At 41.7% G+C, this 143,537-nt stretch overlaps 2 protein-coding genes across 2 annotated transcripts in view; both read right to left on the reverse strand.

The window, feature by feature from the left end:
- CKMT2 (creatine kinase, mitochondrial 2) overlaps window positions 1-3,234 on the reverse strand; it is a 22,465-nt gene extending 19,231 nt beyond the window's left edge. The window contains exon 1 of the mRNA XM_083884474.1: window positions 3,150-3,234. The gene's annotated coding sequence lies outside the window, so the exon portion shown is untranslated. The remainder of the gene's footprint in view (window positions 1-3,149) is intronic.
- Window positions 3,235-11,578: 8,344 nt separating this feature from the next.
- Window positions 11,579-121,056, reverse strand: RASGRF2 (Ras protein specific guanine nucleotide releasing factor 2; the record flags this gene model as incomplete). Its single annotated transcript, XM_083884182.1, has 27 exons — window positions 11,579-11,671; window positions 12,336-12,404; window positions 13,156-13,273; window positions 14,267-14,346; window positions 15,986-16,183; window positions 16,800-16,884; window positions 17,945-18,048; window positions 18,542-18,602; window positions 24,887-24,999; window positions 32,981-33,087; window positions 48,388-48,477; window positions 49,775-49,900; window positions 55,948-56,336; window positions 56,656-56,904; window positions 58,957-59,039; window positions 61,312-61,448; window positions 62,298-62,364; window positions 63,332-63,492; window positions 68,110-68,228; window positions 70,133-70,242; window positions 71,435-71,628; window positions 72,074-72,153; window positions 73,068-73,321; window positions 74,498-74,587; window positions 75,580-75,727; window positions 84,924-85,030; window positions 120,772-121,056. The coding sequence occupies 27 exons, from the start codon at window positions 121,054-121,056 to the stop codon at window positions 11,579-11,581; spliced, it is 3,717 nt and encodes a 1,238-aa protein (XP_083740308.1).
- Window positions 121,057-143,537: the final 22,481 nt, after the last annotated feature.

A 143,537-nucleotide genomic window follows, 5' to 3' on the forward strand; every position in this document is an offset into this window, starting at 1 on the left:
CTGAAGGCACTGACAAAAAAATTCTTAAAGAGATCTTGATTTTGATTTATCAATTTCTACATAAAATTTTATCTGTGGTAAATGGTTCATTAATTGCACCAAATTTCCTTAAGTTTCAAGTTTTTTCAGTCCATCACAGTCTACATGAGAATTTGGGCTTTATTTTAGACAGGATTAGTGGCATCTAAACTTGCACTGATTATCATTGCGTCATTTGTCCAAGAGAGATCTGATTTCTGTGTGATTAGACACAACACCTTTTGTGGGTATAAGCCTTAATGATTTCATTTTTAGATTTTTAACAAGACTCTTAGGATTCCTGGCATGAGACCTAAGTCATGTGTAAATCAGATAATGCTCTGTAGCAATAAAACTCTTTCTCCAAAATGTAATGGATAAGCACACTGAGAGGCAACTTCCTCATGAACAATTTAATGATGCAGATAATTTGGCCCATTGTAAGAAATACTCAAGAGATGTGACCCAAACTGAGCTGTTCTAGTGCCAGTCAGGGCTGAGCTGCTCTGCTGTCACCTGCAGCCTGTCTGTGCTCCTGTCCTGGGTAGGGATGGAGGCTCAGATTTCATGTCCCGGCTCATATTCTGCACCAGGTGTGTCCTCTGCAGGTGATTCCACCTGTAGGCAGGGTTGGGTTTGGATTTTCCTCTCATTACTCAAGTGTACTGCAAGGCATTTTAGGGTATGAGGGCTTGACAAAAATGTTTCCATGCTTTGCCTTGTACATTTTCCCCTTCTTGTCTCAGTCTGCTTGTGCCCTTAATAGCTGCTTCCTAACTAGTGGTGAGGATGTCTTTGTGCCAGGCTGACAATGGCTCCACGCCAGGGGATGGAGCACAGCTCAGTGCCTTGGGGCTGGCCTTTGTCACAAAGTCCTGTAAAGGTTTACTGCCAAGGTCATCTGTGCTTGTGCCACCTCTCAGAGAAGGCACAAATGCTGCTGCACAGGGGAGGAGCACACAGCAACTGTCCCATAAACAACCTGCCTGTACCAGGTTCCCTCCCTAATGAACAGTTTGGGTTAATTCCATAGGAATCCTCCTGTGGGGTCTGCAGGGTCAGTGTGCAGCCACTACAGCAGGTGGCTTCCAGTGTCTGCAAACCAAGGGCTCCTCCTTCCACCTTCCTCATCCTTACCCCCTTGGCACCATGGAGGGTGAGCCAGTGCAGAATCAAACCAGCCTTGCCTTTCCCAGAGCAGAATTCCCACATGCCAAGGCCACTGAGTCAGCACGTGTCCAAAAGGTCACAATCTTAGAGGTCACAGCCCTTCCTGCTCTGCTCAGCTACCTGTAACCAGCCTTCAGGACACTGCTGTCCTGCCAGGAGCGTATCTTGGTTTTAAACTGTATTTTCTTATCTGTATCACCTGCCATGCACAAAAAATGGAGACAAAGCATCAAGCTTTAAAAGAAGTCACTACAGTAAATCTGGTGCTGGCTGAACAACAGCACAAAAGGTTGCAGGTGTCACTTCAGGTGCAGGGGCTCTTTGTAACCACAGCTTGAACACCAGTAACTTCACAACTACTTCTTTTTTTTTTTTTTTGTTTTGTTTTGTTTTAAAAACCATAATTTAAAAGTGTTTTTCCTGTTAGTTCTTCACTTTCTTGAACTTCTTTTAAAGAGGAAGTTTCTAGCTCCATCTGTTCCTGGGTCCTTTTAAACACAGGTATTGGTTATCCAATATTTCACACTTGCCCGGAGGGAAGGAAAGTGCCAGGGTTACAGTGACATTTCTAGAAATAGAGATAGATTAAATATTTGAGCCGTGTCATGGGTGGTATTAATTGCCACCCCACGTGATGCTGAGTGACATTTTGGAGGAATGGCAGAGTTACAGCTAAAGTTCACACGGACTCAGCACCACAAGGGATGTGTGTGTGCACGTCTTACCCCACAAAGCTCTTCAGCCAGAGGATCCCTGTGCTGAGCTGGACCCTCACGTGGTGCGGGGACAGGGACTCTGGCCTTTTATATTTGAGAAGTAATTCCTCTAAGCCATCCTTAGCTCGAGCTAAAGCCTAGAGGGGGCAGTGGAAAGTTTTTCCCATGGAAGGTTCTGGAGCCTCAGAAACATCTGCAGTGACTGTCATGAGTCACTGCTGGCCTCAGAGGCCATTTTTAGACACCCAGAAATCAGTTTACATCTCTGTTGGCTTGCTGCATCACCCTACAGCTCAGAGAATAAGAGACACATTATAACATCCAACCTCATAAAGCAATATTGGTGATTTTTTTTTTTTTTTCAGTTTCTCACCACTCACCCTCAGCATCACTCAAACCCTTTTGACTCATCTGGGTTTTGAGATACGGTCTCCAAAGTGCAGAAAACAACACCAAGTGCAGACATTGTTCTGACAGTACCTTAATCACAGCGTGGAACATCTCTACCAAGAATATCAACCACATTTCAGTTTCTTTCTCCTTGTAATTCCAGAGGACAATGAATGGTTATAAAAACTTACTAATTTGGGGGGGGGGGGGGAAGAAAAAAAAAAAAAAAGGATAAAATTCCAAACTATGAACCTGTGACCAGATTGGTGTGAGTAGAGAAGACATGGTAACTCTTCATAGATCAGACAACAACCCCTTGGTACCACCATGGCTTTTGGTTTCTGTCAGCTGAAGGTCTGGCTGGTCAGACCCAACCAGGTGAGACCCAGACGCCCAAATTCTCCTGCCAAAGCCCAGCCAAGGTGCAGGCACCGCTCACCCTCCTGAGCCAATCTGGTGCCATTTTGCAGTATAAACCTCTCATCTTCGCAGTGCAGAGAGCTACAATCAAAACCACAAAAAACTCATGTAATTAGAGACATTTTCTCTGAACTCGTTACACATCTGCAAAGAGTCTTATCTTTCTCTAACCAAATTTGTTACTTAAGGGGCAGCATTAATGCCTGGACTTTATGACCCTAGAGGTCTTTTCCAAGCCTTAATAATCCTGTGATTCCATTATTTGAAGCAGTGGGGGCTGGCACATACTTCCCTGCACCAAATACTTACACAAGTCAAATAAATTATAACCCAATTAACACCACCATCCTGTGGTGCTTTGGACTCTTTTTTAATAACCCTTGCGTTTGAAATGCTACGGTTTGAGGCTAGAAAAATATGTGTAGTCACACTGACCTTGGAGCTGGAGGTAGGGACGTCCTGCTGCCTGCAGCGAGCCCAGAGCTGTAAAGGCAGCAGAGTCTGGGCACTGACAGGAGCCCAGGTAATTTGAGACGGGCAAAAAAGGAGGTGAGGGAAACGAAAATAATTGCTGCGGGGGCCAATCCTGCCCTGCTGGGTTACGTGAGTGGCATTTGCCCGCACAAGGGTGTCCTTGAGGAGGATGTGGCAGCGGCGGGGCGACAGCAACATCATCTCCCGGACGCCTCCCAAGTGCGGGGCGCGCACGTCAGCGGCGGCAGGACAGACGGACAGACGGACACGGGCACAGGGGCCGGTTCCTCCCAAAGGACCCGCTCAGGAACGGCAAAAGGGAAAGGTCAGCCCTGCCCGAACAGCTCCAGAGAGACGGACACCAGGGCAGGGCAATGCCACAGTGCCACCCGGGATGTCAGTGGGTCAGGGAACTGAGCTGAGATCACAGGGCATTTGGGGTTTTCTTTCCCTCCCCTTTACTTTTTAATTCATTACATTAATTCTTGGCTGTTTGTGAGGCAGAGGGGCCCAGAAAAATGAAATGGCCTCTGAAGCCTCTCGTCTAGAATTACTATTATTATATTACTTTATTACATTTAGAGTTGCTGTATGTCTGTAGCTATGTAGCGGTAAATTACAGCAAGAAATAACACACAATGGTTTGGGAAGCATGAAAGAATAATCAGTTTCATTCACCTGGCTCTGCTCCCATCAGAGCTGAACATGTGTCAGGGCTGACAGAGGAGCAGAGAGGCCAGCACTGGGCAGCTTTTAAAAACCTAAGACTTAAAGATCCTTTTCCCTTTGTACATTTAATATATTTTTAATTTTACGTAGCAATTTCCTAAACCCACATTTCAGAATTGTGAAATTTTACAAAACTCTGACATCTCTCCCCCAAAATGTCATGCCTTGTTTGGGCTAACAGGAGCCATGAACACCCTCAGTAATTAAAACCAAAACAGCCATTCCAGATCAATGCATCTGGAAACAGCCTCTTAAACACACCAGGTTTTTATCAACCCAACACTGTGTTCCTGGTGTTGATAGAGAAAAAAACCAATTGTGGATCTCTTGAGATAGCGTGAGTAAGGAAATATGGGCACAGCAAACCCATGGTACATATTGGAGGCACACACCTACTTTTTTTTAACCTTTTTTTCATAAGGACCTTGACCAGACCAGGACTTCCCCTGGAATCAGGTGATGCCATGAAGTGCCTGGCTGGACTGTGATCTATTTTGTGAGAAACTCAGCTACTGAAACAGGTGGGATGCCAAAGATCATCCATAAATAATGCCCTGTTTTCATCTCTAATATAATTATCTAACAGCTCAAATGCTGTCATGGTTTCTCTGCTCTTGCTGGGGAGGCAGCAGCAGCTGAGTGTTAATTCAGCTGCAATTCATATTAATCCATCTGCCCCTGCACAGGGAGTGCAGCAGCTGGAATTTGTTGGACAGAGGAGTTACCTGTAAAGGCCAGAAAAAGGTCATTGTGTTTTATGGGAGGGCCTTTGTAATTGCCACAATGATTTAGAAGAAAATTTATTTGAAGTCAAGTTTCCGTGTGTGAGATATAATTTATTAGCAGTGAAGGGAATCAGGTCAGAAGTGATGAGCTGAGCTGTTCTCACAAACTCTGTGTGTGGAATCGGGGGTTGGAGGGTTCTGTGTTTGTCCTGAGGAGCTTTGCAAGGGCACAGATCAGTGTCTCTCCTGCTGCTGAAGTCAGGGCTTTGCTAAATTAGAGCAGCAAAGGGCCAATGGACACAATGTCCTCCTATAATAGAGGCTGGATTGTGCCCAGGTGGAATGGCAATTCCTGGTTTTTCATTTCCACGGGTCTCTAATTCCTGGGATTCAGAATAAGGCAGAGAAGAAACCACAGCTGATACCCAGGGGTTACCCTGACCTCTCACTGAGAATTCCTCGTGACTGTTGGATGCTCAATATCCCCTTACACAGTGCAGCCACTGAGGTCTCATGCTGAGGGAAAATCTCTCTTTGAGGGGATCCAACCCTGCATCCAGAGGGGCTGAAGAGGTAAATCCAGCACTTGGTGTCAGTCGTGGGCACACACTGGCCAAGGGGACAAGCAGGCACAGAACAGTCATCCTACACTTGTAATTCCTCCAGAGAAAGGCTCCTCAAGGTGCTAATACATCTCCACTAAATAAAGAGCTCAATGAGGCCCAACTAACATTTTAAAAATAACCCCAGCTATTTTTAAGTTATTAAAGTTGCTGTTCACAGGACATCCACTACAGAGTAGAGGAAAGGCTGTCTATAATTAGCACTGTGTTTTCTGACTAAAGGGAGAAGAAAAGGTTTTCCTATACATGGAACTGACTCTTTGGAAAAGGAGGAATTTCCAAAATCCAAAAAGGGGAAAGTGGTCCTTTTTTTTTTTTTCTTCCCCATCTGCATTGCAGACATAAGTGAATCAGTTCTGAGACGGTGATTGTCCGGGGTTCAAACAAACTTGAAATGATTTCTGCTGCCCCCACATTTACCAGCCCCCATGTACAGAGTTGTGTCCAGCAGCCAGGAGCTGGAACAAGCACCAGTCACTGTTTCAGTCCTCTTTGAAACTGGAAATTTCAAGCAAAAATCTGGTTTTCTCAAATTTTACTTATTTTAAGGCTATACAGAAATAGGGCCAGAATACTGGAATGTAACTTTCAAGGCATAAGTCAGTCTTCACAATTCTTATTCATTATCTTTGCACGATCAGGCAAGACTGATTTCTTCACAGAGCTGAGGATTTTGAACAACTTGTAGCCACAAGCTTCCCCTGCTTCCATTGTGGTCAACATCAAAGAGGGTTGGGTGTTCTCAGATTTATTTGGAGATTCCAGGATGGCTTCCCAGGGCTGGATGGGATCTTGGGCAGGAATTGTTCCCTGGGAGGGTGGGCAGGCCCTGGCACAGGGTGCCCAGAGAAGCTGTGGCTGCCCCTGGATCCCTGGCAGTGCCCAAGGCCAGGCTGGACACTGGGGCTTGGAGCAGCCTGGGACAGTGGAAGGTGTCCCTGTCCATGGCAGGGGTGGGGCTGGGTGATATTTAATGTCCCTCCCAACCCTGACCAGTCTGTGATCCTACAATGATGGCCTTAGAATAAAGATGTAAATCAGCCAACCGTTTGGCATAAGTAAAATGAGTGATTTAAAATGTTGGGGAAACAACTTGAAATTAAATTATCCTGCAGGACTTTTAAAAAGAGCTGCTTGAGAAGTATTGTATTTTTTTTTTTTTCCATTGACAGTAGCTGACAACTTCAAGGGTAAGTTGCTCTCTCGGTTAATTTCAGTTTTTATGTGAAACACCAAAAATATAAGCAGAATGGAGATATGGCCACAAGGTCACAAAGTACCTGAATAGAAGCTGATTTTATTATGTCACTTGCTGTATCTCCTTCTTACACAGACTTGCTGTGCCATTGCTGTTTACCTATTTAAAATGTTAATTCTTGAAACAAATTTAAGAGGAATCTTTCTGTTCCCATGAAATTACTGAGTTCAACATGGAAAAGCTGTAACTAGTGATTAAAGCATGTAACACCAGCTGGAGAGCGGGTTTTGTACTCCCAACCTCTGTCCACTGTTTTTCTTCAATTTGCAAGTCATTTTATCTCCATGTGACTTGTTTTCCTATCACAAGGAGAGGGACACAACCACTGTGTTTTCTTCCCTTTTCCTGTGTATAAAATATGCCTTTACTGTTGGTTTTTTTTTAAAATCCAGGGCAGAATACCAGCCCAGAGAAAGCAAGGGATGTGTAGACACAAGCCCAAACCCAATGTCAGTGATGCCCATGCATCATGAGTGAAAAAGAAGAGTAAAATGCAGTAAAATTCAAATCATTCTTTCACAGTACAGACCCCAAATTTTCCCCCTTTATTTTTTCCTCTTTCATGACTTGTTTTTCTAAGACACTCAGTAACTCAGAAGGAGCAGATTGAATTATTCATGAGATGGGGGTAAAATAAAAAATTCCAGTGAGGACTCTTGAAACTCGGGAAAGAAAAGAATGTTTATTGAGCACACAGGCACAACACCTCGCCTGGTATGCCTTACTAACAATACAAAGCAATAACCTCAGGTCAAAAGAGAAGTTGCAGTACATGCAAAAACATCTGGATTGTGCACTAAGTAACACATTCGATATAGGTACATCTGTCAAATAAACACACATCTACTGCCCTAGGTAACAGAACTTCAGAGACTACCTCAGGTACAACAGAACAACCATCACTGAGCAGCATTTTGGACATGAAGCATCCTAGACAGAAACATTTGACCTTTGGAGGCAAAAAACTGTAACAGGCAAATAGCTGAGAGCCAGATCCCCAAAGACTTATGAAAAGCTCTCGGTGAAGCCTAAGGTATTGTCAGAATGAGGTCTGAAGGGTTTTGCCCTTGGTGAGTAAAATTATGAGTGGGTAAGAACATCTCCATGGGTGAGAGTTTTAAATCATCAAGGTTTAATGTTGTTGCTAGGAGTGGAAGGATGAAAGACTGAATGTTGATACAAACAAAACAATGGTTTTTTTGTAAAACCCTTAAAATAAATAATACACGTGAAGGAAAATTTGGGATAATTAATGTGTCCCGAAATCGAAATCAACATGGTTTAAGTTAATAAATAATTAAAATAATTAAGTTCCTTTTTATCCTACAGAACAATAATTAGTATTAAAAACTAGGAAAGCAGAAAGAGGATGGGGACCTCCTCCTTACTCCAAAAATCAGGGTGATCAGTGCCAGTTGTCACCTCTCACCACGAAGCTACGTGTCTGTGTGTCACAGGACTAGCCAGGGGAAAGGGACAGAACGAACACACACTGCCACTGTGGATTCTACAGGTTTTCATCACCTACAGGATGAGCACTCAGGGGCTCGGTCACTAACAACAACTGCTGGGTTTGGGGGGGAGAGGGCTGGGGGGTGAAGGCTGGGGGTGAAGGCAACTCTAACCCTGTGTCAGCGTGTGACGAGCGCTCTCCGTCGCTGAAGGGGACGTGTCTGTGCTGCTGCCCAGGGTCCCGCGGTCACGTCTGGGCTGCTACTGATGCGGTACACTGTCCCGCGGGGGGAGCCGGGCGTGGCTGGCGGCGCGCCCACCGCCGAGCGCTGCGTGCAAAATGCTTTATCCCCATCGCCGCCAGCCGCCCGGCCCCGCCGGGCTGGGAGCAGCCCCCCGCCCGCTGCAGGCAGGCTGGGGGCTCAGAAGGCAAGTGGAGAGGCGCTTCGGCCTTTCTCTGTCCAGAGCATCCTGGCTCGCGGGGCTCCTCCGGCTCCCTTTGAGGGAAAGCGAGTCTGTGATGCTCCCGCGGCGACAAAAGCTGCGAGGGACAAAAAGATCCTAAAAGACAGCGAGAGCCCAGTGACAGAGTCCTCAGCGGGGAGCCGTGCTCCCTGAGACACCAGAGGCAAAGGGTGGGTGTGTGATGAGTGAGATCTCTCTAGGCGATATGGCTGTGATGGGGTGGCACCTGCGCCACACAGGGACACACCGCTGGGCTGGGCTGGTCACACGGGACTAGGCAAAGCCTCACACAGAGCAGATCGCTGCTGCTGCCTACCGACTGTTGCCAGAGCCCAGACATGCAGCAGGGCTGTGGCAGAGGCACTCGGGCCACTCAGGTGCAGCACTGAGCCCACAGCCCAGCTGCGAGGGGCTGCAAAACAGCTGTTTCCAGATGTGGTCGCGGGGCTGCAGCGCTGGCAGGGGCTGTGGGTGACAAGGTGCATCCTCACTTCTTCCTGTGCTTTAGCAAAAGCATTGTATCCCCAAGCAAAAACATCAACATTAGCCATCAGCAAGTCCAACATTACTGTGACCATAATAATCTTAAAACAATTTTGTTGCTGTTGCTATGAAAACAGATCAAGCATCCGACTCTCCTGATTCTGACCTAAACCGGCCGCTGGGGCAAGAGGCAACCTTTGGCATATGAGCAGGATGTGCTTTTTCCAAAGGGGTTGGATGACCACATTTCCAGTGATTCCCAGCTCAGCCCCTCTGGCCAAGGCCGGGTGTGCCCCCGTGTCCTCCTCTCGCCAGAGGAGCACAGCACAGCCCTGCGAGCCAGCGCCGAGATGCACTGACCAGCACACTCGTGTGAAGCACAGAACAAGGAACTGTGACAGGAGCACGATGAAGATTGGTACCCTGTAACCCTAAGAACATCCAGGAGATTTGGTAAAACGGGGTACAGGCAGATAAAGCAGCACTTTATAGTGTACAACAGAGATGCCCATTCACACTGACAACTGTTACACGTTTTTCTTTAACAAAGAAACAGTAAAACCAACATAAGAAATCACTTTTTGGACCACACTTTCCCTGTTGCTCCCTTACTTCAAAGTGTTTTATGAAACTGCTGAATGGTAACTGCTTTTTGTACGGAAAATACACAGCCAGTTGGTTTTGTGGTCCAAACAAACCATGCTCTTCTCTTTTTCTCCTCGTATCATGCATTGGGATGCAATCAGCTTCTTGTCAATCATTAGTCAAAATAAACAAACACATTTTTTACAATATAAAGCTTCTATAAGCAACATTTCTACAGCAATCATCAGCCATAACTGTTTAAAATGTTCCTAGCATTTCCTTCTCTCCTGCTGTCTGCTCTTCTAATGGAGGAATTTTCCAGTGTCTGTGACACCTCCCCATGCAGTTATTTACAAGGAGATGGTCCTTGTGGAGAAGGACCTTAATGAAATTTACCGTTGCTAAGGTACATTTGTAGATGCTGGCAGTCACACTCAGACAGAACGAATGGAACTCATTGTGCAGCTCTGGGCCGGGCCAGCAATGTAATTAAAGTGCAAATAAAGACAAAAAACCACAAGCCAGGCAGGACCATTTTTCATCTCCAGCATTAAGAAGCATCACAACTGTGTAAGATATGTCAGATCAAATAGGCCTAAGTCACAATCTATTTTAAACATCTGTCTCCCTGAGAGGATTTAAGGGAGGTATACGGTGATATAGCCCTATTTCTTCAACTGGCTGAGTATCATTGGAAAAGTAAGGACACTTTTCCAGCCAATTTTTGTTTTCAACAGTGCTAACACCTGTGTTTTATACTATGATGCTTTTTACATCATTTGAGCTCACTTCCCATGCAGCTACAACAGGCCACTCTTGATGAGAAAAATACAAGAAGTACCCAACTACTGTAGAAATGACATCATCTACCTGGTACATCACAAAAGCACAGGCTCTGAAAACATTTACAAATAGCACATTTTCTCAAACATATGCAAGTGATAATTACCAGCTCAGATAAAAATACATACTTTGTGTTTGCTGGCATTCAATGTTTGCCACTGACACATTCACATTTACAGCTAAGTCAGTGCCAAATGGCTGAACAAAAAAAAAAACCAAAAACACGCAAAAAAAAAAAAAAAAAAAAAAAAAAAAAAACCAACAAAAAAGACATTTTTCAAACCATCGATTCCACATAAAACAAAACTGTCACTTCAGCTCTGAGTGTTCACTGCTGATCACCACCTGCTGCCAGACAGACATGTATTTCTCTCCACAGTGTGTCTAGAAAGTGCTCTGTAGCCTGACTTGTCAGAGAAGCTGCAGGAGGTGCAGGAAAATAAAGTGCCTCTTCCAGGGCTGTGTGCAACGTGACTCTCCATCCCCTGCACCACCCCTCTGGGTCCTCACCTTCCCAGCTGGCAACTATTTACAACTATTCCACCAGTCCATTTGCTCCCCATGCTGTAAATACTCTCACTGATGAAACAGGTATTTACAAATCACGTTATAGATACAATCAGTCACCTTAGAAAAGGTTGACAAGACATTTAAACAAGAAAATGTTTTATAAAGAGTAGCATTAAATGTACAGCAGGTGTTTTGAACAACTGCAGATCTGAAGTTACTAGATGCTGTCTTAATATCACTCCAAAGTAGTAGACAAGTGCTAAAATGCAGGTTTTCAATGAAATTAACACAATGAGAACACCACAGCCATTACTGCCTCAGTGAACACATAGTTAGCCATCAACCCAGCCACCTCACTTTGCCCATTTATTCTAATATACCTGAGTATATTACAACCATTTAAATCTGTACCCTTGACTTGTCATGTGAGATGGCTGCAATGAGTGCCCGTTCACAGGAAAGTCTCCTGTTTTCCACGAAATCATGGTCCCTAATGCCAAACATGATCTTTGCAAAGCAGAAATCGCTTAAGCTGGGTAGGAAAGAGTCTTTGTCTTTCACCTCCAACACTCATTTGTGTTGCCTGAGAGGGAAAGGCTGTGAGACTCTGTATCTCTTATTGGAAAAGAGAGCTGGCATTCTTCTCAGAGTTTCTCTTGCTGTCTTTAGGCGGTGGCATGCATGGTTCTGTCCCAGAGCTGTCTGCAGGCAGGCGTGTCAGGCGGGGAGCCGGGGCTCGATCTTCAGGGATAGCTCATACAAGGTGTCCTCATCAATGATGAGGCTCTTGTCCAGCAGGTAGTGAGTGACCTGGGGTGGGGAAACACAGATGGACAGGCTGCATAGAGCTGCCACAGAAATCCCCCAGCTTTCTTTCCCTTTCAGCACATTTTGGGTCCTGAGATCGCCCTCGTGTCATTTCCATGAGAAACCCAACAGCTGCTTAGAATCCTGCCAGCATAAAGATGTACCTGCAGCACTCTGAGAATTAATTAGGATTAATTCCTCTTAGGAACAGGCATATCCTTTGCCAGGTTATCTCAGCCCAAGCCACTATTCTGGAGTCTGAGATGAACCTTCTCTGAAGGCACTGACCACCTTTGGCCAAGCTGCATCACTCACGAGAAGGACAAAGGGAAAAAGAATTGCAGGATGCCTCAGCAGGTGCTTGGGGCGTATCCTGACCCTCATCCCAAGATCCCAGGGCAGGGAGAACACATCTCCCTCTAAACCCCTCACACCTCGAAGACTGCAGTGCCCAGAGACCTTCCAAAGGAGCAAAAAACTTCTTTACATCAAACAAAGAGTCCCTGCAGGGTAAAGGTCTCACTGCCCCAAGGACCCGTCCACATGTCTGTCTGTCCTCTTCTCCATGCGTGGGAGCAGAAGACACACACTTTAGCTTTCAGTGACAACTGTACCTCACAAATAATTGCTGCCACAGCCCGATTTCAGTAGCAGGCAGGAGCCTTACCTTCTGCTGGTGCTCAATGCGGTAGGAGGTCTGCTGAAACTGGCGTATTTCCCTGATAATATGTGAGATCTTTCAAAAGAACACATGGAGGTTAAGTGCAACCACAGTCTGACTTTTAGCTAAGCCATACAAAGCAAGAATTCTGCAACAAATTATTAAATTTAACTTGGGAGGAGGGAAGGAAAGGATAACAATCATCTCCCAACAGCTCCCCAGGACTTCACATTCCCAAATCAAACATTTATTCCTCAGCCAGCCCCAAGTGAACCACCCTGCCCTTCCTCTGCCCTCCTTGTTCTCTGCCTCGAGTGACTGCTGCAGAGTGCAGCCCTAAGATGGGCATTTAGCTGAGATTAGAGGAGAAATTTCCATGTCTCCCTCTGAGGAGCTGTTACAAAACAGCATTACATGGCAGTGGGAGAGACATCAACTTTAGAGTGCTTCTCAGATAGACCAGAGCACACTTTGAAAAGAACATTGTCATTACTGCTTCCTGGTGAATCACTTCATTCCTGTAATTCTGGCTATTTAAAAAAAAAAAAAAGCTTTTTCTTGCTCCTTCACGAGCTTCAGGCAGCTGCTTCTGGTCTCCTTCCTGAGAAAGTAAACTGGGTACAAATTCAGCCTGTGAAAATACCCAGCCCACCAGAAGGTGGTGATAGAAGACCGGGTCAAGTAATTCTCTCCAATTGCTGCCTCTCTTGCACAGCACCCAGAGCACCTTCTCCAAAGGTAAATTCAGAGGAGTTACAATGACATCAATAATTAACGCACACAATTAAACACCTGTTGGAGAAGCATGTAAGAAAATGAAAATTACCATTCTCATTTTGGAAAAATTGACAAGGCCTTCCTCAGTGAAGTTGGGTGTTCCTTCCTCGATAAATGCCAGGTCAGTCAGGTACATCCCAAGGTATGGAACAGCAGGTGGGTTGCAGCTGTAGACCAACAAATCAGCTTATTTGCCTGCAGCTACATTTGAAATGCATTTTTTTATAACTTGCACAAACTCTTTATTTCTTTGCCCAGTTCTAATCAATGGGTTCCATTCCTTTGCAGGACGAACAGCTCCTCTGGCTCTGCTTGAGCTGTGTTTGCTCTGCCTGTGATAAATTGAATGCATTCTGCCCAATATCTAATATTAATGGCATATTTAAAAATATACCATTAATTATTCTGGCTGTTCAGTTCTCAGCTTCTCTCAAGATCACTTGAGGTAGTTGTGCCACTCGATTCTGAAAAGCCTGCTTCCTATTACAAAACTCTCAAAAATTCAGGTTTTTGTACTGCTGGAATCAGTACATAAATTGTAGAACACTTGACATGGAATATCCTGGATACCAAAATTAAAGAATGTCAAACTCAATCCAGCAAATCAATTAAAGAAAACAATAACCAAGGACTGCTGCACAAAAGAAGCAGGCTGTTTTCCAGCAGGCTGTGAGACAACAGGAGAAGAAACATCCCTGTGCCTTTGTTCTGTCTCTATGTTCCTCTCACAATTTATTGTCAGAAACATAATTTATTGTCATATTAATGGGTCTGTGGCCTGACACAGGTTTAGTCCCAAAGCCCCAAAATTCCTAATTAGAACAATCCTGTTTTTCATAAAAACTTTAATTTGTAAAGCTGGCTTTACACTTATTGAAAATGTTTATCAGTGTAAGTGAAACCCCAACAGGGAATGTTCACACAGAAAAATAGTTTAATTTGTTTCAGTAATTCTCTGGAGCTACTATGTTTACCCATCAGGGTATTAAATCACAGCACATTCAGGAAAACAATAATGCCAGATAGAACCAACCTAGAATTTAAAAGGTTACTAGGCAAAAAAAATTAATTATTAAAGCATAATCAAAATCAATTAATCTTTAACATGAACTATCCACTGTTTATAACAAAACACAGTTGTATACTGTAGGGAGGCATACTTTTTGAGCATTTCTCTCAGGTTTTTAAATCTTCCTTCAGATGACACAGTCTTCTGAAGCTTGTCCATGAGCGCTTTTGTCTAGGAAGAAAATTCATTACAAATGTCATTGGTGGTACATGTAAATGACTGGAATTAGATTCTATCAAAGGTATAATTCACTTATCATCCCCACCCCATTTTCAAGAGCAGTACAACAGGCATTAGGAATTTAGCTTTATTGCAGTTCCTCCTGTCTTTCTGAAAATGGAGATTAGGCAGCATTAAAGTTTCCCTTTGAGTGATACACAGAACCTGTATTTATGCTAATATTATTACCCTGCAAATGGAGGAAAACCCACACATTTATTACATTAATGGTCTGGAATTCAGTTTGCTGTGCACACAAGAATATAACAGATCCTACATGTTGCTGAGGATCCTCAGCTGCATTTACTGAAGTTGGTGACAGCAAGGGGTGGTCACTGCCTCGGAGTTTGCACTGAGCTGATTTTGCCTTCAAGTTCCAGAGAAAAGCTGAGTATGTAAATGAGAATATATTCATGTCTTACACAAGTCACTGTCAGTGGGCATCACCAGACCCTGGGTCCTTCTTAAGTGAAATAAATTTGATTTTCAGCCTTTTTATGCTACTGCCTTGAGACTTGAGTGTAGAGAATAATGAGAAATTAATCATATTTGAAACTGAATTTCCAATTAAGAGAGAGCTGTAGGCAGACAGAATCACAAAAAATCATAAAAAACCCCTAGACTTCTACATAGCAGTCTGATGGAAAACCAAGATTGCATTCCCAATAGGTACCAGAGGACTGTGCCACAACATCAGTCTGCTGGTGGGTTTGGTTTCTTCTTTTTTAATTGAAAAGTTTAAAAATCAAACAAATTCTATCCATAAAAACTTTTGGAGGTTTTTGGAGGTAAACTCATTTATAACAGTTTGTAGGGAAAGAATTTTTAACAGATTTTTAAATAGAAGAACATAGCACCAGCTGTGAAGCAGCTGAGAAAAAACTGACTGGCGAAGGTGGTACAGTCAGAATGCATTTTAATTGTATTTCTCTGAATCATTTAGAACACAGAACATAAAATATTGGATTATCTTAATCCTGACAGGCCTTTTTTTTCATGTGTGTGTCTTGTTTTTGTGGCTGGCAGTCATTCTCAGTTTTTGCTGACATTCTCAACAGCCAGGCCAGGGTTCAGAGTGGTGTTCAGTGCACCTAAACTTGAGCTCCTAAATGAGACAGAAGACTTTTTATCAACAGTCTCTTTTGGGGTAGAAAAAAAACTCAGGAATTTGAGAGGTTCTGACCTTCCTAAAGGCTTCCTGTACAGGCAGTTCCTATTTAGGCACCTGACCAGACTTTAACCGTAGCTTACCCAGATGTGTCTATCAGAAAATATCTAAATTTAGTTTACTTGAACATTTCAGCAATTCAGGCCAAACAGTCTTTGGCACCTGCCAATTACGTTGAAAACATTTTGTTCCTGCAGATAAAAAAATCACATCCAAAAGTCCTGGACAGGGAACACCAGTCCCAGGTGGTGGAAAAGCAGAAATATTCACAGGAGGAGCCCAGTCTCAACCCCTGGGCATGGCGACCAACGGAATCTGATTCCTCCTTATCTCAAAGCGATAAGGAGAAATCGGACAGAATTGATAAGGAAGAATCAGATGGAATCTGATGGAAACCACCTGCCACGGCCATATCCCTCTCACCTGTTTGGACACCTTAGCCCAGGTTTTCTTGAGCCTGTAGATAGCACTCCTGTTGAGGGCCGAGGTGATCTCCAGCACGCCGTTGTAGTTGTGCAGGCAGCGGCAGATGTCGGCCACCGCCACCCACTTCTCGATGGCACTGGCCCGCGAGGGCACGTCGGCATAGCTCATGATCTGCGAGGCCACCAGGTTGCTCATCTGGCCACAGAGAGAGGCAGGGGCTCAGGGAACTGAAGCACAATCTCATCTAACGTGTCATGAATTAATGGGAGGGGTAGAATGACTCCCAGCTAAGCATGGCAGAAATTATGGCTCTTCGTAAATCCAGGGAAAGGATGTTGGAAACAGAGCTCGAGGCAGGTGGAAGGGATGGAGACAGGGAAGAAGCACTGGGAATGCAGTGGGAAGATCCCCAAGCCATCAGTGATAAACACGATTGGGAAGTCTCCCAGTAAAATTCAAGGAAAATGAAAAGGGAGAAAGACGTATTTAGGGATACAGTGGCATTAAACAGAATTGGTGTTATATTTCTCCGGAGAAAGTGCAGTTTCTTCAGTAGTCTGAAAGGCACTGTGCTACACTTTAAAATGTTCTGCTCTCTTAAATTGCGACTGAAATGCTGAGTACCGATTATTGGAAATAAGAATCTTCATCTGCTTTGATTTAAATGGTTAATTACAAAGAGGCTGCAGATTCAGTCACTAGTAGATAACACACTATGTCACATTGCAACAAAATCCAGTATTTTTGTTCCAGAGGTGAGAGACAGTCCATGGGATTCCTAGAAAGCAAATCTGTATTTGAGAGTACTTACATCATTAAAATGTTGACTAGTTTTCATAATATAGGGTGTTCTCTCATTTTTATCCACTTTCATCCAGCCCTGCCCAAGGAACTCTCTAGACATTGATGGGAGAGAAAAAAGCAAAAAAAAATCTTCATGAACATAGTAACAAGTCTGTCTGTAACCACAGCCTAAGCAGATTTCAAGGATACCTCAATTTGCTGGAAGCTAATAACACAGCTTTACACTAATTCCAGCATCTCACTATACCATATTTAATGCTGTCTGAAATGATAAATATTGTAAAGAAGATTTATTTTTCTCTTAATCCCCTCTCCCCTGTCACCCCATCCTAATTTCGAGTGCTGTGACCCTATTTACACCACATTATCCTTTTATGTGTGCAAACCCTTTTGTCAGGGGCTGAGCCGAGGGTGTGGTGGCCACCCCAGCCCAATGGCCACTGTCCCCCAAGGGACACTCTGTGGCAGGACGTGTCCTCCCATTCTCCACCACAGACAGTGGGTGCAGATATGGAAGAGATAACCCAGGGACTGAAAGGCCCAGCAGAGTCATCTCTAGTACCAAAAAGGCTCAGGCCTCATTTAAGAATCAACATCTTAATCTGGAGAGCACATGTGGGAAGAGATAAAGGAAATATTCTTGACTGGTTTACAAACTATAAAAGACACACGAGTTATCACAGGGGCAGAAGCCTTCTACACCCTGAAAGTGTTTAGGACTTCTCCCTGGAGTTTGGACACAGATTCTGTGGTCACTTCCCTGGGGATTGAGGGAAAGGATCTCGATGTGTGCCCCAACAACAACTGGCTGGTAAGACACACTGAACCCTATGTTATATTATTTCTTCACTAGCTGCAACATTAATAGGTACCTTTAACCTCACACTGTATATATCTATTAGTAGTTTCTCTTTTTGTCCTTATTCCTGTGCAGTATTAGTTTGTTTTAAGTCTTATGTCTGTTAGTTTTCTGTCTATTAAATAAAAAATTCATTCTATAATAGACCAAATCAGCCATTGTTAAAGAACTTGCAAACGACGGTGTGTTTTGGGGTTCTGGCCACCACAATAGAGCTGCTGCCTGCTGCCAGAGGCCTGGGCAAAAGGCAGGGAGTGAATCCAAAGGCCCACATCTATTCATGGCACACTCACTCGTAGGGGATGCTGCGGAACACGACGTGGTCCAGCAGGGTGATCTGCTCCGCCAGCTCCATGGCCGACAGCGTCTCGAAGCACTCGGGCTTGGGGCAGTCTGGCTGCAAAGGCAAGGGGAACACTGAGGGGTCTCTCTGTGTGCCACAGGGGTGAGCAGCTTCCTGGGAACCCTCAACATGGCGTTGCTATTAACTTTGGGATAAGGAGAATTAATCAGGATTAATAACAATTGCAGACAACACAAACACTCGGCTGGAAACTCGTGAAACAGGCACACACCAGCTCAGGAGTATGAATGTAGGTTAATTGGACTCTGCATATTCTGCACTTATAATTTCATATACATTAATATCTTCTCCTTTTTAAAAACCTTTATAAAATATTTTATCCAAATACTAAAGTTTTGACATGTTCATTTTTGATATGGGTTCCAAAATCTTACAATCTTTAAACTGAAATGGACATTCCTAGTACAAAAAACTAGTATATCTGTCCAGAAATACTTTACAAGTTGCAGTTGTGTTACATTTTATTGACTCAAACACACAACATTTTTATAGGAGTCTTCTTGTTTAACTCTCAAGATGAACTTACCATCTGAATGATATCCTCTATTTTCAAATGGTTATCATCTTGATCATCTTGAGAAAGAGTCCTGAAAAATAAAATAGCAGAACATTCTATATAAATAAAATTGTCCATGCTTATGATAAAACCTTATCATAGATCAGCAAAATGGTTTATCTAAAATAATCCCTACATCTGCAGTTGAAGAGGTAAAGAAAAATAAAAATCGATAACCTAAAAAGTCATGTCTTGCTTTAAGTAAAACTGTATAAACTGCTACAACATCAGAGACATGTAAGGTAAAATATTTCCATGGAGGTTTAAGATCTCTCAGCTAATGAATCCTGGAAATTGTCCTGTTCAGTGTCCCACACTGAGGTCGAAATGTGGAAATGGACAGCAAACTGCAGCTTTTACTTGTAGCAAGTACATGATTTCCTTTCAGCAATAAAAGTGTTACTGAATGTTTCCAATTCTGCTACAGAAAACCTGTGATTACTATGGTTATTTCAGAGTAATGAGTGAAAAATTAACTAGGCAAAAGTAAGTATTGATCAAACACTACCCTCATGTAGCATACTGGCACATAATTACAAGCTCTTACCCCTTCATGTGGAAATTACAGACAAAAAGAAACCATGAAAACATTTGGTTTATGTAATATAGGAGTGAGAAGATTTCAGGAGAAGGAACATGTGTCAGAATGTAAAAGCCTGTCTGAAAGAACACAACAGTGTGTGTGCTCAGAAGTCACTGTGCTGGTTCCCATCAGGGGAGGTTTAGTTTAACATCAGAGTGAAGGTGCAGGTGCAGGTGGGCCCTGATCAGGCTCTCTGCAGGGGGTTCTGCTCAGCTGAATTCCCCAGGACAGTTCAGGTCACCATTCCAAAGTTCTGCTGGTGACTTCAGAAGCAAAGCCACAGGTCCCTCCAGTTCCCTGCACTTTGCAGTGCAGACCCTGCAAGCACCAGGGAAAGGGGTGAGGGGAAAGCATCACTTCTGCAGACCTCAGCTCTGAAGTGAGACATGAACTTGCACCAGGTGGGTGTGCAGGAAGCTTTAATGACAGCACACCAGGTTCTTCTGCTGGGGGCTGCTGCTGTTTCCTCTTGGTTTGCCCACCTGAGGGCTAGGCTAAAATTAAATGCAGATACACACAGACAGGATCTCAGAAACCTCCCTCCCTTCATTTGCAGCCTTCCAAATCCACACAGAACACTTTTTTTTTTTTTTTCTTTTTTTCTTTTTTTTTTTTTTTTTTTCATAAGGCCTGGAAACACCTTGTGTCTGACAGGCATGGCATGTTTACCTCTCCAGGAGAACCCTAAGCTTCTTGCCCGGATAATAACGGAGTGCAGCTTCAGTCCCTGTAAATAGCCTGGCAATCTGTCCTGCAGAGCAGCTTATTTTGTGCTGTTCCTCATGCCTGGGGAAGGTGTTGTTCTGTGACAAGAACCTCTGGCAATGAAAAACACACAGGCCCTGTCCCTCTGCCCCAGGCATTCTCATCAATCTTGTAATAGCCATCATCTGAGTTACCTAAATATAGCTTCATGTTGGATCAGGTTCTCGCCTTTGATACATAGATCATTGTATTTGCTTAATATGAAATAAAGTATGAAACATGGGATTCTTAAAAGACTGAAAACAGTTAACTTTCCCCCATTTTTGCCTCCTGATACTATCTACCATGACATCTCATGTTTTATGTAGACTTTTTCAACCTGCCATTCTAAACAGATGCTTTTTTCCTAGCACAGTGGTCTCATGAAAAAAAACCCCAAAACCAACTCCCCTTTTATTCATAAATATTCTACAGTGAAATCTGCAGAGGACAACAGACTGCAGGATAATGGAAATTTTTTTTACTGCATCAATAGCAGCTTCCATTTCAGTCTGTGATGTTGTCAGCCTTGGGACACCCAGTTTCAACAGAGGACTGGGGACACTCACTGGGCTGCCCAGCCCTGCTTGGACAGCTCCCACTGCATTCCCTGGAGAGCTCCTGGGAGCTGGGAAGAAGCAGATGCTTATGGAAAGAGTAACAAGAGACAGCAAAGGCACAGAGGGGCTCTCCTGAGCAGTGTCACCCTTAGGGAGGACTGAACAGGTGACACCTCCAGTATTGTCAGAAACTGGAAGGAAAAAAATATGAAAGAAATATCTTTTTAATTCTTAGAATCACCAGTTAAGATTCTCTCTCTCTCTGTATCTCTCACTATTCATTATGCCTGACCAGCCCAAATACCAAAATTTCAACTTGAAAATATTAGCATATGTCTCGTCCTTTTTTTTTTTTTTGTGGTACATAAAGCATATTAAAAATATTTAAAAGCTTGTGCAAGTTAGAAAGCCTGAAATGTGTTGTTTGGTGAGATCATACAAGGCATAAAAATTGTTCACCCATCACATTTTGACATATCCCTTGATTTTATTTATGTTTAGTCTGAAGAAGGAAGAGCTGTTTCTTGAAGCAACCTGTTTTTTTCCAGATAGGAGTACCTATCGAAGTTATTGACTGCTGTTCAGCCTGAATTTATACTTTCCTGCTTCATTATCAATTAAATTTTATCTAGATTTCAGAGATTAGTAAATAAGGCTGATAAAATCTCAAGCAAAGCATACATTGAGAGCTTTGCCTAGCTTTCAGAACAGATACTGAATTAAAAAAAGCTTTTTTACCCTGAAGAGAAACCCTGTCAGTCCACACAACAGAAATCCCATCATGCAAGAAATACCAGCTGCTTTGTTTGATGACTCAAGGCATGAAGCAGCTCAGCATCTCCCATCAACATTTTCCTTGTCATTCATATTCTAAACAGAGCCTTTGCCAGAGCTGACTATGATGTATCTTTGGAACACAAACCAACTTTTCCTGCTCCTCTGATCTCTGCTAACAAGGGGATGGATTTTCAAAGGATGTGCAAGCATGCAAAGGTTGGGGCAGTTTGTAAAAAGACATATTTTTACCCAAAATCCTTCAGGAAGACATAGAAAATACCAGTGTTAAGTATCAGAAACCATGACCTGTTTTTCATGAATGTTTAAAATTGAATTTTTGACAAGCAATGCCTGTCCTAAGCCCATTCTGCATTTGTCAACCTTTCAGACTCAAGAGCAGGCTACAAAAACTGAGACATGGGGAAGCCAGGGCCTACAGCGACAGCTGACAGGCAACCCAGAATTCTGATGGAATACATGTTTTAGATAAAAGGTCTGCAGCAAGCACCTCTGCAGAACAACAAATTTTTATAGCACTCACTTAGCAAGTGGGTGAGTGACTATTTTTATGAAGGGCACATCAACTGGATTGCTCCTTCTTCCCATTTTCAACCCATCCCAGAGAAACCTTTTGAATGAAAGTATCATCAAATCTTCCAGTTACAACAGACCTGTGCTTTCTTATGAAAAGCACGCTGTCAAAATTCTTCAAACAAATTGGTTTGCAACAACAGTGAAAAAAGCCTTTAAGTTCCAGGTGATTTATATTTCCCCCTCTAGGTAGTATTAGATAAAAGGTCTCAATTCAGAAGGAAAACAGAAAGATGACATCTCTCCAAGGAGCAGGGCATAGGCTGAGCAGCTTTTCTCCAAGCCAGACACTGGAACAGGAGCCAGGAGAGGAACACAAAGCCTGGGAGCACCTCTGCAAATTCTCCAAGAAGACAGACCATGGATATCTTTAGGACATCCATGGGGATTCACAAATTCCTGCCTGGGTTCTGTCACTGTCCATGGAGAAAGAGCCAGGATGCCTAAATTCAGAGGATTTTGGTAGAGAGGATCTCCTCCATGGCAGGGAGAGACTGTGGCGGGAAGGCTGCATTTCCTGCCTGCACTGTGTTTTGTGGTTTGGTGCTTCAGGTAAACACAGGGTCCCTCCACAGGGTTCTCTGGTAATGCAAACCCTTCATAATGGCCCTTAGACCCTATGGAAGGATGAAGGAACTCAAGAAATAATTTCTTGCATTGCAGGCCCTCTCTCCACACTCAGAACATTGACTGTAACCTGACATGACAGAGAATCCCCACTGGAATGCAGAAAAGGGAACGATGCTGTGGGAGGGACCCTGCAGGATGTGAATCACCTCTTCAAGGTGGCTCGGTGGAGCCTTGGCCCGAAGCTGAGCAGTTCTGGGTCAGCAGGAGGATGGTTCCTACAGTAAACAGTGATCTCTGGAGACAAGAAACAGACAGAGCTCTCCAGTCTAGGGCAGAGCAGGTTCAGTCTTTGGCCTGACCTACTGAACCAGCCAGGGCACCACGGGGCAGAGAATAAACTCCACATCATCACATCCTCCTCCTGCACCACAGCCAGCACTTCTGCTTTTAGAGGAAATGTAGAAAAAAGCTGTGTTCCTCTGGCACTGGAAACCAGTTTGTCCTCTGGGTTCATGCAGTTGTGTTGTCAGAGAGGACACAGGACAGAGGTCAATATCACCTCTCCTGACACTGTTCACTTCTCACCCTTCACAAAACCAGTTCCAGAATTGTACAAGGATGTTTTCAACCTGCCAGGAAAGCTAAAGCCCCTGACAGAAACTATTCCCCCATTTTATATTCTGATGATTGCAAAATTGAGTTGTCAAAGAGCAGCTGGTTCTGCCTCTGAATCCACCACCACGCTGAGGAGCTGGAGGAGCAGAGGGACCCCTGGATGCCCCAAGACTGAGTACTCACAGTCTCCACAGGTCCCTGCTCCCACCAGCAAGTGGGTTTTTTAAAGCTTATACATATTTCTATTTTAAGAATGTGCAATAAAAATTAAGGACTGTGGAAAAGCAAAGGAACGTGCACTCCGGTGTCAGCATCACAGATAAAGTTACACACAAACAGCTGCAGATTATTCCTTATATCTTGTAATTCCCTTTATTCAGTTAACTATAGAGCCTTGCTGAGAGCCTGTGTCTCCAGCAGCAATTAAAGTGTTTTGTTAAACTCTGGAAATCACTCTTAATTACCAGAGGTTTCCCTGAGGTTATCTGAACACCTTCCTCCTCCAATGAAAGGGTGAGAAATTGTATTGAAATTTAATTAACATAGAAGTAGGATTGAATTATTTCACATCAAGTTGTCTAGCATCCATGTATGTTTAGCAGCACTGCCAGTCTTGGAGAGCAAAAAAGCAATTTTTAGCCAAGGCTAAAAGAAAAAACTGTTTTTCCTTTTTTTGCTTTGAAAAAATAAAAAAAGAACATGAAATTTCAGAGAATGGTTAAAAATTCAGTCTGGATTTTTGAAAAGCTTGGAAAAATGGAAATACATGATGAACCGTATTCATTGGTGTATCAGACAGTGTGCTCAGGTACTCAGTAATCAGTTCTAGGAGGGGAGAGAGGACAAACAACAACAACCATTTCCTAGAACAGCAGTAAAAGGATGCAGATGGAGACAATTCATTGTTTACACATAAATAGACAGGTCCATTTTTTGATGCAACTGCTAGTGGAAATTGGCTAATTTGAGACTGCGTACAGGAAATTGTTGACCAGCTTGTATGGTAAAGGTGTATAAATCCATCCATTACTCTTCCAGGAACAGCCAGCTCAGGCTTGTTTTCAAGCATTTCCTTAAGAAGCTGAAAGTTTTAAGGCAATTTTACCCACTGTGAGTAGAACCTTTGCTGTCACACACATTATCAAAACTCACATCATCCTCATCCTTCTTGCTCTTGAAACATATAAAACAAACCCAATTTTTTTACTTTGAATAGCAGCACACACAGTATTATTAAAAGGAGGATTATTTTTGTTTATGTAAGAAGGTGCTTTAAATAGGAACTTATCTGTGTTTATTATCTTTTGTTTGATATTTGTCCTCACAAATGAATTTTTCAGCCATTTTTTTTTCATATGTCTTTTGGAAACCTGTCAAATGATCTTAGAAAATTCTGGTATACTCTATTTATTGCACACTTATTGGTTTACCGACAGAATACTTACATAAATTTTAACAGCACACTGTAGATTTATCTGTGTTTTTCATGATGTTTTATTTCAATCACTCCTTAGTCTGTAAATGTTTAAATTTATTTATTAATTTATTTAATCACTGCTTGGTCTTTGAAGGTTTACTGCTCCTCAGGATTGAAAATCAGTGGCTATAAAATACTCACATTTTGTAGACAGAGCTGTTTTACTCATACTTGAAGGCTGAGCTCATGGCTGTCAGCTGTTCTGCAGCAAAGCTTTCCAATACAGGTATTTTTATGAATGAAACTTAAAACAGGCTCTGTTTTATGGCTCATAAATCACTTAGTAATCCTTCAAAATTAAATACTCTGGAGGAAAACCCAACCTTGTGAATTCTATGATACACATTCTATCTCACTCTGCTACAGTTCCCATGTGAAATAATTAGAAATGCATTTACCTCAGTATGTTTGCAGTAGCTTTCCTTTCTTGTGGCAGAAGGTCAGGGTCTCTTAAAACTTCCTCCAGCAAATTTAACACATTCATTTTCAGCTCATTGTTCAGCTCAAAATCCTGAAAAGGAAAAAAGTTTTACTACCTTTAGTCTTAACAGTATTCATCAAACAACTGAAAGAATATACTTTAATGGATTTAACTTTTTCTTGTCCAATTAGGTTAGAATTTTTTTTTTACTATGTTTGAAATATTTAGAGAAAGCTGTGGTAGCTTTGGCCACAAAATTAGGATCTCCCAGAGGCTGGGATTTTTCTCCTTTTTGACCTTTGCCTTCTGTGTGGAGATGGGATGATCATGTAACCTCCCTTTTCTGAATTATCACCTGCATCTGGCCAAGACCCACAACATCCTCTCTCCTCCTCTGTGGTTCATTGCAGTTCTGGAACCACTGTCCAGCAAGGCAGGACCCTCAGCTTTCTCTCTGCCTTCTGGAGTTTCTCTGTTCATCTGCCTCACCTCTGGTGCTTCTTATCTCATACCCACCCTGTTGGAAACATCTGCTTTTTGTGGAGTACTCAAACTAATAAGTTCACTATATAAGCTGACCATGTGCTGAAGAGCTTCAGCATTTTAATTACCTCTGGGGCAGGCTGATACCTGACACAGGACTGCAGTCCAGTGACATGCAGCAACCACTTATGCTCATCTCTGAATTTGGAGAAATCACGAGAAGGGAGTTTTAGACATTCTACAATCAAAGAGTGTACAAGCTTTGAGGTGGGAATTTACAGGCAAGTCTTGGGGTAGACTCCAAAAATTCTTGTATTTAGCTCAAAGCTAGCATTTTGATAGGAAAACTAAACCCTTCAGCTGCCTGGCACATCACAGATCTTCCCTGATAACCCACAGCTACTTGCAAGCAGGACCACATGTGTGCAGAGCTCCCTCTTGTTTCCATGGCAACAGGAGGCACAACGTTACTAGAAATGGGGAATATTTGGCACCTCGGCACAAGAGCATCATGTTTCATTCCCAAAGAACCCCCAGAGCCCCTCCAGGGGTGAGGGGATCTGGAAATGGGTGCCTCTGGGAGTGGCAGAGCCAGCCCAGGTGAGCACACCTTGGGTGAGCACAGCCTAGGTGAACCCAGCCCAGGTGAACACACCTGCAGGAGCATCAGAGCACTCCCACAGCCACCCAGACAGGTGGAGCCTCATTTGGAAATGGGAGGGAACAGTTCAAACCAGGAGGGGAATGAGTGCTTATCACAGGACATGCCACAGCCATCCTTAATGCATTTTTGAGAAAAGTTATTGCCCCAGTGTCAGTACTCAGAAATCACCTGCCTGGGCATTTCCCTCCTGTTACAGCATCTCCTCCTCACTCCTCCAGTCTCCTCACCTGGGCCTCAGCTAATTAATACTCAGGAACTGATTAATATCTGTGTCTTATTTTTCTGGAGAAGTTTATCCATATTTGAGGGTGTTGAAGAATAGGAAGCTGCAGCATTAAACTTTGGATGGGATATCAAACATTCAGCTCAAAGCCAAGCAAAAATTATTTCTGGGCAACTGCACTCTGTTTTCTAAAACACATTTTGTATAGCTGTGCTCTGAAATGCCTCCCTTAGGAGGCCTGTATTAGCCTGTTTGCAGGAAAGACAAGAGAACCTTTTCATATATTTGGGGTATGGAAATGGGACTAATTAGAGAAAACATGAGGAATGTAACTAAACTACATGACAGTACTGTGCACTCCGGTGATTTTGAAAAGAAAATAATTTGAAATATAAAACTATCAAAACTTAGTGAAAGGAGAAACACTGAGTCTGCACAAGCCTAAGCAACCAGTGTAATTAATGTCAGAGTTTGTCCTGCACCTCAGTGGCAGACACTGCATGAAAGAGGACAGGTATCTCTGCAACCTCTGCTACAAAAATATCCCAATTGGGCAGAACAGGTGTCCAGGAAGTGGCACATCTCCCATCCTCATTCGGCATTGCTGGGTAAAATCCTCAGGCAGATCACATCACTGTGGTCAGGATTTTATCTTCAAGAACAGCTTTCAAACCCCAACTGGTTGATTCTTTTAATTACAAGATATTTTCTCTCAAGGCGTCTTGCTTTATTGAAATCAAACCCATGACCAAAAAACTCTAGGATTAAACAAGTTATTTCATTTGCAAATAGGATGGGGAAGCCTCTAATTATCAGATTCAGCCAAACCAAAGCATTTCCAGTTTTTGCATGTTTGCATGCTAATTGTTACAATAATGGGAATTAATAATTTAGTCATTAACATTAAAACTTGTTTTACTGAGTAATCTCCAAAAGATAGTGCTGGAATTACTGGGGAAACTCAAATTTATAGTTTTTGTTTTTAAAGCAATGTCATCTGTTTCTCATAGTTTGATGAGGAAAAAAAAAACACCTATGAAAAGAGGTGAGAATCAGAAGAAAAACAAACTAATCCCTTTTTCTACTGAAGGTCATTATCTAAGTGGTATTGAGACTCCAGTGTGATGAGCAATATATAAAAAAATAGGGAAAATATTGCATTTAAACATGTACATGTACTTAACTTTTGTGGAGAAATGTCAACATAAGTCCTGATACAAACACAAAAATACTTAGCAACCAATTCTAACTATAATTTTAAAATAATCAAATAACTCTACTTACATGCAGATTATCTCCATCTGTATTATGGGTGTCACAGGTGAATATTTATCTGTATATACCATAGGACACTTAGATCCACAGGTAGCTATTTATGGCCCTAGATTTATGTGTATCACAGCTCTCTACATAATTTCACACCACTTTTTTGACTTCTAGTTCTAATTTGCATATCAGAGAAGGAATACAGTTGGTCAGACAAGAATCCTTCAATTTTCCAGCAGGCACATTTCAATCTGGCAGGGGTTCAGTTCTCCATGAGAGGGTCATATACCTCTAATATATTTTAGAGTCTACAGTAGCCTAAAGATTTGTGAGTATTACTCAGATTTGGAATCACTGTCCAGAAGAAAAGAGAGTGCAGCAGAGGCAGCAGAAAGCAAGGAAAAAAACTTTACCATGCTAAGATGCCTTTTTAAAGTAGAAACAGTAGATTTACTGTCAGTGCTTTATATATTTTCGAGATTTGACACGAGCTCAGTGAAACCCCAGAAACTTTTCCTCTCCCCTTTCTTTAAATGTTCCTCAGTGAGAGGAAACATTCTGCATCTAAACAATGTAGGGAACACTGAATAATCCAGACAAGTAAAATTGAGCTAAAACATGGGAGCATGATTTATGTTTGAGCAGGCCAGTGAGAAGAACCACAGAAGAGGGAGGAAAGAAAGAGGCAGGAGGAGAGGGAAGGAGGGAAGAAAGAGGCAGGAGGGGAGAGAGATCTACTGGAAGACTTTTTGAAAGGAATGTGGAATAATTGTAAGTAGATGGGGATTGCCTGACAATTTTCATGTATCTGTTCTCATGCCAAAACAGAAAGCAGGTAATTATTTCAGTGGCAGCAGATGAGTGAGTCTTATTTTTGTGCACAGCAGATCAAACACTATCAGAGTTAAGTGAAGTTACTCCAGTGTTGCAGTCCTCTACTTTCATTTTGAAGCATAAAAACACACTTCACCTACCACATACAATTGTGTTAAGAAAAATCTGTATAAATTCACATGCAACAAAACATTTACACACACGGAAGGCAGAGATAAATGGAGTTATAACTGGCTTTCAGAAACCTCATCCCTAAGCTTGATATAAGCCTGGTTTACTTCACAAAACAAGATATCTCAAGGCAGAGGCCACACGTCCTAGATGTCAATTTGCAATGTAGTCAAAATACAGTGTATCTTGCTAAGTGTGGTTTAAGTGTAGTTTGTTCATATTTCTACAAATAACTTAGTATAAACTCACTAGATATCTTATTCATTACTTTATATCATTTAATATGAGCTAAGTGGGGCTCATATAAAGGATTTTCTATCTATTTTTTTATTCCAGTGAAAAGGAAAGAAATTGAATTGGCCAAATTATGTGAGCTAACACTATTTTTAACTAACTGAAATAATCTTTTCTTGGACAACCATCTATCTCCAGGTGTTCTCCCCAGTCCCCAAGTGCTGTCAGTAACTCCCTGTGGCAATTCTGCTGGAAGCCTGCCACAGCTCCATGAGGATGGCCAAGAGCATGAGCTGCAGTGGATAATGTCACATCTGGAGCTGGGCAGGCACTGGGCACACATCATGACCTATATTCTCAAAACTGAAGCCACGGTCCTCTCCCCAGGCTCTGTGGTCACCCCATAACTCATGGACACTGTCTGGCAGCCAAGAGGGTGTGAGAGAACTGTTCCAGCTGAGATCTTGAGAGAAGGCAGTGGGAACAAGCCCTCAGCTGTCACTCAGAGCTGGGAACACTGGAGAGGCCAGATGTGAAAGCTTCCTCCTTGGAGAAGCTCCACTTCAATCTGTTTTCCACAGGAGCAGAAAGAGCTTCACTTCGCAACACAAGTGTTTAGATAAAAGACAAGGAAATATTGTTAAATAAAACAAGGCTGCAAGGCCTCACTTGGATAATTAAAGTCATAGTGAGACTCTCTGCCTCTGGCCCCCTTTTGCCTTCCTATTTTTCCACCTCTGCAGGAATCAGTGGGAGTTTTATCCTCGTGAGCCCCTTCTGTCCCCACCAAGGCTCCTGCTCCCAGTGATCCTCTGCCTTGTCATTTGTGTGTTCATTGTTTACAGCAGGAGAATCCTGCTCTGCTCCTCTCAGTCACACTTCAAAAACAAAATGTAAACAAGAGCATTCTGCTCTTATTTAGGGCAAAAATAAAGCTTTGCTGGCTGGCAGGTGTCTGAATGAAAAAAAAAAAAAAAAAAAAAGAGGAGAGGTATGGAATAAAAAGAACAGAAAAGTAAACAAAACAATCTGCAATACCTAAAGCTACCTTTCATACTGTGCTGGTTTTGGGTGATGAGCAGCACAGGTTTGGCTGCTCTTGCTCAGGGTGGTAAAAACAGGGAAGTGTGTGTCACCTCACCTTGGGATGGCTTGTTCCCAAACTTTTATCTGTGCCTTGACAGCTCCTCGGGATATTCATTAGCTCCATGTGCCCTCCACAAGGGCTGCAGATCTGGCACTACCATGTTTACTTTTACTTGAAATTTAAGTGAGTCTTCTACAGTGTATGACCAAAGCTTTAAGAGCAATTAATTAGAGAATTGTTCAGCATGATTTCAAGATAACAAGACCACTTTATGAAAGCCCATCCTCATTGAATAGGCTGATTCTTTAATTTTAATGATTCTGTTTTCTGCTCACAAGCAATTCTACATATTAAATGCTGTCCATGCTTAAATAAATTTAAAAAAAAATAGAGAAGTGCTAAACCATCCCCAAGTGTGGTTTTGACACAGCTGCAAGACAGTGGAAGCTAATTGATTCCATAGCCCAGCACAGACCTTCCAAACCCCAGCTAAGGGTTTTCTAGAGCAAAGTGAGCAAACACAAAGACCTGAACCATTTGTTTGGATAATTCCTGCATCCCTCAGTTCATGCACTAACCCTGACCCATGTTCTTACATGCAGGAGAGCAGTAGGCTGAGCCAGCCAAATGGCTCCAGAGGGAGGCAGGGAGGGTAGGGAATAGTGAACTGGGATGATGTGTGCCAGAGCCCTGGAACAGATGGCTGTGTGTGAGTCTTGCACCAGTGCACAAGGCATCAGGACAACAATTTATTCACTGGTGAATCAGAGAGCACCAAGACAGAGCTGGTTGTGCTGCAGAATTGCTCACAAGCTCCAGCACTAAAGCAGGTCTGTTAGCACCATATCACAAGTGACAGAGAAATACACACTTTACACATCTATTGACTCTGATTCTCTTTGCAGCCAGTGACAAGGAAATGGCATTTTGCAAAAAAAAAAAAAAAAAAAAAAAAAAAAAAAAAAAAAAAAAAAATAAAGGTGTGTGTGGTTGGTCACCTTTAGTAGTGGTGTGGGCTGCTGATAACCACAAAGATTTCAGGACACTGCAAGGAGAACAGTCTCTGGACAGAGAGAAATTGGTATTTGGTGCTGGGAGTTTTTGCAGCAAAACCGAGTAGAGGGAAAACAATACCAAAATTGCACTTTCATCTTTGCAAACATCCACCTATTTTCCCTTATTTTGTAAGCTGAGGGGTTTTTTGGGATTTTTTTGGAGTTGTTTTAGAATAAAACCTGCCCTTTCTTTTGAGAATCAAACCTGCTCTTGGCTGATGAATGGATGAAGGATGTCTCAACCAAGGTTGCTGAATATCCAGAGAACAATGCAAATACCTTAAAACATATAAAAGCTTTTGGCAGGTCTACTGTTCTTGAAGAATTTCAATGCTTATATTCTTTTGTCATTTTGGAAATTGAATAAGGATTTCCTCGCCAGACACTGGTGGCTCAGGATCTGCAGTTTGTGTTGTTACTGTAAAATAAGCTTGGAGCTACTGCTCACCCAGGACTCTACATGTTTACTGCTCACATTTCACATTGTTTAGCCAGACAGTAACTCTTCACTAGTCCTCCTTAATGTAGTCCTGTCCCATATTTTTTAGTCAGTCTGGTTTGCTCAGGCCTGTCCTTTCTCTCTCCCTAGTCTCACAAGTAAACAACACAAAAAGCTGATTATATGCTCTGCTGCTGTAGCATTTCTTACTTTCCATGTCAAAGCCTTTGCATTTTAAATTATTTGCTATATTGGAAGAACAATGGACTAGGAGAGCTAAAGAATTAAAATCTGACACCTTTGCCATGGAAAAAATAAATGGCAGTGAGAGACCAGGGTGTGCAGGTAACAGCTTCCACTTTGAAACTGCACAATGAACTATAACTCATTATCTTTGTCCTCTTCGTATTTTTATTGGTATTTTTAGAATACCAATTGTAAACATGTTGCAAAAGCAACTGCAAAAGAGTTCAGTGAAACTACTTGTAGACATTGCCTAATGTAGATAAAAGTTTCCACATTTCCACAATCACATAAATTTTAATTGGCATGGAGGATCAACTCATGTCATAGAAGATATTTAATATGAACTGGAACACGATAAGCACCTAGAGTAACACAAAAACTGTAATAATAGTCTGCTGCCACTTCTGTTACAGCTCAATATTTGCCTGATTCTAACTTTAATTTAACAGGGAGTCAAAACTTGGTGTACCTAGGCTGCTCCCAGTAACTTGAAATGATTAATCACTCCAATGATACCAAGAGAGATTGTAGTAATCTCTTCTGGGCTGTTCAGCTTTCCAAACAAACCAATATTCCCACTTACATGTCTTAATGACTTAATTCTCTAGCAAACTTATCCTCTACGAAAATTAGACTCTTTACATGGGAAAAAGGGAATTTATTTCACATAAAAGAGTTTGACATTGCTGCAGTTAGCTTTAGAGATGAAATATCCCTTATTAGCAGCATGAAGTGACAAAGCATTCTTTAAGTGCCATGATGCACAAGGTGTACAAAAATCTTCCTTCCTTCCTTCCTTCCTTCCTTCCTTCCTTCCTTCCTTCCTTCCTTCCTTCCTTCCTTCCTTCCTTCCTTCCTTCCTTCCTTCCTTCCTTCCTTCCTTCCTTCCTTCCTTCCTTCCTTCCTTCCTTCCTTCCTTCCTTCCTTCCTTCCTTCCTTCCTTCCTTCCTTCCTTCCTTCCTTCCTTCCTTCCTTCCTCCCTCCCTCCCTTCCTCCCTCCCTTCCTCCCTCCCTCCCCTCTATTTTCAATACTCTTCTGCATTCATGTCAAATTCTCCCAGCATGTTTCCCACCTGTCAGCCCAAAGGATACTTCATCTATAATATTGCGCAAACCACTTGGATTTCCTCCCCTCCCATCTCTGCCAACACCACTTTGCCATCACAAACCAGACCCACAATCCTGCCAGGCCCACGGATGTGTTTTCCCGTGCGCAATTCACCGCAAAAAAAAATAAAAATAAATAAATGAACGAACTTCTGCACGAAAACACGAGTACTTTAACACAGGCAGGGCAGCTGGGCCAGGCTGCCTGTGGCACAAACAGTGTGAAATATTGACCCCTGTGTGTTCGAGGGGGGACAGATACCTGTGAGTGTTTGGAGACCCAGTGGCGCAGGACGTTGAGGACGCGGTTGGTGGCAGCCCTGCGGATGATGAACTCCTTGTCGCACGTGCGCTCCGAGTTGTTGAACCCTGCAAACACAAACAAACCAATGGGCCAGGGAGAATTAAAAATGAAAAAAATATATAAAATGCAATAGAGGTCACTTGGGTAAACTGAAGGCTTACAGGGTATTTATGTCCAATAAAAGGAAAGGCGCCGACAGACGGTGAAATATGAACGTCTAGACCAAAGAAATTCTGTAGCATCAGTGCAACACAGCCTTGCTCATCACAGTACAGACACCTCCTGGGGTCAGCACTCAGCTTTAGAAAGGTGAAGAAAAACTGCCTGTGCAATTAAATTTCAAGGCCTCCCTTAGGCATGGAAGAAATAAAATAAAATGTATCAAGAAATAAAGTGAATTTAAAAACCCTGAAAACAAAGCAGGAATTTATTTTTTTTTCAGTATGGAAGAAATTTACAGCAAGGAAAAGAACCAGACCAAAGCTAGGCCTGTAATTAGGCCATAAGATTTGAAAAGTCAGTATGATTTAGAAAAGGGAAACAGGTAAATTTCAGAACTAGTAAAGAACAAGTTTAAACACAGAGGAGACAAAGGTCAGTATGAGAAATCTCCCTTCACAAGACCAGCATTGTACAGGCTCTACTAATTAACAGTTCAAATAAATTTCAGGGGTTTTACTATTGGGATGACAAGAAAATGGGAATATATATGGAAAACACATTTATAGACCCAGCTGCCTGAAAAGTAAGGTTTTCCAGATGCAGCATTTCCCCACTCATCTTTTATGGTTTTATGGACATTTTTTTTTCTCCCTACATTCGTCTTATTCTCTTTTCATTCTGGTGTAGCTTTATAAAAAATAAAATCCATATGCTAAAATGATTGTTATAGTATTATTTTAATAGTAAAGAAATCGCTACACTAAACCCCTGAATGTCTTTTTTAAAATGGTAATTCTGAAGACAGACTTGAGAAGCTTGCATTTTTCTGTCATATTTGCTCTTTCACTGTGCTGCTCTCCATTCCACTCAGTGCAGAGTCCAGGAACAGCTGGGAACATCCTCCCATATGACCAGTACTTTACTATTTTTTTGGCATATAAAAGCTGCTCAAAAGCCCATGTTTTATTATAAATAGCACAGGCAGATTAAACTTCTATTTATTCTCTGATAAACCCATTGGAGGGTTTTCTAGAGGCTTGTATTAGTTTTGCTCTATTCTTACAACAGACAATCCAGAAAGTCCAAATTGCTGCTCTGTATTTTTGGCAAGATAAGCAAGACAGGAAGTGTTTAACTGCAGTCTCACATCTTTTACTGCAGGTAACACCCCAACCCCTAAATGTATTTTCTACCTACACTTACATTTCATGGGCATTTTTAAACTATGGCATATTACACTGTAGAAGGCATCTAAGATTCAATATCAAAGAAAGTTTAATATTGAAGCATTTTAAGCTGTTTCATTTGCCCATAAAGAGAAAAATAAAGAAAATCTCTGAGGCTTTTCTCAGCAAAAGGTAACACAGGCAACATTTTGTGTGTTAATTTTCAATGCCTTTCACAGTTAACCTATTGCAGAAGCAATTAGGAACAGACATTATAAACTGTTCAATTAGCCACTTAATTGCAGCAATGAAAGTCACAATGAAAATTATATATTAAAGCAGCAAAATCTTTACCAAGGTAACATTAAGGAAAAGAAGTTCAGTAAGCTGGGAGGAAAAGAGAGAAAAGCCTACAGAGACAGTTTTCAGTGAGCTGAAAGAAAAAAAAAAAAAAATAAAAAAAAAATAAAAAAAAAAAAAGAGGGAAGGAAAAAATTAAAGCCCCCAGAGATCACTTTAGCAAACCCGTATGGTCCTCAGAATTTCATAAATTTTTAAGCAGTAATTAGCTTGTTGCAGAGAATGAGCAACATGTTCACCCTGATCCACATTCTCTGTACTTAATGTTGGTGTGTTGAACCAATAAATGGAGATCTCCATTTGTGTGAGAGAAGGACTGAGGTGAGCACAGCTGCCCCCTCCTGTCCCCCCAAACCTCCTTTTCTCCAGGCTGAGCACCTCAGCTCCTTCCACACCTCCACACCTCTACAATCTGGATGTGCACACTGGCCTTAACAAATAATTTAATTAGGATTCTGGATGGAGCTGCTCACATCCAGACCTCATGGTGAAACAACCTGAAACACTCCATGGTAAATATCTGTTCCTCTCCTGAAGGAAGCAATCTTTCCATCTCTGAAATACCAGCAGTATTTCTAATTATTAATCATCTAAGTGGGCAGCTGCCTCAGTGAGTGCTACTTTCAAGTAATGTTTTTCACCATTATCTGTTGAAATTAATATGTACCGGTTCCACAAATAGTATCTTCACATAATGGTGATGCAGAACTTTTACCACAGGCTGTCAAACACAAAGTTAACCTGACAGCATTGCTAGTTTCACTGAATTACTTCTTTCAATATTATTTAATCACTCTGTTCATGTACTTGTCTTCAGATTGTGTTATGCAAAAAAATCCAGTCTCACCTTCACATGTTTTCTTTTGTGCACTTCAATAAAAACCTGGTATTTTTATAGCTTCCTCTATTACCTAAGATTAAAATTATAGGTGCTGAATAGACATAAATCTCCACATTAAACACTCCATTAAAAAGCTAATACTTTTATAGCTTCCACTATCACAAAAGATTTTAAAAAGTATGTACTGGATAGAGAGATAAATTACAGTACTGCACCTTTAAAATCCACCTCACCTCAGAGGAACGTTTGTATCATGGTAAATTCTGGACCATATACTTTAAAGAAATTAAACATGCACATGGTCTTTTCTATTTTAGTTAAGATGTCAAAAACTCTCACTCCAGTTATGGTATTTCTGCATCCAAGAGGTGTCCCTGCCCATGGCAGGGGGCTGAAACAAGGTGTCATTAGGGTTCCTTCCAAACCAAACCATTCTAAGATTAGTCTGAGATTAATAAAACAGCACATGATTCCTGACCATAGTAATTAACTTGTCCAAAGTTTTGATGGTATAATAATAATAATAATATTCACTTTTAAGGGTTTATCTATGCAAAGGGAAATCTGTTCACAAGAACTGGTGCAAGTATTTCAGAGTCATGAGGTTTCTGGTATCTTTCTCAGCATTTCTTTCTCTTCATTTCAGAGACTGATTTGATGTGATTGATTGATTGATTTGATCAATTAACTACCCTGGGGTCTCACACTGAAGGGGTGTTAGCACCCAGTAATAGGAGAAAATTGCACTCCAGACTTTGGGGAGATCCCAGCCAGCCTCAAAGAATCCCAGGGATGTGGGAGGAGAACATTCAGGGCCCACCAGGCACATGACAAATAATCAAAACTGATGGATACATCCCAGAGTTGTAGGACAGCTTCACCACTCAGCCTGGCTCAAATCCTGACACCTTAGCAAACACCAGTGCTGCTTTCTGACCTGCATAAAGAATGAACACAAACCCCAGGTTTGGGGCACAGCACTTTTCATCTGCAGATTAAAACTGAAAAAGCCTCCCCAAAATATGCAGCACAAAAGAAAAGGCTTCCCAATGGTCAAGAAGCCTCCAAAAAAGGATTCTACTTTTTTTTACCTCGACATACCTAAAAATTTAGTATGAGTGCTTATAGATTCCCATCCTTATTGGTCATACACTCTCAAGCAAGTAAACAGGTTTCACACATTTTTACAGAAACATGCCAGAAAGTGAGTATTTTAGTGTTGGTAAGAAATCTAAACTGCCAGTGATCCTGCCCTCCTCCATTTCTTTATTTATGATATTGGGCTGTCATACATTAGTCAGACAAAGAATGGCAGAGGTGGAAAAAGAAACCATATGAACTGTGATGAAAAGAAGGATGAAGATGATGAGATCCAATTCACTGTGTAAAATACAGTGTATTTGTTCAATAACATAGTCCTTCCCCCTGTTTTTTTTCTTTCAATGATCTTGGATTTCTTTCCCAACCTAAACCATCCTGTGGGTTTTTAAGTGAGCAATCTGAACCTTGAAAGCACTAACTGTAACATTTAGCAACAGTCTTTTGGCTATTTCAGTTTATAAGAGAGGAATATTTAATCATTCACTATGCCAGGCTTTGAGTTTGTTCCACAAAGGGTTAGAAACTAATTCAGCATCAGAATTGAGTGTTCAGAACCAAGAACAATCCAGAGTCAAATGCATTTCAGGCATTTAATTTCACTTTCACTGGTCCTTGGAACATATGAAATCATTTTGTTCTAAGAAATATGCCACTGAAAATCCCTGTTGCAACCACCCACGTCAGAAATAATTCCAAGTATGTATTTGATTCTTCTGCCTAAAGCCTCTGCCACACATACAATCTAACTATCAAATCAAGTCAAGGGATTATGGTCTTAGTAAGGTAAATCCCAGGGATTCACATGGACCAGCTGATGTACAATAGTGTAACATAGATAGAGACCTAGTGACTGCATTTAATTTCTGCAAAACATTTAAGGGAAAGGTTGGTAAACTATTTTCAAATGACCCTTGATTTAAAAAGGCTTTTTCTAATCAGAGAAATTTAAAGAACACAGCATTGAGATAAAGCAGTCATGTCAAGATTGTGCAGTTAACTTGGACTAAATCCAGAAGTCTAAAAATATATCAGTCCAGTGAAATAATTTTAGTTTAATGGATGGGAGAGAAAGGTAAGTGGCTAAAGAATACCTTCAAGATCAAGACAGTATTTTACCTCATTGTAATAACACCAGGGTTGCTCTGAGAATTATTATAATCTATGAGATTATATGCTTAAAACATAACTACCACAAAAAATGAAAATATTCCTTTAAGCTCAAAGAAGTATTCAAATTTGAAGACATGCCCTTCAAAAGTCCTTAAAAACAAGGTTGCTGCTATAGCTATAATTATCACACACTCTTAAGAGTTTTTTAAAAGAAATATTCTCTCAGGAGAGCACATCAGTCACACTCTTGAAAAAGAAAGCTTTAAAAATTGCTAAACAGTGAAAATATACTTCCCATTATGAGTTACACAATTTATTACTAAAAATCAATAACTTTAATCTTAAAGTAAAATAACCAAATACTGTGCAGTTTTGTAAGCTAAAACTCAGCAGCAATACAAGAACATCCTGTCCTTTTCTTCTTTCAGCACCAGCAAAGAAAACAGCAAGGGGTTAATGTCATAACCAAAATCACTTGTCTACATCTTCAAAACCACGTTTGTTTGCACACAAGAAGTGTTTGTGTGTGCATCCATGGGTAAACTCAGAAGCCCAATTTTTCTGGTGGAGCCCTAGACAGAACCATCCAAATCTTGTGCCTCTGTTTATAGATGTATCTGTAGGAAGGAGCAGATCCTGAATTCCAAAGACTGTTGCTGCCAATTGTGTTTTTAGGTTTCTGAATACCATGACAAATGAGCGATGTGACAGCAGATTTTTTTCCTATGACTTATATAAAAAACTATAGGGAACAACTGACAAAGAAGAAAAGCATTTCTGAACAACTCTTAGCAATTATACTGGCAAATCTTTAGTACATCTTAGACATCTTTTCTTCACTTCAATAATGTTTGAATTATCTCCTCTGAACAGTGACAAGAATGGCAACGCTGCAGCTGATATTTCTTTGCATTTATACATTTGTCTGTGCTCCTGCTACATCTCTTAACTTTCTGGAAGAAGATAAGCAATTTTTACCTATTGATGTTTTTCTGCATTTCAAATGATCCCTAGCTCTTGATTTCCTTAATGACACTTCATCTACACTCATAACTTGCTCTATCATCAATACCAAGAGGAGTACAGCAGATATTTATTGCATAATGTTCACAGTCTTTTTAAGAACCATTCAAAGGAAGCTTTCAGATGCTTAAAATGCTCAGTGTGCCCTACCACAAAGAAAAGGTTAAAATACAGGCTATGACAATGTACAGATAAAAAGAGAAAAATCACATAAAATGGCTTTAGGAATTTTTGCCTTTAGTTCATTAAAGTTGAAGGAAGTAGTTTGTGAGATTATTCATATTTTTATAATGTCAATAGGAATAAAGGTTAAATTGAAAGGAGGAGATAATTGCAAGGAGCCAAATGTATCATTTTTCAGACCATCTGTGAACAGAGCGTTTACTGTCAATGAAAAACAAAAGCTGGCAGGATGCACACCAGTCACCAAAAAATCTCTGAATAAAATGTCCATCTCACAAGCAGCTTCCAGAACATTTAGGACTGGGTCATAATGGAAGCTTAAACAAATATTAATTATGCATGCAACACTTGGGCGCAGGGGGAATGAAATGAAAGAGAAAAGGCATAAAATCCTCCCCAAACTTCTCTCCCCACATCACTGCAGCTGCTCAGAACTTACTGCAATAGGTCAGGAAACAAATGTTTCACAGCTCTGTAACTCAGGAAATGTCCAGTGAAAATACTTATTTCCTGAGTGGCCAGCTCCTCCAACAAACAAGAATAATATATTAACTCAAAATAAAGGAATACATAAGTAAAAGCAGGAGAGCCAAAATTTCTGCAAAACTGGAGAAAAAAAAAATCATAATTTTCTTCTATTTCTTAATTCCCAGAGGAGGGATCATGTGAAGCAAAACTTTAATCTTCAAGCCATTGTCTAAGAAAACTGCAAATAAGATTCAACTGTTTAGCCAATTATCTAAAACTGCAAAGCCAACATTTTTTTGTAAAACCTGTGAATAAGCAGCCTGGAACAGGGATCCCATTTGCCCCCTGCCTTGGCCACCAGCCCCTGAAAACCCCAACCCCACAGAGGCCCCACGTCAGGAACAGCCCTGGTCACTCTGCATTGGTAACAACCCCTGGGCAGCTTGTGACAACCCTGCAGCCTCAGAAAGAGACACTGCTTGGGGCTAAACTGGCTTTTTTATTTTTTGTCACATAACCATTTTCAGCAGGGAACAGTGTCAGCTGTGGAGTAACTCAGTGAATATTTCCCACATGGACTTTTTAAATTGAGATGGGAACTTCAAGGAAGTTCAATGTGCAGGCCTCAGTACCTCTCAAATCTCTGTGAATCTGCAGAAATGAGTCTGGGAAACTCATTAAAATGTGTCCCCAAGAGGGAACAAGTGCTCACTTCCCCAGTTCCTGCCTAGAGCCATTAGTTACACAAAAATGACACGGAAAAAGTCTTGGTTGTCCTGTGCAAAGAACCAGGGGAGGTTAACAGATCCTACATCTTTATTTTCTGGGAACTAAACACATTAAATCCCTGACGGAAGAGGGGCATTGGGGGAGTCAGAACACAAGCAGGATTGATAAGTAGGACACAATCTGATAGCATCCTGTCTCTCTGACAGCAGATGAGGTGCCCCTGGACTCAGTCCTGGAGCTTCACACAACCTGAGGAATAACAGGTAAAATTACAGTCTTCTATCAACTGCTTAGATAAAGTCCTATCCTAATCATTACTTGGGATATCACCATCAAAATTGTTTTCTTTCATGTCTGGATTCAGAAGGAGGAAATTCCACAAAGCTTCCCCAGTGCAGGAATGAGATGTTACAGAAAATTACTGGAGTGCAGAATTACTATTATAAACAGCAATGTTTATGGCACCACGTTGAAAATCAACTACAAAATTACACACATTTCCTGGTTTTGCTTCAGACATGGATACTTTTATACAAATTCAGGAAGAAATATACACCTTTCCAAAGGTCAGCATGTAGCCACTGATGCAATTTGAGGCATTTAGCACACACAGGACTGGATTATGCAGCCAGCCACATAATGCAGAATCCAGCTCGAAATCACATCAGATATTGTTTGCTTGCCTTTCACGTAGCACAGCAAGGAAATCTGTCCCTGTCTCTCACAATGGAAAAAAAAGAAAGAAAATATTTCCCTTACAAGCCTCACTTAATTCTAATATTTGCCAAATCCCATACTAACTCAGCTGCATACACCAGAATCTCCATCTGAGGACACATGATGGTATAACACCACTTTATTATTCCTGTGTTCAGAATCAGGGAAATTCTCCCTGAACAGGACAGCTGATACCCTTGAAAGCAGAACTATATATATGTCTCTGTGTGCAAGAGAGCGACAGCCAAGGAAATTCTGCATCTGTTTAAAGCATCATGTGTGTTTGTACAGAGTTTTCCATCTCAGGGCCCAGCAGGATCCTGCTGGGAGTGTCTGCATTGTGCTGCCCCTCCAAGTCACATCACTGAGCTGAAGGCTGAGTGCACCTGGCAGCAGCAGGAGCAGCCACCTCCCAACACACACGGGGCCTGAGCTCCCTGCCATCACTTGGCACGAGCTCTGTTGTTCCATTACTCCAATTAGTGCTTCTGCCAGAACAAACAAAACAAAAATATTGTCGCACTGGGAGCTGGCAAGTGGTTCAAATGACTGCAGAACAGCTCCGCTGGTCACAACCCAAAATAAGCCAAGCAGCTCTCCCTGAAAACTTTCGTGAAACTTTCTCATGGTATTTTGATGTTTTAAAATAAACAGCCTTAATCAAGCTGTGCCTGATTTATCAGAATGCAAAGATCCCACTGTGGATCTTTATGAAACGTGAATTACTACTTCCAGCTAATTTTCATCCCTCTAATATTGTCAAAGTAATCAAGCAGGGCTAAAGTGTGTCAGACTGAGAGCTCACAGGACTCATCTGGCTCAACCTCAGTGCTTATATGGCTTTCTAGAGATTTGTCATGCTGGAAACCACAGCTGTAATTTACAAAGGTCCATTTCTATTTGCTGTTGCTGTTACAGTTGGGTTATGTTACAGATGACAAGCTCCTACAGCACCTCTGAGGAGGGAAGAACTTTCCATGCTCATGCCAGTGGCTACTGAAGTTGACAATTTCACAAAAGTATTTCCACACTGCTTATCTCCAACCGCATTCAGCTGCTCTAAAATTGAGGTTTGGCAGACCTACATCCCAGAAAGTATTACAAGGGCCTACAATGTTTCGCCCCAGGCAGTGACCAAGAATACAGTAATAGCCACTTCAAAATAAACCAGACATTTACAATGCAAAAGGATTACACGCTTCCCTTTTTACATGTCTTCTTTCACTAACGCACAGGTTGTGCATGTAGCTAATGCACTAAAAATCAGTGGAATGTATCCCATAACTACCTTTTCATACAAAGTTTAAGATTCAGAAAATAACTTGATCCCTCCATAGACAGTGACATGAAGGCAGTTCTATTAATCCAGAATGCACAAGCTGCAATAAAGGCCTTGTCCAAAGGGCAGAACAGGCAGTTTCTGTTCAGGAGCACATGGCAGCAGCACCAGGAGGGACTTTTGAGTGCCCAGGTGTATTGAATTGTTCTGAAGGATGATACCACTCGCATTTACCACTGCAGCAAATTAACAGCTGCTGCAGTGAGAATCTGCTGCAGCTGGAAAGCTCTGGTTGCTTCTGCAGGCAGACTGTGAGAGTTATGCAAAAGCAGAGGATGCCAAGAAATGGTCTAGTCAACAGTCAGATCATTTTTTCTAGCTTAAAACTGAAGCAAATTTAGATTAAGATTTTTCTTTGTGAAAAGAGAAGGAGGTAAGTAACTCAAGCCAAAGGTAATTTAGCAACAGAGTTGTGTGCAGTCAGTTAATTGAAAGAGGTCGTATATATGCAATTCATTTTTGTGTAGCAGCTTCAAGCTGTCATTTTAATCACTCCTTTAAATCACTGAAATTAGAGAGATTAAACCTATCTATCCTTCCCACTAGCCCAGGGCAGATTTTCCTATGTGTGGATCATTATTTGTCAGAGATACTCCCCCAAAGAATTTTTTTTCCCCTGCATCTTTCTCACCCTCTGCCTCTCACATGTGCTTTAAAAAACAAAAGCTTGTACTGAGGAAGCCAGGCCCTCCTGCCAACCACAGCTCCCATCCCACTCCCATCCTGTCCCATAATGTCACCTTGTTCTGGTGAGAAATGGGACCTTCCCCGCAGCGTGGTTGGCAGGCTGGAGGAGGAGGAGGAGGAAGAAGGCAGCTTTGAGGCACGCTGGAAATACAATGTACCAGCTAAAATCATGTGACAGAGCTGTTGAAACAAAGCTGCTGTGTTCATCAGGGAACAGATAGTTTGTTTGGGTGGAAGTGTTTGCTTCTTGTCTAATATTAATTGTCCATGTGGGGACATTTTTACCCTCTAGCTTGAGCTGAGGAAGACAAGCTTCTCAAAGTTCTTTTAACCTATCTGGTACAAATGTTAAAGAAAAAAATACCCTAAATTAGTTTAGATCTTGAATTCAAGTTTTTGTCAAAACGATCTCCCTGAAGCTCATGTTCAGTAGAACTGTTTCAAAATAAAATGACTGATTTTGGAATCAATGACTTTTCGTCAAGTTGTGTTAGACATTCTCAGGAGAGAAGAAATCTGTATGTTTCCTGTGCTTATGCAAGTACTTCTTACTTTATTAATTGTCAACAAAAATAGCATTATTTTGTTAACTTGGCTTCATCCATACAAATGCTCAGAGATTTTAAGTAAAACTCAAATCTCCTCAAGTCACAGAAAGCACCTTCAGACCTTGTGAGTGTTAACAAGTGTGAGGGCCTGCAGAGAGAGCAGTTTTGGTAAATTAACACCAAATGTATTTTTTCTTTAAAAATCAACGCATGGTATCTTACTAATGCTGGCAACTGCACACTGATTCTGCATAGAACAGATGTAAATAAAAAGTTAAGGAGTGAAAAAAAAGACCTCAAAACAATAATGTATTTCAAAGAATTGTACAAAAATAAACCAGAGAAATTCACAAGTTCTAGAAGGCACAGGTGGAAGAAATAATTCTCCATGTAAATTGTTTTTATCTAGTGCCAGAGTTTGTGTGGGTGCTGTGTAGATTACACTGCTGTTGCTTAACTACTGTAACATCTGTAGGATTTCTGCAGCAAGACTACAGATGATTGGTGAGTATTTTGGCAGGAGGTTCCTCTCCCACGTTTCCAGTCTCACTGCTTGTTTTGACACTGGCTGTGTGACAGACTTGGAGAGGGGAGGAATTCACTTTTAAGGAGAGATGGGCTCCCTGCAGCTGCAGCTCTACTCCAGGACTACTCATGGCAAAGCTAAAACAAGGGATTAGCAGGATACCTGGTAGGAAGAGACCACTCACATACAAACTTTTGTAGGGAATTTTCCATATTATAAGGCAGATGTGGGAGCAGATCTAAAGAACTTCGGTGTGGATTTTGGTACTGATTAAAGCAGAAATCAACAACCAGTTTTAAAGAGGTGTATAAACAGAGGGGGAAGAAACTGCTGAAGTCCATTCCTATGTTAGAATCTGTTAGTATTGCTATACTATTTTTATAAATTAGGAAAGGACTAAGATGTGCAACAGCCAATTAATGGTGACAGAGCACTTCAGCTGCAGCAAGCCATAAGCCATCCCTCATATCCCTCAGAAGAGAAATGACATGCAAAAGACAGAACCTACTCTATTTATCCCTACTGTGAATATTATAATCCATGCAGGCCCCAAGGTGTGCACCTGGGGTGCCTTATTTAACTTTCTGTACTTTCACTTCATGTTTCTTTTATCTTTATCATGCTGTTAAAATAAACAACTAAAATGCAAATTTTCTCACACAGAACAGAAAAAAATATGTTTAAGATAGGTAGAGATTAATATTTAACCAAGCAGATGAATTAAACAATAGGAAAAGTAGCACAGCTTGGTTGGCATTATCAAAGCAGCTAACTGCAAAATAAGTGGAAATAATAGCAACAAAATCAGTACGTTAAAAAACACTTTATGAAAGGGGTGAGAACCTAAACCATCTGGATTTAGAGAAAGGTTTCATTCAGAGTTCAGGACCACCACAGGCAGTGCTCTCCTAGGCACTTACCTAAAGAGAGTAAGGCCAATGTACATCACATGAGAGCTGTGCATACTTATCAGTTTATAAAGTTATCATTGCATGGGGACTGTAATGCTGAAATGGCTAGAACTCTCTACAGAAGATAATTCCATGTCCTTCATGGCTGGTTCTGAGAGACTGTGTGAGCACAGGCCCTTGCTGTGAGTCTAGTACCCAGCTTGTCTCAGTTGCATTCCAGTCAAAACTGGGAGATGGGAGTGGAGAAGAGCTAAGGCCTTATACCACAGGAAAACAAAATGAAACAACCAGCTGATACCAGCTGAAAGTTCCCCAAGATAAAATAAATAACTAAATAAACCAATACATAAAAGTTTTAAAACAACATCAAAACACAAAATGGTCAGAGGGCTTCAGGAAACAGCAAGGATAGAAGATACAGAGGTGACTTGTATCTCCTCATATTCCCCCACAACCCCCAACTGATTTCAGCTGTTGGTCTTATTCTACTTTGCCAGTCTGGTAACCTCAAATGACCCCTGCTTACAGGTAACTTTCCACTCTGGAACCCAGGTGAGTCTGTTCCCTTTGGAGTGTTCCTCAGCAAACCTCACTGAGCTTCTACTGATTGCATGAAGAGTCACAAAGTCCTGCTCATTCTGAAACCTGGCCCCATGGAAATCATCTGATGTGTCCTACGTCTTGCATCAGCAAAAGCAGAAAATCATGGAATTATAGAACTGATAGGGGTGGAAAGGACCTCTTAGAGCACTGAGTCCAATCTTTTACCCACACCACCATGTTCATCACTGCTGGTACCCTTCCCTGGCATCCAGGCCTTTACAGAATGTTCTCATCAACTCTCCAGCCCTCTCTTCTCTAAACTTCACATGCACAGAAATCATTTCATAGCTCACCTCATCCTTGATTGCAAACTCCCAACCTTTTCCAGCTCTCACTCTCCCACCTCAATCAGGACTGTACATATCCTTTGATATTTGTGCAAATTCTGCATTTGTACGTGGTACCATAAGAGTCGTCCCTGTTCCTTTCCATACAATTCCTGATGCCTTCTTTACCTTTTTGGCTCCTGCTGAGCACCAAGATAATTTCAGGAAACGACCTGTTCTCATCCTCAGTCCTGAGCCAATCCTTTCAGGTTTCGCCTCGTGCGCATCACTTGGTATTAATCAACACTGGATTTTATCTGCCACTCTACTCATGTTCCACGTAGGAGTATTGTAAATGACATATCACAGTGTCTGCAGCAGGGAAGCCAAGGAATGACTGAACAGAAAACAAAAAAGCCCACCAATGTCATTCACTGCCTGGAACTGAATCACTGACTGGTCATGTCCATCCTACAAAACAAAATACACCAGAAACCACTGGGGAAAAGAAAGGCATCCTTTAAAAGATCACAAAATCATGATAACACACATGGGAAATAAATAAAACTTGGTTTAGCCAAATTTGAACTTCATGACTTTGCAAGTTTAGTACTATCCTCTACCATGAGTAATTGCACCAAGTTACAAACCAGGTGATTCCAGGTTTGTAACCTTCAGTTATTCTGCGTATTACAGGTGGACACTGGATGACTCTAACTTAGTCTCCTGAGACTCAAAATCACATATTTTCTTGTCAAATCTGCTGCATAGCCTTCTGGTTTTTGTATCACTTGGGAGAATGACCTTTAATGAAGAGCTCTCTTAAAAGGCAACATGAAAAAGAACTTACAAATGTTAGGAATGTTGCTTTTCCCTTTCAACATTTCCAAGCTTTGATGTTCCTTCTAATGACTGCATAACTGAAGATTGTATTTTCTCTCATACTTCAATGTTATGAATATTGAAAAGGAGTGATTTTAACAATACAAAAGTAGTATTTTAAAATTGAATTAGTTTCTAGTGAGAAAACCCAGTACTTTTTATCCTTACTTTGCTTTCTAAACAATCTGTAAATGCACTGGGTTAATTCACAAAGCAAATTGTATCAGAGATTTCATAAAGAGTCTGATTCCAAAGGCAGAGAATATTCATCATTCAAATAAAAACTGTAAAATAGAAGTTTGTTACAGGCAGACCACAGAGTGTGGTCACACAGTACATACAAGACAAGCACAGAACCAGACCCAGCTAGCAGGAGTGTAGGAAAGACAGGTCCAACCTGATCTCTTCCTGTGACCATCCTGTGAAGGGAAGGTGTGGATGTGTCACCTGGACTCCCACAGTATCTCCTGCAAAAGCTGCATCCCAGGGCCTGGAGAGGGGCATCTCCCCTGGGATAAGGACTGGCTGGTGGCCAGGCCCAGGAGAGTGGGGACAGTGCTGACCAGCTGATGTCCAGTCACCAACAGTGTCCCCAGGGAGCAGCGCTGGGCCAGTTCTGTTCAATACCTTTGGTGATGACCTGGGCAAGGGGATCAAGTGCTCTGTCAGTAGGTTCATGGGTGACACCGGGCTGGGTGGGAGTGTGGATCTGCTGGAGAGCAGGAGGGCTGTGCAGAGGGATCTGGACAGGCTGGACCTGATGAACTGGGAGGTATCTTCCAGCCTAAATGATTCTCTGATAAAGTTTCTAACACTGAACATCACTGTCTTGTAATCTGAACATCATAGGAAGTACACAAGACTAAGAGGAGCATGATCCATGCTCATGCAGAAATTATTTTCTCCTGATGTCTTCTCACCCATCAGTCAATGACCAGAGCTCTAGACACAGTGGATACAAAATCCACTGAAATCCACAGGGATAATTTTCTGTCTTAAACACATTTTCATGGGTGATTTTGAGACTGGGGTTTTCAAAGCAGTTTCTTGACATTTCAGTGGGAAAGAGGCAAGTGTGAGTTTACAGCTGGATTGTGCATTGTCATACATAATCAAAATGAACTGTGGATTTAAGCATGTCAAGCCAAAGGGAAATTGATTTTGTAGACTTTAAAAACAAATTTTGTTTATTTGCAACATGATCTATGAAAAGACTCTGTTGGTGGAAGATATTAATATGTCAAAGGGTACACAGCAAGATAAGCAGCACATCCAAAACTTGAATCAAGTATTTTATGTTGCACTAAATACCTTCAGTCAGTAGTTGCTTTCCAAAGAATATATAGTATACATTCACAATAAGTAAAACTGCATACCACCTTTGGACATAGAGAACCTCATTTTAAAAAATAAAACCTTAAATTGTAAGTGAATTTTTAAAAAATCCAAACAAAAAAGATATTGTATGAATTCTTAGCAGATCACATACATGTCAAATATTAATCTTCCAGTAATAGACTGGATTAGAAACACTAGGAAATCAACCAATAGTTTTGGAAAAGGCCTTAAGGATACCCAGTTCCAGCCCTGTCATGGGCAGGGACACATTCCACTAGAGCAGGTTGCTCCAAGGCCCATCCAACCTGAGCATTTGCTCATAAGAACACAGATGTCTGCTCTTGAGGAATGTTCACCTCCTGAGAACCTGTGAGTCACCTGTCTGAGCACAGCACACCCCCTCACCTGGCGGGCTCCCGTGCCCAGCTGCAGCTGTGGCAATGGCAAAAGCAGAAGCAGGAGACACTGAGCAGTGGCTGTTGTCAGCAGTCTGCACTGTAAAGGGGAAAGACAGGAAAAATTAACCTCTACGAACTTTTTATCAATCAACAACAAGACTTAGAACCTTCATTAATGTTTGTAACTTTATGAACATTGTATTTATTAACACTGTCAGATTATTTTCTGTGAAAGACAATAGAAGCATCATAATCATATTTATGGTTTATATTTCCACATCATTATAATTAATGGAGCTATCAAAAAAAAACATCTAAGACACTGCCAAGGAACAAGATATTAACCAAATAAGAGGGAAAAAAAAAAAAAAGTGTGAGAGAGATAGATCTAGAAAAACAATGGCATAGAAAATTAACCTAAACAAAAAATTATGACAGAGAATTGAGCATATTCGCCATCTTCTGATAACTGAATTTTCACATTTTCCCTGGTCACTGCCCAGGATGAGCAGAGTTTTACAGATTTTATCCAACTTTCTCTACAGGGAGTGCTGTGCACATTGACTCTAACTAGGACTCGGATAATTTGACACTGCCCACAGTTTCCAGCCTCCAAATCTTGCCTTCTTGCCAGAATTGTGCCCAATCGCAGAAAATTACTACTGGTTTAAATCTAAAGTGTCTTGGCAATTTATTAGCCAGGCGAGAAAACTCTGCTCTAGTTTTGTTTTAGTCCCAGGTATGAAACACCTGCCCAGAAACCTGGCCTGCAGGAGCTGGCAGCATTTTAAGTCTTCCTGGATGCAGCTCACAGCCCTGCTAATGATTTCAAAGAGCCACGTGAGAACTATTTGAGGAGCTCCAGCTCTCTTTTTCCTCTTCAATTGAGCAGCTTTTTCAAATTTTGGAATGAATAATGTCAGACCATCTGTAAATTTTCAGTATTACACAAAGAAACAGACACAGTCACTCCCCATTGACAACAATGGGTGTTGTGCGTTTCATGATTACAGATGGTGCCCAAAATATGTCCCCTCATCAGCTGAAAAAAAAAATATGTCAGAGTCTTGAGAATTCTGTGAGAACAGGACTGATTCAATATTAGTCTTGAACTTGGGCACATCGTGCTTGCGCTATTTCAGAACAATGAATCATACTGGAGTCTCAACATGCTTCCAATTCCTCATTATTGCCGCTCAGATTTAACAGGCACACTTCGCATTTTTAATGGCTTTTTTTATTATTATTTTTAACACCTGAGAAACAAGAAAAACACAAGCAGACCGGATGATTCAAACATCATTACTCCTTTCTAGTGTCCTGCACAGATCACAGGTACAGTGATTAAGCTGTGTCTGAAGTGACTGGCAGATCCAGGACACGTCAGGTCTCACCTCCAGGCTGCCGGTAGCGGAGGTGACGTGGCGTCGAAGGGGACCTGCACGGGGACAACTCTGCAGTGTCCACCACTGAGGTGCTCTCAGGAATGGTCCTGTCCACTGACACGGATTCCAGGACTGCTGCTTTTAAAGAGAGTAAGTGTCAGTACTGATAATCACGCATAATGTGGTTTACAGTTGTTTCAAACAGCGCCGCTCCTGTAAATTGCCATGAGATTTTGCCATTAACTCAGCAATAATTATCCTCTGGATAGAGTTAAAGGAGTGGGAAAGTCTTGTACAAAAGCTCATAAATAAAGAACTTGGTGAAAACCAGCAAGTTGTCAGTTTAAAAGTATGCCAGATAAAACTGCACTTTCAATCAGGAGAATATGCAGTCACATACACACATAACAAGGGTACTTGAACTCAGAGGTTTTCTATGACCTAGAGAAAATAATCCTTGTTAAATAACAAAGTATAATCAAAATCTGTCCAATAAAATTGCCAAACAGCACTGGAGAGCAGACTAGTTCATGCTGGAGTTCTTTTATCAGAAGAATAAAAAAAGGAATGGGATAAACACTACTTCCAAAATGAGGGAAAACAAGCTGACAAAATACATCCTGCATTTGATGTGAATGACAGCTCTGCTTGCAGCATAAGCATTGTATATATAAAGCTAAATATAATAAAAAAAAAAAAAAGTAGGGAAACAAAAACTCTGAAAGTAAACAACTTTGAAAGTAGGCAAAGAAGGTGAAAATCCCAGCCTGTAAATGGGCAACAGTCATAGAGAACAGCAATCACCATAATAATATGTCTTGGGAAACAGAATTTGGGCAGTTGTACTGGATTTAGAGTAAGCCAGAGCTGATTTTTTGGAACTCTGGCAACAGGACTACCCATTTCCATCCCCATTATGAGATTTCTTTTTAAACTTACTCATATTTTCATCAACATGCTGCATGCAGCAGGGCAACAAAAGGACTCTCTGCTGGAGGACAGAGCTCTCTACCTGCAAATTCCTGCAGACCAAGTGCAAACTGTTCAGCAGGAAATCCCCAAAGGGGTGGGAGACTGCACTGACAGCAATTTAGCATTTATATGGGCTTCTGGCCATTTACAAATGTTCCTCGTGCTGTCCAGGTAATGCTTCCAACTTTGGCAGAGCACAATGAGAAACATGAATAACTCTCCAACAATGCCAAGTGCCTACACTTGGGCAGAAGAACCTGCCCTTTACCAGTTCACTTTACAGTGTGTAGAAAAAAATGTTACAGCTAAGACAGCAGTTATCTGTCTGCAATTAATTTTGATGCACAGTCTGTATTTTGGAATATGCTGTGCTATCATCACATTGGTTTGAACGTGGCTAAAGTAGTGCACAAGAAGAATTTGCTCAACTTTGCATAGAAAAAACTCTATTTTATATATATATATAAATATATATATAAATATATATATAAATAGTCTGTTATGCAATTAATGTAAAAACATCCAGCATACTTTCCATGATTATGCACAACAGCTAACCAGTATTTTTTGAAAGCATAAAGCATGAGCAAAGATCACAGAATCACAGAATACCCTAAGCTGGAAGGGACCCACCAGGATCATTGAGTCCATCCCCTGTCCCTGCACAGACACCCCAACAATCCTCCCTGTGCATCCCTGGGAGCCGTGTCCAAACACTCCTGGAGCTCTGGCAGCCTCGAGGCTGTGCCTCATTCCTCCAGCACCCTCTCAGGGAAGAACTTTTCCCTGACCTCCAGCCTGACCCTGCCCTGACACAGCTCCAGCCATTCCCTGGGTGCTGTCCCTGTCACAGGGAGCAGAGACAAGGGCTGTCCCTTGGGATGAAGCAGCAGCCCCAGCTGAGCTCTGCCCTCAGGATCCTCTGCTCCAGCTGGACATACCAAGTGCCCTCAGCTGCTCCTTATGTGGCCCTCCAGACCCTTTACCATCCCCATGTCTAACAGTTTTATCTCTTTCTGATAGAATGGTGCCCAAAACTGTCCCCAGGATTCGAGGTGAGGCTGCATCCAGGCCACTGCTGACTCAGATCAAACTGGACATGGAGCAGGACTCCCAGCTCCCATCTCACAGCTGGTCTCCAGTCCATCCACATAGCCAGGGGTGCCCATCCCAGGTGCAGAATCCCTTGTTAAACCCCACACAGTTGGTGATTTCCCACCCCTCAATTGCTGAGCTCTCTCTGCAGGGCCTCTCTGCCCTCAAGGGAGTTGACAGCTCCTCCCAAGTTAGTGTCAACAGCAAACTTACTTAGTACTCCTTAGAGTCCTGTGTCCAGGCTGCTAATGAAGATGTTGAATAGCACAGGGCTGAGGATAGAATCCTGGAAACCCCAGCAGTGACTGGTGCCAGCCTGCTGTCACCTCAGTCACCGCCACCCTCTGTGCCCACCTCCTGAGCCCATTGCACAGGATGTTTTTATCCACCTGTGGGCTGGACAGTTTGTCCAGCTGGATCCTGGGAGAGACTGTATCAAAAGCTTTGATGAAGTCCAAAAAGACCACGTTACTGCCTCTCCTGAGTCACCCAGGTGTGTCAGCCTGTCATAGAAGGAACTCAGGTGTGACCAGCAGGACCTTCCCCTTGTGAAGCTGTGCTGATCTATTGTTGCCAGACTTGCTATTGTTACCTGTTTGCTCAGCTGGTAGTGAAAAGACAATGATTATTTTGCAAAATCACTGGCCTGTGGAACTACATAATGGGAATCATGTTAAACATCAACCAAGAAGAGGAGCAGGACAATATACTTTCATCTCCAAAATAATGAATTACACTAGTTGTGCCAACTTGGCTCCAGAATTGGGAAAGTAACACTGAACTTATGGGGTGGTCTAGTGTCACTTCAGGGCTGACAGCTACCAGAGACCCCTATACAGACCCTTGAGACAGACAAACTCATGTGAAAAGGGAAGGAACATATGTAGATGACTTTGGGAGAATGATTATCACATGTATATTTGTTATGGGAAAATCAGTGAGCATGCATGTAAAATACAGCCTGGGAGCAGGAGCCTTTCCTGTGATCAGTATGTACAACATTTCAGAGGAGAGAGCCCCTCATGCCTCCAGCTGAATGAAGAATGGCTGCTGCTTAATGCTGCACTGGTGTTAGGGAGGTTTTATAGGGAGGTTTTATTTTTCAGTAACACATTGCCAACAGGTGTTTTTCAACACTTCCTAGGATAATTTTCTCCACGACCTTACCAGGCACTGAAGTGAGACTGAAAGGGTCTGTATTTTCCAGTGTCACCCTTCCTGCACTTTTTGAAAACTGGGACAGTGTTAACCAGCTTCCACTCAACTGAGACCTCTCCAGATTCCCAAGACTGTTCAAATATCTAGAGAAGCCTCACAGTGACATCAGCCAGCTCATTGAGTATCATCAGACTAATCCCATCAAGCCCCATATATTCCTAGTCAGCTCTCCTAGTACTTGTATATGAGGTTGTCATCCAGGTGTTTTAGCAATCTTAGATTCCAGAGACTTAACCTGGGAGACAATTACATCACCATTTGTCCTCCTAATTGGTGCTTTTTATCAATTATACTAATTTCCTAACACCTATAAAACATCCCCTGTGGGGATGGGCTTTTGAGGACATCTTCCCATTACTGCCCCTGAAAGCCTTCAAGATCCATTTTATATTACTTCCTTACTAAAATTATTTCAAGTTTCATTTCCAGGTAGGGAAAAAGGCAACAGTCTGGGCTGGGAGATCTGTAGTAGTGATACCTTGATAACTCCCACAGAGACATCTGCATCATTTCACTGCCCCTTGATTCTTACCAAGAGCCTCTCATTTGTGCCCTCCCTACATTCTAACCCTCCTGTTACATACAATGCCTCCCTCTGCTCCTCTGCCCTGCTTATTCTTCCCAAAGAGTCTGTAACTGTTCAATAGGACACTTCAATCACAGGACTCATCCCAGTAAGGTTTCACTTATGCCAGTGATGTCAAATCACTGGGACTGGGCCAAGGATTCAAGCTCCTCTTGTTTGGTCTTCATGCTGTGTGTGTTGGAACAGAAACACTTCAGCTGTGGTCTGTTATAGCCAACACCTCCCACCAGGGCTCAGTTCCTCAAGTTTTGGTGCACCACCCTACTGCCTCTCACTACCCAGCCTGGTTTTGTCCCTTTCCCCTTCCAAATTAGTTTAAAGCTCTGTCAATGAGTCCTCCTAGTTCCTATGCTAGAAACCTTTTTCCCCTCTGAGAGGTGCATCCCATCAGGTGTCAGCAGATCAGGGGTTGTATAGACCATCCCATGGTAAAAAACCCAACATTATTCTGAGGACACCAGCTCTTGATAGGCAGACTCCTAGAATGCTACAGTGGATAACTTGCCTGTTGAAAAGGGATTTTTTTGTTAAACAATAGGCAACATTCTGTAAAACCAATCCCTCAGCATAATGAAACATCTAATTTATTAGCAGGGCACTGCTAATTCATCAGTAGGGAGCAGACATAACTTTTCAATCATACTTGTGTTACTTTGTATTTGGTAATCCTTTTCTTCTCTCCTCTCATTAATTTTTTGTTATTATAGAACTAGCAACTAAAATTGAACTACATTTTGCTCAGATTTACAGATCAAGTTCCTCAGATTGTAAGCCAGGCCATGTACAACCAGTTTTAAATATTGATTTTAGGAATAAAAAACCATTTTTAAATTGCATCATTTTCTGCTTAGTGTAACAACAATAAAAAAAGATGACTGCAAACTTCTATTCCAATTAAGATGATCATTCCTCTATCCCCAAAGGAGAAATAATGCCGACTTCTGTTTCCTATGAGACTGGAGCTACTTTCTTGCTTTGCCATCTATAACTACAATGCTCCCAACCCTAGATACTCACACTGAGAGGTTTTTAACAACCAACTTCAGCCATCTGGAAGTAAAACTTATTCCGAGGTGCCTTACAGAATCCATAGAGGAAGCAGGCATTTGCTCAGGAGTAATTAATCTCTTTTAGACTTGTACCTTCTGGAGGGATAGCCAGGTGACATTCCCACCACCTGGTGCAAATGTCACTGATGCACCCGAGCACATCACAGGCATTATTTATTTGGATTAGAGATAGAGCCTTCATGGAAAACCAGCCCTCTGTGCAAACATGTTAAAGCTGTTAGGTCTTCCTTTTAATTTAATATTTCACTTCCTGTAGTACATGGTACAACTCAAAAATCTCTCACCTCAGGAAACACATCCAGCATAAAATATTCTGTTCTGCCTTTCTCCTTAACACTGCACTGAAGTGAAAACAAAGAAGGTTCTGTGGGTGGGAACAAGATGAGCTTTAAGGTCCCTTCCCACCCAGACCATTCTGTGATCCTATGACTTTGCCATGCTGCTGTTCCTGGGAAGGAGCAGCAAAGCACTGGTAACAGAGAGCACATCACAGTCTCGACCAGAGGAGCAGCAGTGCAGCAGGACATATCCTCCCATTCTCTACCAGACAGTTGGTGCAGATATGGAAGAGATAACCCAGGGACTGAAAGACCCAGCAGAGTCATCTCTGGCACCAAAAGGGCTTAGGCCTCATTTAAGAATCAACATCTTAATCTGGAGAGCACATGTGGGAAGAGATAAAAAAAATATTCTTGACTGGTTTACAAACTATAAAAGACACACGAGTTATCACAGGAGCAGAAGCCTTCTACACCCTGAAAGTGTTTGAGACTTCTCCCTGGAGTCTGGACACAGATTCTGTGGTCACTTCCTTGGGGATTGAGGGAAAGGATCTCGATGTGTGCCCCAACAACAATTGGCTGGTAAGATACACTGAATCCTAAGTTATGTTATTTCTTCACTAGCTGTAACATCAATAGGTACCTTTAACCTCACACTGTATTTATCTACTAGTAATTTCTCGTGTCCTTATTCCTGTGCAGTATTAGTTTGCTTTAAGTTTTATGTCTGTTAGTTTTCTGTCTACTAAATAAATAATTCATTCTATAATAGACCAAATCAGCCATTATTAAAGAACTTGCAAACAAGGGTGTGTTTTGGGGTTCTGGCCACCTCAATAGAGCTACTGCCTGCTGCCAGAGGTCTGGGCAGAAGGCAGGGAGTGAATATAAACTCCACATCTATTTGTAACAAGCAACGAGCAGCACACTCAGTTCCAGTGCTCTGTGGGTATGGAATACCTCTGCGGATGCTCCTCCTCAGCTTGTTGCAGAGGTCCAGGCGTGGATTCTCCAGGCTGTCCTCGGCCGAGCCCGGGCTCTGCTCGGGGGACGACAGCCCCCGGCTCAGGTCCAGCGGTGCCTTGCTGCCCGTGGGCGGCGGGGACGTGGCTGGGCTGTAGTTTGAGGTAGGACTGCTGGCCACAGACGAAGCTGAGAGGTCAAGGGCACCAATCCTGGAGTTCAGCGGGGAGGTCAGGGACAGTTTGCGGGTCCTGGCAGGTGAGGAGGTCCTGGAGAGGGACAGGGGAGGAGGAGAGGAAAACTTGCGGCAGAGATGTGGCGACTTCCCATCAGCCAGGTACTCCCCTCTGTTGTTCTGACTGGTGGCAAAGAACAGCTCCAAAGACCTGAGGGTCAGAAACACAAAAAAAGCAACACGGTAGCAAACACTGAACAGATTTAAGTGAAAACGCTTAAATTCTGAGCAAATCTGCACGGCACTGCAAAATCTATGTGACAATCAATCCTCAAAGCTTGGGGATGGATATAGCTGAGACAGACCCTCCTTAAAACTGACACCCTCTTCTAACCTTTTTCTTAGATTATTTACAAGCAGAAAACAACGAGAAAAAACATCCACAAAACGAACAACAACTGTGGTCGTGGTACCTCTTCCAAAAACCTGCAACAGAAAGGTGACAGGAAGGTGGGAACCCCTGTGCTCACCTGACAGGAATGGAGGTGAAGGGCCGCCTGTAGATGTCGGAGAGCTTCTCCAGGACCACGGCGGCGGTGGTGAAGATGCGGTAGGTGTGCAGGAAGGTGTTGAGGAAGTCAATGCTCAGGAACCGCAGGTCTGTCAGCCGCTCCAGGAGCCGCTCCACGCTGGCGTAGCGGATCTGTGGGACTTTGCAGGAATTCAGCGTTTTGCTGAAGCAAATATCGATGTCATCTCTGTGAAGACGGGCGTCGGATCTACACAAAAGTCAAATTTAAAACACTTTACCAACGAGTGATTGTGGTTAAGGAGAGGTACACCTTTGGATGTTCCTGTCAACACAAAAGTAGCGAATATTTATGCACTATTGTTTCATCAGTGCAGGCAAATTTTTAATTTGTGATGATACCTGCTTCCATAACTAAGGGAGCTTAAATTTTATTTTTGGCAAATGTTTTACACTTCAAACCATGCTTAGATTTGAAAATCTAAGTCCCGTTGTCCTGAAATGGAACAGGTGGCAGAATTGCCCCCTCTTGTCTCTTTCAGGCTATTAGGTCAATATTACAAAAATCTCTGTATGGAATAATTGTTTGCGATGTTTTCTGCTGGGATCAAGCTTTATCTAGATTGAAATAAAGGATCCTAAAACAACCCAGCAAAATTAACCCCTTAAGCTAGGTTTAAGGCTTACCTGCAAATTAACACCTGCCTTCGGCTCCAATTACTTTTTGTTTTAAAAGAAGAAAGAAGGAACAGCACAAAACATCTCAAATTTCAGAGCAGAAACCAAGAAGAATCTTTGTTTTAGTGAAAAAAAACCCCAAAAAAAACAACAACAACAAAAAACCAAAACCAAAACAAAACAAAAAACAAAAACAAAACAAAACAAAACAAAACAAAACAAAAAAACAAAACAAAACAAAAAAAAACACACACACCAATTTTTGCTTAGTTAGCAAGAATCATTTACATAACCCTACCCATAATGGGGGGGCGGTGTCCCCTCAAATTCTGTTTTGCTTAGTTTGAAAATAAACAGGATGAATACTAAGTAAAGCATCTTTCAATACACCCCATCTTTTTGTTAAAAATTATTGGATTTTCTCTGAAGAAAGATCGGGATATTCCACACAATTTTACACTGTATTACGTAAAAGAAACAACCAAAGAATCTTCTTTCCTAAACTGGACCCTCCAAAAAGTGACAATTTTTTGTTTATATCATCCAATGAAACCTGACTCTGAAAGTCAAACTATGCAGCAAATCAGGCAAGTAAAATTTAAGAAGGAGAATATGAAATTTGTGTCTGTTGTGAAGGTCTGTACATTCTTTAGAATTAATATTCTTTTCTGTTGGCACTGGGACTGAAGTCCTGCTGTACTTTGAAAGGGGACAAATGTACTTTTACAACTGAGCAGGTGACAGAAGTGTTTATGCATTGGAGAATTCCTGGAATAAAGCTGAAGACAATAAAATGCATTATTTCCAGAGATCAAAGGTATGTGCCCTAACAGTGGATTCCCAGAGGTTTTCTCTCTCCCTTTTCTAAGCACAAAGAGAGGAGAGGAAACAACTACAGAAGAGGCATTACAAAACCAAAAGATGTGACAGATAATAGTGAGAAAGGAAACGGTTTTATGCCTATTCCTGTTTCATTCATTTATATATTCATTGGATACTAATAAGGAAAACTCATGTAAATTGAGGTATATAGAAGATTCAGGTTGTGTTGAAAATCTGGAATCACATACTGAAAATATCTCACTAGAAACAAAAACTATTTATTACAATTAATAACCAAGAGAATCCAAAGGTAAGGGAAGCAGCCTTATAAACACTGATGCTACTTCGATGTGATCAGCTAAAATCATGAGAGAAAATAACTTTTTAACAGAAAAAACAGATATATGGAGAACAAAACCTTTGGCTAGTGTAACAAAATACCTTTGAAAATAGTACTTGTCTGCAGCCACATAAATTCTGAAGACTTTTTAAAATTTCCAATAAAATTATGAGATGACAAGGAAAAGCTAACTGAAAACAAAATCATTCATCGGAGGCATAACTGAAGCCAACTACTCAAAACCCAGAAAAACCAAAGTTGTGATCCAACACTGTGAATTGAGAGTTCACCAGTCTGAGTGATGCCTACGATTCCAAGAAAGGAATTTAAAAATACATGTTTTGGGATATAGAATCAGTTCTATTCAGCCTAAAGGTTTGCATTTTCTAAGCACATGCTTTATCTTGTTAAACTTTTAATTGAAGAAACACAACAATCTATTTTGTTCTCTGTTGCACTTACTTGATCATATGTGGCACTGTGACTTTGGAGTTTTCTTCAAACACTATTGTCATTAATCCATTGCACCTTATATTATCAATGCACTGTGAAAATAAACATTGAAAACTCTTAAAATCAAAACGCAGGGTTATGAGATTTATTTCCACACTTTTCATGTCCCTATAAGCTCGGAGCACAGCTTTTGCAGGGTATGGGCTGATTAAGACAAGGTATTTTCTCAAATGAAAAGTGGTGATGCCAGAATTAGAGTCAACATGCTTCTCTAGCCTTTGCCTCTCAGGGTATCCCATTCAGCAACCTTTTTTTTCCACATAATTAAGTATTTCAAGTTGGAAGTGATTTTCCTTTGAAGCTCCTTTGAAAGGGAACAAAACTCATTACTTCTAGTATTTCCTGAAAGAGTGTAAGCTTAAGAAATCAAGACCACAAGAAAGTCAGAATACTTTGTACTCCAAGGGGTACGGTAATACCTTAACCTTTACTCTGTGCAAAAGACCAGAAGGGAATATAAAAAGCTTCCAGAAACACACTTGTGAAAACAAATTCAAGTGCTGCTCCTTGTGAAACACAGCTGTGAGGAAGCTGTCCAAGCTGCTCCCTGCAAACTCTTGTGTAAATGTTTCAGGCTGGGAATTAGGAGGTACTTTTATGTAGTTCAGATGAGCCCAAAGAAGAGAACAGAACTAGGGAAGGGGCTGGACCTGCTACCAAACCCTACAGGGCTCTTGTTCATAATACTTTCTACTTTTATTCATACATATATATACATATACATATACTCAAGTCATATATATATATTTTTGTATATATATGGACAATCTCCTTACATCAGTAAAAAGAGTTTCAAAAAATATCACACACATTTATCTTGACTTCAAGAATACATGTAGCCTTTAGGCTTTGGAATATTTTATAGTAGAGCAATGATTGATATTGGATTGCTCAAACCTGATAATCACAGGCCTCTTCAGGTTCAGATTACATCTATAGCTATAAATTAAAAATATCATCTATGTAGTTTTATCTGGGTTTCAATTCAGGATTCTAAGATTATTTGGAAAGTGCAATAACTCACAGCATGATTTTATCAAATCATTACTTAAAAGCAATGAGAAACACATTTAGTAGAAATACTTATTCCCCTATTTGACCTTAAAATGTTTCAAAGAAGACCTTAGCACCAATCATGGTATCAGAAGACTTCTTAAATGATTATAGTTTAGGCTAAGAATGGACTTACTCATGTTCTTAAAAGATCTTTCTATGTCAGCAAATAACTCCAATAATTTTACATGTCAATGGAACAACATAATTCTCTGAAAATCTATTTTGTAAAAAATTCTTCAACCAGGTCTGCCTGTAACACAGCAAGTTGCAGCTCATACTGTATTTTGAGATTTTTATTTTCCTAATTTTGTTCTTTCAAAAATGTTAATCCAGCACAAAGTAAGTCAGAACTCTTATTTTTAAGCAATTTCTACTCATTATGATGATGATTCATCTGGAGATGTTGCCAGCAATGATAGCAACTTTGGAAACGCATGACATTCCATGCTGATATTCCTCTAATCAGCTATTTCTCTCTAAATTAATAGAGGATAGGACCTGAATTCAGAACTATGAGAGATCTGTGTTCTTGTTTGTGTGCATAAACAAAACACAAATAGCCTTGATTTAGCTGGGTTAGCTGGAAGTTCAGTGTTGTTGTTTTTTTTATTGCATTCAACTTCTTCCCTCAAATAGACTATGACGAAGTTTGTCTATTATGTTTTTAACCAAAAGTGATTATAAAAAATCCCAAAGTTATTCCTGACATTTTAAAAAATTTAAATACCCTTTTTGTTCATTCACAACATAGACAGTTCCTGCACACTGTCAGAATGCTCAGCAATTATTTATCATGGTTTGTTAATATTCATTTTTGATGGAAAAAAGAGTTTATCCCATTTTCTTACTTCATTATTGATGTGATATGGTATCATTTTCCAGCTAGGACTCTCAGTTGGTTTTTGATCTGTATGAAAATCATAAACAAACAAGTACTATCCTTCTTCTTAAATCAAAATATATCTGAATGTATCTGGAAGGGATCTCCTTAGACATAAAAATGCTTACCACTATGTTTGTCCATGGACAATTTTGAAATTTATACTCCATCTCTGTTTTGGAGAAACACACTTCCCTGGGGACTCAAAAGCAATGACAGAACTTTGAGGAGAATGGGCAGCACTAAAGGTTTTTCATACATAACACAGCAAATCAAAGATATTCAGCACCCCTGTGCCAGGCTGGTTTTCAGAAGCACAGAGTGAACCAAGACCTCACTAAAACCAGGTGAGAAAAGCACTGGGGTACCTGGCTGATGTCACTTGTCCACGCAGCTTTCTCCTGCCGCGACGGGGCCAAAAGGACAACAGTGAAAGGAGGAGCATCCGTGGGCTCCACTATGAGCTTGAAATCCAGGTGTCCAAACACCTGCCCAGAACCTTTTGCTTTACAGCCAGAGGGGAAGGAAAAAAGTCACATAGTGAAACATCAGAGTACGAGACTAAGAAAACAGTGGTTTCATTTACAATGGAAATTGCTTTAAAACATCTTCCCAATAAAGAGCAAATCCAATTAGGTATCCAAAAACTTGTTTTGTTGTTCACATGTGCCAAGCACAAAAATACTGGGATTTGCTCTTCAAGATAAAGTTTCTTATAACACTTGTATGTTAATACATCCTCATCATACTAGAAGTATCATCCAAATTAATGAAATTATTTTCACAATTCAAGTGCAGAACTTGACATACTGCAGGATGCAAGCCAAAAGGAGTAGTAATGAAATCACCCTGAGACTGTATTTTGTAATTCCATTTGAACAAGCTCACAGCCCAGATTTGTGGGCAGCCCAAGACAAAAAACTTCCCATTAATTCTTCCAAATCACTCAACCCCTGTGTATTTCAGAAAGCTAATTATCTGCTGCTTACTTAAGGCATTTTTCCTTTTTTTTTTTTCCATTTAAAAAAAAATTATTTTATTTTCCAAGATGCTCTGGGTGAACTTGAATATGCAAGTCAGCAGATAATGTGTCTCATTTCTCCAGCCAACCCTCTTGAAAATCCAGTAAGGGGTGTCAACAGCAGGAAAAAATACAACAAAACAACCCCCCATCTGAGACAGCATGTCCATTATTGGAACAGCCATTCTACTGAAACAGTTTTACACTATATTCTACTGGTTTCACAAAAACATATCTATTTACTCTTATTTAAAAAAAAAAAAGAAAAAAAAAGGGTACTAATTTTAGGAAACTAGAAACTGTACTTACTACTGACAGCTGAATTTAACTTACAATCATCATCACTCGCTTCTGTCTCCTCGACCAGTGTGCACTCTATTAGAGACAGAACACCTCCTGTCTGTGGAAACAAAGCATATTTCACACAAATTTTATTTATTCCCATTTGTCACAGGTGTTTTTAAATGTTAACATGCCTTACTTGAACATTCTACATTGCTCAGAGCTCTAAGGAAGACACATCAATTTCTTGATGCACATTTTTTCCTTAAAGAACTACACCCAAACAGATTAGATATTATGTTTTTTCTTAATACAACAGATCAATAGTACAATGCACAAAACTTATTTCACTTTTACCACGCTGTAATTTATGGCACACACAGACTTGTTCACAAGTTCCAAAAAAGTTAACTAGAATTTCATCTTCTGAATTTAAGTGAAATACATACAAGGTTTTTTTAAGGTTCCATTAGACTCTATTTATTTTGCATAAGTAACTATGAACTATTTAAGAGGTGCAAAGTGAGAAAGCACAAGAACCTTAATAACCTCTTGGTATGCCAAATTAAAATTGGCAACATAATCCACTCCGTGCACTACCTATAAGACAGCACCATGAAAGCCTGATTCTCAACAAATATACTAGATTGTTCTTAGATGACATTTTCGTTTAAGAGAACATGCTGTTCAGGAAAACAGAACTGACTTTGAAAATTAATTTTATTAGAGCACTGGAAAATGGTTTTTGGCAATTCTGCAGGGTGGTACTGACAGATTTATGCACTAAAAATTGACTTAAATTCAGTGCTATATACACTGAATTTATTCACTACTTCAAACAAATAGATGCATCAATGCCTTGTTTCTAATCCCCTGTTTACCAGAATTAACTGGATCTTAAAAAAGAAAGTTGTCTGAATTCTATTATTTTCAATGAAAAGACAAAGCAATGAAACATTGCGCATGACCCCAGTTTTGTTTATAACCACTAATGCAAAGCTCAGGTGAAAGTCCTAAAACAGTAAAATGTTGACAGTTCACAAAAGATTGTGCTTTTATTTTAAATCATAATCTAAAGTCCATACCTTAAGAAGATGCAGTTTTCCTCCTGAACTTCTTGTACAAATTAAAAAGTGTTTTGTAAACAAGAAGCATTGTCTTTCTCCTTCTTTCTTCAAAGACAATGAGCCCAGACGAACTTTACTCAGCTTTCCCCTCTCAACTGAGGGGACCTGGATAAGGGAACCTGGTAATGAAGGTGCAAAATTTACTGTATTACACATAATATTTAGTGGGTAGTGCTCAAGTTGTTTTTTCATTAAATACTATTACATTCATTAACACAAGTCTTCATTCTAGTATGAATGTGTATCAGTGTTTCAAACACGGGTCAATCCCTTTTTTACTGGACAAGTTCCCTTTGTTTCTTATCCTAAATAGACTCAAGTACAGTCTAGACTAACACTTGTGTACATGGCAGGATTAGATCTAGGGCTGATTAGGCAATTAAACACACTAAGAAGGCCATTGATCAGAAAATGTGGCTGAATAGCAAACACCACTTTGACAGCCACTACACTTACAAAAGACAAGGCACTTCTAAACCAAAGAGAAAGAGAATGGAAAGAAAACGGAAAAGTTCTTTTTGATGGAAAAGAGTTTGTGTGCGTGCCCGTGTGCAAGAGAGATGGAAATGAAGCACATTTCTTCTTTCTATCTTGTACTGCATAATTGTCAGCACTCCACAGCTCATCTGAAATGTGTTACCAGTAAAACACTCCCGAACTAAATTGAACCTGCTTACATAAGCCTGAATTTTGCTTTGCAGAGCTCCAGGCTGGGGACAGCTCTGCTTTTCTTCTGTTTCACATCTCAGTCTGTGACCAACTTTTCCAGATTGATCCCACCATGTGTATCACCTCCAAATTTGGAGCAGGAGTTAAATTTGGTGGTGAAGTGCAACTCCTTTGTAGATTAAACAGAAAGATTTCTACCATACAACTTGCTGTTAGCAGACAGGGCAGCCAAGAGACCTCCTAGTCTCATTCCCACACATCTCTCCTCACTATTACCTTTACACTGGCTCGTGCCTTGTTCCAGCATCAGGTATTCATACAGCCAAACCAGCAGGAAAATAATGCTGGGAAGAAGCAGCTGACTTAGCTCCCTGATAGGAGCAAGGTCACAAAAGCACTGAGAAACTGATGATGCAAAGGGAGCTGCAGAGCTGAACAAGCAGGAGAAGAAGGCTTTGACCTGCCTCTTCCAGATACAAACTAGAGCAGCTGCATCGAAGCTCAAAGCAGTGGCAGCATCCTGACATAATGCCAGCCTGACAGAATTACCCATGAAATATTAGATTAGCAATTCTTACTCTGTGTTGTCAAAAGAATTATCTTTCTGTAAGTTCACATACACAATCTCAAATTAACAAACAGAGAAATTGCAGTAACTGAGAAAGCTGCTATTTATCTACACATTTTTTCTACACTTAGCTCTCTCTCTATATTTAAGTAGCCTTAAGTTATTAATACGTGAACTTCTATTGAATGGCAAAATACACAGCAGTAAATTCACCAGAGAACAGTGTTCTCTGATAGACATTTCACATTTAGACTAAATGTGTATAACACAACTCGTGTCACCAAAACAGAACAGTGAAGTTATGCTCAAGAATTTTGCAAAGGAATTTAGAATATTTCAGATTCACTTACATTCTGACTCAAACCCATAAATATTTTTTGGCTGTTGTGCATTTCCCCTGGACAAACAGCCAACCTGCCTCAGCTGTAAGAGAGAGGGATAAGACCATTTCCATGTGTTGGAACAGTGACTTTTCTATGTTACACTGACTGTCTCTCAAGCCACACTGCAAGGCCAGCATGTTCAAAACAACTCCCAGACAAAATTCCAGGGTACTTTTAGTCCTAACATTTCATCTACACATTTAGGGTAGCAATATTCAATCTGCACATTTTGTTTCTGCTTTCCTTAGTAGAGTAATAGTACCTATAAATATGATATGCTTACAGGAGTAAGTTTACAGTTAACTTTTATTTGTTTATTTGTTTTTATTTTCATTAGAATGCTTTCAGTACTAACATACTGTGTTCTGCCATAATGGGCTAAAGGTTAAACAATGTTCTTTCATGGAGCTGAAATACTGTTTAATAACGTAAAACAGAGCAAACCTCTCTCTGAAAGCAGAAAACAGAGACTGTATTTTCTCTCTTTCAAATCTGCAGAGAGGAACACACCTACACATTCTGCATGGCTCACACCAAGCAAGGACCCTGGGCATTCTCATCAGGCTTTAGTGGTTAACAAAACTGGGCGTTGGCTCTACCACAGATTTCCTCTTAAGGAAAAAAATGGTCACAATTGGCCAATGTACAGATGCAATGAGCAAGTGAAGCTGATTTTAGAACATTCATTAACAGTATAGTTTGGACAATAGTGTAATCCCATGAATTTTTATCCAGCCACACTCCTAAGCACTTTCAGCACTTCAGTGCTTCAACAATCACTCTCTCAGCCTTTGCTCAATCCAAGGAATATAAAAGGCTGTATTTATAAACAACAAAACCCAAACATTCAGAAGTCTACACTGAAGTGTCTGATTTACCAACTCAGTCTGGCTTTCCCCATGCTAGAGGTTTTCAGGCTTTTTGCTCTTTTTTGTTGTTTGTTTTTACTTCTCAGAGGGTTAAACACTGGAAGAGGTTGCTCATTCCAGGAGGCTGTGGAGCCTCTGTCCTTGGAAACAATAAAATACTGACTGGACGTGGCAGAAAACAACCTCCTCCAACTGGTGCTGCCTTGAGACTGGAAGGGATAATTTCCAAAGCCCCTTCCAACTTCAGCTATTGCATGATTTTTTTGGTTATGGTATCTTTATCAGCAGAGGTAAATTCACAGCAGCTGATGGCAGAAACATCAGAGTGTTTGAAGGCACTAGAGGGGCTTGAAGAGCCCACTTGTTTGGATGTCAACAGATTTGAGACTCCATGAGTGTCCTTTAGCCTCACAAAGAAAATGTTCCCCTACTTGTTCGTGTGCCTGACTGCAAAATCTGTACCTAAGTAAGAGGCAGGGAAAATCAGACCCCAAGAAACTCAAGGGAGAATTCACAATCGGCAAAACACTGCCAGGGACAGTTCCTATGGTCCCAACAGGTATAACTCAACAGAATCAATCTCTTCATAAAAATGTAAAGTCTGTAATACAAAAAAAAGTTGTAATTAATATTCACAAAACAAAACAAAACAAAATTTAAAAAAAAAAAAAAAAAAAAAAAACAACCAAACAAATTTAAAAAAAATATAAATAAATTAAAAAAAAAAACCACCAACAGTAGTGGCACCTCTCTTCTGTTTTAAGCTGAGAAACAGGTTCCTGTGCCCATCTACACTAATCAACACAACAAAGAGAAGCCTAACTGAAATCAGAGCAGATGGACATCACTGCCAAAGTGACCCCACTGTCAGATGTAAAAGGAAAATGGGCTCCATTACTTCATCTGCTTTATTCAGATTTCTGCCCTTGCACAGAACCACATGCAGTGGATGTTCCACCAGATAAATTGATACAACCTTGTGTAACACACACTCCTGTCCACCGTCCTCTGACTGTGTGCCTAGAAATAAATCTGAATTTAATTTACTTACAGGGTTTGATCAGTGCCTAACACACCAACAGTAATTTATTTAGACTGTACATTTGTTCAGTGGGTACAGAGGCTAAACATTATCAGTCAATCTTAACAGGAAAATCATAATAAATAAAAATATATATTTTTATTATATATTGTAATAATCTTGAAAAAAATCTAAAATTTAATTAGATTTCATGGTACAAGTCAACCTAGGATAACCACAGCATTATAATTTTTTGGTTGTGGGTGCAAAACGACTTGTCTTTTTCCTTAAAGCCATATTCACAACTCTTAAAATACCTCATATATAACAAATGCATACATTTAATGAAGAATCAAGTAATTTAGTAGGGTTTGCAAAAACAATATTGTTCATGTATTGTAAAAATAGTATTGGAAGTTACTACAGAAAAATTAATAGTTTGGCCACATAACTACAGAAGCAGCACAAAATGCATTTCAAAATTTACAGAAAGCCTATTAATTACCAGGTGCAATATGGCCTCATCAAATACCAGATGTTCTGCTGAGGTTATTTGGAAAAGGTTTTGTGAAGGGACTCACCTAAATTATACTCCTAACCTTTCATTAGTATATTTAATGCTTTTCAGCACAAAGGAGCAAAACCTGTCAAAATCCTGCACTACAGATCTGTTATTACCAGTAACTTGCTTTAAGAGATCCAAAAGTAAAATAGTCTATAAATGGGAGTCTATAAAGTAAACAGCACCAAGCAAGGACTATAACCTTGCTTGCAGCTCCTGGCAAAAACTGTCTCTTATTTAATAAGGAAACCTAATTCTAGCATAGTCTTTTGGAACTTAACAACAAATTACTCCTCTGCTATAACTAATTTTCAACAGAAAGTTTCCAAAGCTACCATCAATAGACAGAAAGGAAAAGAGTGCTGCTCTTCCCCTGCTCCATCCCCTTGGGAGCAGAGTCCAGGCAGAATGTGAATTACAGTCCCATGGGGGCTTTGCCACTTATGTGATGCTGATTTTCATGGTTCCTGAAGAAAACAACACAGAACTGAACCACCTGTTTTCAGGGCATTTTGTGACTGACCCTGCAGGGACCGGGGAGAGGCTCAGGATGCTGACACATGCCCAGTGCAGTGCCCAGCCTGATGATGGCAGTGTGAGCCCTGCTGCCTTTAGTGCCGGTTTTGTCAGGATTTTTGGGCAGTTTTGCAGAAGAATGTCTTACCTTGGCGTATAAAGGTTTGGCTGGTATCTAGCAATATGTCACAGCCCTCCACTATGGTCCTCTCTATGGCCAGGTTCTTCCGGATGTTCTCCGTGTCACTCACCTCGTCGTGCATGACTCTGGTGGAGACAAAGCAAAATGCACTTTTATCTCCCCAAAAATGTGCCTCACACCTGTTGTGTCTGTGAAAATGTGCCTCACCACCTGCTGCAGACCAGATCAACCCACCCAGTGTCTCATCACCCCAGAGCAGGTCCCTTTTTCCCCTCATCTTTTCAAATCATTCTTGTGATCATTTTGATTTTTCAGCAGTGGAGCCAATTTTGCCAGACTAGTTTAGTGACTGTTCCTGAACACATCTGACAGATGCCACTGAGCTACAAACACTTCACAGCTGATAGAACAGAACCTGATCCTTAATATAGGCTGGGTTGCCACAAACAGGGAAGTCTTGCCCAGAATTGTGTAGGGAACATTGTAGATTTCCTCTCCATGGCTTTAAGGTCCCACTCTGTCCCTTCATCTCTACATTTCAATGTATCGATCCTTTATTTTTCCTTTCCTTTCCCCCTTTCCTTTCCCTTCCCCTTTTTCCTTTCCTTTCCCCTTTTTCCTTTCTTTTCCTTTCCTCTTTTTCCTTTCCTTTCCCCTTTCCCCTTTTCCCTTTCCTCTCCCCTTTTCCTTTTCCTTTCCTCTTTTTCCTTTCCCCTTTTTCCTTTTCTTTCCCCTTTTCCCTTTCCTTTCCCCTTTTCCCTTTCCTTTTCCTTTTCCCTTTCCTTTCCCCTTTTGCCTTTCCTTTTCCCTTTTGCCTTTCCTTTCCCCTTTTCTTTCCTTTCTTTTCCCCTTTTTCCTTTCCCCTTTTCTTTTCCTTTCCCCTTTTCCCTTTCCTTTCTCCCTCAACAACCACAGCCTTGATATTTCACCATCTCATTTCTCTTACTGCTTTTCTTAATAGGCACTCTCTCCTTACAGAGAGAAATACAGGTTTTTGGTTTTTTCTTTCTCTTTTTTTTTTTTTTTCCTTTTTTTTTAATGCTGAAACCAACCCAGGAGTTTATATGATCTTGTAATGATATTTTCCTAAAGTGGGACTGGACTGCACTTTCTGGAATCTCTTCCTCCCTCAGAGCTACATTCGAGGAATAGAAATGACCCATTTTATTTTATATTTACAGTCTATACTGACTTTCTGAGCAGAGAGGATCAGTCAGTCTCAGACTCTAGTTCTGAATGTTCAGTGATGAATCAGTAGGATCAGCAATGAACTCTGACTTATGAGATGAAGCCAGACCAAAGCTGATTTATCTGCTCGTGCAGATCTCTTACAACTAACTATTCTCCAAGCCCATCTTTAGTGAATACTCCAGACACTGAATATTTATATCCTGGAGTTCACTCATGGTCTCTTTGTTCACAGCAGAAAACTGCCTTTCCCAGAGAGGAGAACCACATTTCTCACTGGGATGATGAGAGGAACATCTGAGAAAGGTCCGGGGGTTCAGGGAAGAGCTTCATTTTGCAGGTTTCCACAGGGAACATCAGTTCTCAGAATATATCTTTAGTTCCTGCTTATCTGGCATTATTTGAAGCATATATGAAAGTCAATTTTTACATTAGCACACAAAAATTATAACACAGATAGAGAACTAAGTACTTTCCAAGACTATGATTATTTGAAATGCCCTTCTCCCTTTAAATTAAGAAAAATGAAATTCCTTCATGTAGAGAAAACGGCTCTGTTCATAAGCCAGGAGTAGGTGGTTTCTATAGTGATTTTGATTCTCCCCATACCAAAATAAAAGGAGACACTTGTAGATTTAAATTTGCCAAAAAGAAAATAAAATAGAACAGACAAAATATTACACTGAGATATTTTTATTATTTTTCATTATCTTCTGTTTTGGGTTTGATCCTTTTCTTTAAAATACATACCTTTTTTAAAGAAGCAAAACCAAATAAAAATAAAGAAAACTTTGAAAACCTTTAATTCAAAATTATCAGACATAAGGTAGAAAAATCTTACCTTGAAAGTTCTTCTAGTTTAGATTTAGCAAATTCAAGGCTTTTTCTCTCAACGTGTTCGTGTGGTGTGTGAGCCAAAAGTTCATGAAGTGTTATAATATATCTGGGAATCTTGAAACCAACAAGGTATAATATCAGTAAATCCATATATACCTTCCCTCAATTTTAATAGATTATGAGCATGGAAATTTCTTTTGACATTGAAAATACCAGATGACCTGTCTGCACTCAGATAAAATTCACATTGCACAAAAGGAGACTGAAGAATGTCCAGTATTTGACTATGAAAGGCTACCGGGTAACAAGGACCCTTCAGAGCTTTTAACCACAGACAGAAGGACCCTTCAGAGCTTTTAACCAGAACCAAGTGATGGTGCAGCATAACTGGTCTAACACAACAAGATTTATGTAGGAGGAGAGGCAACATTATGCTCAAGTGGAAAGTCATCAGCAATGACATAATAACATTCCTCATCACACAGGAACAGGACCATCTCTTTCCCTCCCTTGACCTGGCTTCAACTCAACTCAAAAAGACCCCAAACCCATAAAAACTTTAAAATCTACCACTTCAAAAGTTAAAAAAAGTATTGTTGCAGGGGCTAAGAGTTCCTTAGGCTAACATAAATAACTACCACTAACGTAAGTGTCACTGATGCCCCTTTTAAATTTTTTTTCTCCATCTGGCTGGCCAACAACTGCACATACTGAAGGGGTTCACTGTTCCTCTGATGAGTAAAATATTGGGTTAAATGAAAAAGACACAAAATTCTCAGGCCAATGCTTCACATACATCTTAAAACAGCTGCAAATGTATATTCCAGGAGGATCACAGTAAAATATCAGGAGAGTAAGTACAGTTTTCAGAACTTTTGCTGTTTATTTTTAATTTTCTGAAGACCAAGTCACTCGGGAACAAAGCAGAGAGAAAGATACAAAATGTATTCCATTAAGGTGCTTATGGCTGCTCTAAGTTACTGAATATCATCTCTCTCTGGACTTTATAATAAGGGGTCCTAAGTCAAGGACCTGCTACTCAACAATTTTCTTTCATGCCATCCTCATCCCACACTGCCCCTCAACATTCCTAAGAATGAACAAAGATGAGCCAGCATAGCTGGGGAAGAGATCTCTACAGGCAGAATCTTGGTGAAACAATAAAATAAATTGAACTAAACTAATTTTCAGGAGACTATTTCTAGTTAAGCAAGAAGAGCCTTCAATTGATTTCAATGTCAGTAATATAAAATGAAAGAACCAAACAGCAAAACCAAATATATATAAAAAAATATTCAGGGAGTACCTGAAACATGGGGTAGGTAAGGAAAGTTTCCAGCATTCGGCCCTCACATGCTGGGTTGGCTTCATATTGCTTCAAGAGTTTGTCAAAATCTCTGTTTTGCTTACAGTTTGCCAGCACTTGTAGGCTATACTGATGATTCCGAACAAATTCTTGATATATGTTCAGCATTGGCAGCAGAATGTCAAATAAGTCAGCTAGAAAAAGAAGAGAAATGCCGGGTTTTTTTCCTCCAGCTACCCATGCATTGAAATGCATTTTTAAAGAAAGCAGTGTTTTCTCTGGAAGTGAATTACTATAATCAGCTCCGTTTCCAATATACTGGCAATTTAGAAACATTAAACATAGCTCTTTCACCTGCCCAGTGGTGGTTGTTCTGATTACCTAATAGTCAGATAGAATTACCAAAAAATACAAGTCCAATCAATGCTTAGGGCAGTGGAATTCTCATATACAGACCATTACTGCCCACATGAGATTCCCACTACACCTGATCTTGTGGTTTTAACCCTGCAAATGCATGCCCTTCAAAAAGGACTTTTAAGAAGCCATGTCTTTAGGGAGAAAAAAAAAAAAAACAACACCTGAATTTTCAAAAATAAATATGAAAGTTATACCCCTACAGAAAATAAAGTAACTTACCTAGAATTAAGGTAGGCCAGTTAGCTATTCTTGCTTTTAAGCCCTGGTGAAATATCTCATGAAGAAACATGATTGTTTCACTGAAAAACAAGTATTTAAACAAACAAAAAGACAATTCTGGTTTTATTTTCTGATTAATAATTCACAGAGAAACATCTCTTCCTATTTAGCACTTTGCTAGAAAAAGACCAGAAGACAGTTATTGTTATGGAAATAAGTTCTTCTTTTTACTGCATTGTTTAAAAATACTAGCTCAGTGCTTCTAAAAAACTCGTAGTATTCAATATAAATATGCTAACATTGTATTCATATTCTAACAAGGGAAAGGAAACCTGTCTCATGACTAAAGGAACATATTCTATTTCTCAGAAGTTTCGGGCAAGCTTGGATGTAATCCCAATCCTGTATCTAATGTTAGATGCCTCCTGGGCTACTTGAACATGCTCATTACAGCAGTACTTGGATGCCTAATGAAAGAACAATTCTTTTTTTGCAGGATATGAAAAGACAAGTGAGAGGGAAGGAGACTCCTTAGGCAGGACAACAGAAAATAGAAGCTTTGACGTTCTCATCCTCGGGGTCTTAATCGGGATCATACGAGGCCACTAAGTCCAGTTTTCCTCTCTTAAGAGAAAAAAAGAAACAGGAAAGGTGACAGAAAATTATGAGAACTGCCCCAAGAGGCACCATCTGTCCTTTTTCCCCTCTAGCAGAGGAAGACACAGAATGAAGGAAGGTAAAGAGGTCGTGCTGGTTTCCGACAGCATCACCTGCAGCACCTTTGCCTTTCAGCCCTGGAAACGTGTCTGGTTCAGTGACACCACCTGCACCAGAGCCAAAACAGGGGCCAGGACTGTGCCTTCAGCTGAACCAGAATGGGAACAAGCAGTCAGGGAAACCCAGGGGAAAAAAAAAAAAAAAAAAAAAAAAAAAGCCACAAAAACCTCCCAAAACAAACAAACAAACAAAAAAATCCCAAATAAATGCCCGATACCTGTTGAGGAAAATGCTACTGACGTCGTCGTGGCTGATGGGCGGCTTCTTGGAGCTTGCTGCCATCCTCAGGGGCCGCAGGAAACAGTTCACCAGGACATAAAGCTGGTGCACATACTCAGACTCAGCCTCCACCATGTTGAAAACTATCTGGTTCCTCTTCCTCATGCTCTCTGCATGAGGAGAACAAATATAATCTTGGACAATGGTTTTCCATTTTCTTCTGCACAACCAGCCCCGCATAAAGCTCTGAACCTAAAAAGAGATCACGCAGGAAAAGAAAGTAAGAAAAAACCCCCACGTTACATGATTTATCATAAGCTCTTCACTGTAGAAATAACAGTCAAAATTAAAAGTGTTTGCTCAAAAATAAAAGTGTTCCCTTATTGATATATAATTGTTCTCTAATTGAATATATTTAAATTTCTGTTTGTTAAGGGTCATAATTGTTGCCAGGAAACAGACTGTAAAACATGGCATACATAGAAGGGAATTTTATACTGCAAGCTGGAGTGTTGTCCTCTTCCCATCAGCATGAGCGCAGTTCCTTCTGCCTCCCCTAAAACATTTCTCTTACACCCCAAAGGTATCCCACAATACCTCTAGGTAACACATTCCAACACAGACTCAATATCATTGTCATCAACATCATTTAAGAATTCTTAAATGATTTTTTTAAGCTCAGTTTGTTTTCCATTTTGAACAGATAACACTTGGTATGTGTATTTAAAGCTATATATCAATACATTGCTTGGTATCAGACACCAAGGCAACAAAAATGGTATTCAAAAAGACAGATTTTTGGCATTCTTAAAAAGCACCCCTATGTCATGGAAAAATCTAACTAAGCACAATATCTATTGAAGCTGCAAGTGGATTAAAGATTACAGAAGAGGTCTACATCTGGTCACAGGAAATTTCATTATGTCTGTGCCCTGATCTTGATGTGAAGATCATTCATCTTGAAAGAGAAGTGCAAATTTTCACTTGGATCAGTTTATTTTGAAAAAATAACTAAAAATAAAAGGGGCCCAATTGTCAAAATGACCAAGATGCAGAATGCAGTGGATTACATACAGATTCAAAGCTCTCTTGCTACTAAAAGGGGTCCTACAACAGTTGTTAATCTACATGAAAAGGAAAACTCACACCAAGCTACCACCTCAGTGTTGACCCTGGTTCAAACTGCAGACCCCAGAAAAAGACAGAAACTTGACACATTCCATAAAGGATATTATGCAAATACATTCCAAGATTATTGTGTCACTAAAATATACCCAATTAAAGAGATCTAAGTAGGGGCAGGACACAGGAAGACTTGCTATTTGACTATACTTTAAAACAAATAAATAAAACTAGACAGACCAAAATACGGAAGTACACCCCTCATCCCACCCTTCTCCCTTTAAGCACAAAAGACTTCATGTTTACCTTCTTAATTTTTTTAATATCTGGATCTTCATCTTCCTGGTTGCCTTGATAAGGTCGCATTTTTTCCTTTGTTTTATTCAGTGCTACAATCTGACAAAACCAAACACTCATTAAATGCTTCCTCAAATTAACAAAACCATTGGTTGGGGAACGAACAGAACAACAATTTCCCTTTACCCCAGCCTGTGGAAGTGGCACAGAATGATCAGCACATGTTTGGGGACAGGGACTGGAGGCCAGTACAGATCCCTGTCCAGCTGGAACGGGGAACCCAAAACTAACTGTGCCTTTTGGGCTTTATCAGCCTGGGACTACAACAAGGTTTTTAACAACATCCAGGGAATCAGAACAGTCTGGAACAGTCCATCACAGCTAAATTCAAACCTGAAGGCAGGGAAGAAATAATGCATTCAGTGGCAGCCACTCTGCAAAGCAGTGTGTCATCTTAAACATCCTGACTGGAAAAGTAACCAAACCAGCCCAACAAGCCCAAATATTTCAAAGCAAATTATTTATCCATTCACTGAAATGACTGTTGCATATTAACCTCACTGGGTTCTGCCATTTTCACAGAATATTACAGAAATACTGAATACCACTGATGCCTTTCAGATTTCATATTTTCAAGATTCTGTACTGCATTAGTAGATAACTCTGCACTTCATATAAAGTGTTAGCAAGTTCTCCTCACAGCTTAGTTAGACAAAACAAGACCCAGAACCAGAGGCACCCTTGCAGCTTCAGGCCCAAAAAAAGAGTAAACAGTGAACTGAGGAGAGAAAACTGGGAGGATGGGACTTCATAACCTGAAGCTGCAATTGGAAAATTAACCCAAATACGCAGATGGACCAAAACATATAAAAGTGTGAAAACCTCATGACCCAGCACCCATCTTGGGTGCAGCCTTGGCTGGGCTCTTGTACTGCCCAAGGTGTATCCTGCGAAGAGCTTTTAACAAATAGCCCCTTTATTCCTTTACCACTGCCTAGCCTCTGTTCCAGGCAGCCTCTCAAGGCACCACCACAGCCATGCACCCAGCAGAATGCTCTCATCAGTGATGGCCTGGTGGGTCTGGCACACACCTCTGACTTGAGCCTCTCGATCTCCGTGTCCTGGTCCTCCAGCTGGTGCCGGAGCTGGTTGGCCGCCACCTTCTCGGTCTCCACGATCTGCACCAGGTGGATGTACTTCTGCATCAGCACCTCCCGCTCAATCAGGATGTCTGAGTAGCTGCCGGAGAAAGCTCAGGTCACTAAAAACAGCCAGATATTGGTTTTTAGTGGTTTTTAGTTTAAGAAGGCTTCTGCTCCTGAAACAACTGAAAAAAACCAGGGACTGATGCGGATGAAAATATTTTAAATTATTCCTCTTCTCTGCCTAAAGAACTGTTTATAATAATCATAATTCTTAGCATGATAGCTGACTGTGCAAAACATTACTACTGTTAGATATTTATTATTGTTAGACATTTACTATTGTTAGATATCTATCTATCTATCTATCTATCTATCTATCTATCTATCTATCATTGAGTATGTATTATTATTAGATGTTTAGAATAGAGACTTCACAAAGTAGAGGCCTTGTCAAGGCTCTAAATGGGGGGGAATGATGCCTTAAGTTTTAGATTTCGTATTATCCAGATTCTGTACTGCATTAGTATGTAACTCTGAACTTCCCATAAAGTGATACCAAGTTCTCCTCACAGCTTAGTCAGACAAAACAATCCTTTTCCAGCCCCAGAACCAAGGACACCATTGCAGCTTCAGGCCCAAAAAGTATAAATGACAGCAAACTGAGGAGAGCAATCTGGGAGGATGGGACTTCATAACCTGAAGCTGCCATTGGACAATTAAAACTAATATGTAAATGGACCAAAACTTACAAAAGTGTGAGAACCTATGATTTCTCCTCCATCTTGAGTCCATCTTGGGTGTAGCCTTGGCTGGACTCTTGTACTGCCCAAGGTGTATCCTTGGAAGGGCTTTTAATAAATACCCCCTTTATTCCTTTAACTCCGTCCAGCCTCTGTTCCAGGCAGCCTCTCAAGGCATCACGACCTCCCCTCATGTGACATGGACAGATAACAGGGCCCCAGTGGAAATAAGCCTGCAAAGCCACATTTGTCTGGCTTAAGTTATAATGTACAGCTTGATCATAAACCACCCTAATCAAAACCACCAAATCATCCAGACTGAGCAAGTTTAATACCTATTTTTAGACACAGGTGCAACAGTACCCAGTTTCACAGCATCCAGCTACTGAGAGCAATATAACTGCACTTTTTATGAGCTTCTAATTCTCACACTAAGCCCAAGAACTTGGTAAATTTGTTTTATTTATTTTAAGGTCTTGATTTTTTTCCCATCTTTTGGGAGGACTTAGGGGAGCATGTAGCACTTCATCAGAAATATTTCTCTCCATCTGCCAGATCTCTTTATGGAAGAATTCCCATCAAAACTGTCATTTTAGTGTGCTAACACATGTTTTATTCTTTAGGCCATTTTAACATTACTGAAATAAATGCCTTTAATCTAATCAGTATCAGGAACCACGATATCAGTCTTTCTTTTAGCCCTTGTGCAGCTTTACCCTGAAAAAGTAAAGTGCAATTCTTTAGTGCAATTGGGTGCCACAGAACAACAGAGCACCATGTCAGAAATCCTTCTCAGCTTCAGGTAGAGGAGAAATCAGTTTCTCCCCATGCAGCATCCTCACCAGACTGACCCTGAAAGCAGCAAAATCAAGACATTTTGCTGCCTCTTAATCCAGGTTTTAGGAAGGCTGTTCCTCTGAAAGTTACATAAATTTACATGATAAACACAGCAGAATGGAGGCCCTAAATCATTGACAAAAGATCCCTCACTATAAGATATTGTGTCTTTTTTTCATTGTTGAGTCTGAGCACAAGATTCAACAGAAGGCACTTCTGGACTGCAAATCTCTTTCTTATAAATGTCTTCCTGCTTGTTACAGTGTTCATAAAACAATTAATATTTGCTATTAAATACTGTGAGGTTCTTAAAATTGCAGTAATGCACATCCTCTATAGTGTGCTTTCTTCTGTAAATATTTACTAGTATTTCAATTTCAATTTTGTGCACTTACACACTGCAAGGGGGGCAGTATTAAGCACAGCTATTGCATTCAACACCTAACCTGGAAAATAAGTTTGGGTTTAAATATTTAGAATAAGTACCCACAGCTTTCATAGAGTAAAAGTTTTCTCTCCTTGTACAGGTTATAAAAATAATAAGAAGTGAATTTAATTCTATTACACTTGCTGTTTTATTTTGACTACTGCAGAAGTAAACAATACACTGGAAAAAGGAAGGTCAGGGCTCCTCTTCCAAGAAGTAAAAAACACACATAAATAAATCTGTTATGAAGCAATCCACTTATCACTCAGTTGTGCAGAAAACAGCAGCAAGTATAAGATAGGTTCTTTAAATTTTTTCAATGATAATTTGTTCTGTTTTCCAAGAATTCTGGCGTTTTCTCAGAAACCAGAGTACTTCATCTCTTTGCACCCTAAAAAGGCATTTGTGCATTCTAAAAAGTGTCTGAAAAAGCACTAATCGTGTCTCAGCTAGCAGTAATTGTTTTACAGTATTATTAAGATAAAAATATATGTAGCAAATGTGATAAAATGCTTGGATTTACATTTAATAAAAATAGTCTTTCCTACCTAAAACCAAATCCAGACAGGTGAAACATCCTCTTTTTCTATTTATCCTTTTCAAAGAGTTCTAGAAGTTTTGCTACCAATTGTTTTCAACACAGAATTTGGCAGGCTTCACTTGGGTTTTATTCAAACTGATGAAAATAGTAGGAAAATAGTAGGACACAGACTCACAAAGGATGAACTGCTGATGTAGGACCCAAGATACTGTTACATACACTGCTTTTCTGTCACTTCTTTGTTTCTTCCTTTTGGGAAAGAAATTTGTCTCTATATCTTGGATTCTTTAAATGCATTAAGCTAGACTTCCACAGCTTTATTTTACTGGGGAACACAAAACTTTGCTCTGGAAGACTGAAGTTTTTGATTTTTTGAGATGCTCTTAAGAGTAATTCAGAGGACTGGCTTTGGCTGCCTAAAATGTCAGGCACAGCCTGGATACCAAACAACATCTTCTTCACTCCCATAATCAGCAATAAAAAGAAGAGTTAATTAGAAAAGCCTGTGTACACCTACACTAATTTATAGTAGGCTAAATCCATTTTCCTTCTCAAAACTACTGCTGGGAAAGGAAAAATCAAAGACTTTTAGAATAAACTTCACACACTTCCAACAGCCCTTTCCATCCATCTCTCTGCACGCCTGAGTAGAGATAACCATGTCCAAATGTGTTAATCGGAATATCCAGAGTAATCACAGGAGCCTTACAAGAGGACAGGGTATCAATATTGGCATGAATACATATGTATAAAAAATCCTTGTCAGAGAAAATTGTACAAAAACAAATGTCAAAGGTGTCAAAGCAACACAGAAAAATACATGAAACAACTTGTAAGCAGCCAGCCTAGGTCTGGTTTTCTGTCTGGGTTTAATAGAAAGAAACAACTGCTGCAAACCACAGCATATATGAATTTATATTAATATTTTATTGAGGGAAGCAATTCTGTGATGTCTAGTATAGATAAAAGGTCCTGAAAGCTGAGGCTGAACCTGTCTACTACCATCATCTGTAGAGACAGGGCTCAAAACAGATATTTCAAGAAGCTCTGACTGACCACCACCTACCTCAAGGAGAGAGGAAGAAATTAATAAAGCTCTGAGAAAAACTGCTGCACCATTTACACTGGCAGGAAAGCTGGAGAAAGTTTAACCATAGCCTCATTATTAAAGTCTCCTTGCTCTGGCAGCAAGCCAAGATAGAAGTTCCAGTAGTGCTACCAGCAAATATTTTTGTGCTTTATCCCAAAATGAGACCAGAGTTATGGCTCATTGGAGCACTCCATGCTAATTGCACTAAAGCTGCTCAAGCTGCTGGGACAACCAGGCATTTGGCCTGGCCACATCAAACCACCCTCTTGAAAAGCAGAATGCACAGCCTAATCCAGTCATTATGAAAACCAGGCTCTGGCTGTCTGGAAGGCAGAAGAAACTGCTTGCATCTGTCCCCACCCACCTCAAGCAGCTGCAGGACTCCTAAAAAGAGGATAAAGAGCCTCCAGACAGGTTTTAAAGCCTGATGGCAGAGACACAGCCACAGCAGGGATGGGAACAGTAAAAGCTGCACTAGAACATAATCAATCCACCCCAGTGACTCTAAGCAAGGTGCCTTGGTGTGTGACCCAGGGTTCTGAGGTATCCTGGTGTCAGCCAGAGCCACAGGGCAACATGAGACCTCCACACCCCAAATGATTTTTACTGACCATGATTACATGGTCTTTTTAACTGAGAGGAGGAAATACCAGCTGGACGACAGAGCCTTTGGAAGAGTGGATTCAACAACCAAAGCACCCAAATCATGTCTATGGGGAATGGCTCACTCAGGAGCTGGGGTGCAAGGGGAGGGAAAGCCATCCTGTCATGTGGGGTGGAGAATGTGCTGGAAGCACCTCTCATCAGCCAGTGTGTCACCCACTAGACTCACAACTCACACCAAAACCAGCAATTCCCATTGTCCTGGAATTCCAGCCAGAAAAATCTGACCATAGGAATTCAGCCACAAACTGGAGGAGGATGGCATCCCACTCCATTGTGCAAAATTGAGACGGAACTCAAAGCATGAACAGAATTGTGGAATGGGTTGGGTTAAAGGGCATTAAAGAGGACCCAGTGCTGCCCCTCACACTTTCCACTATCCCAGGCTGCTCCAAGTTCCATCCATTCTGGCCTTGGACACTGCCAGGGATCCAGGAGCAGCCACAGCTTTCTCTGGTCACCCTGTGCCAGGGCCTCCCCACCCTTGTAGGGAACAATTCCTAATACCAATTTTAAGTCCCTCTTTTAGTTTAAAACCATTCCCTCTCATCTTCTTGCTATCTACCCATGTAAAACATCATTCTTCTTTTTCCTGAGCCCCCTTTAAAAGGGAAGCTTATGAAAAGTTGCTATGAGGTGTGCCCAGAGTCCATGGAAAGGCCCTCCACATCTCCTCTCAGGCTGAGAACAGCCACCAACCACAGGGGTGTGAAACTCTTCATGGGCTACAGGGAAGAGTTTTTTGGGATTGTACAAATCTTGTTATGGAAGTGCAGGAACCAAAGGCAGGGAAAAGGAGGCATGGAATAGGTTTGAGGAGCAGCAAGCTTTGGGAAACACAGAGACAAGGGGATAGAAGGGTATAAAGTGTCATAGGTAACCAGAGTGATCAATACACTTGTTGGCCGTGATCTGCACATCACCACCACTACCCATCCTGCCTTCTCATCAAACTGCGTTTCTCATTCCTCTCCTTGGTGAGGGGACTCTGTGTGTGCATCCAAGGAGCTCTCAGAGCCACTTTCTGGAGCTGGTGCCAAGAGGCCACAGGTCCCTGCAGAGCCAGAGACACAGAGGAGAGCTGTGAGCCTGGCCTGGGTGTGTGACCACCAGCCACGGCCGAGCCAAGCACTGGGGACACACCATGGCCAGGCTGGACCAACAGGGACTTTGTGGTTTGACTGCTGGGGAGCACCAGAGACCAGCCCAGCTTCTGGGAACACCACGGGGTGGGGTGGCTGGCAGAGAGGTGACTCTGCAGACCAGTATGTGCCCAGCTGGAGCTGAGAGCAGCATGGGCACTTGCAGCAGCCGGGTGATGACTTAGATTTTAGCTTTCCTATTTTTCAAATCTTCTACTGCAATACTGCGTAACTCTAAACTCCATATAGAGTGTTAGATACTGTCTTCACATTTTGGTCAGGAAAAACAATCCCTGTGGGCCTGAAATTCAAGGACACCCTACAGCCTCAGGCCCTAAAAAGTAGAAACAAAAGTAAATTGAGGGGAGCAAACTGGGGGTAAATTACTTCATTACCTGAAGCTGTAATTGGAGGATTAACCCCTGATATGTAAATGGACCAAACTTACAACTGTCTGAAAAACTTGTGAGCATCATCCATCTTGGGTGTAGCCTCTGGGAGGCCTCTGGCTGCCCAAAGTGTATCTGTTGAAGGCCTTTAATAAATACCCACTTTATTCTCTCAATCTTGTCTAGCCTCTGTTCTGGGTAGCCAAGGCATCACAGGGATGGAGGTCCAGAAGCAGCTCCTAGACAGCCTGCACAGCTCAGTGATTTCTGGGGGGCCCACACTGGGTATATGTACTGGATGCACCTCTCTGCCTCATTTCCAGCCCACCAGAAACCATTGGTTATTAAATTGTAGTTATTAAAGCACCAGGTCGCAGCTAATACAGCTTCACTGACAGCAAGACATCAGTACAAGGCAGCCCTCAGCTGCCACACTGAGCCTACAACCACCTGCAAAATACTTTGTAAAATATGCAGCAAGGAGTGCCTATGAATCTGAAAGAAAGTCTTTTTGCTTCTGTTTTTAATTTTAATTCTGTTTTTAATTTTAAATTTAATTTTAAATTGTTAGAGGGTAGTAGTTCCTCATGCACTTTGAACAGCAACCCAGGTGAAAGAAGCATTCCCATTTTCCTCTCTGCTCTTCTCCCACATCACCTGTGCAGTGAGCAGATCTGAAGGAGTGAGATTGATGAAAACTAAGCTAGCAATAAATTAAAAAAGCCTATTTTCTTTTCAAATCAGTTTCCCAATTAAGTTCACATTTGTGCCCCCATGAGAGAAGGGTTTTCATTCCCACACATGATAAATTTAAGACTTTGGAATAAGTTAAAGTAGAGAAGTACAATAAATTTTATTAATACTGCATCCTTTTTAAAAATAAAGCATAAGTGGTTTTGAGCTAAATGCAAAAAAGCCCTAAAATATAGAAGATTTTGTAAGAGAGAGTGCTAAGTCCACCTCAGTGTATTGAGGATGAAACAGATTTTTTCATAAGAGAACAAGTTCTGGAACAAAGCCAAAAACAGGACTTCCAGATGCAGTCACTGACAGAAGAATTAGGATTTGCCAGGAATAAATCCTCCTGCCCAAAAATATAGCTCAGACAAAGCAAACCATGCTCTGCCACCCCGGATATTATTGAGAAACCAAAACAGTGAAAATTCAAATAAAATGGAAGGATAAGAAAAGTAAGTACAGATGTGGAACTGATAATGAGGTTTCATTAAAATATACTGGATTAAATATCGCAGGATTAAAATTCCTGCTCTAAAGCCAAACAATCCCCCATGTGAGGAGAGGGCTCTATGGACAGAAACAATGGACAACATCACAGCAGAAAAGATTCTTAAATTATGTACTGGCACCCAAATAAAATTCTTATTTACACAGAGTGGACCATGGGGTGCACTGAAATTGGAGCATCCTTTAGTAAACTCTCTGTTTATAGCTGACAAATAAAACATGGAAGAAATTTTGATGGCTATGAACATGTACTGGGGAAAAAAAAAAGGCAGTTCAAAGTTAGATCTTCTATATATCAATCTAAGAAAATAAAAAGCCTCAACTACCTCAATAGCATTGTCTCAGCTAACACAGGGATTACCACGGCTCCTCGTGAGGATAAGACCCTCTGGAAAGCAATTAAATATTTCCCTTTCTCAAATGCCAGCATATTCACACAGGACAAGATGTTCCCAGGTTTGTTCTCTATATAAGAGTAGTGGCAATCTTCTCAATGCCTCCTACAATTTGTAGCTAAGACACCTGAGATAGTACAAAGAAGTATCTTTAAAGTGCTGCATAAAATGCCATTCATCGATTCCTGACAAAAACCTGAGGTTAGGCTCAAATCAAAAGTGGCACTTAAGAAGCTGCCAAAACTTCTCCCATTTGTCAAAAATACAGATAAACTCAAGGGAAAAGGTCTAGATCATGACAAAGGCAAAAAATCTATCTCTAAGAAAATCTGTGCTATTTTGTTCAATTAAGTTGGCAAGAAAAGCCTTACACAGGACTCTAAAACTATTAGCTTGGCCTCTTTTTATGTATCTTCAGCAAAAAACCCAATGGTTTTGTAACTAATTAGAAACTCCAGGTTGTTTTGCTCAACACAATGAAAGCAAACAAAAGCAGCTTCCAGTGAAGCAGAAAATAATCAGAGCAAGGAGGTAACCCACAGTAGAGAATAACATTCCACGCTTACTGACTAAATTTTACAATTTTTTTGGCCACTTTTTGGAATTTTGTCCAAGAAAACACAAGAAAGCCGTGTCTGTATCCCTGGGAAACTTCCCCAATAAATTTAGATACCTATGCAGAAAAGGTGATTAAGAAAATCCCCTAAATGGCATAGGACTATGAGCCTGTCCATCACAAAGTTCAGCATCATCAAGAGACAGGTCTAAAAAACCTGGAAACAGCCAAATAGCAAAAAAGGATGGAGATAAAAATATTGATCTTAGTGGCCTCAGAGATCCAGCTGTCCTGTAAAGCCTGCAATTACAACTCCCTGGTGGAGCCAAAAGCCAATCACCTGACTCTGAGTGTCACAACCAACTTCTTCACAAGTTCTCATTGTTTTCAGCTGTGTATTGTTCATCATTACCTCTCAAGTCACCAGCAGCACAAGGCCTGCAGCCCCAGGGCCTCATTTCACAAGCTCTAAATTAAAATCTACGAGCTGCTCATGTTCAATTTTAGTTCTGAAGGAGAATCACTCCTGTTTACATGGCTCGTGTCCTAAGCAATTCGGGAGCTGCCTGGCTCCTTGTGCGTTACCATGGCACTGCAGATTAGCTGAGGTGAGTGTGGATGGGAGGAGGCTGCAGAAAGTGCATTTCCGCAGTGGCTTTGCCTCCACACACCACTCCTCAGCCCTCCAGTGAGATGACTTTCATTTAGACTACACCTAAACCCTGGCCACTTGCCACACAGACCTCTCCTCAGGCACAGAATACTGCATGGCTCGAGCTCTCACCACGTCACTTTTCACAAAACTGTGGGTCAGGTGGTTCAGAATTTCAGTTCAGACGTCAAAATTTTATTTGCCACACTTCATCATCTTAATGGCTTGACCTCCTCTTTCTTACAGTTATTTCTCTCTAAGAGTTTTTAAGGGAAAACTCATTTATTCATCTGTCATATCATTAATTTCCTCATTCACATGACACGCTTGTCTCTTACAGAGGGCTAATCCTAGGGATTGTTTCTAATAAAATAATATTCTTCCTGAAGTAATTTCAACTGTAGCACAATTGCTTATGAAAGATAAAAGACCGTGAAATAAGCATTGAACAATAAAAGTGGTTTTTTCCTATTACATACTCATGAATTGCAAAAAACACACAACTAATACACGTTAACATTATTTTTGTTTGGAAGGTGGGTTTAGATTTTCAAAATATTATCCATTTATCTGTAATAAAATGGATCAGAGGGTCACAAATCAAGTTTCATACCTGGCTTGGTGAATAGCTTCTACCCACTCATCTCCATCAACCTCATCCTCACAACGCAGCTCCAGTGGCTTCTGCCCCTCATGGCCAAAGAGAACAGTAAAGTAATGCTGCAAATTAAAACAAAGGAAAAAAAGGTTCAGAAACTCTTAAATGAAAAAGATACATAAAAATTTTAAAATGAACAAAAAATACAAAACACAAAAATACCACCCAGCAAATAAAAACCACCAGAAGTCTTTCTATACTCAGCCCAATGTGCTGCCAGACCAAGGAAGATGTGTTTTTAGTCTTGAAACATGGGTTGAAGCTAAAACTACCCTGAAAATATTCCCCTGTGTATCAAGGTAATAGCTTTCATGTACTTATTGCTAAGTTATTGTTCTAAAACTTCCACATCCAAGACAACAAAATAGAATTCCCTAAAGAGCTCCTACAGCCAAGTACAATAACAGAACTGCAGTGGGGTGTCAGTAGTTCTCTCTCACACATTTTTTAACCTAAAATTTTCCTCACAAGCCAGCATGGGGACCAAGCCTGAACCACCACCTCCTCCTCCTGAGAATGCAGACTGTGCACTGGCTCCAGCTTATTCCCCACTCTCCCAGAGGAACAGGGACCTTTGCCATCCATCACACTCCCAAAACATGTTTTCCCCTCTGTCCAGAAGCCTCGTCCATAATTGTATTGCAGCTACCTTTTGTTTTCATAAGAAAATGCTAATCACCCAAAAACTGTCATATTCTCACTGGCATTCCCTGCATGAAGGGCATTGCCCAGGTATGTTGCACAGAGCTTTCAGCGGGGTTTTGGCTACTCTCAGAATGTGGCATTAAGAGATTGAGCTAGTGGGGAGGGGATAGTCACCAGGTATCTATCTTAGCTCCTATTTCACAAGGACATTTATTTACAACCTTATTTTGCCCAGCTGGTGTACCAACTTACAGCTAGGCAGCAAACAGACTTCTTCCAGCTCAGATGAAAGCAGGCCAGAAAATACTCTACCTAAACATACATCTTTAATTTCCACAGGTGTCTTAAATGCACCTTTAGAAATCCAGATGTTTCACGGGCAGCAGAACCAGTGAGGGTCAAAAAAACCATCTGGGTTTGGGTCTAAGGTAATTCAGGAGCAATTCTGACTGAACTTTCCTGGTTCCCTCCATCGTCCTCACTGCCCAGAACTCTCCCATCCCTCATCCACTTCCATATGTGTGCACAGGGAACAGAAATTCCTGTCTGGGCTCCAACAGCCAAACTCAAGCACTTGTATATTTGGCTTCCGTTAGGGTAACATGAGTACAAAAAAAAGGCATTCCGGGGGAGAAATTATTCACTTGTGTATTATATTATTTTGTTAAACATCACTACACATATATAAAACACTCTTCATGCAGAAGACCACCAGAACTGCAGGATTACAGACAATCACAGCAGAAATTAGGCCAAATCAGAAGCAACATTCACATTTAACAGGCTTTAAATAAAGCAAGTTCAGGCTCAGATCTGTTAAGAAATTAAACAGCTCCAGAGCCCAAATGAGGATTAATAAATGAGTAAAAGGACAATATTATAACCTGTGGGGTTTCTACAGAGCATATAACTTAAACCTGAATGCCATGAATAGGAAAGAAAAAAACATTGAATCAGGTCCATAGGATTCTCCATGGCAGTGAAAGATAAAAACTTTTACAACAATACAGTGCAGTTGAAAATAACCTACAGCACACTGAAAAGTGCAGCAAGATTACACACAAATGTGCTCTGTTTATAGAGTGGAATAGTCTATTTTAAAAAGCATATTTAAAGATAAATCACACTGTTCAGCACTGCATATTATGTAACAAGTTATTTGCGTTTCATAAAGCTGTTACATATAAAATTAGAATAACGACACAAGTGCAGACAAGCACTGGATTTAATCCCATTGTGTGGGGATTCAAGTTAGAGACAATATCAGAGCCCTCCCTACTTTCTTAGTGCAGCAACTCAGAGCTCTTTAAAGCAAGACTTGAAGTGATCTCATGTCACAGAATTTAAACTCAGAGGTGTGCAGTTACCATGGTGACAGGCACGCCAGAAACACTCAGTTAGACCAAGAAAATGCATACATTTAAACTAAATTAGAGGGCAACCACAGTAGGTCTGGACCCTACTAATGGCAACTAAAACTAAATTACAGAAAGCATTTGTTTTGAAATCACCTACATCTGTCAGCCCCTCAAAAAGGCATATTGCATTCAAGCATCAGCATCAACTCTCACTTCATTTATCCAGAAATAGTCAACTCTAGAGCAAGCAAAGTGCAATAAAAATATCATAACATGCCTCTAAAAAGAATCTCAAAGTCATCTTTGAATTCTCTTTTCAAAATAAATGTTTCTCATTTAAAAAACTGATTTACTACAAGAAAATAAGATGGTATCTGTGATGCACTATTACATTCTCCAGTAAGTGATGTATGTGAGTGGGCCAGTATATATAATTACACAGAGACAATATAATTTTAGCACTGCCATTCAATGCCAAACAGTTCAGCTTGCACAGCACAGTAGCACAGTACAGGTGAAAAACACCCTTTTGGATACACAGCATCCTTTTCCTGAAGGGAAAATAGTGGATATTTAAGCATTGTAGCACATATTTGCATCAACTACCCTCATCACCATCATTATCCCATCTGCTGGATACTAGGAATGCATTGCTGTTTCAATTTCAGCTGGATAATTTTGTTGTTTATGTTTATTCTGAAAACCACTGGACTCATAGAAGGTAATAGGAACAATCTGTGTTTTGACATAAAGCAAATTAAGTCATTTCATTTCAAGGTGTCTTTTCAGTATTCAGGAGCACACATGTGACATGGTAAGGCTTCATTTGCACAAAAACCCCTTTGACAGAGTTCTTCAAAGTAAAGCCTGAGAAAAAAGAGGAGGTAAAGCTTCAGGTACCGGGCACAGGTATGCGGACATGACTGACAGCCAAGGAAAGAGTTAAGGGACCTCAGGAGCACTGCTGTGTGTCACTCCTCTGGCTGTACCTGGGGCCAACCAGAGTTCCTCTCTGCAGTGAAAGAAGGAATGAGGAAGGAGCTGAGGGGTGCCTGAGACAAGACTGGAGCCAGGCTCAGACTGGATGAAGAAGTCCTGCACCAGAGCTGGGCTGCCTAGCAGCTCACAGCACAACTCTGCCCTTATGAAACTGCCCAAGTGATGGCAGTGCTCAAAACAGGGCAGCAAAACCTCCACAGCTGCCAACATTTCCCCTTCACAGGGGAAAAAAAAACATTGTTCTGATTACAAAAAAATCACTCAAACAAACTCTCACCAAAAAAACCACGATGAAAGTGTAAAACAAAAAACACAGCAAACAAACAAACAAACAAACATGCACACAAAACAACCACATAAAACCAAAATCCAAAAGCCAACCCCTCAAAAAAAAAAAAAAAAAAAAAAAAAAAAAAAAAAAAAAAAAAAAAATTAACCCAAATTCCCTGTAACAGAAATACTGCTTTTAAGACCATTGAGGTCAATTAGTGGTGATGCCCCAAACAACCCCATGACTGAAGCACTGAGGGACCCAGAGGAACAAGGATTCCCAGAGAGGTGCTAGCACCTGTCACAGGTGAGGACAGCTGCTGCCCCAGGGAATGTCACCTGGCAATCCCACTGTGAGCTCCTGCCTTCAGCTCCTTGTAAATTTGGTCAGCTTTGACTGTCCAGGAGGCAAATGGGGAAATGATGCAAGTGTCAGCACTTATTTTGATATCCCATCCTCCCATCAGCAAGTCAACAGGTAAATCATGTTCCAAGGGGCACCAGGGTGACACAAAATTGTCCTGTGAACTTTCAAATGGTGTGTGTGATATTGATAAGAATGGAAAACCAGAGATGAAAAACAATGGTAGAAACCTTGCCTGTGTACTACCAAGATTGCTGCCAAAACATTAAGAGCCCTAACAAAAGCCTATCTTCAATGTGAGGCATGAGGAAGCTTCATCATTTGCCATGTTTTTATATTCACTCCATCATGTTTGCAAGGGCGTGTTGCACACCTTTGATGCTGAAAAAGGTGACAGAGGTGATTAATTAAAATTTAACATGACAAGCTAAAAATATTTCTTGTTCTTGACTTCTAAAGGCATTTTCATTTCAAAATCTGGAAGTCTGTGCAACCTGAAATGCAAGTAAATTACTGAGCAAAAGAGAACAATCACTGCAGCAACTGAAAACTCCCCAGTAATCCCAGAAGGAAAAGCAGCAAATTGCAGTTTAAATCAAAGCAGCTTATGCTATCCAAGGACACATTAACTCATGAAGTTTTCAGATGTGCTCTACTGACGGTATTTCGCCCAGCTTCTGAAACACAAAGAAAAATGTGTATTCTGTATTTCTCACATCCTGGGGAAAGGGAAGGAGAAGAAAGAGAAATGCTGGGAAGAAGGCAGCACCTCTAGAAAGGATTAAGTGGACAAGGATGAATGTATGGAGGTGAGGGAAATGTTTGGGGGAGGAGGCACCAATCCCTCACTAGGACTGAGATTATTTATAGCACTGTCAGGACAAGGGGAATGGTTTCAATGAGAGGAGGGTAAAATGGGATCTTGGGCAGGAATTGTTCCCTGGGAGGGTGGGGAGGCCCTGGCACAGGGTGCCCAGAGAAGCTGTGGCTGCCCCTGGACCCCTGGCAGTGCCCAAGGCCAGGCTGGAGCAGCCTGGGACTTTGGAAGGTGTTCCTGCCATGGCAGGGGTGGGATGGATGGGCTTTAAGGTCCCTTCCAACCCAAACCATCCTGTAATTCCATGGCTCTGCCAGCAGAATGCTGGTGCCTCTCTGCCAGGGAAGATTCTCCCATGCTGGGACTTGCTGTGCCACCACTCCTGGCAGGAAATCCACATCCCACTGCTGTTAAATTAGCATGAGAATGGAATAATGACAGGACTGAGAATTCATTTTAAAGTTTCCAGGGAGATCCACTGAGCCAACACATTTCATATTTGTATCACACCAATCAGTACAAGCTATAATGAGAACAGGATTAGTGGACATCAGAATTAACACAATATACTTGGGAAGAGTCAGATGGTTTTTGTACAAGGATGGCATCTCCTGTAAATTGAGAGGAGATCTCAGAAGGGTCAATAGGTGTTGGGATTGCAACAAAACCAGCCTTCACAATGATTTTGACAGATATTTAGAGAAATGCTTAAGAATCTATAACTTAAAAGAAAAATGTCATTTCATGGATTAAAAAAAAAAAGAAAAAACATCCTATCAAAAGTTAGGGAACAGTTGGAATACTGGGCCACCTGTGAGTTCTTAGAATGAAACAAAGTCATCAAAGGACTTCCTCAGGAAATTCTGTTGAGGACTGGGACAGGCATTATACAGGATGATAAAGTTTGCAAATTATTTGAGCTAGTAATGAGGAGAATCTATTATCAAGAACTTCAACAAGCCTGAGTTACTGGACAGCAACATGGCGGACAGAATTAATTGCCACAAAAGCAAAGCAAAACACTCCAAGCTTTACATGCAGAAGGATGGACTTTGTGCTTGGTAACACCACTCAGGGGCAAGATCCCAGGAAAGGTTCCATGAAAACACCATCCCAATGCTCAGCAATGCTAAAAGAAGCAAATCAGAGTACAAGGATGACTGGGAAAGAAGCATAACAAAGTGAACAAGGCAGTTACTAAATGAAACATCCTGAATACCATGGGTACTTTTGGACTTTTCACACAGACATAAATTGGGAAAGGTTCAGAAAAACACAGAAGTGGTGTGGAAAAGGTTGAGGTAAAAACTTAATCTGGGACTCTTCAGCACAAAGAAAGGACAGGGGATGATGGTTTTGAGACAAAGGAGACCAATTTAGACTGGATATAAGGAAAGAGCGTTTTACCATGAGGATAGTGAGGCCCTGGCACAGGCTGCAGGAGGAGGTGGGTGCCCCTCCTGGAGACATCCAAGGTCAGGCTGAACAGGGCTCTGATCAAGCCCTGATCAAGGTAAAGTGTCACAGCTCATTGCAGGGAAGGTTTGACTAGGAAACCCTTCTAAGGTCCCTTCCAACTAAAATATTCTGTAACTCAGTGGAGGAAACAACTTTGAGAATACAAAAAGAGTCTGCAAAACCAGAAGGTGTACAAAGTGGACTAATAGGGTGTCAGGTCTATTTCTTTTCCAATTAAAAATAAAAAAAAAAATCTATTAAGCAAAGGTCAGAGAAAACAGCTTCAAAACAAACAGAAGAAATTGGTTCTTCACAGAGCTGGTGATAGTCTGGTGTTGCTCTGTGACAAAGGAAGTGGTAAATGCAGTCGCAGTGATGTGCAGGGAGAGCAGACGGTTCACTGTGCAAACTTTCTGGGCTAGCAAACACACAGAATTCACATATTTGGAATGCAAACAGTCCTGAAGCTGAAAATAACTGGAAAGTCATTTCAGAGAAGAGGGAAGAGAAAAGTAAAATAACTATTAAGTTGATGCTTTCCCCAGCATGTCTTCATGGCCAGAGGGTTTCATCCAGGGTTTAATCCTGCCCATGTGGGACAGGTAATTAGAGTAGTTGGACCTTTGGTTGAAGCCTTTCTCATAGTCCTGGAGGGGCTAATTAAAACTTCCCTTGGTGGCATGAGAGCTTTCTACAGCCTTCAGATTGCTTTGCACCTGATTATAAATGAGATGTGTTGGTACCTTCATGAAATGCTGGCTCTTACAAGATTCATGGGGTTTTTCTTGCTAATTTTGGGATTGATTTTGATTCTTTAAAAAAAAAAAATAGTAATTGGAGTATTTCAGGTTCTGTGTTTCTTTCTGGTGACACCTGGGGATTAAGGAGGATTTTTTACTATTTTTGTATTACTTCATCATCCCTGATAGCTAGACATCTGATACTGAACAGAACTACAGAGAGAAAAATTCAAGAGATAAATGAGAATAGGGTTTTTATCTGCCAAGAGCACATTAGAAGATACTGGATCTCCCACACTGAGGATATTCAGAGTTGAGCTGTGGTATCTGCTCCAGGCTTAGCTTCAAACTGGGCAAATACAAAATGCCTTGTACTGGTTGGGGGATGGGATGGCTTGACATCTCCTTTCTTCAACCAATATTGAATTAATCAAGTGCCAACCTGCTTCACAAAATCTATTCTGACATCTGACAGTGAATTGCCTTCCTGAGCCATCCTGCAAATATTGTCTGGCCAAGAACAACTGAGATAATTACATGTAATTATGCAATCAACAGTTTTCCAATTAGGGAAATTACACATAAATGCACCCTGTGTTATAAACTCTTGCTCTGTCAATTAGAAAATACCCTGCCCAACTTGCATGCAAAACAGAAGTCAAGGAATACACAAAGGTCACTGAGGACCTAAATTCTCCTGCAACTCTGTTGACTTGCATTGAAATTACACCAAATTACAGTGGTTATAGCATTTGTTTTCATGGATGAGAGAATCAGGCTAATATGGCCCCATCTGCTCTATTTTCAATGCAGACCATTTGCACTTCAGCAGCAGCTTATGAACAGGGAAAAACTCCGCCATACAAAAGGAAATTTTAACAAGTAAAACCTACAGGAATCCGTACAAGAAGTAGGTGAAGCTGAATTATTCACTAGTAATAAACTGAACAAGGGGGTACCTTCATCCCAAAGTGCATTTGACACAGTCCAGGGGGAATTTCCTGCCAGAACCCACAAGCCACTTGCTTCCCCAGGGACCTGAGAGCCGCCTAGCAGGGACAGCACAGCCATAGTAAACACTCACAGCCCTGCCAGGGCTGCTGCCTCTCCTCCCACGTGCACCAGGGCTCCTGGGGCTGCCTCTGACACATCTCTGCATCTCATTTCCCCAGGTGACTGATGCTGCGGCTGTGCCCTGAGGATACTCCTACAGGCTGAGTTCCTGGAAAGTGGAGAGTGATTCCTGCAAAGCGTGGCCAAACCCAACCTGCCCAAGCCCAGAGACAGACAGAACTGCTCCAAAGACCTGGTGGTGGACACAGCCAGCTCTCTGCTCACCCTCAACCCCATTCTCAGGATTCTAATCCTCCCAAGCCCTGGGGAAAGGACACAGCACTCAGAGCTGCAGCTCACAATTAAACACAAATCATTTTAGCTACCACTTGTTGCCTCTGATCCCTCTCAGCCTTCGGTTTCTCTGTGATATATTCCTTATGCTGGCAAAGGAGCAGCTACTTTCTTGGAAAGTGTTGGTTGTAGTGGTAATTTAAGACGTTTTCAGGACTCACCCATTCATGTGGAGAGTTCAGCAAAGGGCGGGTACCTGTGGGAACCGCAGCAGTGAAATGTTTGCAGTGCAAGTGATGGAGAAGGAGCACAGAAATCCTATTTTCCTTACTGATGACCCAAGCCAGCAGGTGGGCTGGGGGCACAGCCCCTCACTCCTTGTCTCTGTCCCCATTCCAGGGTTTCAGCAGCTTCTACCTGACCCAAACTGGAGGGAATGAACGGCCAACTCAGTCCAAGTTTTGGTCCCTCCTCAAGCAGGGCACAGCTGAAGTGAACCAAGAATACAGCCCTACCACATAACTAAGCACAGAACAAATAACTTAGTAGAAATCCAACTAAATTAGTAGAAATAGAGGTATATCAGTAGGAATGTAGCTGTATCAGTAGAAAAATGTGATGCTCAAACTTACATAGAGTGGACAGATGGGGAAAACAGACAGAAACAGACCAAAGGGAGTACTGTAATCAGTTGCAGTGTTAAACATTTTTCAGGACTCAAAGCTTTCTGTGTTTTGCTTTTTTTTCACCCTGTCTCATTTGTTCACCAGCTGTCTCAACCTTAACCTTTCTCCTTCTACTGACAGCCTTGTCCAAACAGCAGCCAGAGCTCTTCAGCCCTTTCCCCTGGAACCTGACAGTGCTAAAAGCTCCTCCACACCAATTCTGACACAAACCTCAGCATTTGGCATGCCCTGCAGAAGACATCTCTGTATTTTAATTAAAAGATCAGACTTTAAAGGCCAGAAGGAGCATTTATAACCTTCTATTTTGATTACTTATATAATATGGACCAGAAAAATCTCTCCAGAGAGCTCCAAACATACAGATCAAGATGAGACACACACCCTCCTTCATCAATCCTAACACAGAAAGTAATGAAAAACCTTCCTGACCCCAATTTAAATTTTTCTAGGTAATAAATTACCCTCACTGCTGAAAACATGCAGCTTTGTTTTAAAGAATGAGCAGGCAGGTAAATAATGAAATTATATGAAGAGCCTGGATTTTGAAGATTGCATTCCCACATTGTGCACTGCAGGAGTGAAGACTAGCTTCCTCAGCAAATACTGTCACATATGTACCAAAAATAAAAACAAAAAAAAAGATAAATCCACCCCAAAGCATTCACACAAACAATTTCTATAGAGCAAACAATTTTGATGTATTAATTTACAGGAAGTGGATTAATTGACTGTCTTCTAATTATATTCTGAAAATATGCAAACACAGGATTTGACATTTTCAAAGCTCTTTACAGACAGTAACTAATCTCCGAACTCCTCTACAAGGTAAGAATTATGGAGCCCATTTTAGACACAAGGATATGTGCAAAGATGCCCAAATATAGATCTGCTGTAAAAGAGTTCAACTCAAGATTGCTATAAACAGAGCTCCTCTCCCTGAAGTGAGCCAACACACGATAGGGAGGCAAGAATAAGAAGTCAGCACATCTCAGACCTTGTTACATCCCTGTTATATATAATAATTTCTATCTATAAACATTTCCAGAAAAAAAAATGCAAACACTTGAAATTTCAAGCAACTGCGGTTTTCTATGAGATGAGGGACAAGACTAGTACAGTCATACACTAACACCAAGGGATTGACAGGGCTCTGGTGAAAAATTAAAGACCACTGCAAAGAGCTAAATACAAGGTTGTCATGACACATGAATGATTTTATGGCATGGGAGAACATCCTTTTGTTGGCACCATGCTCTCTGACAGCCACACTCTGTGGTTAAGTAGCCCTGAAGGGCTGGAGCCTCATTATAACCTTTAAAAAACAAAACAAAACAAACAAACAAACAAACAAAACAAAAAACAACAAAAACAAACAAACAAACCAAAACAAAACAAAACAAAAAAAAGGCAAGAAAAGTGACAGACTGTGGTTTTGAGCAAAAGAAGGTAATTGCAACCAGAGCTTTGACCTCAACCCCTTCCATTTACTCACAGTCCACCAGAGGAGCACTGGCTGGTCTGGCCACCTGGATGAAACCCAGGAGGGCAGGGAATGACATTCCAGAAGCCACAGAGCAGAACACAGAGCTGCTCTAATCACAGCTCTCAGAGAAACAGGTTCTTCATTCTTCATTAACATTTCACTTTCCAACCTCACCCCCAAGGACTGTTAGTAGAAAAGTTCTCATTTAGGGAACCTGTAACTGCCTCTCTCAGCACATCTGGATATTCCAGACCCCCTGGAATGGGGATGGTCTGGACTACTGCACCAACCCCCTGAGCAAATGAGGTTCACTCAGGGAGATAAAATTTCAGGTCATCAAAGATCCAGGGATTGAGTCCTGTCCTGTCTCACCCACCAAGAATTTTGGATGAAACTTCCATGACATTTCTGCACACATTCTTCAGTCTACTGTCCTTCGAATTCTCCAAGTTTGCAATTAAAAAAAAAAAACAAAAAACCAAAAAAAAATCCAAAAAACCCCACAAAAACACAACAAAACAGAAACAGAAAACAAACAAAAAAACCCCCACAACACAAACAAACAAAAAATCCCACCCAAACAAACACAAACCAGTGCACTTCACCTTGGCCAAGAAACAGTGAAAATTATTCCACCATATGACAATCCTTCCCTAATCCCCAGGACTTCTGACTGTCCATTTTCAATTTTTGGTTTTGCACAAAGATTGTCTGAAATTTCCTTAACTGTTGACATTATTTGGACATGCTGTAACAGTAAATACTCCAATACTCCACCTTACAAATATAGGAAAAAATCTCACACTGACAAGGGTCACAGCCATCAACATTTTATAAGAAAGGTAAGAACTGAGTTGCACTACACCAATTGTGAGCTGAAAATTAAGTTTTCAAAATTTGGCTGAGATTGTTAAAATGTGTTCAGGCTTTATGTCAAACAAAATTATGTTCAGGCTGTAAAACCAATAGCTTTACAGATAGAATCCACATTTTATAATATTTACTGTCAAAGACCCACTTAAGCATACATTCAGTTTTCAACAATTTACCCAACTGGAACTACAGCACATGTTTTCTTTTCAGGTTTTTTACTAATATGTCCCAAATAGTATCAACTGTGCTACACTCAGTAAGAGATTTTGGAGTTGATTCAGTTTGAATGGTTTTCAATGTGAAGTATTTTAAACACAGAGACAATATACCTAATATTCACCCAAATTACTGTCATGATATAGCAAACACATGTTGAAGTTTGCTTTTTAAGTAATTCAACAATTACTCATATTCACTGATAACAGGACAGAAACTTTTCACATCTTACAAAGAATGCCTGGATTTCTGTTCCCCCACAAATTGGTTGTGAATGCTCTGGTTTCAGCCACACCTGTCATTCCAGCACTATTAATCAAACAGCAAAGTTTGTGCAAGAGATAAATTACTCATGGTAGAAAGTATAATCCCTTTCTCACTCTCTGCACTCACTTTGCTGGACTCTGTGGCAGAACCTCCCACCCACCCAAACAGCTTCACTGAGCCCCGGAGCCAGAGGGGAAGGGGCTTAAACCAAACAGACCAGAAGGAGTTACAGAATCACAGTCACAGAATCATGGAATTGTTTAGGTCGGAAAAGCCCTCAAAGATCTCAGCCCAACCCTTCCCCAGCACTGCCACAGCCACCACTGCCCCTTGTCCTCAAGTGTCACATCGACACAGCTTTGAAATCCCTCCAGGGATGGGGACTCCAGCATTGCCCTGGGCAGCTATGGCAGGACTGGACAGCCCATTCCAGGAAGGAATTCTCCCAGTATCCAACCTGAGCCTCCCCTGGCCCAGCCTGAGGCCATTCCTTCTCCTCCTATCCCTGCTCCCTGGGAGCAGAGCCCGACCCCCCCCCAGCTGTCCCCTCCTGTCAGGGAGTTGTGCAGAAGGTCCCCCTGAGCCTCCTTTTCTCCAGGCTGAGCTCCTTTCCCAGCTCCCTCAGCCCCTCCTGGGGCTCCCTTGCTGAGGTCCTTTCAAACACCCAGTAACAGAGAATACCCTTCCATCAACTCCTTCCCCCCAGAGCTGTGGCAGTTCTGGGTGCCAAGCAAAGAGTTGCTGCTCTTTTTTTCTGCACAGAATTTACAGAAGGATTTGTGATAGCAAAGCTGAAGAGCTTCTTTATTGATGCATTAGCTACCTTTCCATCCCACAAGTACATTCTAGCACTGTTAGTTAATCCTGATTCCTCGAAGCACCTTTCTGACAGCAGAGGTTTCCAGATGTTCCACAACTCTTGTGTGGCAGCAGTGTCTGAGCTCCCAGCACTTGTCACTGCCAGTTCTTCTGAGGTCGTGCTGTGCTCTTGTCACTGAGGAACAGGTGTCTCTCAGCAATGCAGTTCAGTGGCACATTTCATATCACATGCATTTAAATAATGCTGTTTGATTGCTGTTATTTAATGCCATTTTGGTTCACAGATTTCCTGGAATACTTTGTGCAATGCATCAGCCACTTCCAGTGCCAGACCCACTACAGAGCTGACCAGAGCTCTGTGTCCAAGGGCCTTGGGTGTCCCCAGGCTCAGTGACTGTGCTCTTGTCACCTCAGAGGCCACCCAGGCTGTCCTGGGCAGAGCAGAGCCTGACCCTGCTGTGCACACACAGGGGATTTGGGAATCTCAGTTCTCACAGATTTGACGACTTGAGAATTTATTTGAGAATATGTCCTCCCTGCAAGGCACAGGTGGCAGTGACAACCAAGAGCAATCCTAAGAGGGCAGCACCATTCTGGAGAGGACGGAGTTACAGAAGGGTTGAAAAGTGGGGGCAGAAAAGCACAGGCATCACTTTCTCTCTCCCAGAAGAGAGTAAATTGTATGCAGAACAATGGGATTTCCTGTTCATTTTCCACAAAGAGAATATTTTATGTTCCTCCTTCTTATGCAATCTCAAATTTTGCTTTCTATGTCAATACATATCCCCAGCAGCAAGAGCTTTCTCAAGCTAACCTGAATAAATACAGTGATTTTGGGCTCCCAGGGGATATCATCTTTGAGCAGGAAAGCCTTCCTATTGTTGCTGTTCCACAATAAATCCTGTGAAGCCCTGGCTTGAGAAGTGCAGAACAGCATCCTCATCTCTCCTCTGTGGCAGGAAAAAGGCCAAATTTACTATTTCTTGCCAGTTTGACAGTTGTGTTTGATAGTTGCAGTTCATCAAGTCTTGGACTTGCCATACAATGGAAGAAACTCTTAAGTAAAGCTCTTACTTCCACTATGTTTGCTTTTCATAACAAATTGGTGAAAAATCTAGGACAGCAAATGAAGTAGAGTGGCAAAAGCAGCTTCGGCTTGGATACAAACAGAATTATTTTGAGGGATGTTATTACACTTTCTTTCAGTGCTGCCAATACCAAGTTTTAGAATTTGTGATTTCTTCCCTTCTACTGGAGTTTCAATAAGCTATACTAAATATTCACATATCTTATATCATGTAATAGTACAGCCTGAACGATCAAAGAAGTATTCACATGGCAAACATTGAAATTCAATTTGATTCACATTTCTTTTCTCCATTTGCACATAAAAGTCTAATTTCAGGGACTGAATCTCTGAAATCCTGAAATCTCCCTTCCTGTCAAGTAAAGTACATTGCCTGTTTTTTCTTTTAATTTTAACCAAAACTCATTTTTTTTCCTTAAATACAGAAAAAGTCCCATCTTTAAACCATCAGTTTCCATCAAAATGTCTGAGAAACAGTTTATCAGTCAGAGCTGCCTCTAAATACAAACAGTTTCTTTTGTTTTTTGTTCTTAAATCACTGGAATGTATTGTGGGAAGACTATGTCAGAAATTCAATTTCTCTTCTCAAAATCCTCTCATTTTTCAGAGCTTTGTAGCCTACATGAATATTACCCTTTTCAAAGGCAGAGAAACACACAGCAGTGTGTAAGGATGGAAAAGCCATCCAGTTTTGCTGCTGATAACAAGAAAGGGAAACCATAAAGAACATAATTTTCTGCATTAGCAGGCATACAGGGCATAATGTAAAAAATAGAGTAGGAATTCAGCTACAGCTTTCAGGTCAGTTAAATGCCTTGATCACTTTTTTTTGCTGAAAACATATTTCTTTTCTGCAGCAACAGATAAAATATTCCTTAAGTCATCTTTTCTTGAAGACTATTTCTAACAAAAGGAAAAATACTCCTGAAACTTCTGCTTTGATTTACACCAGAGCTGGGCAAGGGAGGGGTGGGGGTGTGGCAACAGGTGAAAAACCCCACACCTTACTATTCTAAAGGAAATTTAAATGCTTCTCTGTATCAAGAATTTTTTAGAAACATAAAATGAAAGCAAAAAAACCCAACACTTTGTGTTGATTGAACCAATTGTGATGGACCAACCTGTCCCACAAGGACCTGTGTGTGCCTCAGAGTGATGGTGATGCAGCTCCAGGTGTCCTCACCCCACATAAGGCTCTGTGATGGGCAGGAGCACCAAGGAGCGAAGAGGAGGTGACAGGCTGAACATCTGTGTTCTCTGAACCCCACAGCACACAGACCAGAGACCCTTAATGCAGTCCAGTTCAAAGCTGGGCTCAGGGAGTGGATATTTTGATTTACTAAGTCACATCAAGTACTCAACCACACACAGGGAAAAGAAATGCAGTGAATTCTATGAGGATTTTTCCCAGGTCTCTTGAAACTCCTTTTTTTCATGCAAAATAATTCTAACAAAAAGGTGAAGAGCAGAAAGCAGGGACACCCTCTCTGGATTTTCTCCTCTTCTTGCCTTCATTCTTAGAATTCTATTTCTGACACCTCCTCTCTAACTTTTGTAATGTAAAACATTAATAAACTTCTTTGTTCTAGCAGTTGCATAAAATGGGATACTACTACTACTGCAGGAGTTATAGTAATTATGGAGATTGCCATCCTACTGCCTGACATGGTGTCAGAAAGACAACCTCGTTCAGGTTTCTTAGAGGGGAAAAAGAAACCTACAAAGTAATCTCTATCAAGCCATTAAAATTATCTTTTCCAGAGACAAAACAATGCAGAAGTGCTTTTGATAATGAAAGAAAGAGGTTTCAAAGGTCACATTTTGAACACAACTGGGGAAACATACTGTCTTGTAACATCTCAGTTTTGTGTCTCCATGTAAAAAAATAAAAGGCATAAAAAGTACATGAATTTACTTGTAGCTAGATGCAACAAGGGAGAAAAATGAGAAGAGGAAGAATACTGTTCAAGTTGTAGCTGTAAAGTGACATTCCCATCACTGTCATCAAATGCAGACAAATTTCCATCAAGAAGTTCGTGGGGGCTGCTCTGTGGGATCCAGCCACAGAGAACCCACCAAGAGCAAAGGTGCTGCTCTGAATTTGGCAATTTGGGAGTGAAAACTTTAGTTACACACCAGTTCCTGCCTGATGTGGAGGAGGCAGGGAGGATGCACAGAGAACCACAGAACCAACAGGGCTGGAAATGACCCCCAGGATCATCAAACCAAACATTTAACCCAAACTCAGGGTACAGACCCAGTGCCCCAAGCCTTGTGTGACCCTGGGAACAAGGTGCTCCAAGCAAACAGCTCCAGTGTCACTGTGATGTGTAAGGGCTTCTTTCTCATCCTCCACCTCAGAAGAACTCCAAGTACAATCAAAAAGCACAAAATCCACTTTAAACTCAGTTGACAAGACCCACGGGATCATTTTTATTCTCCTCCCACACCCTTTCTTTACAACAGAATATTGTTGGCGCTATGAACACAAGCTACAGTTGTCTCAAGAGCTGCTGAGTAAAACCACATATAACAGTGTTATAAAATAGTTTGTGTGCAAACAGAATACAGCACAAAGGCATGACAGGTAGCCACAAGCTGTGGTTACAGGTCTTGTTATCCTGGCTCAAATTGGCCACCTGCTGTCCTCTCTGTGGCCACAGCCACTTGCTAGTCCTTAAATGATCCAGAGAATGGGGGAAGAGTAGAGTGTTTCCAAAAATGGGCCATAAAATCATGAAAACAAAAATTTTTAGGGGCTGCTTTCAGTGGCTACTCCATGACTGACATGCCAGAGTTATTCTGTTTCTAATAATTTTTAAATTAAGGCATTACAAAACACAGCAGGCAAATGCTTTACTTGCACAGCTTATTATTTTCGTGAGAGAGATGAACCTAATTCCGTCTTGCAGTACAACTAACCAAGTTTACTCTTCCAAAACATGATGGTTTTCTAGTACAACAGCATCTTGAATAGTTGAACAAATCTTAACACTAAGAGACGTGTCGCAGCTCTCTACATTTTTACAGGTTTGCCTTTTAGATATTTCAAGTTACCAGGGAAACCCATATCTTGTAAATATTTATATCATATAATTCTTTAAATTCCCACAAGTGCTGATCTATGCCATTGCTCCAGTTAAATGACTACCATTTAAATGTGACACACTGAACAGTAACTTGCTCACAATTCTCCTGAAGCACACAGCAGTGCAGGGATAATGTCATTCAGCTAAAGGGGTTATGCAGCAGAGTCCTAATAAAACCAGCTGCAGGCGATTCTGCAGCCTAACAAAGTGACAGATGTCCCAGTATAATTTGGGGCCTGTGTACAGGAAAAACACCATGTCCTGCTAAGAAGGTCAGTCATCCAAATACAGCAATTTACACTGCTGGATGGAGAGCTGGGATGAAGATTTTCAACGTGCTTCTGCCAACCAACAGCACCAGAATAATTAAGGATAGTGGGTGTTTAACTCCCAGCAATGTGTCCTCTGATTCAGCTGGCTGAATTAGGACCACCATGCTGAAACCTTATAATCACCAAAATAAACGCAAACCTTCACCTAAATGCAGAGGACTCTGGGCCCTTCATGTCTGATTCCACTGGGGTTAAAAAGGTGCGTTCTGCATCACCCACTTTTCCCTCCTGCACTATCTCCCAAACAACTTTCTAGGCACTGAAAATACACCACATGCTGAAGGTCCTTAGAGAAATTAATGGTTCTTTTTGCTCAGCCCTTCCTGTGTTCCACCCTCAGTGCTCACTGCCCTCACTTCACAGAGTTTTCACTGTCCTGTGTGCAGGTGTGAGGAGCAGCTCATATCACCTGCTCACTTGCAAAAACTCAACAGAGACAATCAAAACATACCAACCATTATTTATTCCATACAAAGAAGAGAAAACACATTATTACAATGTACTAAAGTTTTTATCTATTACCTTTGAAAAAAAAAAGAAACCAGAAAGCATAAACAAGATGCAAACACAGATCAACAAACATCATTATGATGCAGGTACCTTAGGAATAGAAAATTTGTATTTTCTGTCTGCTATCCTAATTCTTTTCCATCTTTGAATATTAAAGAAAATAAATACTATATGCTACCTATCAGGCATGCTCATAAATCAAAGATTTTGGGAAAAAATTAACATATCTTTTTGAAGATTCTTATAGTCACAAAAAGTTAGAAATTTATTTTTAATTAATATGTGAACTTTCCACAATCCAAAAAAACAAAAACTGGCATGTTTTGCAATGCTGACGAGGCAAAACCTTCTCTCTCCACCTTCACAACAAAGGCAGGTTGGAAAAGTGCTCATTTCAGGTAAGCAGACCATAAAATTCTTACAACAAGTAATTGAAGCAACAACAAAAGCAATCTGGTCCTGAGGAGGCTACTAAACTATCTTATACTTTGAACCACCATGGCTGCACATTGCCCAGGCTCCTCACTATTCACTCCAGAAAGGGTATTGCTGCCCCTGTGCTGAGGTGCACAAGTGACCTACACACAGCTCAGTTGGGAATCAGAGCTGCAGCGACACAGGGAACAGTTTTCCAGTGATTTGTACAAGTCAGATACACTTTTAAAGACCTGTTCATGGCCATTTTCCTCCTCAGACCTTGTCAAATGCCTTTTTTTTTTTTTTTTTTTTTTTTTTTTTTATATACCAAATTCAGAAGTCCCCCTGTGGCTGTTGCCAGCAGTTTGACAGCTCACTACATGCTGTTGATGGCTTTTTGGGCTACCTAAAAACAAAAACCAGACAAAATTAAGATACTAAAAAATATTAATGAAGGGCCTTCAGGTACACTTGGGGCAGACAGAGCCCTCCCCCAGGGGCTACACCCAAAAACAGAACCATGTGGGTCATGGATTTTCACACTTTGATAAGTTTGGTCCATTTGCATATTGGGGGTTAATCTTCCAGTTACAGCTTCAGGCAATGAAGCCAATTGCACCAAATTTGCTGCCCCCAACTCACTTCTGTTTCCATTTCTCAGGGCCTGAGACGGTGAGGTGTCCTTGATTCCCAGGCCTGGAGAGGAATTGTTCTGTCTGACCAAAGTGGGAAAGCAGCAGCTGACACTGTATATGGAGTTGAAAGCTATATACTAAAGAATTGCAGGATTACAAATGTATGAAAAATATAAAAGCTAAAATCCTAAGGCATCACTATCACAAAGAAACACCTTTTGGTTTTTGATCAGCACCTCAATGTTGTGCTGCTCAGGGCTGATCAGTGTCCCTCAAGACAGGACCCACTGTGGTGGTCACACACCTGGACAGGAAGATGTAAGAGCCAGACTGGTCTCTTTAATTAGCTTATTCCATTATTTTCCCATGTGTACTCACCCCTTTCCCTGCCTTAGGCTCCTCCTGAAATCATCCCACAGCAAGTCCTGTGCAGTCCCAAAAGCTCTTCCCTACTTCCCATAACCAGTGCCCTGTTCCCACAGGCACCACGCTCAGCCTCCAGGTGACCTCGAGCCCTTTTTCTGACTTCTCCTGCTAATTCTAGTTCAGGTAGCAAGCCAGTGAAAAAAATCACTGGATTTTGTGTGACTTAACTGCCTGGGAAGTCATTCATTGCCAATTTATACTTTCTTACTTTTATTATAGGTGGCCATTCCAAATATTTCCTCTATTTAAGGCATATAACAAAATTTGGCAGAAGTCCAATGTGAAAATTTCCTGAGCAAAAGAAAGCTCTCACTGCTGAATAGGAAGGCTGCTACTATGTAGTTTCACAGAGTTTTTAAGTAAAAGAAAGGCTAAATGTACTGCACACATACAGAGAAACTGATTTCCCCCAGAATGGTTGTCCTCTTTTGTTGTGAAATTATTGTTTATGTTTAAGGCAGGTGGTGGGACAATAATCGCTTATAAAATATTTCCATCACATGCAATGTCTCCAATTCATGTAATTCCCTGAAAACTCTACCCAGCCATCAGTTGCTGAGCTCAGGAGAAAGTGGAGATCAAACTCTTGGTCTGTGCTGGTGAAGCTTGCTTTGGCATAATCCACATTCCATCTGCTGCAAGAACCAGGCTGGAATTGTCTCAAATGAATCACATAACAATTATGAATGGCACATAATTAATGAATTACAGCTCACGGCTGACAATCCAAGTGCTTGTGGCACCTCTGCAGAAGTTGTCTCATGGTCTTTGTCCCTAAACATCCTCTCAGAGGTGTTCTGTGCCCCACCACAGCAGCCCACAGCCCTCAGCCAGGCTGGGGTGTTTTTCCTGGGGCTGTGCAAACACAACTGAGCTTTTTGGCCTCAAAAACTGAGGTATTTTTGGCCACACTCATCTCTCAGGGCTGGATGTCAGGGGACAAACATTGTCTGCTAACAAAAAGCTGCAATGGATGGCATCACTAGAGGAGCACTGCAATCTCTTTTTCTTTTATTCCACCAAAAATGCCCTAAATGAAAGGTCTCTAGCCATATACAAGTGTTTAGAGGCTCTCAAACAAATTGCAGGCTCAAACCTCTGTGTCCTGGACATCAGCACTGCCCCAAGGGAATAGCCAGGGCTCACACTGCACTAAGAGAAGGCAGCAGAGCTCCTCCATAGAAAGACAAGGGTGCAGCACTGGAACACAGCAATTCAAAAAAAAAAAAAAACCCAACAGAGATTTATTGTTCATGGTGAAATGCTGAGAGAGGCAACAGCACCATAATGTCAGTGATCTCATGTTCTGCAGCCATCAGAACAACTCAAACCAGACACCAGACATCAGTTTGCAGATCTGAGTGTAGGTGTCTGACTAGGAGACCAATTGTAGTGCTAGTTTTCAATAGCCTTTCCTTTTTTTTTTTTTTTTAATAAATTAGATTACAGTAGAGACTTAAAACAAAGATATTATTCCTGCTGGTTGTCAACTGATTCTGGAAAACCAGAAATTCTGGCCTGCTGGTGATGTGGCTAGCCCTACAGGAGATGTGCAAGCACTATTTTTAAAACACAACCCATGTTAGGGACATGAAAGTTACACAAAAAATTAAAAAACACAGGGGAACACTAAGAGTGTGATGGGTGCCAAGTACAGTAGGAAATAATTACTCCTGCCACATTTGGAGGACCTTGATGATAAGAGTTATGGAGGCGCACATCATAAAATACATTTAACTAAGTACATTTAGGAAATACGCTTCAGGACTGCAAGGAGCTTTTTCAGCTGATGAGAGAGGGTTAAATAGGCTTACTTTGGAAACCTAACTTATAAATTTTCCAAAGCTTTGGGATACTCCGCCATGCTCTAAAAGTTAATAAATTTAATATTTACTCACACAAAATATAATAAATTTTATGTAATTTTAGTAATATTAAAATTATCCTTTTTTAACATTTGTATTCACCTACAGATCCCAGCACGTTCCAACTCCAGAAACAACCTACAGTGAGTGCCAGCAAACCTTTCCAAAAATTAAGCCAATGTTGCTTATCCAGCTCACAAGAAAAAATTCAACATAAGCTTTTAAAACAAATATTTCAACTGCTAAGCTTGAGGACATCCTCAGAGCAGTTTTCAGTATCAACATCACCAACAGAAAATGTGCATCTCTCCATCCTCCTAAGCCCGTGTTGCGTATTCCGTGTTAGTGATCACAGGGACTTCTGCTGTCTGCTCCCTGTTTGTTATGCTAACAGGTGCCAACACTTCCATTTAATCCAATCTGGAATGTCTGCTGCATCTCCCTGTGCCTTCCTGTGTCTATGTATGGCAAGCTAAGCATGCCCAGCTCTGAGACGCCCACAGCCACACGGCTTTGGCTCTCCACAAGCTGCTGCACAAGCAGCATCTTCTAATTTAGCCTCCCTGAGTGTTTAGCAGGGGGCACTGAGATGGATTAAAGCCTTTCCGTGCACCCAAATGGCTGCTACGGGTTTGAACACACCCAGCCTGCTGGATAGATTTGCTACTACCATGTGGCTGGTGTGAGAAATAAGGCTCAGTCTTTAAAATTTTCAAAAGTTTAATAAGGGATGCAAGGGACAGTGTACGGCATGCTGGGTGCTTGGCAACTGCCAGAGACACACCAGTTAGCGTGAAACAATTTTCTTAAATACTTTTTCATTACATTGGCCAAATGCATATCCAAGAAGATTGTACATATTCAAACATTCCTTTGAGTTTACATGTTCCAGGAATTTTTTTGCTTGGTTCGACCCTTGACCCATCTTCATAAAGTACTGCAGATTAAATGTATATATTTTATTTCTTTACAAAGCCTCCCCTGTTCTATGGTTTGACAGTTCCTAAAAGCCTAAGGGTCAGTGGTAAGTTCCTCCTTGCATTCTTTCTCCCAGTGTTTACTTACCTGGTTCTTTTCAATGTTATCTTATCATACAGATAAGATAAGTACATTAAATCAACATTAGCTATTTCACAAAATTGTCTGAGTTATTCTCACCATAGTCAGTTAGTTACACAAATAAAAGCATTAGCTACTTCTGCAAGTTAATGTTATGATACACAGCACATAGTCTTTATTTTAGTATTTTGTGAGAGCCTTAACTATAATATATTTATCACACTAAAATATATAATCTACACAGGGATTAGGGTAAAAAGGCTGACAAATTATATTACATAAAAAGCAGTTTAAAAGTGATTACAAACTGCATTATATCAAAATAATTTGCAAAAGCCAATATAACAGCAAGATCCAATGACTACAGTTATTTATAACAGCTGGGAGAGGTTTGCTGCTGGGGGTTGGAGCCAGGGTGGGTTTGGTGACACAAATAAATACAAACAGCAGCCCTGTGTCAGCAGCAGGGCTGAGCTCAGGGGTGCCCAGAGGGACATCAGAGCAGCACAGGGTGGCCCAGCTGTGACCCACACACGGACCCTCTCACTGCAGGGAGTTCACAACACCCCAAATTTCCCCTCTCACTGGTACAGGCAGCTCCAGCTACACCATTAAAACCTCCAGCTACTCCTGCCTGTGAACGAGGACTTTACTAAGGCAGGGAGAGACCAAAGATTTCCAGCACAGCCACCTGATAGAGGACAAGGGGTATACAAGGAAAATAGGAGAGGTTTTGAGACTCTTTGCTGGTAGGGAAGGATACTGTAGCCTACTGACAGTTACAGCCATAAGAACTTATTCTATGAGACAGCTCTTGTTCAATATAAACACTGTCAACAACTAAGCCCGCCCTCACTGACAAAGTGAGTTTCCAGTACCTCACTAAATTAGTTGTTCCCCTTTAAGTCCTTACTTTTAAAAAAAAAAACCACCCAAGAAACAATGTTATGACATACTCTATTGTGCCACATTGTAATCCCAACGTTGAAAACAAGACAGGGTTGCCAATAATTCCAGGCTGAAAGTTTCCATAATTTCACCTTAGCAGCCCTGTGCTTGTCTCAAACAGTTCATGGAAACTGCTGGTGCTCTAAGCACATTTAACACACTCCAGTTTCCCAAACAACAACTAAAAATGAACACACACCAACATTTTCACAACACGAGTAATCTACAATGGAAATTGCAGGTTATATATAAAATACATGCAGAACTGGATATTATTATTGATATAAGTATTACTCAGTAATAATTAATTTTATGGGTTCACGATTCAGGGGTTTTTAAGAGGGCAGAGGGAGAAGCCTGAATCTAGTAAGTGTTTTTAATCAAATGAGTCAATTACATTTGAATACTGTTCTTTGGAAGCTCTCAAAACTCCCTTTCAAATATGTTTTCCATTAATTATCCACACTTCCCTCAGCACTCCACCCCACTCATATCCTTCCTGACCTGGGTGACTTAAAAATAACCTTGAATCAAGAAAGAACACCAGGAAATATAAATGGAAATGGCAGCTGATCAACCCTTAATAAAAGGTACATGGTATTAAAGCAGATCAGGCACCTGGTCCCACTTGATATATTTAGAAAAGTCTACTGAAGTCACTTAGATTAAATAATCCACCGCTGTGAAATTACATCAGGTAAAGGACAGACATTTAATTTATGTCTTTGATGTAAGAAATACCGTGTATGTATTTTTATGAAAGTAAGTGGAGTAGGAATAAACAACTGTTCACAATGCTGGGCTGTGCTAGGGGGTGTCCCAGCTTTATAAATGATGCACCTCCAGTACCAGGTAGGGATTCTCCAAATAAACCCCAGGGGGAGGAGATAAAATAAAAAGCCACCTGAGTGAACAGCAGGGACAAGGAAAGGGTAAGGGAAAAATCAGAAAAGAAAATGGATAAAGAAGTGACAGACACTGGAGCCAAGGTGAGTCCTGGCAGTGTCTGGAACATCATAAAGCTGAACAACCACATCCCCCTCTGAGCTTCTGCCTCTGTAATAACACAGCCCAAAGAATTTATTTTATATTTTCCAGGGCAGCAAAATTAAGTATTTTTTGAAAATATTGTTACTGCTCAGCACAAGGAGAATACAAAAGGTAGAAAACCACTGAATTACAGATATATTCCAAATAACTCAAGATAAGGAAAAAAGGCTTCAGCTTGAGTTCACAGCAGTTATATCACATTCTGTTCATTAGCGAAAAGAAGTTTAAAGTTAAGTTTATTCTAGTTGCACAACTTTTTCCTGCTACAATTTAAACATGAGCCAAACCAGAATGACTACTTCAAATTTAAATCAGATGGGAAGCGATTAAAAAGAAAACAACCTCTTTTACTCTCCCAGCAAAAAAAAGAAGTAAAATAGAAAATGCATGCCACATACATAGTACACTTACATGTGCATTAAAGGACAAAAAGCACATCAAAAGCACAAAAAGACAGAAAGAGTTTTCATCTTTTTATTTTGCAGTAAATTCTTATGAATTCTGAATTTTTCGTTATGGTTCTGAGCCAATAGTAAATTTCTTCCAGAAAGAAGACACGACTCTACAGCAACTTGAAACAATGTCCTGGCATATATATTTCTTTTCACACGTGATTCCACTTCACAACAAGCAGAGAGGAAAATTTAAGAAGGCAAAGTGGGAAGCCTTGCTGGTTTTCCTTATAAAAAAAATTCCTACTACTTGGGCCAGCAATCCCATCTTAGAACTAAATGTCCTGGGTGAATGTTCAGTATCATCTTTCACTTGTCCCCGGGGCCTGGTCCTTCAGAGAGTTTCAGCCCACATTGCTGTTGAAGGCTCTCAGTCTGGTCAAGCATAATTTCCTCTTTGTGGATACCCAGTGACCACCCCAAACCACCTCCTTTCCCTCATGTGTGTGGGAATGCTTTCCAGAAGGATTTTCTTCATCACTTCCCCAGGGACTACAGTGATACTGGTCCTGTACTGCCCTGGCCCTCCTTTGTGGTCATCCCTGAAGATATGAGGGATATCTGCTCTCTCTCAGTCCCCAGGAACTTCTCCCAATCACTGTGACCACTCTACAGTTTTCAAGGTTCACTCAAGCAGAAAGTCTGGGTGCCACTGGACTGCATTAGGAAATCATTGAAGAATATGGATAGATTCAAGTCAAACTGGTTTGTGTTCCTGAGTCACTCAGGAATTTAGAAAATTCCAAATTTTTGTAATACACCACAGTAATTTCATAGAAAAAGAATTATCTGTTTTTACTGCATGTAACTGTCAAATGCTGACATTATTGTAAGGTGGGAAAGTATAAATATCAAAACCTACTAGGAAAGATGAAAAAACACAATTCAGAAAGATGAGGTGCCTTACACTGCTCAGAGTAAGAGGACTTGGTTGCTTACACATCTCCATCCATCTTAAAAATGGCAGCAGAAAGTCAGGGTTGCTCAGCCAGAAGAGGAAGAGATGCTCACACAAAGAAATAAAATGTGGTTGCCCTGGAAGCTGCTGAAGCAGCTGCAGAAGTGGGGCACAATGAGTTGGAGAATCCATGCAAAAGGACACAACAGATGAACAAAGTCCTACACGGGTTCCTGTTCTGTTCCTGCTCACACCAGGTCATTTGCTGTCCTGGTCCTGGTGAGAGCAGCACAGGGACTGACCCAGAGTTCACCCAGAGCAGCCTGAAAGCACCACATTAACATCTATGGGGCAGAAACCAGGCCAGGAATATGAATCAAAAGCAGTTTGAAATTTGCATGAGGCAAAACAAATGCAGGAGGGAAAGGGTCAGAGAGGGGGACACCACAAAGAGGGAGCAAATATGTGAACAAATATTTGATATCACCCTGGCAACAAATGCCAATAATTAAAAAACTCATACATTCACCCTTCTAATGCAAGTGGTATTAAGGGGACCTGCTACAATTACAAATTAACTACTCATAAAATAAATATTAGGAGTAAAAACTCTTTTCAATTTCAGCCAAGTGCATCAAAGCCCAACTGCCTGAAACAATGTGGTACGACTGAGATCAGCAGGACTGGGGAGAACCTTCTGCCTGGAAGGACAAACCTGCAAGGACCAACAGATCCCAGGGGGTAGTGAAGCCATGAATTAGAGGAGGAACAGCCCAGACACAGGACTGGGGACCTGGCACTTCTCAGGTCTTGCAGTGTGCAGAGACTTTCAGGTGACACCTCATGACAACTCGTGGGAGTCACTCCTGTGTCACCCGTGCAGCCACAGCTGAACACCCGGAAAGGCGCAAGGATAAACAAACATCCCCATGCAGATGGTGTCACCCATATGCCAGCAGATGGGATGGAATTCCGCATATTAGGCTGGTTTGTGTCTGCAGAAGTCACAGCAGACAGGAAACTGATTCACCAGCAGGGCACAGTGTGAGAGGGGCTCAAGAGGCAAGTAACTCAGAACACATAACCCAGACAAGCATCCTTTTGCTCTGTATCACCCAGGTACTGAACACACGTAAGATATACATTCAAGCACTCTCAAAACAAGTAAAAGTAAAATAAAAAAATTGAATACACATTTGCAGAAAGTCAATGATCTTTGAGAAAACCTGTTTGAAATCAGTGCTGGGAAGATACTTTTTATATTCCCCCTCCCCATTCCTTGGGAGGTAAATATATTTATTTGTCTCAAACAGAACCACCTGGCATCACTCTCAGTCAGACTGATGCCTTTCAGGCTACCTAAACACAGAGGCCAGACAAAGTTAAGAGAATAAAATACAGTTATATTTATTGAAGGGCCTTCAGGTACATTCAGAGCAGACAAAGTCCCCTCTAGGGGCTACCCAAAAATGGACCACAGGTCACAGGTTTTCACACTTTTATAAGTTTGGTCCATTTGCACATTGGGGGTTAATGTTCTAATTACAGCTTCAGGTAGTGAAGTCATTTACCCCAAGTTTGCATCCCCCCCAACTCACTTTTGTTTACACTTCTCAGGTCCTGAGACAGTGAGGGGTTCTTAATTCCCAGGCCTGGAGAGGAAATGTTGTGTCTGACCAAAATAGGAGAACAGTAGCTAACACTGTATATGGAGTTTAGAGTTATACACCAAAGAATTGCATGATTACAAATGCATGAACAATATAAAAGCCAAAATCTCAAGGCATCAAGGTGTCTCAGAGTGGCTGCCGTGCCCTGTTCCCTTCACTGGCCCACAGCTACAGGGATGCAGGGCAGCATCCAGGCAAGATCCTCTCTCTAAATCATTTCAGCAGCATCCCAGTGGTGGCCTCTGGCAGGTCTGCAGCCCCTCTGGCCCTGCTGACAGCAGAGTCTCTCAGGTCACTGCACAGCCAGGGCTGGAAGCAGTGGACACCAGTGAGCCCGGGCTGCCCTCGGGCCAGTAATGCTCTTATGAAACTCCCATCTGCAGCAGGCAGCAAAGATGTGAGCAAAACCCCTCACTTAGGGCCTGCAAGCTTGCACACATCACAACAGGATATCTGCACCCAAACAAATTGCCTCTGTGTGGTTGTTTCCAAAGTCGTGGGTCAAACAGCTCCATTTCTCACAAGATTTTGTATGTCAGTTTCATGTTTAGTTTGGGGTTTTTAGTGGATTGGTTTTTTGGTTTTGTTTTTGGGGTTCTTTTTGTAGTTTTTGGCATTAGGTTGTAAAGTCAGGTACAGAGACGTGAGGAGAGACACTGTGTTTGAGTCCCAAGTGTGCAGTCCCAGTGACTGCAACCCTTTTTCAGAGCAGATCCTGGCTCAGTCACCACACACAAGTGAGACACAATCTGATGCTTGCATGCACATCTCCCTGCACAGTGATCAGCAGAGTTCAGAAACTTCTTACACCATGTCCTGTGACACCTCTCATTACATCATCCAGATGCTCCCCTACAATTAACACATTTATTTTCACAACAGCCAGTGAGGTAAGACGGAATTACTGCAACAACAGTCAGCACAAAACCTCAGCAGCTCTGATGCAACTCAATTTGGATGCCTGGTGAGATAAAACCATTGATCTTTGGTGTTTAAGTGGCACTTTTATTTTTTAACCACTACATTCACAGAGATTGGTTCTGCCTCCCAGCATGTCTACCACCTGAGCCAAGCTAGGTCCCCAAATCAAGGATTATTTACCATTATTAACAGCAATCACAATTATTTTCTGAGTACTTTACAAGAAAGGAGGCCCTGCTATTTCTCTCAGCCATCATGTATTTGTTGGGCCAAGAAAGCATAACTGCAAGACCTCACTGACACAAAACCAACATAAAAACTTGGAAAATCACACACACAGGGCTCAGTTCCACCCAAGGAGCCCTCCCTTGCCTGATGTTCCTGATCAAACTCTCAGAACAGGAAACAATGACTCAGATATTCAGATATCAAATGCAATTGATTATCAATTGGTTATCACCCCAGGGCCATTAGCACTGGTTTTACCTTCACCTGCACACACAAACACCAGCAGGACAGTGTGATACTGCACAGGTGTCTCTGTTGGCACCCTCCACACTCCCATCTCCACTTCCTCCACTTCTTCCACCATTTTCTCCAGAGAGCTTTGCAACTGGCCTACACATTTTTAGTCTCTCCAACAGATTTATTAGGAGGAAGCATTTTTAATAGTTCACCAGAATTCTTCTCTGAGCATCAAATTGAAGAGAACCTGACTAGTGCAAAAGAAGGTTGCAATTTTCTTGTCATGCCTGATCCTCCATGACTGCACAGGGTTAAAAATAAATTCAGATTCCATTCAGGAGGACATCAGAAATATCCTGTCAAAGGTGTTGAACATGATCCTCACAATTCCAGAGAAGAATATAAAATCTTTGGCACATGCTGGAACAGGAGAAACAACTTGTGTAAGGCAGAGGAATTGAAATCAGAATGAAACAGAAACAGTGGTCACCTGCAGCCATCCTAAATTTCCAACAGGTGAGGACCCAGCAGAGCCCTGAGACATCAGAGAGAAACCCCCAATAGCACGGTGTGTTTTAGGATCCAACATGGAAAGGTCAGAATAGATGCAAACACCCAGTTTGGGATGGGGTGACCAATTCCCCAGACTGGCCTGGCCCTACTGGCCAAAACTTCCCTATCTGCCCCAGGATCCAGCTCAGGCGAGGCTCCCAAAATCCTGCCAGCAGCACCTGTCCTGCATCTTCTGCACAGGTGCAGACATCTACAGAGCTCATAATTTATTTAATCACAGAATGCCAAATAGAGGCACAGCATCTTTAAAAAGCAACATAATAAACTAAATATAATGAACTAAATGTTTCAATGAGCTTGCTGAGTTTGAAAGATTGCAAAGGGCACTCTGCAGTGCAATGGAAATCTTGCAGAAATTCAAGAACTTGAATCACACCAGTTCAAGCCTGCAGAGTAATTAATCAGATAATTTCTGTTACTCAGACATTATATCACACTCAAAAATCTCAGAAGGGAAAAAATAGACAAAAGTCACAGCTCCACAGCACCATGACAAAAAAAAAAAGAGATAATATAATTTCAGATTTTTTGCAATAGTTACAGCATTTACCTCTTAAACCCCAATCCTTTTTTTTCTTTTTTTTTAAGATGTAATGGAGCTGATCAGATCTACCACAAAAAGAAACCTACTCCCAGAAGTAAAATTAAAAATTATAATATAGCTCAGTTCAGAAATGGCAGTTTATAAACACTTCCTAAAAATTCCCAGTTGCTTCTGAGCTCATGGCAAACACCAAAAGATACTGAAATGGCTGGACTGACTTGGGGAAGCCTCTACTTCTATAAATACTGATTCTGTAGCTCAAACAGAAAACCTTACAGGATTGGTAAGTCAAAAAAAAAAAAAAAAAAAAAAGAAACATTGGAAGCTCAATTGGAAGCATATGTTCCTACACATTTAGTGCAGAGGCACAGTGTTAAAAAAACCCATCCCTCGATCAGTAATGACTGGTACACAGAAAGAACTGGGAAGAGGTGCTGCCAAAAATCCCATGGCAGTGACAAGGACAGGCAGGGGCTGATCCATGGTCCCACCAACACCAGCACTTGTCCTCCACCCTGCCCACCCACTGAGCTACATCCAAGTGGCCATCAGCCCAAAAAACAGTGAAAAAAATCAAGTTTAAAAGTTAAATTAAGATGAATTAAGATGAATTAAGATAAATTAAGATAAATTAAGTACAATTATTCAATAAATTAGGGACTGAGTTGCTATTTTTGTGCTCAGAATTTGCTTTCTACAGATCTCCTCGAGCATCTGAGGAACTAAACAGAAAAGGCCAAATCAATGCAACTCCATCAATAAGGGAGAGAAATTAAAATGAGCAGTAGCACTGGCTGTAAGACAGGTGGAAGAATGAATTTCATGTTAAATTGTTAGAGTGCTTTATTTGAAATTTATTTTGACTGTTCTCACCACCACCATGAGCTGCCCTGCAGCAGGGAGGTTCTGGTCACCTCACACGTGGATGTTCAAGGTTGGGACTGTTCTTGTTGGCACAAATCTTTTTTACATGGTAAGTGATTGAGTGACATTTTTGAGCTCTGAGATTTTGCATTTCCAAGTGAGGTCCCACCTGTCCTTCCAGTCAGCCATTGACATTTCACCTGTTGGCTAAAAGCATTTCCCAGCTATCCCACAAACAAGCCCTTGCCAAATGTCATTTGCCTTGGGATCTAATTATCATCCAATAATTTAATTAAAGATTATGCATTTCTGTTAGAGCACACTGTGATATTTCAGAATCTTACAATACCCAGCACTGTAAGAAAAGCTGAGGACTTCAGTGCATGGTTTCTACCCAGTAAAACTTTGTATCACCAAAATCTAGCCTTATTACCCTCAGTCCTTTTAATTACTCTCTCAGACATTCAGGTGGGGTTTCTCGCTGCCTTTCACCCCCAAGGGTGACCAAAAATCAAGAACAGAAAACGAAATGGATCAGGCTCATGTTCCTGAGCAAAGCCACTTGACGTGGATGAAAGTTTCCAAAAGTTGAAAGACAAAGTATTAAATGTCATCAATATTATCCAAGCCATGTCTGTGCGGATTCAACTAACCTTTCAGGAGGAAGGCCTGTCAAAAATAAACTACACCTACCTGTAACTCAATTATCTGCTGTGTAGGTTGCCCACACATGCACAGTTACAAACAACCCATTTGGTAACACGACAGAAGAAACATACATTTTCAAGAGTTAGGAGAAAATGCCTAAATTTTGGCAAAATTGCAATAAATATGGCTGTGAGATTTTCCTGTTCTTCTCTTTATTCACAAAATGTGCTCACTACTAAGCAAACACAAAACATTTATCAGAGAGCAGAGCTCAGTCCCTGGAGAGATTGCAGGGGTTTTTTCCTTGTTTGCTTGGTTGTTGTTTTGGGTTGGGTTCTTGTTTGTTTGTGGGTTTTATTAAATTTTGTATTTATTTCCCACCCGTTGCCTTAGGTCACAGGGGACACTGTAAATTCACTTTTAATTTCTTTACAAAGAGAAAAAGCGGAAACCCTTTGGCTGCAGCTTGCATAAAGCACCATGCCAGTGACTTGTTTTCTGCTACCCCTTAAACACAAACGTGAAGAGTTTGAGGTATTTGGGGAATGTGCCTACAAACTGTGTGGTCCCATGACAGTGACTGAGGGACAGCAGGGGGACAGGGACAACCTGGGAAAGTGCTCAAGAGCAGGTTATCCCAAAGCTGTCTTTACAGAAGAACCATTTAGAGACTCTGCCATAAGATCTTACAAAAACATTAACCCCATGAGTACTAACAGCCATCTTATTTTAATTAACTCCTCTAAAAAAAAAATAAAATAAAAAAAAATTTGGAGAAAACAAAAACACGACACATCTTCTTATTTCTTGCTAGATGCTGAGAAGAAAAACTCACCTACTATTTTTTAATTTCTCCTGAAAATTTCTAAAACATGGTGGTGCCTGGCCTACCTTTCACTGGAACATCACAGGGAGTTGCCTGCCCCCATGCAAGCAGCAAGATTTATGGACAATACTAACTCTGAAGGTGCCAAAAAAACCCCAACTCTCCTCAGCCATCTACAATATTAAACAGCCAGAGGATGCTGAGCAACACAGAGGGGGTTGCCCAAAAAATAAGAGTAACTTTTAATTAATTTCATCTTCAGGAAAAAATGCTCTTTAAGTGCTGTTGCTAGGTTAAACATACATTAAAGTAGCTGAGAGGTACAGCAAAAGCTGTTGGTGGCATGTGCCAAAGAATAAGTGTGAAACAGAGAGGCTCCCACAAAATCACCGTGTCCTCTACAAAACCAGAGCTCCACCAGACAGAAAAAATTCCAAATTATTGGATTCTGTTAATCTGTGGGGACATGGACCTAATACTGCATTTTATTTTGCTAAGTGGGAGGAAGATTATTACAGGCAAGATACAAAGAATATCTCTGGTCCAACCATGTAACATTTACAACCTCAAATACCCTGAGACAGTTATTAATAACAGTATCAGAACATTTCCATGTATTCAATGCACAGTTATGAAAGAAACTAAACACACAGGCCTCCTCCCAATGAGGACAATAATAATGATGTTAATATTTACATTCCTTTAATCACTTGTTTCCAGTAGTATTAAAAAAAGTATCTGTGAACTTGCTGGGTAACAAGTGCCAGCCTTTTGTGAAGCACTGCAAGAAGCATGACTTGGGGCAGAATAACCCCTCACTGAGACAGAGCCAGCCATTCTCTGTCCAGAGTTTTTGAAGGAAAAGCTAAAATGTATTCTCATCAAGAACCTCAGTGCCACAGTGAAGGACTTGTTGGGAGCTTCACTTGTTTACAACCCTCAATTCCCCTGGGTAGAAGCAGTTTAACTAAAATCAGAGGCTTTCTATATGTGGTATTTACATGTCCTAATTTGCTGTTTTGAAACTCAACATCTTCCACATTATTGTTCTTTCAATAAATCTATGTCTTTTTTTTTTTTTTTTTCTTTTTTTTTTTTTTTTTTTTTTTTGTCTGAAATGTGAAATCAGAGCGTTCAGCAACACCTGCTTGGTGTTCATGAAAACTCTTCTAAAATCTCAGGGAGATCAAAACACTTTTTCTTTAAATACAAGAATTCCCTCTGCAGATCATTTAGTATCTGCAGCGTACTCAATCTGATCACACATTTCCAGAATATCAGTTGATTCACTCTTTATGCAGTCATTATTAAGACAGATCCTACACTTTATCAGATTTTTCTTAGAAGCAAGTATCCCTCTGAAGGAAAAAAAATACTAATATGTTAATAGAAAAGGCAAAATAAGTGCATTCTGCCATGGCAATTGTTTTTCTAGCCCTTACTGCTGCATTATTAGAGCAAATCTTGTGAAGGCATTTGGCATCTTCCAGAGAATGGTGGTTCCTGTAACACCTTAACATCCCCAGCAGCCCCAGCAAGAGTGAAACGTGTCACTAACCAGCAGCTGGGATGGCTGGGAGATGGACACCAATCCTGGACACATCTGGTGGCCAAATTTCTGTCCTGTGCAGGACAGCACAGCCCAGCACTTGTCCCACTCAGCTGTGACAATTTACAGAGTTTCACCTGGCTCACGACCTGACAACCAACGCCCAAACAACAGAAAACCAACATTGAAAGCATCTGCAGGCTAAGGAGAACAAAATCTATTTGTCCTACAAGCATTTTCCATAATCTTTATTATGTAACTTGGAGAAAATGCATTGCTTTTTCAAATATCCACTCAAGGTATGCTGATGAAGCTCTCTCATGTGATTAATTCCTCTTTCTCTCCCTCATTTGTGTAATTCTATAGCACATATCACTCCAATGTCAATAAAACACAGACTAAAGCTTTTGTATTTTGTCCTTCCTTTGGAGAAGAGAGATGCGATTCTTCAAAAACTGCCATAGAGCTTCTTTTTTTTTTTTTTTTTATCCATTCCATTAATATATTTATGTGGTGAAATAAAAGCAAATTAAATACATACCTTTTTTCACTGCCAGGTGTTAGCATGTGTAATATTGACTTCATTATAATCTGATTAAAGTAAGTTTGCCTGCCTCTGTTAATAAACTGAAGGTGGCTTATTGCTTTACCCCTTTAAAATATGAGCACAGTTTCTAAATTAAAAAGGCTGCTTAATTTTCAGATTATTTTTTCTTGCAATGGACCAGTTATAGTCACTGACTGAATTTCCTGTATACCTTAGCTATGATTTGTGTCTACATGTGTATGTACAAACAAGAGTGCACTTTAATGAGTAAACATTTGTAGAAGCTACTAACACTCAAAAGCTTTGAATAAAGCTTGGGATCAAGCAAAAGGTGAACAGAAAAGGATATTTCCTGACGATCTCTCTTGAAAATTCAAACTAGCATCCCATAAAAAAAAAAAAATGGAAGCATTCTTCTGCCTCTTTAACAGCAGTCTGCTATTCTTGCAAACGCCAACATAGTTGATGTCTGAAGCAATAAAAGCTCAGCTTCCTGCCCTGTAATTATTACTAGATGTAATTATGAACAACTCATTCATCACTATAAAAGCACAACTTAAGGCTCCCAGAGAACAGACATGGAAGGGGTTTGTTTTCAGGCAGTTCCCTTAGTCAAGCTGTAATTCAACAACACCACTGATAAACAAGTGTAGTAAGCCAATGTAAAGCAGGCAGGGCAACATCCATGTTTAATATCATCTGGGGATCCTCCAGCACTCTATTTATAACGCTATAAAAACATGCCTCAAAGCAATAAGCAAGAGTTGGAGGGAGAATATGACATAACTAAAACCATCCCAGCTCCCCAAAGTTCGCTCGCTTAACCGTGAAACATCCAGAGGCTGCCCAAGCACACCAGGATTATTTGTAGGTGGGGGAAAAAAAGCAGCACAAATATTAAGACAAGGCTCTGAGCTCTCCTTGCAAAGTTACCACTCCAGGGAAGCTCAGAGATGTGCTGGGTTTCAGAGCATGGCTTTGGTCTGTGCCACTTTCTCACAAGCACTTTAGGTGAGGAAACACCTGCAGCCAGCCCGAAACCACGCTCCTACAGCCTCCCAAACTTCCCCAAACCAGTCCGACACCTGCCGGGCTGCTCCCGTCCCGGGCGAAAGGCAGCAGGGCACGCCAGGACCAGATTCGAGCACATTTCAAACCAGATGAAGAATTCAGATGAGGCAACAGGAGGTGTGTGGTTAAGACACCCGATCTCCATCCACGCCGAGCAACTACAGCGCCCTTTTCTTCCCGGTTATGTAATACAGGAGAGTATTTAAGCACTCGCTGGTCTGACACATGCATGTCAAACAGATCAGCTTTGGGGAGGATCAGCCGGGGCCGGCAGCGGCAAGGGGGGAATTTGGCAGTTCAGGGGCAGTGAATGGTCACCCCTGCGGGGCAGGGATCCCACCAAAGCCTCTAGTAGTCCTTGCCCCAGGACAGCCGGGCGAGAGCCGGCTCGGGCGTTGTGCCACCATTTCTATCTCGGCACGACCGGCCTCGCAACACCTGCCTGGCAAGGAGCCTTCCCACTCCCGTGGGATGTCGCAGGCTGCAAATCAGGGCGCGGGCTCACCCCGGCCGCCCAGCCACCTGCCCAAGGGGGAACTGAGAGCCTGGTTCTCCCCAGAGCATCGCTGGGAGAGAGGCAGCCCCACAGGGAAGGGCTCAGTGACTCCTCAGAGTTGTCTCTGTGTCGCTTTGGGACTCTGGCCCCTCACAGGCTCTACAGGCTGAGTTTGCTGAGAAATGTATAGCTGCGTGGCAGAAGTGTTGGCATCGAGATGACTGAACACCTGGGCTGTGAGATGCTGCTCTCCGGGCACCTCACTGAAACTCGGCGTGCTGTCACTGGGGGTGGAAAAAGAAGAGTCAGGGAGGAACGAAGACTCATCAGCGAGGACTCAAAAAACCACCGGCTCCTCCACTCTGCGAGCTCCCGCCGCTCTCGCCCTTGCCCCGGCAGCCACAGGCGCTCCTGGCGGGGCCGGACCGGGGGCGGCACCTCCGGGGGTGCGAGGGGGCGGCCCGAGCGCCCGGCTGTCCCTCCCCGCCTGCCCTCCACCCGCGGGGCGCGGGGCGGTACCTGCTTGTCCAGCGCGGCATCCTTGGCGCTGCCCGCGGCGCATCCCTTGGGAGCGGGCACCCGCTCGCAGTTGCAGCCCTCCAGCATGTACATGCCGGCGGGGCGGGCGCTCTGCTCGCCCTCGAAGTAGAAGAGCACGTTCTGGTAGAGGGCGAACCACTTCTCGTGCCAGCGGTTGGTCTCCGCCGTCTTCTTGCTGAGGTAGCCGCGCTTGGTGCCCTCCTTGCGGGCCAGCAGCGCCAGGTACAGGGCGTGCCCCTCGTTGTACCGCACGCTCTTCTGCATCCTGCCCGGAGCCCGCGGCCGCGGCGCAGCCTCGCCGGGCGCTCACGGAGCAATTCATGGGCTCCGGCACGCACCGACGGGGCGGCCCCGGCCCCGCGCCCCGCCCGAGTGTCCCCCGGCCCCCGCCCCGCCCCGCCCCGCGCCGCCTCCCACCGCCCCAGGCACCGGCGGCGGCGGCCGGCGGCCCCCCGGGCGCTGACGTGGGGGATCAGCCGTAAATCCGCTTTGGAGAGCGATTTAAAGAGCAAAGTCGCCGCCGCCGCAGCGCCCTGGTCCCTGCCCCCCTCCACCCTTCCCCCCATCCCCGCATCCCTCCGTTCTCCCTCCCTCCATCCCTCCACCCCTCCATCCTGCCGGGGCCGGGAGCGGGGCGGGGGTCGGGCGGGGGATCCCGGGGGAGCCGCGGGGTGTGTTTTGGGGCTGCCCCGGTGGTTTCTCGATAGTTTCCGCCTTTTCCATTCTTCGAGCGAAAATCTTGGAAAGCGGCAGGGCCGGGCGAGCGCGGCCGCCCGAGCGGGTAACTTCGCTCTCGAGCTGCGGCCAAAGAATTAAAGCAAAAGGCAGCACAGAGACACCAAGAAAAAATACCAGAAACCCGTCACTTTTAACCCGATATTCTCACTGATAAAAGCGCGGGGGAGCATCTCAGGGCTCACCCCGGGGAACCCCAACCCCGCACATCCTTGGGCACCGCGCAGAGCCCACCCCGGGCACGGGCTGCGGGGGCTGTGCCGTGTGCCCGCCGCAAACGGGACCATTTATAGATCCCGAGTGGCGGCTGCAGCAGGAGGCACCGCCGGGGAGAGGGAAGAAAATCTGCCGGGAGTGTGGCGGGTGTTGTTCTCTCGCACCGGGGTAACGAGGGTGGCAGCGGGTGCGCTCTGGTTCCTGCACACCTTTAGCTACAGCAAATAAACTTCAGCGAGGGAGAATCCAGAATTGTTTTAGGTAAAACGCGCCAATATGGAAATTCCTACCAGCTACAGCACACCGCACCTTTAATTTAGCAGCTCAAAACTTCCTCCTAGAGTTCCTTCGGGAAAAGGCTTGGAATTCCTTCGTTTGGAAATGTATTTTGCATATGGAGCTTTCGCTCTGTTTTGCTTTGCTGTGTCTCATGAGTAAAAGAGGAAAAAAAGAACAAAAATGTGGAAGTTACAATATTCAGTATCGTCATATAATGCACAGAATGAGTTAGAAAATACTTCCTGTGTGATCTGTGTCGGCACCTGTAGTTTTTGCATATTATTTACAGCAACTACAGGCCCCATGCAGGGTTGCAAGGCTCTCATCTTGTCAACAGACAATTTTGTATCAGAAAAAAAAAACAAACAGATACACAAATCCTGCTGGAACTGGCTTCCTTTGCCTTGAGTCTTCACATAGTGAAATTGGAGCTTAGCACATCATTCCCAGGGAAGTTTGGGCAGGGCTTGGACAGCACCTGGATGGCTGGAATGTGTGACAGGACTCTTGTCCATCCACCCATCCCGGGCACTGCAGCCTCACCTGTCAGTGCCTCCCTGCCTGGGTTCCTCCCAGCCAGTGCTGAGTCAGTGCACCAGTTCCATGTGTAAAATTGCATGGAATATCATGTCCCTCGGTGGAAGCAAAAGGCAGGGCAGTCAAACCAGGGAGAGCAGCAAACTGCCACTCAGAGGACCATTCAGACATCTGACACTCAGTGAAGAGCTGGAGCTGTCCAGAACAAGCACGTCGTACATCATGAGGAAACCCTATAAGAAGAACCCATCTTTGCCAAGATAAAGTTGCAGGCTTTTGTCCCAGCTTACGTAATTTGTACTTCAATAAAGCTTTTTGCATAAATCACGAATGATCACACATCATCTGTTCCAACAGGTCACCTGAGACACACAGAAAAAAATAAGTGACAGGAGTTAAATTTTATTAAAAAAAAAAAAAAAAAGAAAGAAAGAAAGAGAGGGCTTTCTTTGACTACATCATTTTTTCCTAGATATGCAGGCATTTTTCCTAAGCTGAAAATGTTGAATATGTCATTGCACAGCAATCTATAGGAACTAAAAGGAGTCTAATAGTCCTGTTCACTGCAGTGAATGCTCTGTGTGTAACCATCAGCTTGTTCAAGTGTAATTTAGTTCTCTCCATGGTATTATCTTTATTACTTGATCATTTTTATACCCGGACAACCTACTTTTTCTTGCTTTAACTGCCCACCAATGTACATATGAATGTATATACTATCTAATATATCTAAATGTATCTATGTATCTAAATGGGATTATTTTTAAAAATTCTTCATTATCAACATTAAAGAAGAACTCGTTTGTGCTTTTTAAAAAAGGAATTCTAGGCCAAATTCATATGTATGAATACGATTGAGTTATATGTGCAAACAGATGTAAAGGAATCCACGGATATAATTTATTCCATAGGGCTCTGAGGAAAAGAACATAGAGATGGGCACGCTGTCTTACTTTTTTTAATATCCTAATCTTCATTTTATTGTATTTTAATTCTGGAGGATTAATTTATAAAATCACATTCCCAAGCGTTGCCATGATACGCTTCGAGGACCTTGCTGTAGAACTACAGTGGAAAGTTCTGGTCCTGTATCAGCAGGGATAATTTGACCCAATTAGCCTACATTTAACCTGAAATTTCCTTTGGGAACTAGTCCAGTGCAAGATGTTCAAAGATGTTATAAACAGGGAAATATGTAGTGTTGTGTGCCACAACGTTGGAATGGCTGAATCCAATACCCAGAAGTGACCCTGGGAATTTGAGGGGCAGGGCAGCAAGTTGTCAATCCTCTAGGTGACAGGAAACTCTAGTTTAGCAATCATGTAAAATTTAGGCCTTTATTCTAAAAAACACTTTGGAAAAAGTACTGTTAATGTCGAGGTAATAAAAACTGTCTAAAGCAATGGAGGAAAAGTTGTCACGCTACTGTCTTTGTGTCTGGTTTTGTATATACATGCTCTGTGTTTTTATATGTTTATTTGTCACTAAATCACTATTTGCATTTTCATATCAAAGTAATGTATCAAATACAAAATAATTTAGTAAAGCTGTTGAAGAAGTGCTGCAGTTACTTATGGGGAAAAAACACAGTTTCACTAAAAATGCACCTTTGAGTCTCTTCTTGCAGATTGTCTGAGATGCAGAACTGAACCAGTCTCTTCTCTGTGATTTTACTCATTTTTGCTGATCTAATTGTTTACTCTTTGAGGCAAAGAGTATAACCTGGCTACTTGAAAGGTATTTGTAATGTTCAGCTAAGATTCAGTTATCTGATAAAGCAGGAAAATTTTGAAATACACAATATACATCATTGCCATTCTAAGTCCGGAATATCTTGCAGAAATTTTGGGTTTAATACAGCTGATGACATCATTTGAGACTTACTGTTCCTGTTTTGTAGAGACATTTTGGGGGAGAATGTTCTTGTTAAATCAATTTTAGGTCACTGTGTATACCACAGTGGTAATTCACTCCTCGTGGATTTACTTGTGGCTGCTCAGTGGTGTGAAAGGGGTGGTGACATAGGTGTCTGTGAGATTCCCTCCTTCAGGAATCTCAGGCCAATACTCAGTGGGAAGTCCAGCAGAAGTCAGACAACTGCAAATCACCTGTTATGCAGGTGAGGATATCATCATCATCATTTTTTATGATCATGCCTTGACTTCTTAGTGCAAAATGTTGCAAAACCACAGGAAAACCATCCAAACCAGGAGCCACTTAGTCTAAGCACAAAATCAGATCCCTAGAGGCAAGAAAGAAGTACAGGGACTACATGCTGCCCTTTGTGACAGGCATCACCCTCAGGACACAGCTGGCGTATTTGCTGGTATTTTGGGAGAAGAATAGCTAAATAAGGTTATAGAGCAACTTTTGAAAGAAACAGTTTGGTGTGTCTGCAGAGTCCATCGGTGAGTTCTTGCCTGTGGTCAAGGACAGCATGAGAAAATACAAAGAACTGTTGAAAAGAAATGAGAAAAATAAATTCGTGGCAAAAGGTGTCTCACAGTCAGGCTGGAGAAAATCAAAAACAGAAGAAAAAAAGAAAAAAAAAAAAAAAAAAAAAAAGAAAAAAAAGAAAAAAAAAAAAGAGAGAAAAGCTGGAATCAAGGGACTCAATTAAACCAGAGAAATATCACTAGTTAGGCAGGAGGCAAAGGCAAGTGGGCTGAGAGAGAATTCAGCCTGGCTGGCAGTGATAGTAATGAGGGCATGGTGGGCAAAGAGCAGAGAGAAACAGTGTGAGTTGGGTGGCTGGAGGAGACAGAACAGGGGCAGACCAGGGGGATCTGGGGCAAGATAGGCAGGGAGTTGGGGAGAAAACAGAGCAGCAACAGCATGAATATCCTGTGTGCTTGGCACAGCTAGACCAGGGGTAGAAAAGAGCTGCAAAACACCCACTGAGATGCTGGGGGTGAGAGCAGGACTCTGGAATAGGATGAGAAGAGGCAAACACATGGACAAAGTGAGGAGGTTGGTGGGCAAAAAATTAGAGAGAAAGAGGAGGGTTGTGGAGGGTCAGTGAAACAGTACATCAAGTGAAAGGATTAGGTTGAGGGTAATGCTGGGATAGAAAGTGGCATTTCAAATGTGGAAATGCTGATAGTCCAAATCAGCACTAAAATCACGTGGGGAAGAAAAGACAGCAGCTTTTCTCCTTAAGCCTGTTTTCAGCTGGTTCCTTTTCAGGAAAGGTTTGCCAGCTGGGATTAAAAGGGAAGAGCCAGGATTCGGCTTGTTGACCAGACATGTTAATTAAAAGTTCCAGGACTATTTTATTTAATACAGATGCAACAAGCATTAGCTAAGCACTAAATGCAAAATATAACGACAACAATGCTTCAAAACTTTCTTCACATGACTAAAATTTTCATATGGAGACACACAGTCACTCATTGGAAATATGACTGTCAGAGCTGAGCCCTGACTTTTACAGTTAGTAGAGATCACTCCCTTTTCCCCTGCTCTATGAGCGGTGTAATGAGAATTTCACAGACCTTGTGATTAGTGTGGTGTCCTTAAGAGGGGTCTTGTCCTACAGCTCACAAATTGCTAAAGCATGAAACTGTCTCGACGTTTTGGGGAGATATCTCAAATTAGTGTTCTCAGTGTTCCAAAGGCATTGGCGTGTCCTAACACAGATTTCATAATGTTCTCCAAATGTGAGTCGGGAGAGGCAGTGTGATGGCTGAGCTCCTGGGAGCATGGGGATCAGCCGACACTGGGCTATGATTGCTCTCAGTGTCAGAAAGCCCTTGGTAACTGGGAAAACGACTACAGAATTAAGAAGACGTAGTAGGATAAAATTTCCTTTCTTTTTTTTTCTTATTCCATGTGAACAGAGTATAAATGCAAATCACTCTTTGCTTATTCTGTCAAGATACTCTCACATATTGGCATAGAAATAGGAAAAATGTGTAAAACATTAAAGCACTCTCATTTCTTGGGAAAAAGTAAGCCCCACAGATTGGAAGAAAGATACAGAGAGCGCAGCGTGCCATCTGGAATAAGTAAGTAACCCTGGGAAGAAATGGTGATGTTTACAAGGCCTGATGCTGATACAGAGAATTCTCTCCATCTGGCATGAAGCCTGCAAATAATCTGCCACAGGGGTGCATAATTCAATAGAAACAGGTTTGATAATCTACAAGTTGCATTCCCTGTAGAAACCCTGAAAGAGACGTTTAATGTCTTGTGCAGCTGAGCAGCTTCTCCCTGCACCCGACCTGGAGGGCAGGCAGACCCACAGACCATAAAAATGGGGTTTATGGCAAATAGGAGGCACTGTTCCCTTGCCAGAAATCAAACATTGCAGGGCACCCACATGCTCTCAGGGTGGTGTGAAAATTCTGAGACAATGCCTTCATAGGAGGCATTGCTTTTATTTTTGATACGGATGCAATATACTGAAAATCATTTTAATGAATCTGTTCAAATGCAGCTGGGACTGTACAAACGCCTGGAGAAAATGCGTGTAACAGCAGAAAAAAAAAAATCTTAAAAGGCTGTAGGCAGAGCAGCCCTGACAACAGTGATCTAAGCCAATGTTTGCACCCCTCACATGCAAGGGAAGATACATGAAACAACATCTTGTTAAATAAGAGCAAAGAAATTGAGCTCAGCATCAGTACCTGTTTATTTTAGGGATTTCTGGGCAGGTGGGAAGTGCATATCAGTTGTCTGTAATTGCTGACCCACTGCTGATAATGTACATTCTTCCTGGTCCATATTTATGTTGTTCACATTCTCAGCTGAGAAGTTTGTAGCTGCTTGGGAGGTGTGGGCTGTAGTTTTCTGTGAGGAAAAAAAAAAAAAAAAGAAAAAAAAAAGAGGAAAAAAAGTGAAAAATCAGCTCAGAGAAACATAATTTTTTAAAAAAATAAAATCAACAAGATCCTTCTGCAATTGTACCAACAACTTACATAAAATTTGTAACTTCACCATTAATAGTCAAATGCTTTCCTAGGGATAAGTATATTAATTGCACTTCAAATTTATGCATATATATATATATATTTAAACAGAATACAAAACTAAACATTTATGGTACTTGTCACAAGGCCACTACTGCTACATGCTAAAATGAGCAAGGGCCTGATTCTATATCAAAGTATACTTGCTCCTTTTAAAGCAGAAATTGAGTTTATTTCACAAATAAGTTTCCTTTGAATGCATAGTAGAAACATAAAATAATTTTACCAAAAAATAAAAATAAATAAATGTTGTGTTTACCCCTTTACTATTACATGTTTTTAATTCTTGCATCACTTGTATTGTTTCAAATATTAACACAACCCTTTTGTTAAATACTGGTGGTTGCAAGGGGTGCTGAAAATTGTATTTATTTCAATTTGCCATCCTATTTGATTGTATCAGTAATAAACTTAGATTATCAATATTCAAGGATTTTGAGTGAGATTATTCCTTGTTTGAGTGGTGGTGTTTTTCACCAAATATAAAGGCAACATGGAAATACTTCTCTTGATGATCTGTACTCTTTCTATTTCTTTCTCTGATGTTTAATGGCTTTGGGGAAATAATTCTAAATTTCTGACACATGTAGATACACGGATCAGACACAGCTATTGCATAGTAGTTTTGTCAGATACTAAGAAAGGCTAATTAGATAATGCCCTTAGAGTATTCTTCATGAAGAGTAAAAAATATCTGGAAGTAACACATCCTATAGGCACAGGAGACCACAGCACAGGAAAACCAGGGATGTGCAGAAACCTCTAAAAAAAGTTCTCCAATACTCTGGGGAAGAAATGGATGAGGGTAGTTGTATTTTTCTACAATTTTCCCCATTCTGATGGAGAATACATCCTGAATAGTTCTCCATGGCATCTACAGTGCTCTCACTCTGGTGAAGTTTAACTTGTACCCAGAAATATCATCCTCAATAACTTCTGATAGAAATCTCTTATGTCTGTGCATTTCATACATCCCCTTAACAGCGATCATGGTTATCCTCATGAACTGCTCATCCATCCATTTCCCTTTTGTGTGTTCCTTTGGAGAGAGGGGGCATTTTTGGGCACTGCAGTGGTGATCAGTTATGATAATACGATGCAATTAGTGTGAATGATTAAGCTTGTCCATCCCACAGCAGCAGCGGCGTTTTCCCCTCCGCAGGGTTTGTCCCTGTGTCTCTGTGTTCCTGCCCTGTAATGCAGGCTGACAGCCAGGCTGATCCGGGGAGGGGGAAGGAGAGGAGGCATTCTGGGCACACACAGAGGTGCTGGAGTGGTTTTGGTCGCTGGTTTGTTCTGAGTTTCTCAGGGGGCATCCAGAGCAGCAGGTGGATTTTGAGGTCTGTTCGGGACAGACTCCAGGGTTATTCCTCACAATCCCCCCAACAGCCACATAAAGAGTTTACAATTTCCTTTCAGGAAAGCTTTTAAAACGCTCTGAGTGAGGTAAATGCACGGCACGTGGAGGTTAGTCATGGCACACAGAGCTTTATGCCCTCCAGTCACCAGTTCACATTCAGCAAAAGACAGTAATTGGGACAAGTCCTACTCTGACTTCTGAAATTTCCACTGGAGTAAGTGACTGGTCACTTGCCTTCGTTTGGTTACCTGGTGTCTGGTGAGCGTGGGAACCCACACAGCATCTTCCTCTGGCTCAGAAAGTGGGAGAAACACCTCAACATCTCCTGGGGAATCCTCTAGCTGTGAACAGGCTTCTCCCTGTGCTTTTGGCATCTCCTTGTCCCTGTGCCAGTTCCCCGGGATAGTGGGGGGCACTTCAGCAATCACAAAATGGCATTCCTGAAAGCAAAACATCCCAAGCATTCTCCTGCTGGTTTGAAATGAATCTTGTGTGATTAATCCTACCTACATATGTGCAAGAGTTTTAGGCAGCTCTCACAGCTGGACCAATTTTATCATGTTGCCTGTTCATCTACAGCTTCAGGAATACTTTATAACTGTGATAAATGATTGACTTACATCTGGATTTGCCACATAACATACAGATAGTTGGAGATGAAGGTTTTATTGTTTTCAGTGTTTTATAAAGTTTTTTTTTTTTCCTGTGCAGCCCATCCTTTCTTTGTAGCAGTTAAAAGATCCTAATTGCCTAAAATTGGAGCCATCAGATACGACTAAAACTGAGTTATTACATAAAAACGGGTATGAAATATAGATGAAATATATATAATTTATATAAAAAACTATTGTTCTGATTTCATTTCTCTGCAGCATTTCTAGGCTCTGTTGTCATGGCTTATTATTACTCCAACTTGAGCTGAGCTCTGAGCTGCACCTTGTCAGCCTAACAGGGATGTACCCTATGAATTATATAAGTCTATTAACATATATGCATCAGAATAACTGTTAAAATTAGAAGTACAAGCACAACTGAGGAACAGTCAAGAAAAGGAGTTGAGCAAAGAAGTTTGGTAGAAAAGGCTGAAACAAAATTATGCTGGTTTCAATGGACTTGTTAGTAATATTTGCTGTTGCCATTCTCTCTGCTGCTTTCTTCCCAGATGGAGCAAGACATTTCATAAAGAAAACAATCAGGAAAATAAAATCTCAAAGTGCTTGTTAATTCTGCCACTGATAAAGCACGCTTTTCTCAGCTAATCTTCTTAATTAATCTAACAAAAGTACAGCTACACACAGATTTCCTGCAGTGCTCATGTACCCAGATTTAAAAAAAAAAATAAAAATAGCAGAAATATGAATCTATTTGCATTACAAACAAGAGTTTATTCCCCAAACACATTTTTCATTACAATCAATTATATTGGAAGTTTAGGCCAAACACAGCTTGCGGTAAAAACAATCATACACTCAAAATAAAAACTACTCAGGAAGAAATAATTACGGCAGCGTGGCCGTGGTGTCACCGTGCAGCCACGCCTGTCACTGTCACACCTCCCCCGGGGGAATTGGGCAGGGTGTGGTGGCACTCGGGCACAGGGACACAGTATGTGCACAACCTTGGCCACACACACTGAGTTCTCAGTGCTCCCCTCGCCCTCGAGGCGCCAAATCCATCAGCAAAAACAGACACCTCAAAAATCAAACACCTCAACATCTCTGCTCTGAATCCCTCACCTGGGGTGAAGCTCCTGCTGAAAAGGTTCAGGCAGCGGTTTTATCATTTATGGAGAGACACAGAAGACACATGACAACAAATTTGTATCCTACAAACACCAACACCCTCTGATCTTTTTGTCCTTAAGCAGAAATGTTTTTTTCTCTTGTGACCAAATAGAATTTTAAAAATGTCACTTACACTCTTGAGCCTTTGAGGAAGGGTTTTGCAGGAACTGACTCCTGAAATCACAGAGTGGCTAAAACCTGGGAACACTGTACATGATGCATGTCCTGTATGATCTAATCTCGTGTGTGTAAAGTCTCAAACTAGAAACAAGCTTGGCAAGACCAGAGAAGCTCACCCCTCCTTTCCTGGGCAGGCTCAGCAAAGGCAGCAGCAGCCCCTCTGCAGATTCAGGGGTCTCCAAGGCTTTGGATTTTCCTTCCCAGTGCTCTACACCATGTCTACAACTGATCAGCTCTCCTCACCCTTAGGAGTTTTCCCTTAACGCACAGCTGAGGTTTTCTTTCTTCAACCCCTGCACAGCCCAGGGGCCATGTAGCACTGGCTGCTCCATTTGCCACTGCCTTTCACTGCTCAGAAAAACTTTCCTGTGACTTCCTCCCTCCAGATGAAGCCACTCTGCAATGTTTCCTTGGCCCTGTCTCCAGGCAGCTCTGCGTCACTTCATCCCTGTTGATGCCCTAAGTTTTAGCTTTTGTATTTCCCACATTCTGTACTGCATTAGTAGGTAACTCTGAAATTCCCACAAAGTGATGCCAAGCTCTCCTCACAGCTTAGTCAGACCAAACAATCCTTTTCCAGCCCCAGAACCAAGGACACCATTGCAGCTTCAGGCCCAAAAAGTATAAATGACAGCAAACTGAGGAGAGCAATCTGGGAGGATGGGACTTCATAACCTGAAGCTGTAATTGGACAATTAACCTCAATATGTAAATGGACCAAAACTTATAAAAGTGTGAAAACCTTGTGACTGGTCATCCACCTTCCATCCATCTTGGGTCCATCTTGTGAAAACTTGTGACTCAGGGTCTGTCTTGGGTGTAGCATTTACTGGGCTCTTGCACTGCCCAAGGTGTATCCTTGGAAGGGTTTTTAATAAATACCCACTTTATTCCTTTAACTCTGTCTAGCCTCTATTCCAGGCAGCCTCTCAAGGCATCACTGCCCTGGTGTCCTGCTGTGGTGGCCACCCCTGCATGAGCCTGCCCAGCCCAGGTGGGATGTGGGGCCAAGGGATCTGGTGGGATTCACCCCAGCTCTCAGAACTCCTTCCCCTTCCCCACAGCAGCACAGGCTCTTCAGTTGATGATTGATGAAGAGCTCTGGGTCTTCATCCTGCAAACTACCACTTAGACAGGACAAGCTGCTGCAGGGACATCCAGAATAGAACAAAACCTCCCAAATTCTCAGTTGCAGTGAGTGGGATCCCTGCCCACAGCAGGAAGTTGGAAATTGATGACCTTTAAGGTCCCTTCCAACCCAAACCATTCTGTGATTCCATGATTCAGTTTGGGGGACATGAAATAGTTTCTGAAGGGACATAGATGTATTTCATGAAACTAAACCTTACTCGCATCAATTGCCAACAAAATATCACTGCCAAATATTAGTTTTCAAAACCTTAATTAATCCAGCTCACAAGACATACCTTAGACTTCTATTTTCCAGGAGAAAGTTAGCATTTCTGTAGCACCATTTTAGTGCTTATTTCTCATGTAGGAATAGTCAAATCACAGAGTGAGAGGGTGTTTATATATGACCTTCTTTTGCCAGTAATATTAAAGGTGACTTTGAACATCAAGAATGGTCAGTTTACAGGTGTTTTAGATAACGACTCTTACTTCAGGATTCATAATTATTTATTCACTGATCAAAATGCCTTCCTGAACATACAGAACAATGGCAAATGCATCCTACATACAACTGGATAAATAGATGCAGCTAAAACATTAAACTTATTTTCTTTCATCTAGTTGCCTGACTGAGAAGGGAGAAGGAATAAGGAAAGGGACTAAAGAGCTGGAGAATGATGCCAGAATGGTTTGTGCCATCTTTTCTTCAACAGGTTTCTGGCAGCAGAGGGAAGATGGACACCAGGAAGGGATGTGAAATGATCCCAAATAACCAGTTCAGGGAACTAGAGGGATAGGTCTGTCTGCTCCTTGCAGTGCTGCAGGGACACTCCTGACACTCCTGACAGCTGGAAACTCAATGAGAAGAGGAAGCAGGGAAAAGCAGCCAGCTTCTCCAACAGCTCCTCTTCCTCATTCTTTGTGGGGAATTCCCTGAACACATCAGCAAGTTTTGAATAACTGATCTAGAAACCTGAGCAGTCCCTTGTTACTGAGCTCCTCCTGCAGCCATGTCCCTCCAGCTGGCTCTGTGACACTTTTACATGGGAGATGCTTGTGGAAATAAATTGTGTTTTACCCAGTGAAAACTCTGCTCTCTGTCACTGTTGCTGTGCTGGGTTAGCCAGACTGGGAGAAAGGAAAAACTCATTATTTATGAGAAGACTTGGGCTGCTGTGCTAATTATTTCACACAATGTGGACCCCAAGGAAACCTGCCAGGACTGAGGTCCCAGTGCCTCCAGAGCTCAGGGTACACGCTGTCCCCAGGCCACAACCTGGAATCTCAATTTGGGAAACTCTAAGGGAGGAAGTGTAGCTTGTACAACTTATCTGAACCTATTTCCCAACAATAACTATTGTTCACTCCAGCAGCTTGACATAATATAATTTGCTTTGTGAAAAATAAATACAATTTGCAGCCCGTAACTGTAGTGAGACATACTGTGATTTTATTAGCATTAGTAGATGGATTTTTTTCATTGTTTCTGAAAGAAATCAACATGGTTCTGTTTGCAGAATGCATTAAAAACTCATCTCGAAACCATTGAGATGGTATTGCATTGGTTGGTTTCAGTTCTTAACAACTTTAGCTGAGTTATAAGGAGCTATGGCTTCCATATACTGAAAAGTTAATATCCCTTTATTTTCTGTGAAGTAGCACACAGACACTATGGTTCAGTAGAAGATTCTGCTTTGAAACCAGGAGAAACAAGGTTATTTACAAGGTTATTTTTTTCACTTGTGTCCTTTATACTAAGTCTCCCTGGTTTTTGTTGAAGTAATCCATCTGTGAATCCTCTGAGCAAGTCAAACAAGCTGATTTCTTAATTGAGAAAATGTAGTTTGGGTGTCTGAAAATCTGAGAAATAAAGCTATGCAAAAGTAAAAATCCAGAAAAGTGAAAAAGAAAAAAGTATTCTTGCAGGAGAACGTGCACTGTGTTGTGAAAGTTTATTTTTGTCTTTCAGTTGCTACAGAAATTTCCTTCCATGAGTCCTGCAGACGATTTACACTGAACTTAATCTCACCTTCTTTTGCCCAGCTTCTAGCCCTCCCCTCCATTATTCAGTGTTTTCCTTATTACTGATTTTATCGGTGCTTTTAATTCACAAATACAATTCTGCAGGAAAAGCAGTGTGTTTTTTAAAAATCACAATCCAGACCACTACCTTGAATCAATTTCACTCTCTCATACGAAAGCATCCACTCACATGCTGGCAAAAACTACCCAACAACAGAAAATTCCCCAGAACCATCCATGACTCCTGTTCTTCCTGTGGAAGGTGTCCCTGCCCATGGAACAAGCTGATCTTCAGGGTCCTTTCCAGCCCAAACCATTCTGGGATTCTCAGCCTTGTTGTTTGGGAAGGTGCTACTGGCATCAGCCTGGATTTTTAACATCCAGGGGCTGATTTCACCTGAGCCTCCTCCCTGAGCCTGGGCAGATATTGGTGATTCCTGGTCTGCAGAACTGGTGATTAAGGGGTGGAGAGGCAAGAATTTATGCCATTAATATTGCCTTGGGAAGCTGCTTTCTGCCCTGACCACTCCATGAACCCAGAGAACTGACTGCATTCCCCGAAATGCAAAAAACCGATGTTCTTTTTAAGGTGTGGGAACAGACAGGCTTTATCTCATTCATACCTGTAACAGCGTTAATAACAGGCTCTCAAGATGGATAAGAAAAAACAAATTATACCTCTAATTATGCAAATTAGAAACCAAACGAACTATCCCTTATGCTACATGTGAACAATAGCACCTTTTTCCTCATGTAAATCCATGAGACAGGGAGTTTATCATTAACTTCTCCCCAGCAGAGCTGTGCAGCAGCTCTGGCTGTCAGCAGGGCCCCTGGGGCAGCACTCAGCATTCCCTGTGTCCCCAGCCCTGCAGGATTCAGGAATGCCCTGGTCCCCTCCCAGCGTCAGCAGGACCTGGCCTTGCCATGAGCTCTCCAGAGGCATTGGTGGCAAAACACTCACTGGGGAGGTCTTGGCTGGGATGGTGATGAATTCTGACCTCCTGCAGGTCAGTAATGCAGAACAGGTGTCCCAGGTGTCACCAGGGGTGTGTGGTGGTCACACCATACACTCCTGCTCATAACAGGGGAGATGCTTCAGCAGGGACAGAGGGGAATCTGTCCCACCCCACATCCTCAGGATACAGCTGGTTTCCAGTCTCACTCCCTCCAGGTTTTCCTCCATATTCTTTTGTCCATTTTCACACATTGCTATCAGCATGAAAATTACTCAGCGCAAAAACTACTTTCCACATGGCTCTTTTCAGAACACCTGCACCATAGGGAGAGTCCTGGTCCAGCAGGAAAAACAGCCTGAAGGAAGGATTTGGGAGTTCCCTGTGCCAGCCATGGCTCAGCACAACCCCAGTGCCTCTAGTTGTCACAGTCCTCAGAACTGACCAGAAATAAGTTCCAAAACAGAGAGAAAAGGCAGGATCTAAAGGCAGAAAGTAAGACCTGAAGTTTCTGCTAACATACCACAAATCACATTCCCCACATGTGACTGGTCTGGGGAAAGAACAACCTTTTGGAGGCAGCTGTTGGGTGTCTGGGCCTGTCAGCCTGTGCATATTGTGCACTTGGATCTACTGGCAGAGTTTACTGTGGAGAAGGGAACTTAAAGGCAGGAAAGAGGCTGAGAGAGGAATTATTCAGCCTGGAGGAGTTACAGGGACACCTGAGAGACCCTTCCAGGAGAGCTGGAAAGGGACTTGGGACAAGGGATGGAGGGACAAGGACAAGGGCAATGGCTTTCCACTGCCAAAGGGCATGGATGGATGGGATATTGAGAAGGAATTGTTCCCTGTGAGGGTGGAAGGCCTTGGCACAGGGTGCCCAGAGAAGCTGTGGCTGCCCCTGGATCCCTGGCAGAGCCCAAGGCCAGGCTGGACACTGGGGCTTGGAGCAGCCTGGGACAGTGGAAGGTGTCCCTGACATGGCAGGGGTGGCACTGGATGTGACTTAGGGCTCCTTCCAACCCAAACCCTTTGGGATGTTATGAGTCCAAGAGCAGACACCCAAGGACCAAAGGTCACATCTGGACATTTTCTCCTCCTGCTCTGTGTGCAGGGGGCCTTTTTGGCCTAAAACTTGTGCTTTGGCATAGGAGTCTTGTCCTGCTTTTTATCATTCAGCATATGAGAAGTGATGTGGAGAAATGAGCCAGGCAACAACTCTTTGGTGTAAGGTGTTTTTCTGCAAGCTGGCTCTCAGCAGGAAAAACAGCCTGAAGGAAGGATTTGGGAGTTCCCTGTGGCAGCCATGGCTCAGCACAACCCCAGTGTCTTTGACTGTCTCAGTCCTCAGAACTGACCCCTCTCCACACACACCATGTGCTGCAGGAGCTGCCTCTGTTCTCATCATGAGGCACATTCCAGAACCCAAACATGAACATCCCTGCTCTGCCCCCCTGGATCAGATCTGCCCTGGCTCTCTGCAGAGGAGACTGAGCTGAATGAGCAGCTGAGAGCTGAATCCAGAATCTGGACTTCTGGTGGCAAAACCCAGCTCAGAGCTGGGAGCAGTGAGTAATGCTGCTGCTTACAGGAATGTTAAAATACTCATTCTGTGCACCTCAGAGAGATTTACCTTGACAAGACTGCACAAATATGAAACTGATGCCGATGCTATCCAAACAATGTCTGCTCTTAAAGGACATGACTGACAGACTGTTGCCTCCTATTTGTGTGTGAGGTGAAGGTTTCTGCCAACAGTTAACTGCTGCAGCACATAAACAACCCTCAGCTGAGGGCTGCATATATTAGTCTTGTATTTTCTACAAAGGTTGTAATGAATTGCCCTCTTGAAAGCTTTCGCTTTGCACATAGCATCACATGGCCTTTCATTCAGATTTAAAAAAAAATACAAAATCCTTGAACTACATTTTGTTTACAGCACAATATGAATTCCTGGTGAATGTGGGGAAGGGAAAAAAAAGCCTTGGTAAGAATCAAAATAGACAAGCTGTCTCTCAGTGAGATTTGCTGTTGGTAGATTACTCTTGGGTAAAAGGCTCAGGTACAATCAGCCACTGGAAGCTAAAACACTGAGGCTGATGCTAGCTGCATCTTCCCAAATAAGGCTAAGAATCAGTCCCAGAATAGTTTAGTCTGAACCCTAAAGCCCACCCCCTTTCAGCCCCTGCCATGGGCAGAGACATCTCCACTGTCCCAGATTGCTCCAAGCCCCATCCAGCTTGGCCTGGAACATTTCCAAGGATCCAATCCAATGGGAATTTTTAAATGGCTGGCTTAGAAAGGACCTAACTCAGCCAGAACAATGTCTGTTCACAATAATCTCTCCTGGCAGGTGTGAGCTCAGCCTCCAGAGCATGCACAGGTATGGATGTGTGTGAACAACACACCACTGACCCACACAAACCTCTTTCCTCACAACACAGCTGTGCCTCAGGGAGGATTTCTGACAGCAGCCCATCTACTATGGGCAGAGCACAGCAGAGCAGAGCCTTCCCCAGCCCCTGGACCTGCTCCCAGGCACTTTCCCCACAGCTCCATCCCTATGGCTGCTCAGGCAGGTGAGGTATTGGGTGTCCCAGACCACAGCATCACAGAGCAGGGGGGCTCAGAGCCCTCCCCAGCAGCTCCTGGGGCTCTTCCCCACCACCAGGCTTCCTTCCACCTGCTCAGGAGCAGCTCTGAGGGACAGCAGTGACATGGCCAGGAAAGGCTCCAGGGCTGGGAGGGAGGTGTAGGGCAGAGGTGAGGGATGGTGTGGCCGTGAGGGGAGGTCATGATGCCTTGAGAGGCTGCCTGGAACAGAGGCTAGACAGTGTTAAAGGAATAAAGGGGGTATTTATTAAAAGGCCTTCCAAGGATACACCTTGGGCAGTACAAGAGCCCAGCCAAGGCTACACCCAAGATGGACTCAAGATGGACTCAAGGTGAATGACCAGTCATGAGGTTTTCACATTTTTATAAGTTTTGGTCCATTTTCATATTGGGGTTAATTGTCCAATTACAGATTCAGCTTACGAAGTCCCATCCTCCCAGATTGCTCTCCTCAGTTTGCTGTTGTTGATACTTTTTGGGCCTGAAGCTGCAATGGTGTCCTTGGTTCTGGGGCTGGAAAAGGATTGTTTGGTCTGACTAAGCTGTGAGGAGAACTTGCTAACACTTTATGGGAAGTTCAGAGTTACATACCAATGCAGTACAGAATCTGGGAAATATGAAAGCTAAAACTTAAGGCATCAGTTGGTGTAACCACATCTCTCCCTTGCCCAGAGGGCACAGAGCAGGGGTGGCTCAGGGCACTTCTGCAGTGAGGGAACAGCACTGGGGCTGTCACCCACAGCACCCCTGGGGGAGGACAGAGTCAGAGCACTGAAAGGCTGGAAATGCCCAGACCAATCTGTGAGGCAGAGATCTCAGAGCTACAGCACAAAGTCCAGTTCTCATGGCTTTGGGGTGGTACCAGCTGAAAATGTTTTATTGTTCATAAATGTAACTCCGCCCTCAGTTCATTTAGGATCCCATTTACTTTTGGAAAATCTCTTCCAATCTTAAAAAACTGTAAATTGCAAATCTCTGTAGAGGTCTGAATACCCTATGAATTTCTTTATAAGTGTAACAAGGAGTAGAGTTGAAGAGAGTCAAGGGCTTGTGCTGAGACACTCAAAAGGTATGTGCACCACGTACAGCCCCTGGATGCTGAATAAAGAAGAGGGTCAGGTAACAAAAAATGCACTTTTCAGTGCAGTTCTGTCCATAACTTCCTTTCCTATAGCTTGTAAACCTTAAGGCAAGCATTCACAGGAACACAGTCTAGCTCATAACCTGAGTGTGACAAGACCACTTTGGTAACTGGTGCAGGACTAGGATTAGCTCTTGCAAATAATTCATCTGCACTCCCTCTTGGGAACAGTATAAACTATTCTGACACACCTGCCTCATGCTGCCAGCAAAGGAAAGGTTGTATTGCCTCAGGCCCTGTCAGAAGCTCCATTTCCTCGCTAACAAACCCAGCTCAAATGCTGCACCCAGCTTTTGCAGTGCCTGGCAGGGCAGCTGTCAGTGATGCAGAAAGAAAATCACACAGGAGAGAAATGGGAAGGTTTTAAATCCTTGATGGTGCCCAGAGATCTGCTGAGCTCAGGGAAATTCAAACACAGCACTGGGCACTTGCTGTGAACTTGTCTCAAAACTTTGGGGAGCTAAACCTGAGACCAAGAGAGACTGAGATTTGAAAATATGTCAGATACTCCTTTATTGCAATACTGTGGTGATAAGCATAGCACTAAAGGATTGGTGTGCAAAGGTGGGAAAGAGTCAAAATGCTTCTCCTTGTTGTTCTCTTACCTACAGTTCAAAAATACAGAAATCATGTGTAACTTAAAAGCGGCTGTACAGATGATGTCAGCTGAGATTTGGTGAAACACAAGGGAAATAAATAACAACGACTTCTAACCAGATTCTAGATAGACCCTTGCTATAGTCCCTGGGAACATTTTTAAGGGCACTGAAGATTCAGCTCCTGCTGCAAGCCAGGACAGGTCTGTGCCCACCCCGGGCAGGAGGAGAATGCAGAACAAGCAGCACCACAGGGAATGTCCCAAAACACCTTCACACGAAAGTGTGGGGAATATAAAATCCAGAGCACTGCTGGAGCCTCCACTGAAGGAAAGGGACTCCCCTTAGTTGCAAGGAGCTGCTGTATAGAAGAAAGTTTACATTTATTTAAAATTTTATTTAAATACAGTTTATATCAAAATCCTTCAAATTACAGGATCCAGGGCTTTAATTTATTTTTTTTTTCTGTTGAGCAGCCTTCTTCTTTATCAGGAGGAAGAAAAAGGTAATTGTATACGAGATGGTTGCAGCAGACATCACTGGATGTGATAACATAAAACAAAACATGTTGTAACAGTTTAAAAGGGGAGGAAAGGCACATCCTAAAGAAATCAGGTGAAATTTTTTGTCTTACTGCTGGGGAAAAGGGGGGAAGGAAAGCTGCAGCTTCTCAGCCTGATGGCTTGTGGGACAGACCAAAGGTATCATCAGCCACAGATCCCTTCTAAGCCTTAATTGCTTCTCAAAAAAATGTGTCAAAAGGCTTACACAGATTTAGTTTGCAATTTAATTAAAGGATTAGCAAAGTTTTCTTTGCCTATGTGGGAGCTATTAAGAATAGGAACTTGCCTAGAAGATCAGCTCATTTAACACAGCTACTTAATTGCATTAATAGAGCCTTTGCTTAGGCAAAGTACTGCAAATAGAGCCAGTATTTCACTTTATGGAGAAACACTTCTCAGTGTGGTGAGGTGAACTCAGGGTAGGCATGAAACACAGCCAAGGAGGACATGAACCCAGACAGCAGCTGTGGGGAGCAGGGTGTCCCAGGGACACTGTCCTGCCTGCACTGTGACAGCCTCAGCACTGAGAATGTTCTTGGGAAGCCTGTCTCGGGCCAGCTTGGTGTTCTGTACCTTGCATTATTAAAACTTAATTACCTTGAGATCAGTTTGGAGAAAAAGAATCCTAAGTACAAGCTGCATCACTCCCTGGCAGTGCACTTTGTGGATAGGCTGGCTTAAAGCAGGTCAAAAATGCTGTTTCAAGGTGTTCTCCTTGTTCAACACCTTGTTTCAAGGTGTTCTCCTGGTCCCTCGGGGGCTCCTGTTTTCCAAGTGGTGGAGCGCTGGGGGCTATCCCACCTCCCACTGCAGAACAAACAGTGGCCCCTGTGCCCCACCTGTGGTTTTGTCCCTGTGCTGGGTCAGCCCTGGGGAGCAGGGACCTCACCCTGCCCTGTCCCCAGCCCTGGGAATCGCAGCAGAATAAACCCCAGTCCCGAGGGCAGCCCCTGCTCCCTGAACAGGAACTGTAAATGTGTGCTCACACCAGACTGGGAATGTTCTGAATGCCCTGAGACTCAATTCCTACAGCATTGTGCAGAGAGCAAAATGCAAAGAGGAATAATGCAGTATGTAGGCAGAAGGGAAAAGCACAGCACTCGACTGAAACTTTTATTTCATGTTACATAAGACTGAGATAATTATATCTAAAATCTTCATGGCATACTCTTGAGTTTTAATTCACCCTAGATATTGGGATTATTATGATTCAGAAAACCCAACATTGATTTCTACTTCCTTATTGCTGATTATGCATTTGAAATTTGCTGTGTGTTGTGTTTTCCAATCCCTTCTTTCCTGAGAATCATCCTTCTTCCTACAGCACATTGCAAAGCCATAGAAACTGTCTTAAAAAATAAAAGGTTAAAAATTCCATTAATATCAGAAGTATTTTTCATTACTGTTACTAGGGGCACCTAAGAGTATTTTAAATAAAAAACAATCTTATTTTATAACACCTGAAAAAACACTTTTACTTACTCTCAAGGAAACATCTGGAGGGAGGGCAATTAAAAAAATTACAGATTTCTTGCAAGGGCACAAAAACATATATATTTGAAAACTATAAATGTCTTAAATTTCTCTCCATAGTTAGTTCACTTATGGCTGAACCAGTCCAGTTTCAGACAATACCTCACAGTGACCAGCCTGGCCTGCAAGGACTTGCATCTCTAATTAGGGTGATTGTTTCAGAAATTGCTAAAGATTTTTAGGAAGTTAAGAAAATATCCTTTGCTTTCTGCTTGTCCTTAAGTCTAGGCAGGGGAAAAATGTAATGTAATTAAGGAAGTCCCACTTGTTTCTGTGCAATGCAATCCACCAAACCTTTGTTTCCCTACAAAACATAAATTTATGTCAGAACTACTATGACAGTTCTACTAAAATAATCTAATTAAATTAGCAGTATTTTCACAAAGAGTAGAAATATCTGGATAGGTTACTTTCAGATACCTATCAATACCAAACATTATTTCATTGCAGGAAACGTGCTTGTTGCTATACCTGACTCAGCTGACATTTCAGTGATCCCTAAACTGATTTATACACCTTGTAAACTTTGGTGTTAGCAAATTCATGTGATTTCTATAAATACCTCTGGAAAACTACACAACACAAAGAAAAATGCTCTGGAGAATTCCCTCAGTGAAAGATGTTGTCTGGCAGCAGTAGAGGTAATTGCTCCTGGTAATGCATTTTGCTTTGCACATTCTACAATAACTTTTTAAAATAACCAAGCACAAAGAGGCAGGAACTGCAGCTAGCCCTCTCCCTCCCTCTCTTCCATACCAGAGTTCTGCCAGGTTTGGCTGCTCACCTGAGGCTGTGAGGTCCAAAATCAACACCTTCCACAGAAAGGCATTAACATTTCTCTGCTGAGAGCAGGGAGAACAGTGACAAATCTCAATAAAGTGATAAACACCGCCTTTAAAATAAGGATGAAAGCCATGAAATGCAAAGTCGTACAGACAGACTGTGCCTGTATGTACAGCACAAAGCTGCACTTCTCACATCAGTGTTTCACCATGTCAGTAATGAGCTGGGAGCAGAAGCCAATACCCTCTGCAGGCTTCCAATATTAGGGAAATTAGACTAAAACATTCCTTTGTGAAGGCATTCCCAAGACTAGGATGAATTCCCACTATCACCAGGCACCATGTAACACAGGCCACTCCTCTTTAACCTTAGAGGATTTAACCTGTTGACTCAGCACACAGACAAAACCTTATTACTCTGATTAAAAAATAAGGGCACATCTCCAAGATGATCCCACTACCAAAGCTGTACTTCACATTCTTTTTAAGATGAAGATTAGTGTGCTGGGAGTGAAAAGACAATAAAAGAATAATTAACAAAAACACAAGAGCAGCTTCTCAGCTCTCTTGGAGAAGGATTTCTATGACAGAGAGCCGTCAACCACAGCAGAAGGAATGAAGACAAAAACCTCTTATAAAATTAAGGTTTTTCCCTGTTTTTCAGTAAGTTTTTATTTCTTTATACCCTACTCACTCTCCCAAGGCTGAGGAGGGTCTGTCTTGTCTGGAAAATCTCCTGTAAATGCTCCCAGGCAAGCCCTGGGTTCCTGCTCAGCAGTAGCAGAACAAGGTCCCCAAAAACAGCAGCAAAAACAGCAGCAGCAGCAGTTTGCATCCCCTCATAGAGAACCCTCCCATCCTCACAGCCTTTTACCTGGGAATTAAACAGCAGTGAATAAAACAGTGCGCTCAGTGATTATCTGGCATGTCTACAAGAAACCTCACTGGGATAGCCAGAAAAGCTCCCCTGTTGACAGAGCAGGACTCACCATCATTATTTGTCTGCAGTGTGATCAGATATTAAAGCCTGCTATGGTTGTTCTCTACAGCAGGAACAGCCCAGCAATACCAAATCCACTTCCCCAGGCTTAACTGAAGTTCTCAATTTCTTTCACTGCATCCAGGTCTTTTTTTTCCATTCCTTGTCAGAGCATAGTCTGAATGCTCCCTTGAGGGTGAAGACTAAAAGTGCACTTAGCACATACAGGAATTTAGTAATGGTTCATTCATTCCCTTTGATGACAATGGTCAGAGATCTTCAGACTCACAGCACTGCATCTATGCACATTAATAGCAGAGCACTGCGTTTATGCTTCACAATGCCTGGTTTAGATAAACACACACCTG

Source organism: Zosterops lateralis (genome assembly GCF_965231275.1).
Source record: "Zosterops lateralis genome assembly, chromosome: Z".
NCBI lineage: Eukaryota > Metazoa > Chordata > Aves > Passeriformes > Zosteropidae > Zosterops > Zosterops lateralis.